At 46.1% G+C, this 144,179-nt stretch overlaps 1 protein-coding gene across 1 annotated transcript; it reads left to right on the top strand.

Moving 5' to 3' along the window:
• Positions 1 to 41,838: 41,838 nt before the first annotated feature.
• LOC309544197 (N-acetylneuraminate-9-phosphate synthase-like) lies at positions 41,839 to 135,212 on the top strand. Its single transcript, XM_082243073.1, has 6 exons — positions 41,839 to 42,058; positions 77,677 to 77,892; positions 79,223 to 79,322; positions 81,366 to 81,520; positions 82,961 to 83,227; positions 134,838 to 135,212. Exons 1-6 carry the CDS (start codon positions 41,927 to 41,929, stop codon positions 135,045 to 135,047), a joined length of 1,080 nt encoding a protein of 359 aa, XP_082099199.1. The 5' UTR covers positions 41,839 to 41,926; the 3' UTR covers positions 135,048 to 135,212.
• The last annotated feature ends 8,967 nt before the right edge of the window (positions 135,213 to 144,179 follow it).

Below are 144,179 nucleotides of genomic sequence, written 5' to 3'. Positions count from 1 at the left end.
ATTAAATCGTTCTAGGAATTGAGTTAATTCCTGTTCTTTTTTCGTAAAGTCAATCGTTTGTGAAGCTGGTTTATTAGTTTGGAGTAAACCAATTTCTTTGTCTACCTCTTCTAGGTCTTTCAGATATTTATTTCTCAAGAGTTGCATCATTCTTGCTGAACACGCGGTGAGATTGCTCTCCCATTGTTCACGAAATAGGGGGTCGAGGACCTCAAACGAAGGAAAGACTTGTATGCGTAAACCAATTGGGTTGACCTCATCACGTAGGTACTTATCGAAATACCTGATGTGCCAACCCAGATTTGATTTACGCTCCATAAGCTTTTTAAGTTTTTGAAAGTATACCTCCACACTGATGTCATTCGGGGCATAGGTCACACATGTTTGTTGGATGGAGTCCAAGAACTTCTCCCATGCAGGGCCTGTTAGTTGTGCCATAGTGTAAAATTCTCACCACTTCCAGTACGTATCTAGTACAGAGAAAATCAATGGCAACTTCTAATAGAGAGGGGGATGAAGGGTAGAAAGAAAAACAAAAGAAAAAAGAAGGAAAAGGAAGGGAAAGGGGAAGGGGAAGAAGAAAGATATGGGACTAACACCAAAAATGAGACATGCTTGTACAATTAACATATAAAGATTAGTTTTTAACATAAAGAACAAATTCAAAAAAGAAAAAATTTTTTTATATAAAAATTGAACACCATGTGTACATACAAGTCAAAACTCCTAATTGGAGAGTCGACCTCAACACCCACACATGGGTCAAGAGGTGTATGCACACATGTGGGTCAGTAAGCCGACTCCAGTGAGCTCCAAATAGGAACCCAAAAGAGTTAACCCCTTAACACATGCGTACACACAGCTCACATACTAACATATATATAATTATGATTATATAGATTAATCACAAAGAGCAACAGATATTAGAGGAAATGACTGTATTGAGAATGGGTTTTACACCCCGAAAGTCAATATTGGGAATAAATTGTTATACAGTCAGATCGAAAAAGCTACTAAACCAAGCCCACATCCTAGTTATTATATATCAAAAAGAAGGGAGGTATTGAATGGGATTGTGGTATATCCATAGGGTGGGGACCAAAAGAAACCCATTGGAATTCCCAAAAAATGGACTTTAAAGGGCTGGTAAAGTAATAGGTGAGCAAACAATGGAGTAAAAATATGTAAATTTATTGAAATATATTATTAAAAAACAGAAATCAGCATGATTACTTCACATATGGTAACTACCAACATAGTTGGACATGAAGACATAGAATTAGTCCATATACAATTCAACCATGTTGACACATAGAAGGTATTTTCTTGGTGATGGTTCGACGCGTTTCGCCAAAGAAAAGTAATCGGCTTCTTCAGGAACCAATTGTTGGAGGCTAAGTAGGGCCTCTCTTCCCAGCAAAGGGAAGAGTTGATTTACCGCCCCAAAAAACAGGAATCTTCCTTTACAACTAAAATGATCACTACCTTCAATGCCCACCATCAAGAGATCCGCTCCATATTGACCAAAAACTGGCACTTCTTGACGGAGGATTCAACTATCTCCCGATATGTTCGATCAACACCAGAATTAGTATTTAGGAAGGCTAGATCTCTGGGCGACTCATTGGTGCACAGCCACTTTCAGTCTCCCACTTCTGTGGGATTGGAGGGATCACTGGGGACCCACAGATGTGGGACATGTGACCTATGCCCATGGATAAGGGAGGGTATTACCCTTCCCCTGCCACGAGGAGGAATGCTACGGCCGAGATTCTCAGCCACCTGTCAGACGGAAGGGGTAGTGTATTTAGCCACATGTAAATGTGGTGCCTTTTATATAGGCAAAACCAAAAGGAAATTTTGGCAAAGGATCAGTGACCACCTCTATTATTTGGAGGTTGGTCTAATTTATACACCAATATGTAGGCATGTCGGTCTCAACCATAGCTTTGACCCTTATATGGTCTCCTTTTCAGTCCTAGAGGTGGTCAACAGCAACCCACGAGGTGGAAATATCGATAAAATCATTCTCCAAAAGGAAGCAAAATGGATCTTTAATCAGCAAGCTACTAAATGGCCCGGTTTAAATTCAGCCGTGTCATATAAACCATTTCTCTAATTGAATCCATAATCCATCAATGATGATCCACCTCTGGAATTTGTCTGTTGCCCACCTCTAGGACTTTTTCTATATTTTTCTATATTTTTCATATACTCCTTACATTTTTCATATACTCTTTATATACTTTATTATCTTTCTCATATATATATTTTTTTCGTTTTCCCTTTTTTTTCCCCCCTTCTTTTCTTTTCCCCCCTTTTTTTTTTTCCCCCCCCCCCCCTCCTTTTTCCCCCTTTCCCTTTCCCTCCCTTCTTTTTCCTTCTCTTTTTCCCCCCCCCCTTACTTTTTCTTCCCATTTCAAGATATAATGTGACTATATCCCCATGACCAGCCATCCCTTTTGCTCCGATGTGAGCCATCTATGTGGCAACTGTGTCAATGAGACATGCTTATTAATATGCTCCCTTGTTGAGGGGCTGTATATTATGTTCTTATTTACTAATCATTGTTTTAGGCTGCATGTATGTTTTCTTTATATATATACATATATGCTCCCTTTCTTATGTTTGGCTCTTTTCTTTCCCCTTTTTTTTCCTTGCTTTGGGACCTCTGAAGTATTTTTATCAATCACCAATTTTTTTTCTGTTTTTTGATAGGATCGGGATGTACTGACAGACCCGGTTTGAACCAGCGTATGCTTGTCTCTCCCTCCCCATTCCAGGTGGACTCGGGCGCAAGGCAGAGGTAGGATGTTTCTGGTAAACATCCGGTCCTCTCCCAGCAATGGGAATCAGTTGCGCCGTACCCGATGGCTGTAATACTATCTTTCAGCCATACCGGAAGTGGCGCACTTGCATAGCGCCCGCGCCGGAAGTGACGTCGGGACGCTTCTGGCGTCGCACTTCCGGCGGGACCTCTTCCTGCTTATAAGCCCACGAGGCAGAGACGCCGATGGCTGCGGTATCTGATACCGCGGACACAGGCGTCCAGTACCTCCACATAGTGTCGATTCCATGACAAGGTAGGTTCTTTTATTTGAATGGAGCCCTCAACTATGGGCTTATACACTTTACCTCCAAGCAGATTTTTATTTGTTTTGGTGGGTTATAATTATTTGCTATTATCCTTATCTCTTGTCCTCTCTTTTTGTGCTTTCTTTTTCTTTTATTATGGATACACTACAGAGTGGTTCTGGGCTTTTATTTTATCAATCCCTTGCCTTCAACATCGTATCGTTGCTGAGGACCCCATGGTGACAACATTGAGGTTACTCATTGGCATTGATTATTGGATGTATTCATCCCCTTGGGAAATTTGGAAGAGGTTCGGTCCACCTACCCTCATAAAGGAGTTCCTAGGAGCCCTACTTGAGGATTTTTTGGAGAGGGCTATCTGCATCCTGGCCTCACTGGATAACTAGGGATATCTCGAATCCTATTATGTTAACCCCATTGTAAACTAGGTGAGCAAGTTGATCAATAATGTATAGCTGTTTTCTATTCCATTCAACAGGAGCCTGATATGTTATGTATCAACTATGCTCCAATGATATAACATGAAGGTTATTTATGAATGTTTATGTTTGTTTTTCTTTTCTTTTCTGTATATGTCTAATGTTAGAGGCCCTACTTAGCCTCCAACAATTGGTTCCTGAAGAAGCCGATTACTTTTCTTTGGCGAAACGCGTCGAACCATCACCAAGAAAATACCTTCTATGTGTCAACATGGTTGAATTGTATATGGACTAATTCTATGTCTTCATGTCCAACTATGTTGGTAGTTACCATATGTGAAGTAATCATGCTGATTTCTGTTTTTTAATAATATATTTCAATAAATTTACATATTTTTACTCCATTGTTTGCTCACCTATTACTTTACCAGCCCTTTAAAGTCCATTTTTTGGGAATTCCAATGGGTTTCTTTTGGTCCCCACCCTATGGATATACCACAATCCCATTCAATACCTCCCTTCTTTTTGATATATAATAACTAGGATGTGGGCTTGGTTTAGTAGCTTTTTCGATCTGACTGTATAACAATTTATTCCCAATATTGACTTTCGGGGTGTAAAACCCATTCTCAATACAGTCATTTCCTCTAATATCTGTTGCTCTTTGTGATTAATCTATATAATCATAATTATATATATGTTAGTATGTGAGCTGTGTGTACGCATGTGTTAAGGGGTTAACTCTTTTGGGTTCCTATTTGGAGCTCACTGGAGTCGGCTTACTGACCCACATGTGTGCATACACCTCTTGACCCATGTGTGGGTGTTGAGGTCGACTCTCCAATTAGGAGTTTTGACTTGTATGTACACATGGTGTTCAATTTTTATATAAAAAAATTTTTTCTTTTTTGAATTTGTTCTTTATGTTAAAAACTAATCTTTATATGTTAATTGTACAAGCATGTCTCATTTTTGGTGTTAGTCCCATATCTTTCTTCTTCCCCTTCCCCTTTCCCTTCCTTTTCCTTCTTTTTTCTTTTGTTTTTCTTTCTACCCTTCATCCCCCTCTCTATTAGAAGTTGCCATTGATTTTCTCTGTACTAGATACGTACTGGAAGTGGTGAGAATTTTACACTATGGCACAACTAACAGGCCCTGCATGGGAGAAGTTCTTGGACTCCATCCAACAAACATGTGTGACCTATGCCCCGAATGACATCAGTGTGGAGGTATACTTTCAAAAACTTAAAAAGCTTATGGAGCGTAAATCAAATCTGGGTTGGCACATCAGGTATTTCGATAAGTACCTACGTGATGAGGTCAACCCAATTGGTTTACGCATACAAGTCTTTCCTTCGTTTGAGGTCCTCGACCCCCTATTTCGTGAACAATGGGAGAGCAATCTCACCGCGTGTTCAGCAAGAATGATGCAACTCTTGAGAAATAAATATCTGAAAGACCTAGAAGAGGTAGACAAAGAAATTGGTTTACTCCAAACTAATAAACCAGCTTCACAAACGATTGACTTTACGAAAAAAGAACAGGAATTAACTCAATTCCTAGAACGATTTAATAAGGAAATAGTTGAAAAGAAGGATTTTAAATATATGAAGGACAGATTGGCCTTTGCAGGCGGTACAGCCTACAAATGGAACAATAAAAATAATTGGCAGAAAAAGAATAGGCCATATGTTCCAAGGAATATTAAGAATAACAATATTATTAGAACAGAATCTGAAGCATCTTTGTCATCCTCAGCCTCCTCTTATAAGAGTGTAAATCAACCTCAAAGAGGGAAGGCAAGACGGGGCAGACCATCTCTGAGGGGTGGCCCAAACCGCATGGATTTTCAACAGGAAAAGGCTCAAAAAAGGACAGTATCACCTCACGAAATAACACCTAAACCGAAACAATTGCCTGGTACAGATAGGAGTCATTACAGTTCTCACCTACCTAGAACCGAGCAGAATCAATGCTCAATGTTCAATTTGGACATTGATTCTTCTCAGCCTCCTCTTAATACAGGAACCAAACCTAAAACCAAACAACTTAACTTACCGAATGAGTCCCCTTTGGGATCAATCCCAACACCTTTGGCTCAACAGAGTCAACAGGTGTTGGGAGAGAGGAGGGCAGGGACCATGGACATTTACATGGTGAAACCGATACTCCCTCATTCGGATTAGATGTAGTAAATCTATCATCGCGACAGTTATCGAATGATGAATTAAATGTTTTGAAACTAGGTTTGGGTTTCTGCCCATTGGAAAGGGTAAACAAATTTGAAATTACAAAGGACCTCCACCTCTTTGCGAGGAACCTCACGTTTAAGTATTTATTTGATAAAAATAAAAATAAGTGTAGTATTGATGGCAAATATGAGGACCCCTATAAAGGTTTTAAAATTAATGACTTCAAGATGTTGAAAATACTCATCCAGCTTCTAGATGAGAGTGGTGGACCGATTGAGAACTCTGGGTCGGAATCCTCCTCTGACGATGAGTTGGGGCTCCCCTCTGAACCCCAATTCAAAGCTAAGTCTACTAACTTCCCCCGGCTACAAACATGCCCCGCAGTGTGGGCTTTCTTAAAACAAACAGCTAAAGACTTTGAAAACCTCGCCGCCTCCTCCCCTTACAGATCTAATCTGTCCCCTCCGCAGAGGCAGGCTCTTGATCGCTTGATCCATGACGACCACATTGTCATCAAACCCTCTGACAAGGGGGGCAATGTGGTCGTCATGGATCGCGATCAATATATTGACATGTGTGTAGCCATTCTCTCTAACGAGGAATGGTACCTTAAGGTGCCGGAAACATTAATCACCACCAAAAATACTGAATTTTATACTCTGATTTCCAACGCTGTTCAGGAAAATGTGATTGATAAGGAATTATTTGAATATCTTTGGGTCAAATGGCCAATCACGCCAACATTTTACTCTATACCTAAGATCCATAAAAAAACCGTCCCACCACCAGGACGTCCAATTATATCTGGCATAGGAAGCATATCAGAAATGGCAAGTCGATACATTGACAGCCATTTACGCCCACTAGTAGCTAGTTTACCATCTTATCTTAAAGATACGGTGGATTTACTTAAGACCATCGAGGGACTTGTCGTGCCTACTCAATCGCTATTAGTAGCGATTGATATTGAAGCGCTATACTCCTCAATTCCCCATATCAAAGGTCTAAGGGTGGCGTCTTCATTCCTCCGGGAACAGGAGCGCTCTAATTGGGCTCGTACTGACTTTGTTCTTCGACTTTTGGAATTTATTTTAAATTCCAATATCTTTTCCTTCAACGATGACACATACCTCCAGGTACAGGGGGTAGCGATGGGGACAGCGTGTGCCCCATCGTATGCCAACCTGTACCTGGGGGGATGGGAGCGCGTCCTGTTCTCTGACGAGAAGGCGTCACCCCTCTTTGAACATGTCCTTACCTGGAAAAGGTATATTGATGACGTCCTGGTGGTGTGGACGGGATCTCATGAACAACTGTTGGAATTTATGCAATATCTTTCGATCAACCAATTCAATTTAAAATTTACAATGCAATGCAGCAAGTTGGTGATTCCTTTTCTTGACACCTATATACACATGTCTCCTGACGGAACTTTATTTACCTCCCTATACCGGAAGGAGACGGCTGGTAACACCATTCTTCATTACCAGAGTGGTCATCCAAGATCGCTTGTACGTAATATACCTTACTGCCAATACCTTAGGATACGCCGCAATTGCGGAAGGGATGTTGACTTCGAGAGGGAAGCAAAAGCCCTTCAGCAGAGACTAAAACTTAGGGGATACAGCAATCGGGTCCTAAAAAGTGCCTATCAAAAGGCTAAATCCCAGCAAAGGGAAGAGTTGATTTACCGCCCCAAAAAACAGGAATCTTCCTTTACAACTAAAATGATCACTACCTTCAATGCCCACCATCAAGAGATCCGCTCCATATTGACCAAAAACTGGCACTTCTTGACGGAGGATTCAACTATCTCCCGATATGTTCGATCAACACCAGAATTAGTATTTAGGAAGGCTAGATCTCTGGGCGACTCATTGGTGCACAGCCACTTTCAGTCTCCCACTTCTGTGGGATTGGAGGGATCACTGGGGACCCACAGATGTGGGACATGTGACCTATGCCCATGGATAAGGGAGGGTATTACCCTTCCCCTGCCACGAGGAGGAATGCTACGGCCGAGATTCTCAGCCACCTGTCAGACGGAAGGGGTAGTGTATTTAGCCACATGTAAATGTGGTGCCTTTTATATAGGCAAAACCAAAAGGAAATTTTGGCAAAGGATCAGTGACCACCTCTATTATTTGGAGGTTGGTCTAATTTATACACCAATATGTAGGCATGTCGGTCTCAACCATAGCTTTGACCCTTATATGGTCTCCTTTTCAGTCCTAGAGGTGGTCAACAGCAACCCACGAGGTGGAAATATCGATAAAATCATTCTCCAAAAGGAAGCAAAATGGATCTTTAATCAGCAAGCTACTAAATGGCCCGGCTTAAATTCAGCCGTGTCATATAAACCATTTCTCTAATTGAATCCATAATCCATCAATGATGATCCACCTCTGGAATTTGTCTGTTGCCCACCTCTAGGACTTTTTCTATATTTTTCTATATTTTTCATATACTCCTTACATTTTTCATATACTCTTTATATACTTTATTATCTTTCTCATATATATATTTTTTTCGTTTTCCCTTTTTTTTCCCCCCTTCTTTTCTTTTCCCCCCTTTTTTTTTTCCCCCCCCCCCCTCCTTTTTCCCCCTTTCCCTTTCCCTCCCTTCTTTTTCCTTCCTTTTTCCCCCCCCCCTTACTTTTTCTTCCCATTTCAAGATATAATGTGACTATATCCCCATGACCAGCCATCCCTTTTGCTCCGATGTGAGCCATCTATGTGGCAACTGTGTCAATGAGACATGCTTATTAATATGCTCCCTTGTTGAGGGGCTGTATATTATGTTCTTATTTACTAATCATTGTTTTAGGCTGCATGTATGTTTTCTTTATATATATACATATATGCTCCCTTTCTTATGTTTGGCTCTTTTCTTTCCCCTTTTTTTTCCTTGCTTTGGGACCTCTGAAGTATTTTTATCAATCACCAATTTTTTTTCTGTTTTTTGATAGGATCGGGATGTACTGACAGACCCGGTTTGAACCAGCGTATGCTTGTCTCTCCCTCCCCATTCCAGGTGGACTCGGGCGCAAGGCAGAGGTAGGATGTTTCTGGTAAACATCCGGTCCTCTCCCAGCAATGGGAATCAGTTGCGCCGTACCCGATGGCTGTAATACTATCTTTCAGCCATACCGGAAGTGGCGCACTTGCATAGCGCCCGCGCCGGAAGTGACGTCGGGACGCTTCTGGCGTCGCACTTCCGGCGGGACCTCTTCCTGCTTATAAGCCCACGAGGCAGAGACGCCGATGGCTGCGGTATCTGATACCGCGGACACAGGCGTCCAGTACCTCCACATAGTGTCGATTCCATGACAAGGTAGGTTCTTTTATTTGAATGGAGCCCTCAACTATGGGCTTATACACTTTACCTCCAAGCAGATTTTTATTTGTTTTGGTGGGTTATAATTATTTGCTATTATCCTTATCTCTTGTCCTCTCTTTTTGTGCTTTCTTTTTCTTTTATTATGGATACACTACAGAGTGGTTCTGGGCTTTTATTTTATCAATCCCTTGCCTTCAACATCGTATCGTTGCTGAGGACCCCATGGTGACAACATTGAGGTTACTCATTGGCATTGATTATTGGATGTATTCATCCCCTTGGGAAATTTGGAAGAGGTTCGGTCCACCTACCCTCATAAAGGAGTTCCTAGGAGCCCTACTTGAGGATTTTTTGGAGAGGGCTATCTGCATCCTGGCCTCACTGGATAACTAGGGATATTTCGAATCCTATTATGTTAACCCCATTGTAAACTAGGTGAGCAAGTTGATCAATAATGTATAGCTGTTTTCTATTCCATTCAACAGGAGCCTGATATGTTATGTATCAACTATGCTCCAATGATATAACATGAAGGTTATTTATGAATGTTTATGTTTGTTTTTCTTTTCTTTTCTGTATATGTCTAATGTTAGAGGCCCTACTTAGCCTCCAACAATTGGTTCCTGAAGAAGCCGATTACTTTTCTTTGGCGAAACGCGTCGAACCATCACCAAGAAAATACCTTCTATGTGTCAACATGGTTGAATTGTATATGGACTAATTCTATGTCTTCATGTCCAACTATGTTGGTAGTTACCATATGTGAAGTAATCATGCTGATTTCTGTTTTTTAATAATATATTTCAATAAATTTACATATTTTTACTCCATTGTTTGCTCACCTATTACTTTACCAGCCCTTTAAAGTCCATTTTTTGGGAATTCCAATGGGTTTCTTTTGGTCCCCACCCTATGGATATACCACAATCCCATTCAATACCTCCCTTCTTTTTGATATATATATATACATATAATATATATATATATACATATAATATATATATATATATATACATATAATATATATATATATACATATAATATATATATATATATACATATAATATATATATATATACATATAATATATATATATATATACATATAATATATATATATATACATATAATATATATATATATATACATATAATATATATATATATACATATAATATATATATATATATACATATAATATATATATATATATATATATACATACATATAATATATATATATATATATATATATACATATAATATATATATATATACATATAATATATATATATATATACATATAATATATATATATATATATATATATATATATACATATAATATATATATATATATATATACATATAATATATATATATATATATACATATAATATATATATATATACATATAATATATATATATATATACATATAATATATATATATATATATATATATATATATATATATATATACACATATATATATATATATATATATATATATATATATATATACACATATATATATATATACACACATACATATATATATATATATATATAGGGAACAGGTTCACATCTAGGAAGTTTCTATAACAGGAAGCTTCTAGATCACGTCTAATAGGCAGAAAGTGCATGCGCAGATCAGCAGACCAAAAGTTTCTTGCACACCCGCTAGATAAGCGACCCACCCTGCCACCATCCCCCATCCCGCACCCTGCACACTCACACCCCCTCCTTACCTTACACACAAATGCCACGATTTCGTCTGTAAACAGTGCAGGAGCCATGATGCACACTTACGACAGGGCCTGGACAATTTCCGGAAACGTGTGCACGCAGCAAAAGTTTCGTTTCCGGTTTCATGTATAAATGTGAGAACGCGGTTTTGTATATTCGCGAATTCGCGAATAGTGAACATACACAACCATTAAGCAGATTTAACTTAGAAAAAGAAATACAAATACATACATTTGTGGACACCAGAAAACTTTATTTAGACACATGAAGACATTTTCAAAAAAAAATTGGAAACATGCTGTTTATTACATTTGTATTTTTCAAACCAAAACAACCTTTGTACAACATTTAGACCATATACATCGACAAAGAGCCCATAATCAACAGATGCATGTGCAGATTGACAGAATTATGTTAACAGCAATAAATACTTACAGAGAGTCAACACACAACACAGCCAAATCTCACCTCCATAAATAACAAAGGGCCAAAAATGTTACCCATAAAACATGTGACACACAAATATATTGGACCTCTTCGTAGGTCAAATCTTTCCTGATGTCTGAGTGAGCTATATATAATCCAAGCAAACACACCCAGAATGGTAACGCCCAGTCCAAAAATTAACTGTGTGTATCCTGTGTGTTTTGGAGCATGCTCAGTTGCCAAAACAAGGGAAATAGAAATGAGGAATAGAAATGTATGTAGGTGTGTATAGTATATGTGAATTGAAAAAATTCTCTCTTGAAGTTTGCTAGTCATTATTTAGAATGTTTAGATACAGGAATACATACATATATATACAATTACGTGAGAGAGAGAGAAATATATATTTAGGGAAACAATTGAAACACACCTTTTGGGATTTGAGAAGTGAGATTGTGACGATTGACCAGATATGTAAGCCAACAATCTGACTCATCACTCATGAACATCCCTAAATTTGGCGTGGCAATTATATCAGGCGTTCTTATGTGCATTTTGGCTGGCGTTTTCCCAGGCGTTTTGACATGCATTTTTTGGGCAGGCATTGTTATATGAAATCACCTACAAAAGCCCCAAAAACAGACCACAAACACGTACATGTGAACGTAGCCCGTTTGGGGGCGTTTGAGGGGGATTTGTCCAGCTCAAGGATCAGCTCCCAAAACAGGCAAAAAATCCAATCCTATTCAGTTCAATGGCCCCTGTTCCCATGTGAGCATTTTGACGGCATGAGGAAAACACCCAACGCTCACTGAGAAATAGCACAATGATTAGGGAGTCTGCCTTCCTGCTGTAGGTTTGTAAGTTCGAATCCGGAAGGTGCCCTCTGTATGGGCAACACTTGGATATCTCCAATCCTCCAAATGTTGACATCATTAATTTTGTTCATGTTTGAAAAAGGCATGTGTATCAGCAAACTTTTAATCCAAAGACATGAACAAAATACAAAAGATGCCCCATAAAGTCAATATGTAGCAATATTGTGAGCTAAAGCTCTATTTGTTTGTTGGGCATACTTTGCTAATTAGCCAAGTATAAGGGATATATATATATATACCTTCAGTTAAATGTGTAGTAAAATGGTAACACTTGGCCATACCCATATGGAAGAAAAGGTAGTATTTGCAATATATTTCTAAAAACATTCTTTGGAAACACATAAAATATTGTCAAAATTGTGACATTTCCTTGATATGTGTGAAATGCTAATAATCTTTCTTTGAAATATGTTTTACATCTATTTTTTTTCTATCTGACGACCAATTCCCCAATGTAATATTTTGTGGGTTTTTTCAGAGAATGTGGAGGTTCTATATAAACACTGTAGATTTGACTGCTATGATTTCGGAGTTAGCAGGAAAGGTGTATGGAATGTGATGGTGTTTACTAAAGGATCCCTTGTTGGAAGTGTGCATGTTTTTCCAATTCCGCCGGTTTTTGCCATTTTCTATGGGCGAGACAGCGGATTTGCAAGCGGTATTCAAAAAAAAATTGACCCAAAATCGCGCTGGCGAAATTTTTTGAGCCAATTTGACGTTGCGCATGCGCACATTCGCGAGTTCGCAGCTCGCGGCTGGAGGAGCTGTTTAACCTTTCCACACTTTCGCAGATATCTCTCTTTCTAAGTCAGTTTTTGAGATTTTTTAAACGCAAGTCATCTCCAAATTGACTTCCACACCTTCCACAGTGATTTGGGATTTTTGGGGGTACAGGGGAAAATTTGGCTAAACTTTAGTCGAGCTTTTAGCTGGCGTGGTTTTAAGTCGCGCTCTGACCATATTGCATCTTAATGAATCTCACACTAGGCGCTATTTTCCGCCCGCCGTTCTTTGAATGCCAATTTCAGACTTAAATAATCGCCGCTTCGCAAAATCACGCCGAAACGCCAATTCGCCGTACTATGAATCAGGCCCTTTGTGTTGTTTCGTATTCTCTTTGTTTTTTTTGTTATTGATGGCCATGCGGAGCACTGGCCGTCTGTATAAGTTTACCCCTGCGTGGGTGACGTTTATGTTTTTAAACCTCTAATAAAAAGATTTATAAAAAAAATGATAAAAGATGATGTTAGGTCGAGTAAATAGATATCTGACATGTCATGCTTTAAAATTGCGCATGCCGGTGGAATGGCAACAAACTACGGTACATTAAATTATTCATAGGGAATGCTTTAGAAGCTTTTGCAGGTTACCACTTTAGAGTTACACAGGAGGTCTGGTTCGAGAATTATTGCTTTCGCTCTGATATTCATGATGATACCTAACGCGTACGGCAATCACCGTTTACATATGTGTGCAGGACCTACATACGCAATTGCATAAGGGGACAGGGGTATAAACTTTTTATTTTTTTTTTCTTTCTTTTATTTTAATTCATTTTTTAAACACTGTATCTTTAAACGTTTTTATCAACTTTATTGCTATCATAAGTGATGTGATAGCATGGGCTATGATAGGTGCCCTTTTTGGAGAGATATGGGGTCTAGTAGAACCCAGATCTCTCATCCTGCCTCCACAGCAAACCGAGTTTGGTTTGATCAGATGTTTTAACAAGCCGGTGTTCCGTGAGAATTACCTACCCCGTGAGAATTACCTACCCCTCGTCACTTCCGGCCAGAAAGAGCTGAGCAGCGCAGCACTGCGCATGCTCAGAGCCCCGGATACGTGATGGAAGAACAGAGGAGCTTACTAGTGCGCATGCGCACTAGTATTAAACGATCACGGTGTACCGTGAGGAAAACCTACCGACGCGGCGCTTACATAAAACAGCTGTGCGGCAATACGAATCATCTCCGCTCCTGTCCCGGTCACTTCCCTGCTCTCGGCAAGTAAATATAAAAGCGGCTTTCGGCTCCGTGATTTATCTTTTCATACAGCCGCTGCCGCTTTTATATTTACTATCCGAGATTAGGGAAGTGACCGGGACAGGAGCGGAGATGATTTGTATTGCAGCCCAGCTGTTTTAATGTACCCGCTGCATTCCATACAGTGCCGAGTACCGGAAGTGACGAGGGGTAGGTTTTTCTCACGGGTAGGTAATTCTCACGGAACACCGGTAATGGCTTGTTTGCAACAAGCCAAAACCAGAAGTGACAAAACCCCTGTCACTTCCGGTTTCTGATCTCACAGAGAGTCAGTTTCTCTCTGTGTGTTCAGTGCACTGGATGCCACCACCAATTGAAATGGTCCCAGGCTTCTCATTGGGATGGGAGAGGGGGACCCCCTTCTGCTATCTGTAGAAGTGATCCAGCGGTTCTTTTTTTTTTTTTTTTATATTTCTTTATTAAATTTTTCAAGTATAAAATTTACAACACTCCTTTCACAGGAGAACATATTTCTTACATCATATTTATCATACTTCCCCTTGTTACATTCCCATCTCGAACTGTCTTTACCTTTTTACCCTCTCCCCTCCCCCCCCCTCCTATCCTCCCCTACTCTTTCATACCTTCTCCCAGTATCTCTTTATATTCGTCTGTATCTTTGAAGGCCTGCCATTCTTCCCAAATTTCTACTCCATTCCCTTGTTCCTCTTTCTCCCAGCTTCTTAATAGTTCTAATTTTCTTGTTTTTTCCACCTTAATAAGCCATTCTTTACTCGATGGGGGCTCTTCTTTTTGCCATTTTAAAGGAATTAGACTTTTAGCCGAATTCAACAGATGAGGAATCAATGTTCTCTTATATTGTTTTACTGACATTTGTGTACCATGGAATAAACACCTCCAAGGATCTTCAGGGATTTGTATATTCGTAATTTTATTTATCAGGATTAAGACTTCTTTCCAAAATGTTTTAATTTTTGGGCACTCCCACCAAATATGAGTTATTGTGCCAACCTCCCGACATCCCCGCCAACAGTCTCTTGAGCTCTCTGTCTGGTATCTACCCACTTTATCCGGGGTGTTATACCATCTAGTGAGCAATTTATAGTTCATTTCTTCTTTGTTAGTATCTATCGCCGAGGTATGCACAAGTTTTAAACTTTTTCCCCATTGTAATCCTTCATTACATGGTCCCAAATCCCTCTCCCATTTTTCTTTGAGTGAGGGCCCCCGTCTCCTTCATTATCGTTAGCATTATTTTATAAATATTTGAAATGTTATTTACTACTTTATCTGAGACACAAGGCTGTTTAAAGGGTAATAGTTCTTTCATATCTCTTAATGGCTGGGGTAAAGTGGCTACAAAATGCCTCAATTGATAGTATCTCCACTCATTTATTTTCCAGTCCTTTTTCTTCTGTTTTAGTTCTGAGTATGTTATAATTTTTCCCTGTTCTATTATGTCTCCCAATCGTGCATCCTCATCTTGAATTCATTTACCATATTCCCTCCCCTGGTGAAAAAAATGTTGTATTTTGGAGTGGTATCAGCGGTGAATTGTGTTTCCATTTTTCTCTTATATGTATTGTGTCCCAGATTTTAAGTGCTTGACGTGTAAATTATGTGAGTGCTAATATTTAATTTTCTAAACTTTGGAGGAATCCAGATAATCTTCCCTAACTGTGTATCACTCGTGGTGTTTTCTATTTTTACCCAACTTTTTTCGCTCTTTTTTTTACTCCATTCTATCACCCGTGTAAATATTGAGGCGTGGTAATATTTTTTAAAATCCGGTAGTGCTAATCCCCCTTGTCCCTTTACTTAGTGTTGTGTACTTAATTCTTGGCTTTTGTGTTTCCAGATAAACCGGGTTATCAAAGTTTTGAGTGTCTTGAAGAATGTTTGTGGGATTGGGACTGGAATCATTTGGAATTTATATGATATTTTTGGGAGGATTGTCATCTTTATCATATCTATTCGTCCTATCCATGAGAAGATCATTGGAGAGAGTCTATTTATCTCTGTTTTTATTTCATTCAGTAATTGGATAAAATTTGCTTTGTACAATTTATCTGGGGCTGATGTTAATTTGATTCCTAGATATTTTATTTCATCCTTACTCCATTTAAATTGGAATTCATTTTTTAATCTCTCTTCTTCTTGTTTATTCACGTTAATACTCAGTATCTCCGATTTTTTTTGGTTGATTTTTAAATTTGATAGTTCCCCATATTGTTTCATAATTTTAATTATATTTGGCAGGGTGATCCTAGGATTTGAAATATATAGCAGGATATCGTCCGCAAAAGCAGAAACCTTGTGTTCCTCCTGTCCTATCTTTCCCTCTAATGTCTGGACACTCTCTAATTGTTGCTAATAGTGGTTCCAGGGAAAGGACGCACAGCATTGGGGATAAGGGACACCCCTGTCTTGTTCCATTGAACATTTCAAAGGAATCCGACATTTTTAAATTAATTTTTACTTTTGCGGTTGGATGGTTATATAGTGTTTTAATCCATGCCATCATTCTAGGTCCTATTCCCAACTCCTACATAGTTCTTATCATGAACTCCCAATTGACCCTGTCAAATACTTTTTCAGCATCTATTGACAGTATCATGCTCAATGGACCATTTTTTAACCTTTGATTCATCAGGAGGATCGTTCTTATCCCATTATCCCGCCCCTGTCGTCCCGGGATGAAACCTACTTGATCTCTGTGCACCCATTACGTCATTAGACCCTTCATCCTTGTAGCTAATATTTTTGTAAATAGTTTTTCATCCGCATTCAAAAGAGATATGGGTCTATAACTAGAACACAGTAATGGGTCTTTCTCATCTTTCCGGATGACAGTGATTGATGCAGAGAGGGCCTCTTTGCTCATTTCATATTGGGTGCCTATGCCATTCATATAGTCTTTCAGTCTTGGTACTAGGATCACCCTGTATTTTTTATAATAGTTTATTGTAAAACCGTCGGGGCCTGGGCTTTTTCCTGAGCTAGTTTCTTTTATTGCCTTCTCTATCTCCTGGTCTGAGATTGCTATGTCCAGTAGGGTTAATTTGTCCTTGTCAACCTTTGTCTTCTTAGATATTCTTTAATTTTCTCGCTCCTATCTGGGTCAATCCCCTGTCTATCCTCTTTTCTTACTGAGTAGAGGTTTGCGTAGTAATTTTGGAATTCCCTTGCTATTCCTGATGTTGTATAAATTATTTCCCCATTTTTACTCTTTATTTTATTTATGTATGTAGTGTCTTCAAAAACTTTTTGGATCGAGTCACAAATTGAGATCTCCGGCCAAGATCACACCTCCCTTTTTAAACGCCATTAGTTTTCCCAGGACCTTTCCCAGGAAGTCTACTTGTCCCTCATTAGGGCTATATACATTTAATACTTCAATTTTTTGTTTTCTTCTTCGGGTTTTTCTTCATTTTTCTCTGGTCCTGATCCTCTTCCTCTGTTTCCTCTTCTGAGGTCACCTGATCTGTCCACCCAGGAATGTCCACTACTGGTATGTTTAACCACTTAAGCCCCGGAAGATTTTACCCCCTTCCTGACCAGGGCCTATTTTGCGATTCGGCACTGCGTGACTTTAACGGACAATTGCGCGGTCATGCGACACTGTACCTAAACAAATTTGACGTCCTTTTTTTCCCACAAACAGAGCTTTCTTTTAGTGGTATTTGATCACCTGTGCGATTTTTTGATCATGCGCTATAAACAAAAATAGAGTGTAAATTTTGCAAAAATAACAATATTTTTCACATTTTTTTATATGAAATCCCCCCCCCCCCAAAAAATTTAAAAATCAAAATTTTTTAACATTCAGTTACCCCCCCCCCCCCCACACACACACACACGCACGCACGCATGATTCATATCCCTCCCGGACTATGTCACATCCCCCTGCTGACAGATATTTCTCTCCAATGTGCTTCCACACATCTTCCAGCCTGCTAATAGACTTCCCTCCTTGACTACCTTTAACACTCTTCAGTCCCCACAATGACCATTATGCAGTCCCTTGACATACTTCCCCAGCCCTTTACATTTTTCCTTCCCAGCCTGTTTCATCCCAACATCTCACCTGGCAAACCTCCTTGCTGACATCAGTAAAACCTACAGCTGGCCACACAATCCAGAAACTAAAGGTCAACTGACTCATGAAGGGGGAGGAGCTGGAGAAGGTCTCTACTGTGTGAGGAGACTCCCTCTCGTGATTTCAGGATAGTTGTGTCACTCCAAACACTTGGTGGGAGCCGGAGAGACAAGGAGAGGGAATCAAGTGCCACTGATGACTGATCCCATTTCCACCCAGCACTGTACTGAACCTAATTCCCCTATTGCCACTGATCCCTTAAACCCCCCAGCACTGCCACAGATTCCAATCAACCCCTCACAAGCACTACCACTGATCACACCCTCCCCCCCCCCCAAGCACTGCCACTGATTTCACCTCCCCAGACTTGCCCCTCATTCCAGCCCTGGCGCTCATCCCATCAACCCCTAGCTCTGCCACTCATCCCACTTCTCCCCCTCCAGCACTGCCACTGATCACACCCCCCCCCACCCCAGCAACCAATGAGTGAGCAAATCAGTGACTAGAAATGATGTGCAGTAATGTAAAGCAACCACTTAGTGAGCAGTAATGTGCAGTAATCTCTAGCAACCAATGGGTGAGCAGTCATGATGTGCAGTTACCTCTAGCAATCAATCAGTGAGTAGAAATTATGTACAGTAACCTCTAGCAATCAATCAGCAAGCAGAAATGATGTGCTGTAACCTCTAGCAACTAACCAGTGAGCCCTTATGTGTGTTGTAACCTCTAGCAACCAGTCAGCAAGCGGTAATGATATGCTGTAACCTCTAGCAACCAATCACAATTGCTGCCTGATCTGCTGCAGTAAACTGATTTTTAGTCTAGCTGCTATTTATTGTATGTCTCAGAGCAGGTGGAGAGCAAAATGGCATGTGTGTCTGGGGTTATGTGGATAGGACTGCCCCTAAAGGCGTGCCTAGTGAAAGCTTTTACTGCCTAGCTACTCCTGAAGAGGGCGCACATAACCCATTAGTGAAGAAACTTCCAGAGCTGCGTCTGTCAGAAGACGTAGGAGAAATGGCATGGGAGGGGCGAGGAAATTTTGCCCAAGGTCTAATCAATATTAACCACCTTAATACTGGGCACTTTCACCTCCTTCCTTTCCAGACCAATTTTCAGCTTTGAGTGCTCTCGCTCTTTGAATGACAATTACTCAGTCATGCTACATTGTACCTAAATAAATGTTTTTATCATATTGTTCACACAAATAGAGCTTTCTTTTGGTGGTATTTATTCCCCACTGGGTTTTAAATTTTTTTGCGATATAAGCGAAAAAAGAGCGAACATTTTGGAAAAAAACCCAATATTTTCTCCTTTCTATTTTAAAAGAAATCCAATCAAAACAAAATTTCATCATAAATTTAGGCCAGAATGTATTCTGCTACATGTCTTTGGGAACGGGGAAATTACATAAAACACAAAAATTGATAAAACACTATAATTAGTCCATTAAGTCCATGAATAGGGGAGAGTCCATAAAAAGGGCAAGTAACACCCGTCAATATACTTACATCTAATGAGCAGCATGCACTAAGGGCAGAAAGCTCTTCTCAAGAGTAAAGCCAGCTCTGTAAACTACATGCAAAGAAACAGAAAAACGCCTCCAGTGTAGTATACAAGGTAGGCAGAAAATTGAACACTCACATGAAATGCAAGTAAAAAGGCTCATCTGTGGGACAAAGGCCCAGTGAATATCATCCTCAAACGCCTTCAGCCAAGGAGTGTAGCAGCCATGATAACCATGGAGGAAGGTAGAATGCTCAATGGAAAGCAGCTTGGAACACGGCGCTGGTAGACGTGTGACGTCCCCAGGGTGAAGGGAGAGATCGCAACATGTTTCAGAGCATGCGCAAATTACTTGCATTTCATGTGAGTGTTCGCTTGTCTGCCTACCTTGTTTACTTAATAAATACTGCACTTGGAGGCGCTTTTCTTTTTCTTTGCATATCAAATTTTTGAAGGCCCTGGAGCACCAGGACAATAGAATAACTCACAAAATGACCCCATTTTGCAAAGAAAACACCCCAATGTATATTCTACGAGGCATAATGAGTCTTTTGAACATGTCATTTTTTCCACAAGTTTTTGGAAAATGTGGAAAGAAAATTAAAATGTATTTATTTATTTTTTTACACAAAGTTGTCAATTTATAAGATATTTCTAACATGTAGCATGTACATAGCAAAAATTACACCTCAAAATACATTTTGCTACTCCTCCTGAGGATGGCGATACCACATGTGTGATACTTTTCCATAGCCTGGCCACATACAGAGGCCCAACATCCAAGTAGCACTGTCAGGCATTCTAAAGGCATAAATTACACCTTTCATTTCCTGAGTACCTATCACATTTTTGAAGGCCCTGAAGCACCAGGACAATGGAATTATGAGCATGTAATTTTTTTTCCACAAGCTTATGGAAAATGTGGGAGAAAAAATGAAAACCTATTTTTTAACACATTGTTGTAAATTTTTAAAATATTTCTAACACCTAGCATGTACATACCAAGAATGACACCCTAAAATACATTCTACTACTCCTCCTGAGTATGGCGATACCACATATCTGAGACTTTTCCACAGCCTGGGCACATACAGAGGCCCAACATGCAAGTAGCACCTTCAGGCTACTAACACATAGCATGTACATACCATGAATTAAACCCCAAAATACATTCTGCTAAGCAAAGGGTAAAAAAAAAAGGATTAGCTGTGGTTTTAGCAGGCAGGAATACTGTCCCAGCACAGGAAAAGCATTGGTCCAGACAGCCAAAGAAATTGTCCAGGCAACAGGCAGATATATGCCAAAGTATTGGTCCTGGCATTACTTCAGGTGGCAGGCAGAGGCATGGCCAGTTCAGGTGGCAGGCAGAAGCATAGCCAATTCAGGGGGCAGGCAGAAGCATGGCCAGTTCAATGGCAGCGGGCAGCACTATAAGGCTTAGGTCCTTAGTCAGGTAAGACCGGAGGACTTCTTTAGGTAGAGACGGCGAAAAAGTGGGAGACTCGTGTAGAAACTGTCTACATATAGGTGGTAATTGTGGTGGTACTCACTGTCCCTGGGAGTGAAAGACAGATCCTCAATGGACACTGAGAATATGGTTTGGTTCACTTCAAATGGGTTCTGTGTTTACACTTATGATAGTGTGTATTGTACTTCAATGTCAGAGACAGACTCTCCCTATTGTCTGTGTATTGAGGTGTGATGTGGATTCTGTTAAGCCTGTCTGTCCCATTGTAAATTGTTAATGAACTCACATATTATTTCTGTCCAGATGGCTAGATAATTAGTTCAGGTTAATTCTATTTCTGTATACAATTTCATCTGCATATGATAATGTAATCAGGCAACCCCTGACCTGATAGGGTAGTTTGATCAGGAGGGGGATGTCCATGCTGTATTATACTATGTGAGAATGTTCAATAAAAGAAAAGGATGCAAAACGTATACAAGCTAAGTTGTCGGCTAGCTTTTTATGGGTGCGGCTGAAATATGGGGGGCGGCTGGAATATTTGATATCTATTTTCAAGACTGAAGGAAGCCGTGTACTGCCGGAAGCCCACATACACAGTGTGGGTCCCAGTTCTGTTACATTGGAGGCAGCTGTGGGATGCTTCCTGCAGTCTGGGACATCCAAACTTCTGAGATCCAAGGTCCGGATACCAGAAGAGGAGAGGTACAGATATCAGCCACCATGGAAGAGGAATTCGGAAGGAGGTTGCGAGAGATGCAGATACAGCACAGGGGACCAGTGTCAGAGAAGGTCCTGCTAGCATGGTATGATGTAATCCACTGAGAACTCTGGAGGAGACCGCTAGCCCGTGAGCAGCGACACCAGGGAAAATTTCTCTCCTCCTTCCAGGAAAGGTACTGGTCGCAGTAATAAGCTTGAATGGTGTTTTGTGTGAAGACAACCGCATAAGGAATGGAAAGCTGAGTTAAGCAGGCTGGTCCAGGTGGAGATGCTGTTGGACGAGAGCTACAGAGCCCTCCGCTGGTATGTAACCCAAGTGTGCCCATAGACAGCGGACGACAGCCCAATGGAAGGCTTGCTACAGCGGCCCAGGGCTGTTATTAGAGATGCTGTCCAAGGACCCCGACTGTGGGAGCAATTTGGAGTGGCGGTTAGAGGAAATTGAGGATTACAGAGAAGAGATCCTGAACATCTCGGAAGTGTTCTGGGCCCTGGAAGATTTGGAATTTCTAGCCAATCAGGAATGGGAGCTGGAGATCGCCTACAGACGCTGTTCAGCGCTGGGCCTGTGCTCCCCTTGCCTGGGAATATCCAGAAGTACCAGCTGACAGTCCAGAAATCCTGACTTAAGAATTGACAATGTGGCACATTAACAGTGTGCTTTGCTCACCTGCACCCATGGTCTTGGATGCCGAGGTCTTATAGAGGATGCAGCAAGTGCTGACTCACCTTGACAAACCTATTTCTGCACAGGACGAGCTTGGATGGAGGAATGCGTCTGTCCAGCCACTGGATAAAGGTATGTGAGAAGAGGAAGCCATCTTCATTCCCCAAGCACGGATCACAGATTTAATTGACTTTCCATCGGAGGATGATATGGATGATAAATCACCCGTCAAAGTGTTAACACTGGGCCCAAGTGGCACCAGCCCATGCCCTGGACTTTCAGCAATTACAGAGGCTGGGGATTTAATAGACTTTTCTGCTAAAGGAAGAACATCCCAATAAGCCTATGGCAGAAGAGCAGGCATCCAGGCATAGCACTGCTGACCTCTGCCTGCAACAATTGGTGACCCAAGAAGATGTGTGCAAGGCCACTGACTTTAAAGTTTGCTTTCCTGCAGAACAGCTGGCATCAGGGCCTAACATCACTAATCTCTGTCCAACACCAACAGCAGCTTCAGCCTTCCTGAGAGAAGAGGCAGCGGACCTTTCTCCTACACCACTGACAGGGACATGGGATTTCCTGCCAGCAACATCTGTGGAGTTACAAGAAACTTCTCCAGCTGAAGTGCTGACAACTGGACAGAGGGTCCAAGACCTCTGCCCCACACGTGGCAGTTCCAGAGGCCCAGGGTGAGAAGGTGGTGATCACTCCACAACAGCAGCTACACAGTTTGGAGAAGAAGGTGGTCATCCTTCCTCCCCAGTGAGAGATCCACAGTCTGGAAGCAGAGGAAACCAGTCTCCCTCCCCAACAGTTAGCCGGAGCGGATTATGTGGAGTCACCAGCAGAAGTGCTGGCAACAGGGCAGAGTGCTACCAACCTCTGCCCCGCACCCGCAACAGCTACAGAGTTCCAAGAAGCTGGGTAAATTGGCCCCTCGCCCCAGGGACAAGCTGATTAAGTGAAGCTTTTACACCCAGCTGAATCGCTGGCAGACGGACAGAGTCAACGCCCTCTGCCCCACTCCTGTGGCAGTTCCAGAGGCCCAGGGTGAGAAGGGAGGAGGTTGTTGTTGTCCTCCCTCCCTAACAGTAAGTCAGAGCAGAGGAACTGTCTTCCCTCCCCAATCAGGATCTGTGCATCTGGGAGACAGTACCAGAGAAAGGTTGTCCCAACCGCCAGATGAGGGTAAGGAAGATGGAGCAGCTGACTCCCCTTCCCAGCAGCAGATGGTGCCCCAGAATGTTTACACCAACCCACCAGAAAAGCTGGCAACAGAGCAGAGTGCGGCTGGCCTCTGCCCTCAATGTACGAAAGATGGAGTTCCTGTGGTAATGGATGGGCTGCAGTCTTCACCTCTATATCCCAGGGATGCTGGGCAGTTGGCCCAGGTCCCCAACAGCATGAGGGAATGAGCCCAGCCACCCTGTCTTCTCTCCAGTGGCTGAAAGGACTCCAGGGAGAAGGGCCAGTCCACACTTCTCCCCCGCATTGGGTATGTTATACGAGAGAGGCAGAGGTTGGCTGGGTGAGTAATGCTCTGTTTGGGACAATTTGCTTGGGGTACTGTGTGGGTACAGACATTGGGGGACTGGAACTACAGACTACTTTCAAAGTCAACCCGTTTGGGGTCCCCCCCTGTGTTAGTCTCCTTCCGAAAGGGGAGAGCTGTGACGGGAGTCACTTTGGTTGGGGGGCCCGTGGAACACAGCTTACCTTAGAGAGGTTGGGAAATGCCTCTCTCAGCCCCCTAGGCCCCTTATATGTGTAAGTCACTCTGTGTCTATTAGGGAAACAGGGTGACCAAGAAGCCCACTCTGGCCTGCCCAAACCAGACTTCCACAGACTGATTGGCTATGAGAGCTCCATGCGCCCTGCCGGGACAAACTATGTGGAACTTTGTCAAGGAAGCTGCCATGATGGATTGACTCTTTGGGACTTGTTACCTGACTAATTCAGGCACAGAGCGATTGGAGGTCTGGTATCTGGTTAGTCTACCTTTGGGGGGGGGGGGGGGAGAGATGTGATGGTACTCATCGTCACTGGGAGTGAAAAATACCTAATGGACACTGAGAATATGGTTTGTATTGCTTCAAATGGGTTCTGTGTTTACACTTTTATGATAATGTGTACACTTCAATGTCAGAGACAGGCTCTACCTATTGTTTGTGTGATGAGGATTCTGTTAATCCTGTTTGTCCCATTTGTAATTGTTAATGAACTCCCATATTGTTTCTGTCCACATGGCTACATATTTAGTTCAGGTTAATTATATTTCTGTATACAATTTAATCTGCATATGATGTAATCAGGCTACCCCTGACCTGATGGGTTAATTTGATCAGGAGGGGGGTGTCCATGCTGTATATAAACTGTGTGAGAATGTTCAATAAAAGAAAAGGTTCCAAAACTTATACAAGCTAAGTTGTCGGCTAGCTTTGTATGGGGGGCGGCTGGAATATTTGATATCTATGTTCAAGACTGAAGGAAGCCGTATACTGACAGAAGCCCACAAACAGTGTGGTCACAGTTCCATTACAGTAACCCTTCCCAAACAGTGGCCCTTCCTAAACAGTGGTTCTATCAGCTGCCAGAAAATTTTGCCACTTGTTCCCGTATAGGTAGGGCATCCAGGGAGGTTTAGCTGGCTGTCCTTTTAAAATCATAAGTGTATCCCGTGGCCCTGTCGCATACCTTGTAAAATGTTACCCCATATTTGGCCCATTTACTGCGGAGGTATTGCTTGATGCCACGTCTTTTCCGGTGAAGTGGACCAGGGAGGTAAACATTTGCAGGAAGCTGGAGCAAAAAAAATGGATTATGGGCCAAATTTTGAATAATTTATCATAATCAGGATTATTTTGAGGGAGACACTAAGCATTGTTGTTGAAATGTAAAAAAAAATATAATTTCGTAACTGATTCTGGGCATCAAAAATTTTTCATTTTTCTTTTTTTTTTGCCAGCCCCATGTTGAGCGTTAGTCCAAGAAAAATGTTAAATTCATCCACGGTGAGGGGTTTCCAAACATAAGGGCGGGCATAGGAAGAATCAGGATTGTTGGCAATATGTTGGCTGGCACAGAGGCGTAACTAGAACCTTCAGGGCCCCGGTGCAAGAAACCATAACCCTTCCCACTGATCCTGGGACCCTTTACTCTCATCATGGGACCCTTTCACAAGTTCTGCAGTGGGCTCCCTTCCTGCCATCTTGGGGCCTCCCCACGGTGGTGGAATGCCAGGGCCCGGTAGCAAGTGTGACCTTTGCGATCCTGGAAGTTCACCCAGCACAGTAGGAGGGGGGGGGGCAGGAGAGTGCACAGGGGCCCAGAGACAGCAGAATACAAGTAAACTGGATAAGAGGAGTGGCGGGGGCAGCATACAGAGTAACCAACATCCTCCATTTTCCTTCTGCAGCTACAGGAGGAAAAAGGAGGACAGTGATTTCTCTACATGCTGCCCCCGCCGCCCCTCCTATCCAGGTGTACAGGGGAGCCGCACAGGCCCCCTGGAGCATGGGGCCTGGTTGAAATTGCAACCCTTGTAGTTACGCCCCTGGGCTGGCATACAGATTACACTGCTCCACAATGTAATTCAGCAGATCATCCGTGAAAAATAAATGAAAATAAGAAATTGGGGTTACATTTTCTGATTGTATCTGAGGGCCTGGCTACGCTGTAAAAGGGGGAACTACAGGTTCTGCCAAAGTATCGGGCAGCCATGTAGAATGTAATAAAACATCTGGGAGGCTAGTATGGGTACTGCCTTGTTGTGAACGATGCCCTGTTACTAGCATCTGGCCTTTCATCTAGGAATGTTGCCCTGTTGTGCTTATTGAATCCAAACTGAAAAGAGACCGCTCCAGGTGAGATGATATCAGGTGCTGGTCGGATCCGTAATCCAGAAACTGTTAGATCAAAAAGAAAGTGACCGCACTCCGAAATGGAAATCAAACAGGAGTGTATTTATTCCACATCAAAAATAGGCATCAAACTACAAACTGTGAGACATAGGACAATAGGTAGACACGTTTCACGACTAAGAATGTCGCTTACTCATTACCAAGTTCACTTGGTATGCAATGTATGCAATGCATAGTATGCAATGCAATGCATAGTATGCAATGCATACTAGCACATTATGCATTTACTTTGCAGGGAAAAAAAAAAGTTTTTCAAGAGTTTACTTCCTCTTTAAGTGGTTAAAAAAAGATCTTTCTCAAAAGTTTTTTTTGTATTGGTACATGTTCCCCAGGGCAGTAACTGGACCCCCATACCCTTTTAATGACCAATAACTTGCATATAAGCCTTCAAAATAGGGACTTTGGATTTTTCAAATTCGGGTCCCATAGACTTCAATGGTGTTTGCGGTTTGGGTCCCAACTTTTGCGATGTTAGAGTTCTGGTGCAAACCGAACCGGGGGGGGGGGGGGGAGAGGTGTTCAACCCATCTTTAAATGTTAGTAAACAGCAGCACACTTTACACATAGTTAGGCTCAAATTTACCCCTTGATCGCCCTAGATGTTAACCCCCTTTCCAGCCAGTGTCATCAGTACAGTGACAGTGTATGTTTTTAGCACTGATTACTGTATTAATAGCACTGGTGATGTGAGTGTCAGTCAGTTAGTTCCCGCCAGCGTCAGTTAGTGCCAAATTGTCCGCCGCAATATCATGGTCCCATTATAAGTTGCCGATCGCCGCCATTAGTAGTATAAAAAAAGAAAAAAAATTATATTATATATATGCCATAGTTTGTAGGTGCTATAACTTTTACGCAAACCAATCAATATACACTTTTTTATTTTTTTTTTATTGAATAGGTTTTATAGCAGAAAGTAAAAAATATTGTTTTTTTTTTAATTTATTTATTTATTTTTTCAAAATTCTGTACCTGATTGATACTTCACCTGTCCACCAACTGAACTCTGCAGTGGTTTAAATCTGTAATTCCCAATTGGAAGTGCCCTCGCATTTACTCCGAAACCAAAATCTTTTCACTCACTTTAAGTCTATCAGATACATATTTCTATTAGTAAGTTTTCATTGTGACTATTTGTGGCTAGACCTTTCTCTCCTGTTTTCACTTATGTAACACTATTCTTAATGATTACTTTCTGTTTTTTCTTTTTATTGTGATTCCCCAGGGGGGTATTCATAAGGCTGCATTCACATCGCACGCTTTTATGTGCGATTTTGGCACATTTTTTATGCTCATTTTTATACAGCATTTTTGAGCTCTAGCTTTTTTTTTTTTTTCATAGCCAATAGAGAAACTATCATCTCTTGCATCATTTGTTGCTAGGTTTTTCAGTTTTTCCATTAGCTTTCATTTTTTTTTTTTAACCACTTCCGGTCCGCGCTATAGCCGAAGTACGGCTGCAGCGTGGACTCGAATTTCCAGGAGGCCATCTTTATACGGCCTCCCAGAAACAGGCTCCCCGCGCGCTCCCGCTGATCACCAGTGCCCTGATTACAGAAGAGGGGAAAAATGCCACAACTGCCCACAGTGCCCACCATCAGTGCCCATAGTGCTGCCAGTCAGTGCCTGCACATCTAGGCACTGATGGGCACTGACTAGCAGCACTATGGGCACTGAGTGTGGGCACTGATGGTGCTGCCCATCAGTGCTGATCAGTGCCACCCGTCAGTATCCATCAGTGCCACCCATCAGTGTCACCCATCAGTGCCGCCTCTCAGTGCCCATCAGTGCCGTCTCTCAGTGCCCATCAGTGCCGCCTCTCAGTGCCCAGCAGTGCCACCTCTCAGTGCCCAGCAGTGCCACCTCTCAGTGCCCAGCAGTGCCACCTATCAGTGCTCATCAGTGCCGCCTATCAGTGCTCATCAGTGCGGCATATTAGTACCTCCTCATCAGTGCCACCTCATCAGTGCCCATAAGTGCCACCTCATCAGTGCCCATAAGTGCCACCTTATCAGTGCCCATCAGTGCAGCCTATCAGTGCCCATCAGTGCCGCCTCATCAGCGCACATCAGTGAAGGAGAAAAATGTATTTATTTTCAAAATTTACTCACAGAAAATAAGAAAAACATTTTTTTTTTCAAAATTTTCTGTATTTTTTTGTAAGAAATAAAAAAGCCAGAGGTGATTAAATACCACCAAAAGAAAGCTCTATTTGTGTGAAAAAGCTGAAAATTGGCCTGGATAGGAAGGGGGTATAAGTGCCCAGTAGGCAAGTGGTTAACCACCTCAATACAGGGCACTTAAACCCCCTTCCTTCCCAGACCAATTTTCAGCTTTTAGCGCTGTTGCAATTTGAATGACAATTGCGCGGTCATGCAACGCTGTACCTAAACCAAATTTGTGTCATTTTTTCCCCACAAATAGAGCTTTCTTTTGGTGGTATTTGATCACCGTCAGGTTTTTTCTTTTTTGGTGCACAAATAAAAAAAGACTGAAAAGTTTGAAAAAAAAAAAAAAAGTTTTTTTGTTTAAGTTATAAAATTTTGTAAATAGATATGTTTTTTCCTGCACTGATGAGCACTGATGATGCCGCACTGACAGGCACTGATGAGGAGACACTGATGGGGTGGCACTGATATGCAGCACTGATGGGCACAGATAGGTACAACTGATATGCAGCACTGATGGGCACTAATATGTGGCACTGATAGATAGCACTGATATGCAGCATTGGTGGGCACTGATAGGCAGCGCTGATGGGCACTGATTGGCGGCACTGATGGGCACTGATAGGTGGCACTGTTGGGCGGCAATGATCGGCACTGATGGGTGGCACTGATCGGCACTGATAGGCAGCACTGGTGGGCAATAATGGGCACTGGTGGGTGGCACTGATAGATGGAAATAACGGCACTGGTGGGCAGCACTGATAGATGGCATTGGTGGGCAACACTGATAGGGAGGGCACTGGGGGGCTCTCTGAGCCCTGCTTGCCATCCCTGGTGGCCATAGTGGGCATCCCTGGTGGTCATGGGTGGGCATCCCTGGTGGCTTAGTGGCACCCCCCCCCCCCAGGGCTGCACTGGTAATCAATGTTCTGATTACCAGCACAGACCCCCCCTGTGATCAGTGAGTAATTAGAAATACTCACTGATCCCTCTGGCTGCAGCACCGATCATCCCTCTTCTCCTCACTGACAGGATCTGTCAGGAGGAGAAGAGATCGAAGCCGTTACAACGGCTCTATTTACATTACATGACGGCTGTGATTGGACACAGCCGTCATGTGATCAGGAGGGCCAATCACAGGGCCCTCCTGCCGAATGATGTTGCTCTGTGTCCGAGGGACACAGGCACATCGAGATCGCGCCGCTGCGCTTGCCCGCGGCGGCGCAATCTCTCTCCTTCTGAAGGACGTTCCGGAAAGGTCCATTCAGAAGGACGAGACTCCCGCCCGGCCGTATATCTACAATGGCCCGGGTGGGAGGTAGTTAATATTCACTTATTATTTTTTTGTTAGGGTAAGGAGTATGAGTTAAGGTTAGGTTAGGGGGTTAATATTTTATTTATTGTCTTATAATTATTTATTTTGTTAGGGTATTAATATTACTCAGGCGAGCTGGCAAGTGACAAGCTGCATCTGGTGGCAGGCGACGTGGAAAGTGACAAGCGGCATCTGGTGGCAGGCGACATGGCAAGTAAAAAGCAGCATCTTGTGGCAGGTGACGTGGCAAGTGACAAGCTGCATATGGTGGCAGGTGACATGACAAGTGACAATCTGCATCTGAAGTCGGGTGACATGACAAGGGACAATCTGCATGTGAAGGCGGGTGACATGACAAGGGACAATCTGCATGTGAAGGTGGGTGACATGACCAGGGACAATCTGCATCTGAAGGCGGGTGACATGACAAGTGACAATCTGCATCTGAAGGCGGGTAAAATGACAAGGGACAATCTGCATCTGAAGGTGGTGACATGGCAAGTGACAATCTGCATCTGAAGGCGGGTGACATGACGAGTGACAATCTGCATCTGAAGGTGGGTGACGTGACAAGGGACATTCTGCATCTTAAGGTGGGTGAAATGACAAGGGACAATCTGCATCTGAAGGCGGGTGAAATGACAAGGGACAATCTGCATCTGAAGGCCTGAAGGCGGGTGAAATGACAAGGGACAATCTGCATCTGAAGGCAGGTGAAATGACAAGGGACAATCTGCGCCTGAAGGCGGGTGAAATGACAAGGGACAATCTGCATCTGAAGGTGGTGACATGGCAAGTGACAATCTGCATCTGAAGGCGGGTGAAATGACAAGGGACAATCTGCATCTGAAGGCGGGTGACATGACAAGTGACAATCTGCATCTGAAGGCGGGTGACATGACAAGTGACAATCTGGATCTGAAGGCGGGTGAAATGACAAGCTGAATTGGTGGTGGATGACATGACAAGTGACAATCTGCATCTGAAGGCGGGTGAAATGACAAGCTGCATTTGGTGGTGGATGACATGACAAGTGACAAGATGCATCTGGTGGCGGATGACATGACAAGTGACAAGCTGCAACTGGTGGCGGATGACATGACAAGTGACAAGCTACAACTAGTGGCGGATGACATGACAAGTGACAAGCTGCAACTGGTGGCGGATGACATGACGAGTGACAAGCTACAACTGGTGGTGGATGACATGACAAGTGACAAGCTGCATTTGGTGGTGGATGACATGACAAGTGACAAGATGCATCTGGTGGCGGATGACATGACAAGTGACAAGCTGCAACTGGTGGCGGATGACATGACAAGTGACAAGCTACAACTAGTGGCGGATGACATGACAAGTGACAAGCTGCAACTGGTGGCGGATGACATGACGAGTGACAAGCTACAACTGGTGGCGGATGACATGACAAGTGACAAGCTGCAACTGTTGGCGGATGACATGACGAGTGACAAGCTACAACTGGTGGCGGATGACATGACAAGTGACAAGCTGCAACTGGTGGCGGATGACATGACAAGTGACAAGCTGCAACTGGTGGCGGATGACATGACGAGTGACAAGCTACAACTGGTGGCGGATGACATGACAAGTGACAAGCTGCAACTGGTGGCGGATGACATGACAAGTGGCAAGCTACAACTGGTGGCGGATGACATGACAAGTGACAAGCTGCAACTGGTGGCGGATGACATGACAAGTGACAAGCTACAACTGGTGGCGGATGACATGACAAGTGACAAGCTGCAACTGGTGGCGGATGACATAACAAGTGACAAGCTGCATCTGGTGGCAGATGACATAATAAGTGACAAGCTGCATCTGGTGGCGGATGACATGACAAGTGACAAGCTGCAACTGGTGGCGGATGACATGACAAGTGACAAGCTGCAACTGGTGGCGGATGACATGACAAGTGACAAGCTACAAATGGTGGCGGATGACATGACAAGTGACAAGCTGCAACTGGTGGCGGATGACATGACAAGTGACAAGCTGCAACTGGTGGCGGATGACATGACAAGTGACAAGCTACAATTGGTGGCGGATGACATGACAAGTGACAAGCTGCAACTGGTGGCGGATGACATGACAAGTGACAAGCTACAACTGGTGGCGGATGACATGACAAGTGACAAGCTACAACTGGTGGCGGATGACATGACAAGTGACAAGCTGCAACTGGTGGCGGATGACATGACAAGTGACAAGCTACAACTGGTGGCGGAAGACATGACAAGTGACAAGCTACAACTGGTGGTGGATGACATGACAAGTGACAAGCTGCAACTGGTGGCGGATGACATGACAAGTGACAAGCTACAACTGGTTGCGGATGACATGACAAGTGACAAGATGCAACTGGTGGCGGATGACATGACAAGTGACAAGCTACAACTGGTGGCGGATGACATGACAAGTGACAAGCTACAACTGGTGGCGGATGACATGACAAGTGACAAGCTACAACTCGTGGCAGATGACATGACAAGTGACAAGCTGTATCTGGTGGCAGGCTACGGTGACAAGCTGCAACTGGTGGTGGATGACATGACAAGTGACAAGCTGCAACTGGTGGTGGATGACATGACAAGTGACAAGCTGCAACTGGTGGCGGATGACATGACAAGTGACAAGCTACAACTGGTGGCGGATGACATGACAAGTGACAAGCTGTATCTGGTGGCAGGCTACGGTGACAAGCTGCAACTGGTGGCGGATGACATGACAAGTGACAAGCTGCAACTGGTGGCGGATGACATGACAAGTGACGAGCTACAACTGGTGGCAGATGACATGACAAGTGACAAGCTGCAACTGGTGGCGGATGACATGTCAAGTGACAAGCTGCAACTGGTGGCGGATGACATGACAAGTGACAAGCTGCAACTGGTGGCGGATGACATGACAAGTGACAAGCTACAACTGGTGGCGGATGACATGACAAGTGACAAGCTACAACTGGTGGTGGATGACATGACAAGTGACAAGCTGCAACTGGTGGCGGATGACATGACAAGTGACAAGCTACAACTGTTTGCGGATGACATGACAAGTGACAAGATGCAACTGGTGGCGGATGACATGACAAGTGACAAGCTACAACTGGTGGCGGATGACATGACAAGTGACAAGCTACAACTGGTGGCGGATGACATGACAAGTGACAAGCTGCAACTGGTGGCGGATGACATGACAAGTGACAAGCTGCAACTGGTGGCGGATGACATGACGAGTGACAAGCTACAACTGGTGGCGGATGACATGACAAGTGACAAGCTGCAACTGGTGGCGGATGACATGACAAGTGACAAGCTGCAACTGGTGGCGGATGACATGACAAGTGACAAGCTGCAACTGGTGGCGGATGACATGACAAGTGACAAGCTGCAACTGGTGGCGGATGACATGACGAGTGACAAGCTACAACTGGTGGCGGATGACATGACAAGTGACAAGCTGCAACTGGTGGCGGATGACATGACAAGTGACAAGCTACAACTGGTGGCGGATGACATGACAAGTGACAAGCTGCAACTGGTGGCGGATGACATGACAAGTGACAAGCTACAACTGGTGGCGGATGACATGACAAGTGACAAGCTGCAACTGGTGGCGGATGACATAACAAGTGACAAGCTGCATCTGGTGGCAGATGACATAATAAGTGACAAGCTGCATCTGGTGGCGGATGACATGACAAGTGACAAGCTGCAACTGGTGGCGGATGACATGACAAGTGACAAGCTGCAACTGGTGGCGGATGACATGACAAGTGACAAGCTACAAATGGTGGCGGATGACATGACAAGTGACAAGCTGCAACTGGTGGCGGATGACATGACAAGTGACAAGCTGCAACTGGTGGCGGATGACATGACAAGTGACAAGCTACAATTGGTGGCGGATGACATGACAAGTGACAAGCTGCAACTGGTGGCGGATGACATGACAAGTGACAAGCTACAACTGGTGGCGGATGACATGACAAGTGACAAGCTACAACTGGTGGCGGATGACATGACAAGTGACAAGCTGCAACTGGTGGCGGATGACATGACAAGTGACAAGCTACAACTGGTGGCGGAAGACATGACAAGTGACAAGCTACAACTGGTGGTGGATGACATGACAAGTGACAAGCTGCAACTGGTGGCGGATGACATGACAAGTGACAAGCTACAACTGGTTGCGGATGACATGACAAGTGACAAGATGCAACTGGTGGCGGATGACATGACAAGTGACAAGCTACAACTGGTGGCGGATGACATGACAAGTGACAAGCTACAACTGGTGGCGGATGACATGACAAGTGACAAGCTACAACTCGTGGCGGATGACATGACAAGTGACAAGCTGTATCTGGTGGCAGGCTACGGTGACAAGCTGCAACTGGTGGTGGATGACATGACAAGTGACAAGCTGCAACTGGTGGCGGATGACATGACAAGTGACAAGCTACAACTGGTGGCGGATGACATGACAAGTGACAAGCTGTATCTGGTGGCAGGCTACGGTGACAAGCTGCAACTGGTGGCGGATGACATGACAAGTGACAAGCTGCAACTGGTGGCGGATGACATGACAAGTGACAAGCTACAACTGGTGGCAGATGACATGACAAGTGACAAGCTGCAACTGGTGGCGGATGACATGTCAAGTGACAAGCTGCAACTGGTGGCGGATGACATGACAAGTGACAAGCTGCAACTGGTGGCGGATGACATGACAAGTGACAAGCTACAACTGGTGGCGGATGACATGACAAGTGACAAGCTACAACTGGTGGTGGATGACATGACAAGTGACAAGCTGCAACTGGTGGCGGATGACATGACAAGTGACAAGCTACAACTGTTTGCGGATGACATGACAAGTGACAAGATGCAACTGGTGGCGGATGACATGACAAGTGACAAGCTACAACTGGTGGCGGATGACATGACAAGTGACAAGCTACAACTGGTGGCGGATGACATGACAAGTGACAAGCTACAACTGGTGGCGGATGACATGACAAGTGACAAGCTGTATCTGGTGGCAGGCTATGGTGACAAGCTGCAACTGGTGGTGGATGACATGACAAGTGACAAGCTGCAACTGGTGGCGGATGACATGACAAGTGACAAGCTACAACTGGTGGCGGATGACATGACAAGTGACAAGCTGTATCTGGTGGCAGGCTACGGTGACAAGCTGCAACTGGTGGCGGATGACATGACAAGTGACAAGCTGCAACTGGTGGCGGATGACATGACAAGTGACAAGCTGCAACTGGTGGCGGATGACATGACAAGTGACAAGCTACAACTGGTGGCGGATGACATGACAAGTGACAAGCTACAACTAGTGGCGGATGACATGACAAGTGACAAGCTGCAACTGGTGGCGGATGACATGACGAGTGACAAGCTACAACTGGTGGTGGATGACATGACAAGTGATAAGCTGCATTTGGTGGTGGATGACATGACAAGTGACAAGATGCATCTGGTGGCGGATGACATGACAAGTGACAAGCTGCAACTGGTGGCGGATGACATGACAAGTGACAAGCTACAACTAGTGGCGGATGACATGACAAGTGACAAGCTGCAACTGGTGGCGGATGACATGACGAGTGACAAGCTACAACTGGTGGCGGATGACATGACAAGTGACAAGCTGCAACTGTTGGCGGATGACATGACGAGTGACAAGCTACAACTGGTGGCGGATGACATGACAAGTGACAAGCTGCAACTGGTGGCGGATGACATGACAAGTGACAAGCTGCAACTGGTGGCGGATGACATGACGAGTGACAAGCTACAACTGGTGGCGGATGACATGACAAGTGACAAGCTGCAACTGGTGGCGGATGACATGACAAGTGACAAGCTACAACTGGTGGCGGATGACATGACAAGTGACAAGCTGCAACTGGTGGCGGATGACATAACAAGTGACAAGCTACAACTGGTGGCGGATGACATGACAAGTGACAAGCTACAACTGGTGGCGGATGACATGACAAGTGACAAGCTACAACTGGTGGCGGATGACATGACAAGTGACAAGCTACAACTCGTGGCGGATGACATGACAAGTGACAAGCTGTATCTGGTGGCAGGCTACGGTGACAAGCTGCAACTGGTGGTGGATGACATGACAAGTGACAAGCTGCAACTGGTGGCGGATGACATGACAAGTGACAAGCTACAACTGGTGGCGGATGACATGACAAGTGACAAGCTGTATCTGGTGGCAGGCTACGGTGACAAGCTGCAACTGGTGGCGGATGACATGACAAGTGACAAGCTGCAACTGGTGGCGGATGACATGACAAGTGACAAGCTACAACTGGTGGCAGATGACATGACAAGTGACAAGCTGCAACTGGTGGCGGATGACATGTCAAGTGACAAGCTGCTACTGGTGGCGGATGACATGACAAGTGACAAGCTGCAACTGGTGGCGGATGACATGACAAGTGACAAGCTACAACTGGTGGCGGATGACATGACAAGTGACAAGCTACAACTGGTGGTGGATGACATGACAAGCTGCAACTGGTGGCGGATGACATGACAAGTGACAAGCTACAACTGTTTGCGGATGACATGACAAGTGACAAGATGCAACTGGTGGCGGATGACATGACAAGTGACAAGCTACAACTGGTGGCGGATGACATGACAAGTGACAAGCTACAACTGGTGGCGGATGACATGACAAGTGACAAGCTACAACTGGTGGCGGATGACATGACAAGTGACAAGCTGTATCTGGTGGCAGGCTACGGTGACAAGCTGCAACTGGTGGCGGATGACATGACAAGTGACAAGCTGCAACTGGTGGCGGATGACATGACAAGTGACAAGCTGCAACTGGTGGCGGATGACATGACAAGTGACAAGCTGCAACTGGTGGCGGATGACATGACAAGTGACAAGCTACAACTGGTGGCGGATGACATGACAAGTGACAAGCTACAACTAGTGGCGGATGACATGACAAGTGACAAGCTGCAACTGGTGGCGGATGACATGACGAGTGACAAGCTACAACTGGTGGTGGATGACATGACAAGTGATAAGCTGCATTTGGTGGTGGATGACATGACAAGTGACAAGATGCATCTGGTGGCGGATGACATGACAAGTGACAAGCTGCAACTGGTGGCGGATGACATGACAAGTGACAAGCTACAACTAGTGGCGGATGACATGACAAGTGACAAGCTGCAACTGGTGGCGGATGACATGACGAGTGACAAGCTACAACTGGTGGCGGATGACATGACAAGTGACAAGCTGCAACTGTTAGCGGATGACATGATGAGTGACAAGCTACAACTGGTGGCGGATGACATGACAAGTGACAAGCTGCAACTGGTGGCGGATGACATGACAAGTGACAAGCTGCAACTGGTGGCGGATGACATGACGAGTGACAAGCTACAACTGGTGGCGGATGACATGACAAGTGACAAGCTGCAACTGGTGGCGGATGACATGACAAGTGACAAGCTACAACTGGTGGCGGATGACATGACAAGTGACAAGTTGCAACTGGTGGCGGATGACATGACAAGTGACAAGCTACAACTGGTGGCGGATGACATGACAAGTGACAAGCTGCAACTGGTGGCGGATGACATAACAAGTGACAAGCTGCATCTGGTGGCAGATGACATAATAAGTGACAAGCTGCATCTGGTGGCGGATGACATGACAAGTGACAAGCTGCAACTGGTGGCGAATGACATGACAAGTGACAAGCTGCAACTGGTGGCGGATGACATGACAAGTGACAAGCTACAAATGGTGGCGGATGACATGACAAGTGACAAGCTGCAACTGGTGGCGGATGACATGACAAGTGACAAGCTGCAACTGGTGGCGGATGACATGACAAGTGACAAGCTACAATTGGTGGCGGATTACATGACAAGTGACAAGCTGCAACTGGTGGCAGATGACATGACAAGTGACAAGCTACAACTGGTGGCGGATGACATGACAAGTGACAAGCTGCAACTGGTGGCGGATGACATGACAAGTGACAAGCTGCAACTGGTGGCGGATGACATGACAAGTGACAAGCTACAACTGGTGGCGGATGACATGACAAGTGACAAGCTACAACTGGTGGTGGATGACATGACAAGTGACAAGCTGCAACTGGTGGCGGATGACATGACAAGTGACAAGCTACAACTGGTTGCGGATGACATGACAAGTGACAAGATGCAACTGGTGGCGGATGACATGACAAGTGACAAGCTACAACTGGTGGCGGATGACATGACAAGTGACAAGCTACAACTGGTGGCGGATGACATGACAAGTGACAAGCTACAACTCGTGGCGGATGACATGACAAGTGACAAGCTGTATCTGGTGGCAGGCTACGGTGACAAGCTGCAACTGGTGGTGGATGACATGACAAGTGACAAGCTGCAACTGGTGGCGGATGACATGACAAGTGACAAGCTACAACTGGTGGCGGATGACATGACAAGTGACAAGCTGTATCTGGTGGCAGGCTACGGTGACAAGCTGCAACTGGTGGCGGATGACATGACAAGTGACAAGCTACAACTGGTGGCGGATGACATGACAAGTGACAAGCTGCAACTGGTGGCGGATGACATGACAAGTGACAAGCTACAACTGGTGGCGGATGACATGACAAGTGACAAGCTACAACTGGTGGTGGATGACATGACAAGTGACAAGCTGCAACTGGTGGCGGATGACATGACAAGTGACAAGCTACAACTGTTTGCGGATGACATGACAAGTGACAAGATGCAACTGGTGGCGGATGACATGACAAGTGACAAGCTACAACTGGTGGCGGATGACATGACAAGTGACAAGCTACAACTGGTGGCGGATGACATGACAAGTGACAAGCTACAACTGGTGGCGGATGACATGACAAGTGACAAGCTGTATCTGGTGGCAGGCTACGGTGACAAGCTGCAACTGGTGGTGGATGACATGACAAGTGACAAGCTGCAACTGGTGGCGGATGACATGACAAGTGACAAGCTACAACTGGTGGCGGATGACATGACAAGTGACAAGCTGTATCTGGTGGCAGGCTACGGTGACAAGCTGCAACTGGTGGCGGGTGACATGACAAGTGACAAGCTGCAACTGGTGGCGGATGACATGACAAGTGACAAGCTACAACTGGTGGCGGATGACATGACAAGTGACAAGCTACAACTGGTGGCGGATGACATGACAAGTGACAAGCTACAACTGGTTGCGGATGACATGACAAGTGACAAGATGCAACTGGTGGCGGATGACATGACAAGTGACAAGCTGTATCTGGTGGCAGGCTACGGTGACAAGCTGCAACTGGTGGTGGATGACATGACAAGTGACAAGCTGCAACTGGTGGCGGATGACATGACAAGTGACAAGCTACAACTGGTGGCGGATGACATGACAAGTGACAAGCTACAACTGGTGGCGGATGACATGACAAGTGACAAGCTACAACTGGTTGCGGATGACATGACAAGTGACAAGATGCAACTGGTGGCGGATGACATGACAAGTGACAAGCTGTATCTGGTGGCAGGCTACGGTGACAAGCTGCAACTGGTGGTGGATGACATGACAAGTGACAAGCTGCAACTGGTGGCGGATGACATGACAAGTGACAAGCTACAACTGGTGGCGGATGACATGACAAGTGACAAGCTGTATCTGGTGGCAGGCTACGGTGACAAGCTGCAACTGGTGGCGGATGACATGACAAGTGACAAGCTACAACTGGTGGCGGATGACATGACAAGTGACAAGCTGCAACTGGTGGCGGATGACATGACAAGTGACAAGCTACAACTGGTGGCGGATGACATGACAAGTGACAAGCTACAACTGGTGGTGGATGACATGACAAGTGACAAGCTGCAACTGGTGGCGGATGACATGACAAGTGACAAGCTACAACTGTTTGCGGATGACATGACAAGTGACAAGATGCAACTGGTGGCGGATGACATGACAAGTGACAAGCTACAACTGGTGGCGGATGACATGACAAGTGACAAGCTACAACTGGTGGCGGATGACATGACAAGTGACAAGCTACAACTGGTGGCGGATGACATGACATGTGACAAGCTGTATCTGGTGGCAGGCTACGGTGACAAGCTGCAACTGGTGGTGGATGACATGACAAGTGACAAGCTGCAACTGGTGGCGGATGACATGACAAGTGACAAGCTACAACTGGTGGCGGATGACATGACAAGTGACAAGCTGTATCTGGTGGCAGGCTACGGTGACAAGCTGCAACTGGTGGCGGGTGACATGACAAGTGACAAGCTGCAACTGGTGGCGGATGACATGACAAGTGACAAGCTGCAACTGGTGGCGGATGACATGACAAGTGACAAGCTGCAACTGGTGGCAGATGACATGACAAGTGACAAGCTACAACTGGTGGCGGATGACATGACAAGTGACAAGCTGCAACTGGTGGCGGATGACATGACAAGTGACAAGCTACAACTGGTGGCGGATGACATGACAAGTGACAAGCTACAACTGGTGGCGGATGACATGACAAGTGACAAGCTGCAACTGGTGACGGAAGACATGACAAGTGACAAGCTACAACTGGTGGCGGATGACATGACAAGTGACAAGCTACAACTGGTGGCGGATGACATGACAAGTGACAAGCTGCAACTGGTGGCGGATGACATGACGAGTGACAAGCTGCAACTGGTGGCGGATGACATGACAAGTGACAAGCTACAACTGGTGGCGGATGACATGACAAGTGACAAGCTACAACTGGTTGCGGATGACATGACAAGTGACAAGATGCAACTGGTGGCGGATGACATGACAAGTGACAAGCTACAACTGGTGGCGGATGACATGACAAGTGACAAGATGCAACTGGTGGCGGATGACATGACAAGTGACAAGCTACAACTGGTGGCGGATGACATGACAAGTGACAAGCTACAACTGGTGGCGGATGACATGACAAGTGACAAGCTACAACTGGTGGCGGATGACATGACAAGTGACAAGCTGTATCTGGTGGCAGGCTACGGTGACAAGCTGCAACTGGTGGCGGATGACATGACAAGTGACAAGCTGTATCTGGTGGCGGATGACATGACAAGTGACAAGCTGTATCTGGTGGCAGGCTACGGTGACAAGTGACATGCTCAGGGCTTCCACTGATTCTGCTTTATGGTGAGATTTCATTTAATTTTACATTACAATGTAATAACAGAAATAATGCGTTTCAATCATCCTAACACCATATCAGCCATGGTGTCATGAAAAGTGAAGCGCCAACACCAGCCATTGCCCTAACAAATTTCCCACGAAAAGCCGCTTCCCCCCCCACACCCAGACCTTGGCATCATTTTCTTCCACGCTGCTGGTCCCCGGTGCCAAAAAGGTTGTGGACTGCTGGCATAGTACAACTTTACTACCAAATGTTTTCATATGTAGAGCTCTTCCACCATTTCTACACAATGCAGAATGATAGTTCCCCACTATGTCTGCAGCTCCCTTTCAACCCTAGGGATTAATATGTACGCTTACTGTTACAACCAGTGTTTTGTATTGTAGAGATAATCCAGTTACAACCTGTGATTGTTAAAGCTTCTAATAGTGAGTATACAGAGAAATGCCACCTCATGGCTGCATTCTCCACGTCTCAGCAGCGTCCCCCTCCTCTCATACATTCACTACCCAGTCAGTGGCACAGGGCTGTATTTCTGGGCGTGGCCATAGCAGCACGGGTCAGGTGACAGAGCTTGCCTGGCAGGAGTGATTTGATTGGCTCAGGCGCGGCAGCTGTGGGTGACACGTCACTGACAGACTGTGCATATAGGCTGCGGATATCCTCTATCAAATCCTGCCCGTTCTTCGTGTTCTCGGCCGTTCACACAGGCTTTAGCTGCAATGCCTCTAGAATTCGAGCTGTGTCCTGGCCGCAAGGTGGGGGGAGATGAGCCATGCTTTATCATAGCCGAGATCGGGCAGAATCACCAGGGAGACCTGGAGATCGCCAAGAAGATGATTCGCATGGCTAAGGTAATGATCGGGGAACCCCGGCTGTGGGGGGTGGTAATGCGGGGAGACTGAATGTCATGTGACCATCGTATGACAGCACACAGGGCATTGATGGGAGACAGTGATCAGGATCAGCACTTTCTTTATTCCTCCAGTGTGGGTGTTGTATGGAGGGTGGGAGTGGGCTGATAGAGATTGCTGCAAAGTGTAGGGGGGTGATGACTGTGTGAGCCAGCCTCTAATGCCATCCTCTGTGTACTGTGCCAGCTTCCAGCACCTCCATCCTCTGTCTGTCTGTCTGTCTGTGTGTACATCTCCCATCCATTCTAGACACATACCTTCCATAGTTTCTCACTATTGTCAGGAGGTAGAGGCAGTCATTCAGTAAGGATTGAAAGGGTATTCTACCCAAAACCAGAAATGTAATCCCTCGTAGCTTACCAGTCATTAGATGTGGTGGCTACGTTTGTTCTCTTTTTATAGGCCTTGTTTTCTTTATTTTACCTGATGATCCTGCCAGTAACACTATTCTGGTCTAAAAAAGGAATTGCAGTCTGCTCACATAATTTGTAATTAAAACCTATTTGCATAGTTGCCAAAATTTGAAAAATAAATTCCAGGGACACTTTGCAGCACAGCTATCAGTTACTTACCACACCCATTTCCCTGGAGCTCCGCCCACTCCACATAATCTCCACCTACTTATTATCAGATTATAGGGACTACTCAATAAAGCAAGAATTTACAGGTAATTTAAAAGGGAGGTGCACATATAAGGAATTGTATCATAAGTGACACATGCTCATTTGAAACGCTTTGGTTACATTTGCCCTCCCTTAAAGTGGAGTTCCACCCATTTTAGTAACTTAAGATGTATGTAATCCCCTTTAAAACTACTTTTACCAATGGAAACTTTTTTTTTTTGCTAGTAAATACCTTATTTTCTTCTTTATTCATCCTCTCCGGCCGGCCGCCGATCAGCGATTACATCATTCGGCGATTCGCAGGGGGTGCTGGGATGTATCTCATGGCATGAAATCTCGCATTATTACACAGGAGCTGAGCTGTACTGTTTGTATTAAGGCCGTACTCTGCCCCGCCTCTGCCCTGCCTCCTCTCAGTGAGCTCAGTGAGGATATAATGCTTTCAGTCCTTGCTCACTGAGAGGAGGCGGAGCGGAGGCGGGGCAGAGCATGGCCTCAATACAATGCATACAGTACAGCTCACTGAGAGGAGGCGGGGCAGAGCACAGCCTCAATACAATGCATACAGTACAGCTCACTGAGAGGGGGCGGAGGCGGGGCAGACTGTGTAATAATGCAAGATTTCATGCCATGAGATACATCCCAGCACCCCCTGCGAATCGCCGAATGATGTAATCGCCAATCGCGGCCGCCGATCCCCCGCTGAGCAGGCGGATGGCAGCTGTCTCCGCGCTGTGTTCAGAGACAGAGCTGTCAGGTCCCAGCTTTTCTTTATGTGGGAATCGGATGGGAACGGACCATCTGTCCGTTCTCATCCGACCTGATCCCATCCGGTGGACGGATGTGAAAATAGGGTTTCCATTCGTCCAGATTTGACGGATCGGATGTCAGCGGACATGTCTCCGCTGACATCCGATGCCCCATAGAGATGCATGGGGCATCCGTTCAGATCCGCAAAAAAAACGGACAGGCGGATCTGAACTAGTGTGAAAGGGGCCTAAGGCTGAAATTGTAATTTAAAATGGTTCTTTCAATATATGCTTTTCCAAGTGTTAATGCATACCATTATTTTTATAAGCGAAGCCTTGCACTCCTAAATCCTATGTTTATTTTTGATGAAGGGTAGTAGGTGCAGAGTAAGTTTCCAATGGTCCTTGTAGTCCTGTTTAATTCCAGGAAGTGCCTCTGCCTATCTCTTACATTTTATCCTTTGTATGCTTCTATTTGTCAGAGATTGGCCCCAAAACCCATTTAAAATTAAGGACTATCTCACCTTCCACAGAATATGTTCATCCCCTGCAAGGGGCAAGTAGCACTCCTGGGTGACAGTCCTTCTCTGCTCTGCAGCTCACTGTGGCAGACGGCGCCAGCGAGGGGCTGGCGAGAACGAGTGCCTTTGATTTAAAAATGGCACCATTACGTAACTGCGCATGCACCCGCCCAGCCAACGTTGTACGAGCTTTCCCGAGCCCGGTAGGCGTCGGAACGGCGCATGCACTGTTACGATGTCGGCCCTCAACCATTTTTTTTAGGAGCATCGACTGCCCGTAACAGCCATTAACGGGCAGCTGGGACAAATTAAATTACCTGGTGACAGTCCTATTTGCCGGGACTGTCCGGGCAAATAACGGGACATTTGGCAGGTATATATTTGCCATTCTGAAGCTTCCCTCCAACCACATTGTGTATTTTCTATATACTGTGATTCTATACTTGCCAGTTATGCTGCAGAAATCTCCTCCCACTAATGGCTCATACACACGCATTGATTATTGGCCGGGAATTTTCGGCCAACGTCCGATCGGCCGATTTTTGGCTTGTTAGTATGATGCTTTCGACAACCGACTCCGACTTTTCGGCCGAATAAAATCTGGTGTGCAGGCTATAAAATTTTTGTTGGCCGTCAACAGAACGGCCGATTTTCGTGCAGTCAGTACAGATTTCGGCAGACAAAAATCTGATGAGCAAGACTGGGCATGCTCAGAGAAGAAAAAACACACGGAAAATAAACCAGCACATGACATCACTTCTGAAGTAGATTTTTGTTGGCCGAGAAAATTCGTGTGCAGTCTAGGCACATTCCAACCAACAAAACACCACTCTGGACAAAAGTCGGACGATCGGTCGGCCGATAATCATTGCGTGTGTACGAGGCATTAGGCTGGATACACACTATACAACTTTTGTTGGCAGATTTCTTCAACTATGCAGTGCAAGGGCCTGCCAGATTGCATACAAATTGAAAGAGTTTAGAGTTGACCTCATATTATATGGTTTTGGTAAATCTAAAGGAAAAAAATTGAAAGACAATTGTATAGTGTGTATGGCCCATAAGTCTGGCTGCAGCCATTTTAACTGTGGGCAGCTGAAACTGCAGACAACTTCCTGGCTTCCTGGCATAAAATTATAGATTACCGTTCATAAGAGTTTGGGTTCACCCAGACAATTTCATGTATTCCATGAGAACTCGCACTTTTATTTATCAAATGAGTTGCAAAATGAATAGAAACTATAGTCAAGACATTGAGGTTAGAATTGATTTGTATTTGAATGAATTTTGTTCTTCAAACTTTTCTTTCATCAATTCTCCATTTGCAGCAATTACAGCCTTGCAGACATTTGGCATTCTAGCTGTCAATTTGTTGAGGTAATCTGAAGAAATTTCACCCCACGCTTCCTGAAGCACCTCCTAAAAGTTGGATTGGCTTGATGGGCACTTCTTGCGTACCTTACGGTTAAGCTGCTCCCACAACAGATCAGTAGGGTTGAGATCTGGTAACTGCGCTGGCCACTCCATTACAGACATAATACCAGCTGACTGCTTCTTCCCTAACAAGTTCTTGCATAGTTTGGAGGTGTGCTTTGGGTCATTGTCCTGTTGTAGGAGGAAAATGGCTCAAATCAAGCGCTTTCCACAGGGTATGGCATGGCGTTGCAAAATGGAGGGATAGCTTTCCTTATCCAAAATCCCTTTTACCTTGTACAAATTTCCCACTTTACCAGCATCAAAGCAGCTCCAGACCATCCCATTACCTCCACCATGATTGACAGATGGCGTCAGGCACTCCGCCAGCATCTGTTCGCTTCTTCTGCATCTCACAAATGTTCTTCTGTGTGATCCAAAAACACCTCAAACTTAGATTCGTCTGTCCATAACACTTTTTTCCAATTTTCTTCTGTCCGATGTCGGTGTTTTGCCCATCTTAATCTTTTCCTTTTATTGGCCAGTCTGATATGGCTTTTTCTTTGCCACTCTGCCTAGAAGGCCAAAATCCTGGAGTCGCCTCTTCATTGTGGATGTTGAGACTGGTGTTTTGCGGGTACCATTTAACCACTTGCCGACCGCCCACAGTATATTTACTGCGGCAGTCAGCCCCTCACAGGCAAAGCGTCGTAGGACTACGTCGCTAGCCTATGAGGCTCTAGGGGGCGAGCGTGCGCCGCCCGAGGCGCTTCCGCCCCCGCTCGCTCCTGCACATCCCCGCGCGTGTGGCCGGCGGACCCAATGTCACTCGTTATTGCCCGGTGCAGAGGGAGAAAGGCAGGCGGCTGATGTAAACAAAGCCGTCTGTCATTCTCCCCTGTGTAAGAACAGAGATCATACGGTCCTGCTATGTAGGAGCGTATGTCTGTTACACCACTAGCCACATCCCTTTACAGTTAGAAGCACGCCCCTAGGGACACACTTAACCCCTGCATCACCAATAAAGTTAACCCCTTCCCTGCCAGTGTCATTTTTACAGTAACCCCCAAAAGTGTCAAATGTCAGTCAAGGGTCTGATCTGTCCGCCGCAATGTCGCAGTCCCGCAAAAAAAAATCGCAGATCACCGCCATTACTCTTTAAAAAAAAAAACAACAAAAATGACAAATCTTTCCCTTAGTAAACGCAATAACTTTTTTGCGCAAACCAATCAAAATACGCTTATTGCTTATTTTTACCAAACATATGTAGCAGAAAACAAATTGGCCTAAAATGTTAAAAAAAAATAGATTTTTACATTTTTTTTCTTTTGGAATTTCATATAAAAATATTGTTGTTTTTGCAAAATTTACGCAATTTTTTTTGTTTATAGCGCAAAAAGTAATAATCGCAGGTGATCAAATACCAAAATAAAGCTCTATTTGTGGGAAAAAAAGGACGTCAATTTCGTTTAGGTACAGCATCGCACAACCGCGCAATTGTCCATTAAAGTCACGCAGTGCCGAATCGCAAAATAGGGCCTGATCAGGAAGGGGGTAAAATCTACCGGGGCTTAAGGGGTTAATGAAGCTGCCAGTGTAGGACCTGTGAGGCATCGATTTCTCAAACTAGGGACTCTAATGTACTTGTCTTCCTGCTTAGTTGTGCCCCGGGCCTCCCACTTCTTTTATTCTGGTTAGAGCCCGTTTGTGCTGTTCTCTGCAGAGAGTAGTACATACCGTTGTAGGAAATCTTCAGTGTCTTGGCAATTTCTTGCATGGAATAGCCTTCATTTCTCAGAACAAGAATAGGCTGTAGAGTTTTGGAACAAAGCTTTTTCTGGCCATTTTGAGAGTATAATCAAACCCACAAATGCTGATGCTCCAGATACTCAACTAGCTCAAAGGAAGGCCAGGTTTATAGCTTCTCTAAACAGCACAGCTGTTTTCAGCTGTGCTAACATAATTAGCAAGGCTTTTGTAATCCTCAATTAGCCTTTTAACACGATTAGCTAACCCAATGTAGTATTAGAACACAGGAGTGATGGTTGCTGGAAATAGGCCTCTGAAACAGATGTTCAGTGCATCCCCATGCAGGCAGTCCCGTTCATGTCAGTTGGGATGTAGTGTGACACTGATGCTGCTTTTGTAAAGGTTAAACAGGTATGATCCTGCTCCTTTGGATGTGATGCTATATTGTGATCTGATATCCTGCTCATGATTTATTATATGTGCAGTTGTGTTCTAAAGTTTGCATACCCTGGCAGAAATCATGGGGTTTTAGCAAGGATGTTGAAAATATGACTGATCAGGCCAAAAAGGATTTAAGGATAGTGATCATATTAAGCTATTATTATCACATAGTTGTTTGGCTTGTTTTGAAATCCTAATGATAGTTTTAAATCAGAAAATAAATCACCCAAATGGTCCTGATCAAATTAGTTTACATACCCTGGAATGTTTGGCCTTGGTACAGACACACAAGGTGACACGCAGGTTAAAATGGCATTTAAAGATTTTTTTTTTCCACAACTGTGGATTTTTACATTGCAATTAGTGTCTGTGTATGAGCCCCTGTTCACAATGGAGCAACTTGTCATGCGTTTTGACTAGTAAAATCACATGACAAGCCGCACCTTATTGCCAGAAATGGCACTGTTCATATCAGTGCGCCGCTGACTTTGCTGTGCCACATCAATTTGAAAAAGTAGTTCCTCGGGAGCGACTTGCATAGACATCAGTCACCCTGACATGCGGCTTTGAAATCTTGCAATTCCAAATGAAGTCGCACGATTTCAACGCTGCATTTAATGTAAACAAGGGCTAAATAGTCAATGGGTTTTGTAAGCTCACATGGATGCACTGAGCAGGCTGGATGCTGAGCCATGAGGAGCAGGAAAGAACTGTCAAAAGACCTGCATAACAAAGTAATTGAACTTTATAAAGATGGAGAAGATATCCAAACCCTTGAATTTGCCAGTCAGTACTCTTCAATCACTTATGTAGAAGAAAATTGATACCAAGCCAAGTTCAGGTAGACCAAGCAAGATTGCAGCCACAACTGCCAGAAGAATTGTTCAAGATACAAAGGAAAACCCAGAGGTAATCTCAGGAGAAATACAGGCTGCTCTGGAAAAAGACGTTGTAGTTTCAAGTAGCACAATACATTGACGCTTGAACATAAATGAGCTGCATTGTTGAGTTGCCAGAAAGTGTATTGCAAGGAAGTATGCAAACCTTTGAACTCAACTGTACATGTAATGGAGCAGGATGTCAGATCAAGATATATCGCCACACTGTAAGAGGAACAGGTTCAGGATTTTGAGCACAACTGTATACACATCTGCGTGCAACCCATAAACCCCAAATGTTTGCATTGAACATATATTGTTAAATGAACTGTCTAAAATGAATACAATTTATATGTATACACTTGTTCAAGTTAAAGCTCCTTTATGAAAAGCCATGCATTCTGGGTGGCTGATGACCTGCTGGGTAAAAATAAATGTGCATCTCCCCAGCTAGAACACCCCATAAATGCAGAAGTTCCAATTTTTCTTCACTCTGTCCACAGGTAATGGAAAAATGGTGTGTGGAGTCCCCCATAGTAGTTATTTACAAAACCATAATCACAAAAATATGGAACAGCAAACCTATAAAAATGTTTACGCATACATAACAAAGTACTCACTGATCATATTCAGTTAGTTACTTCTACTGGCTGCAAAAAAAAAAAAATCACGTGAAGGGTTACATACAGTATGTCACAAAAGTGAGTAAAACCCTCACATTTTTGTAAATATTTTATTATATCTTTATGGAACACTGAAGAAATAACCCTTTGCTACAATATAAAATAGTGAGTGTACAGCTTGTATAACAGTGTAAATTTGCTGTCCCCTCAAAATATCTCAACACAGCCATTAATGTCTAAACCGCTGGCAACAAAAGTGAGTACACCCCTAAGTGGAAATCCAGTCAAAAGTGGGCCCAAAGTGTCAATATTTTGTGTGGCACCATTATTTTCCAGCACAGCCTTAACCCTCTTGGGCATGGAGTTCACCAGAGCTTCACAGGTTGCCACTGGAGTCCTCTTCCACTCCTCCATGACCACATCATGGAGCTGGTGGATGTTTGAGACCTTCCGTTCCTCCACGCCCCACATGCAAAATGGGGTTTAGGTTTGGAGACATGCTTGGCCAGTCCATCACCTTTACCCTCCACTGCTTTGCTAAAGAAGCTGTCATCTTGGAGGTGTTTGGTGGTCATTATGTTGGAATACTGCCTTGCAGCCCAGTCTCTGAAGGGAGGGGATCATGCTCTGCTTCAGTATTTCACAGTACATGTTGGCATTCATGGTTCCCTCAATGAACTGTAGCTCCCCAGTGCTGTCAGCACTCATGCAGCCCCAGACAATGACACTCCCACCACCATTCTTGACTGTAGGCAAGACACACTTGTCTTTGTACTCCTCACCTGATTGCTGCCACACACGCTTGATACCATCTGAACCAAATAAGTTTATCCTGGTCTCATCAGACCACAGGACATGGTTCCAGTAATCCATGTCCTTAGTCTGCTTTTCTTCAGCAAATGTTTTGCAGGCTTTCTTGTGCATCTTTAGAAAAGGCTTCATTCTGGGACGACAGCCATGCAGACCAATTTGATGCAATGTGCAGCATATGGTCTGAGCACTGCCAGGCTGTACCACCCCTTCAACCTTTGCAGCAATGCTGGCAGCTCTCCTACATGTATTTCCTAACGACAACCTCTGGATAGGACGCTGAGCACATGCACTCAACCTCTTTGGTCAACCTCGACAAGGCCTGTTCAGAATGGAACCTGTCCTGTTAAACCGCTGTATGGTCTTGGCCACCTTTTTTATAGCTTAGGCTTATTTATTTTTTTAAGATCCTCAGTTCTTTGCAATGAGGTGCCATGTTGAACATCCAGTGACCAGTACACAGACTTGTATAAAGTACTCGAAATTTCTACTTGAGTAAAAGTACAAGTGCTCGATCAAAAAGTGACTTGAGTAGCAGTGGAAGTGCTCGCAGAAAAAGTTACTTAAGTAGAAGTACTAAAGTATTCAACATTTTTTTTACTTAAGTATTGCAAGTAGTTTTTTCAAAAAAATTGCTACTTAAGTACTAAAAGTAAAAAGTACCAGTAGTTTTGAAAAAAAATTTCTACTCAAGTACTGAAAGTAGAAGTAGAAGTACTGTGTTATGTAGTTATTAAAGAAAGAAGTCAAAAGTTTGAACATCATATCGTTTTTTATTATTTCAAATGATTTATTCAAATGATTAACCTGTGTTTGTTAGTAGTTTCTTGATGCACTTTAAGCGCTGTAGCACCATTTATTTGTTTGTTTCATATTTTCTTTTTATTGGAAAGATTTGGTATAGCAGCTTTTATTATACACAGCCTTTATTTTCGTATGCGCTGATTTACAAATGACATTATACACATTTTTTTGAGCTTTATGCAACCTGCCATCTACTGTTCTGGCAGTGGTAATTTTTTTAAAAGTAACGAGTAACTATGCAGCACAAAAAAAAAATACTTGAGTAGAAGTATCGAAATCATCGAAAAAATGTAGTGAAGTAAAAGTAGAAGTAAGAGAAAAAAATTCTACTCTAGGAAAGTACAGATACCGCATTTCGGTACTTAAGTACAGTACTTAAGTAGTTCTACTTCGTTACTATACATCTCTGCCAGTACAGTATGCGAGAGGTAGCACGATAACACCAAATTTAACACACCTGCTCCCCCTTCACACCTGAGACCTTGTTACACTAGTCACATGACCCCGGGGAGGGAAAATGGCTAATTGGGCCCAATTTGGACTTTTTCATTTAGGGGCGTACTCTCTTTTGTAGCCAGTGGTTTAGACATTAATGGCTGTGTGTTGAGTTATTTTGAGGAGACAGAAAATGTACACTGTTTATACAAGCTGTACACTACTTTACATTTTAGCAAAGTGTCATTACTTAAGTGTTGTCACATGAAAAGATAATAAAATATTTATAAAAATGTGAGGTGTGTACTTACTTTTGTGAGATACAGTACATACACATACAAGGGCCAAATTTTACAGGAGCCATGTCTTTGGAGTGTGAGAGGAAACCAGAGTACCCAGAAGAAACCCACGCAGACAACCTCTGAATATGACGCTGAGCACGTGCGCTCAACTTCTTTGGTCAACCATAGCGAGGCCTGTTCTGAGTGGAACCTGTACTTTTAAACCGCAGTATGGTCTTGGACACTGTGCTGCAGCTCAGTTTTAGGGTCTTGGCAACCTTCTTATAGCCTAGGCCATCTTTATGTAGAGCAACAGTTTATTTCAGATCCTCAGAGAGTTCTTTGCCATGAGGTGCCATGTTGGAACTTCCCGTGACCAGTATGAGAGAGAGCGATAACACCAAATTTACCGCACCTGCTCTCTATTCACACCTGAGACCTTGTAACCCTAACGAGTCACATGACACCAGGGAGGACAAATTACTAATTGAGGCCCAATTTAGACATTTTCCTTTAGGGTTTACTCACTTTTGTTGCCAGCAGTTTAGACAATAATGGCTGTGTGAGTTATTTTGAGGGGACAGCAAATTTACACTGTTATACAAGCTGTACACTCACTACTTTACATTGTTGCAAAGTGTAATTTCTTCAGTGTTGTCACATGAAAAGATATAATAAAATATTTACAAAAATGTGAGGGGTGTACTCACTTTTGTGAGATACTGTATGTGACTTAGAGGTAATTTCTATTTTTTTTTTATCTAAAGCAAGCCAGCTTGCTGGCCTAGGTGTGTTTTCAGAGCTTCAGCAAGCTGTCTGCTGCCGTGCCCATCCCATAAGAGGTGGCCGTTCTGGACCCTGGGAGGTGATATGATTTCTGCTCTTCCAATATGGTCTGGGTGTGTGTAATGCTTGGCTCATACTCTTAATTCAGTGATTAATTCTTGGTTAGGTCACCAGTTTGGCACTGTTCATTTGCAGTGACCCTAAGGAAACTGAATATATATGCGCTTTAGATCTAGAGTGCATTTGGAAAGTATTTACAGTGCTTTACTTTTTCCCCATTGTTACAGCCTTATTCCAAAATGGAATACATTTATTATTTTCCTTAAACATTCTACTAATACCCCATGATGATGTGAGAGGTTTTTTGTAATCTTTGCAAATTTTTAATAAAGAAAAAAAAAAAAAAATGTCACATGTGCAGAAGTATTCACAGCCTTTGCTCAATACTTTGTTGAAGCCCCTTTTGCACCAATTACAGCCTGAAGTCTTTGAGTATGATGCTACAAGCTTGGCACACCTATTTTTGGGCTGTCTCTCCCCGTAATTCTTTGCAGGACCTCTTAAACACCATCAGGTTGGATGAGGAGCGTCGGTGCACAGCTATTTTCAGATCTCTCCAGAGATGTTGGGTTCAAGTCTGGGCTCTGGCTGGGCTACTCAAAGATGTTGAGTTATCCCGTAGCCACTCTTTTGTTATCTGTGTGCAAAGGGTTGTTTTGTTGGAAGATAAACCTTCGCCCCAGTCTGAGGTCCATAGAGCTCTGGGGCAGGTTTTCATCAAGGATGTCTCTGTACATCACTGCATTCATCTTTTCCTCGATCCTGACTAGTCTCCCAGTTTCTGCCGGTGAAAAACATCCCCACAGCATGATGCTGCCACCACCATGCTTCACTGTTGGGATGTTATTGGCCAGGTGATGAGTGGTTCCTGGCTTTCTCCAGACACAATACTTGCAATTCAAGCAAAAGAGTTCAATCTTCCATCAGATGAGTTTTGTTTCAAATGATCTGAGAGTCCTTCAGGTGCCTCTTGGCAAACTCCAGACAGGCTGTCATGTGCCATTTATTTATTTCAGGTTCTTGTATAGCGCTGTCAATTTACGCAGCACTTTACATATACAATGCACATTCATAGTCCCTGCCCTCAAGGAGCCTACAACCTATGGTCCCTAACTCACATTCATACATAGTAGGGCCAATTTTATACAGGATCCAATTAACCTACCAGCACAGGGAGAACATGCAAACTCCAGGCAGGTAGTGTCGTGGTTGGGATTCGAACCAGCGACCCTCTTGCTGCTAGGTAAAAGTGCTAACCACTACACCACTGTGCCGCCCATTTTTACTGAGTAGTGGTGTCCGTCTGGCCACTCTTAACATACTGTCCTGATTAGTAGAGTGCTGCAGAGATGGTGGTTCTTCTTGAGGGTTCTCCTCTCTCCATAGAGAACTGCTAGAGCTCTGTCAGTGAACATCGGGTTCTCAGTCACCTCCCTGACTAAGGCCCTTCTTCCCCTGATCGCTCGGTTTGGCTGGGCTGCCCACTCTAGGAGTCCTGTTGATTCCAAACTTCTTCTTTATGGATGATGGCCACTGTGCTCATTGGGACCTTCAATGCTGCAGAAAATGTATGTACCATTCCCCAGATCTGTACCTCAATACAATTCTGTCTTGGAGATCTGCAGGCAGTTCCTTGAACTTATGGCTAAAGCTGGATACGTACTATACAACTTTTGTTGTTCGATTTCCTTTAGATTTTCCTGAACTATATAGTACAGGGGCCTGCCTAATTGCATACAAATTGAAAGTGTTTAGGTTTGACCTCCTAATATATGGTTTTGGTAAACCTAAAGGAAAAAATCTAAGGAAGATTAAGTGTGTATCCATTTTTAGTTTGTGCCCTGCCATGCACTGTTAACTGTGGTACCTTTTTTATATAGACAGGTGTGTGGACATGATTTGGAAAGGCAATCAACTGAATTTACTACAGGTGGACTCAAAGTTGTAGAAACATCACAGGATGATTAGTGGAAACAGGATGCACCAACTCAATTTTGAGTGTCATGGCAAAGGCTGTAAATACTTGCGTACATGTAATATATAATATGTGACGGTACTCACCGTCACTGGGCGTGAAAGACAGATACTTAATGGACACTGAGGATATGGCTTGGATTGCGTCAAATGGGGTCTGTGTTTACACTTATGCTATTGTGTATTGAACTTCAATGTCAGAGACTGGCTCTCCCTATTTGTGTGATGTGGATTTTAAGCCTGTCTGTCCCATTGTTAAATGTTAATGAACTCGCATATTGTTTCTGTCCAGATGGCTAGATAATTCAGGTTAATTCTGTTTCTGTATACAATTTCATCTGCATATAATAATGTAATCAGGCATCCCCTGACCTGTTTGTGGTAATCTGATCAGGAGGGGGAGGTCCATGCTGTATATAAATTCTGTGTGACCGTTCAATAAAGAGATTCCAGTACAAGCAAAGTTGTCGGCTAGCTTTGTATGGGGGCGGCTGGAAAATCTGATGGCTATGTTCACGACTGGGAGGAAGCCATATACTGACGGAAGTACAGTGTGGGTTTGCGGTTCCGTTAAAAAAAATTTGTATTTGCAAAGATTTCAAACCAACTTTTTTCATGTTGTCATTAGGGAGTATTTGTAGAATTTTGAGGAAAAAATATCAAAACATTTTGGAATAGGGCCATAACCTAGCAAAATATGGAAAAAGTGAAACGCTGTGAATACTTTCTGTATGCACTGTATTAACGTAATTCCAATTAATCGTACACCCAAAAGAGAAATATATTTAGATAACTGACAGTAGGGCACATAAAATCAGTTTACAGTGTGGTGAATGCTGTCAGTCCCCGGCCACCTTCTACAACATGTGAGAATTGGATGGTCAAACTTGCACGATGTTTGACTAATATGTGGCAATGGTACACTTAGCCGCCTCCTGCAGATTTCCAGCTCGTGAGATTACATTCTCAGTTACAACAGACTGAGAGCGGTTGACACTGGGTTTAGTTAATGTGGAACTTCACTCAATGTAATGCGGACTGTCACAACAGACAGGAATATTCAGAGATTTTAAAAGTAGCATCTTGTGAGCGACTATGCTATATAGTAGGAGAGCTGCTAACATCCCCATATTTGTGTGCGTACATAAAATGGTAAAAATGTGCCAAGCAGTGGGTACTTGAATCTTAAGGTTATACCAATAAATTTAAAATGTAAGTCATTCATGAAAGTGCTTCAATATCAAAAACTGATCTATATAAAATTAAGTGCACCAATTCCCTATAGGTAAGGATTATGTCCAGAAAATCCACACAATAACAAAAAAACTACATATAATTATATATAGTTCATAAAAGTATAGTCCATCCAATGTTAGTGAATCAATAGTGCCATGCTTGCATGCTTCTCTAAATGATTGTTTGGGTGCTCCATACCCATGCCCCGCCCCCCCCCCCCCCCATCAGATGTGTGCTGACCTGATATGTGATCTTACAGTGAGGGTCGGTTCACACCACATGCAGTCCATTCTTTTTTTTTTTTCCTGCATCAAAACTGCATGGATAATAGGTTATGGAGCTTTTAAATGGAATAGTTCACACCAGTGCGTTCTGTTCCAGAAAAAAAGTAGAACATGCTGCATTTTTTTTTCTGCACTAGACTGTATTGCAACACGGTAAAATGCATCAAAAAGGCACCGGATTGCACTTAAAAACACATGTCCTTATTAAAGGTTAAGCTGAGAGGACAAATTCTCTGGACTACATCAAAAACTCACTGCAACGGATCAAAAATGCACATGCAGGATAGCGCCAGGTTGATGATCTCGCTAGGGGTTGCCTGATTCAGGCTAAATTCCTGCATAGAATATATTCTACTCCTCGGGATTGAATAGGGATCTTCCCCCAGAGGTCTCCGGAGTGCCCTCGCTGCTTGATAAAACAAGGGTCTTCTTTTCATATGTCCTGGAGTTGCTCTAAGGTGGCGCAATTTTGGTTGGAGGTATTTGAACTTATCAGCTATCGGTTGCATCTGCCTCTGGCTCCCCTGAGATGGCACTGCTGGGCATTATGGATGATAAGCAGAGGCCCTGACCCACTAAGCTGTTGATTACTTATCTTCTATCTATATTATGCCAAGAGGGAAATTATTTTGGAATGCCCCCCCCCCCCCCCCCCTCAGTGTTCTCCTGGGACAGCAGTTATTTAAAATCCTAAAGGATGATGCTGTTAAAGTGCTGCATTCAATATGCCAACAAATTTGGGAAAACAATGGCCACAGGACTGGAACAGGTCTGTTTGCATTCCGATACCAAAGAAGGGCAGTGCCAAAGACTGTTAAATCTACCTTAGGATTGCACTCATCTCACACGCTAGCAAGGTTATGCTGAAAATTCTACAAGCTGGGCTTAAAGCGGAGTTCCACCCTCAGAATAATTTTTTTAACAAAAATAGCACATTAATATTAATACATCTCGCTTCACAAAACCGCTATTTGCATATTTATGAGTTGAACAGTGTATTTGTTTAGTGAAAATCTTACTTTTAAAACTGCTGCCTGTGCATTGTCATCTTTACTAAGGGCGTCTGAAACAGCAGTGTAAGACTTCCTGACCTTCTTCCTGATTGCTGTTCATTCTGGCTACCCAGAATGCAGCAGGAAATCCCGCACATGGGCAGTACTATGCTTTAGGCATAGTACAGGTTGCTATAGAAACGTTGGCTCAGGAGGAAGTTGCTACCCTCTATATCCCTTCCCGCCTCCAGGAAGACACATGAGAGAGAGAGAGAGAGAGAGAGACAGAGAGAAACATACTGCCAACTAGTACCTAGAAAACTCTTGTCTGGCTGATGGGGAACTAATGTAACGGATGGATGGCAGCACTATGAATGGGGTCAGCATGGTTATTGTGGCAGTAACACTGTGAGGGCACCCTTTGATTTGGGGCAGGATTGTGGAAGTATGGCTGGATCTATGTAACACAGTGATGGTGTCTGCAATGTGCATTGATGTATGCATGTCACGCTGTTATGGGGTCAGCACTTTGCATGGACGGATGGATGCATGGCACGCTGTTATGGGGTCAGCACTTTGCATGGATTGATGGATGCATGGCACGCTGTTATGGGGTCAGCACTTTGCATGCATGTATGGGGTCAGCACTTTGCATGCATGGATGGACGGATGGATGCATGGCACGCTGTTATGGGGTCAGCACTGGGTCCCTCAGCACAACCCCCCAAATCACCCTCCTAGTACCGCCCCCCCAATTCGAAATCTTATCCTGTCACCTCTCAAATTCCCCATCCCAGCACCTCCCCCCCCCCCCCCCCCCCCATGTCGGATTGTCCTTGGGGGGGGGGGGGGAATAAGAGAATTTGTACTAGCAGGGTGGGGAGAAGATGATTACTTCATGGTGGGATCGGTGACAGGATAAGATTTGTGCCCCCGAGTGCAGTTCTCCCTTTCTTCAAGCATCGCAGGCAGACCTCAGATACAGCGCGGCACATCCCTCTGTCATTCTCCTCTTCTGAGGCTCCTCCTCTTCATATGTCATAGCGGAGGAGAAGCCGATTACTGAACCTTTGGCTTTGCACAGACAGATGGCGGGAGAGATACGGCTGCAGAAGGGGAGAAGATTGCGGCTCAGGAATGACACTGGATGTCAGATCGGGTCGGGACTATGCAGAGTTTGTTACCCGCCCCCTTTTCACATTGCTTGCTGGGAGGAGAGCGGGTAACAAACTCTGTATAGTCCCAATCTGACATCCAGTGTCATTCCTGAGCCGCAATCTTCTCCCCTTCTGCTTCTGCAGCCGTATCTCTCCCTCGGCAGCTGTCCGTGCAAAGCTTTAGGAATCGGCTTCTCCTAGGCTCCTCCTCCGCTCTGACATAAGGTAAGGAGAAGCCGAAGGACGCCGCTACAGTGATAGGAGTGTGAAGCCTGGCAAGAAGAGAGGGAGCACATCCCGCTCTCTCCTGTCAACTAATAATCAGTGTCACAGAAACACTCCTGACAGCGCCCCCTCCACCTCCCATGCTGCAAACACCGCCGGGATAACCTGAGCCGAGTTCAGGTCGGGTCACTGGTCTCTGACACCACGTGAGATGTGGGGCTGTGCCGCTGCGGTACTATAATAAATAAAAAAGAGTGGGGCTGCTGTGAGTGAAGGCAGACTAGGAACAGCATCAACCCACTGCCATGACAACGGCCCTCGAGGCGTCCTTTCCGGTTTTGAAAAACGCGAGATGAGGAGAGGCTGATTGCCCATTGCCTTCTGGGAGTTATTACACACAGCTCCCATGAGGCAATGCGAATCAGGAAATGACGACAGCGGCCGCGGCCGAGGAGGGGGGGAGGAAGCAAGAAGGAGGAAGTGAACTTTATAATGAAGTAAAAATAAGGTAGGAAACTCAAAAAAAAAAAAAAATGCCCAATTGATCTTGAGAATGCACAGCCCGAACTAAAACTGCAAAGGTGTGGAACAGGGTGGAACTCCACTTTAAGCAGCATGTGAACTGAGAGCTACCACAAGGCCAAGCTGTATTTCGAAGACGCAGAGGAACTAGAGATCAAATTGCCATCATTTCACTGAATCTTGGAGAAAGCAAGGGAGTTCCAGAAGAATCTCTTCTTCTGCTTTGATTACAGTAAAGCCTTTGATTGTGTGCATTACAAGATGTCGCATGTCACTGAAAGAGGAATACCAAACCACCTCACCGGTCTTCTGATGACCTGTATGCAAGTCAAGAAGCAACAATTAAAACAGGACATGGAACAACTGTCTGGTTCAAAATTGTGAAAGGAGTGCGGCAAGGATGTATATCGTCACCCTACTTATTTAACTTGTATGCAGAGTACATAATGCAAAATGCCAGGATCAACTAATCGTAAGCTGGAATTAAGATCGCAGGGAGAAATCACAACCTGAGCTATGCAGATGATACCACACGAATTGCAGAAAGCGAAGAACTAAAGGGTCTCCTAATGAAGTTGAAAGAGGAAAGTGCAAAAGCTGGCCTGAAATTTATAAGAAAACGAAGGTTAAAGGCAACCAGTCCTATCACTCTATGGCAAGTAGGAAAAGAATTGGAAACCATGACAGATTTTATTCCTAGGCTCCAAGATCACGGCAGATGGTGACTGTAGCCATGAAGTTCAGAGACCCTTGCTGCTTGGGAGAAAAGCAATGGGAAACCTAGACCACATTATAAAAGCAGAGGCCTCACCCTACTGACAAAGTTCCATATATTCAAAGCTATGGTATTCCCAGTAGTAACTTGTGGCTGTGAAAGTTGGACCATAAGGAAGGCTGAATGCCGAAGAATTGATGCCTTTGGACTATGGTGCTGAAGACTCTTCAAGTCCCTTGGACAGCAAGAAGATCAAACCAGTCAATCCATGGCCTCCTAATGCGAAGAGAGTACTCATTGGAAAAGACCCTGATGCTGGAAAAAAGAGGACGGAAAACCTAGATGGCATTTTCGACACTGATCATGAAGTTAGGCAAGTTCCAGGAGGCAGTGGAGGACAAAAGCCTGGCGCACTATGGTCCATGAGGTCACGAAGAGTCGAAAGCCACTGAACAAAGGTTTTTGAGCTTCCAAAAGTACAATAGGGAAGATGGCTTCAAATGGCCATTAGTCCTACATGGCTTTGGGGATGGAGCCTCCTGTGGGTATTATGGCCCATTCAACCTGAACTGTGGCAACCTCCTGGGCAGAATGAGCTGGTGCTTCGCCAGAACAAATGTGCCAAACAACCTCTTGGATAGCATACGTTTTTTTTTTTTTTTTTTTTTTCAATTTTCACTAGCCATTCTAGGAAGGATGGATTTGCTTTCGACCACAATCATTCAGCAGGAAAAGTCCAAGTGGTACTCCCACCCTTGAAGTACTCGCTTATCTCCAGGTGCTGTCCTGAAAGATGATTTCGGAAAACCTTAGACTTGCCGGTAACTATATTTCTTTCAGGACCGCACCTAATGAAACTCTGATTATGGTTTTACTGTTGGTGTTGCTGTTTTAGATCTTTCAGCATGGCTGGAAGTACTCGATGACAACTGAGGCCATGGTGGAATTAAACTGTCTTTTAAAGATCATGGCTGCAGTGTTTCCTGGGAAAGTAGGTGGAGCTACTCCAGGTGCTGTACTGAGACTCCTAGTAATATACCATTACAAGTAAGTCTAAAGCAGTTTTTCTAAACTTTTTTTTTTCAATCAAGGCACCCTTTTAAACGCATGGACAGTCTCAAGGCACCCCATTCTAAATTGTAAAAAACTATTCTAAAAGTTTTTTTACATAGTGCGGCAGCCTTGACACATGTTGACCACCCAATATTAGAGGTGATAATTCACTTTTGCACACTAGTACAGACTAGTATTCCAATGTTTCTCTTCTCCCTCAGTTTCTTTCCATCACTCAGCTAATGTGACTCCAGTGTTGATGGAGAGGAGCAGGGGAGGGTCAAACAAGGATTCTGTGCAGGTGATTCACACCCTTATCAACACTGATGACATCACTGATTGTTAGGGTGGCGGTGGCTGGAAGGTTGAAGTAGTGCACAATAAAAACCTGTGGCTTTGTGGAACTAAAAGACAGGCTTGATCTCCCTGCTGATTTGTATACAATTTTAGGCATTTTCTTGGCATTTTGCCAAGGCACCCCAGAAGAAACCTCAAGGCATCCTTGGTTGAAAAAGGCTGGTCTAAAATTCCCCCCCCCCCCCCCCCCCCATGGTGAACAACCTTTTTTAAAATTACTGTGAAAATTTTTAAAAATGCCACCCAGCTGAAATTACTTATTAGGCTGGAGACAGGAATAATAAGCAATTTGTCCTCGGATGCAAGTGGGCTGTAAGTCATCATTGCCACTTCCAAAATAGAAACTGTGAAGCCAGTTTTTCACTTTACTTTTCTTGGCTCGTACACTTAGAAAATTCAGTTGTCCTGTTTTTGTTATGATGAAACCATCTGTAATTTTATGCAGACGCTCTTAAGTCCTACTCATGTGAGTGGGTGTAATATAGTCAGCATGCAAATGTAACTAGTAATGAAGGGAGGTATAACTATGTGGCTGCACAGAGGAAGACCTTGGCACTTTTGCATTCAATGAGTCAGTGTGAGCCTGTGTAAATGGTATTTGTGTAGTTTTTTTTTTTTTTTTTTTTTATGACCTTGTCTGTTGACAGGAAATATCCATTCTAGGGAACTTCATCTTGGGTTTATGCATTGTTACTGATGAAACTTTATACCCAATAAAGTCCAAATTTATCGATTTGCATTAACGTGGATCTAAACCCCCAAAAATGTAATATTGAGCAGCTTACCAGTCCACAAAGGTAGCTAGATTGTGTTTTTTTTTTTTTTTTTTTTTTTTTTTTTTTCCCTTTGTAAATCAGTGGCAATACAATTACGGTCAATGGGTGGCTATGCTTGCTCCTCTACTGTATCTGTGGCCATGGTTGTCTCCCAGGCTGGACTTCAGACATGTCTGCCTTTGTTCACCTCCATGATTTGGGAAATGGGGAGGTTTAATAATTTTACATATGGAGGATGCATTTGCTCGGAATACATGAATATGTAAAGAAAGGGAACAACTCCCATAGTGAAGTATAGTCACTGACTTTATTGAATAAAGAAACTAAAAAGTGGCAACTCACTTGAATGGAGACGACGTGTAGGAGGAGCCTGCGGCACGTCACGCTGTGACCTACGAGGGGACGCGGCGGCCATTTTCTTGGTTGGAAACCAGGTCCTGGGAATGCTCTAAGACATACACGCTGTTTTCTCCATTCAAATGTAAGTTGCCACTTTTTAGTTTCTTTATTCAATAAAGTCAGTGACTATACTTCACTATGGGAGTTGTTCCCTTTCTTTACATATTCATGTATTCCGAGCGGAGCTGATGTGGGAGATATAAGGAGCTGGCATAATATCTGCATGAGTCTTCTGATCTGACACACAGGCTGGATACGATCCCTGTAATGGGGATCATCGCATTGTGGTAAGGGGCCAATTTTATCTTTCGATGGTGGTCTCTACACACTGGGCTTTTGGAACGTGGAGTGTCTGGCATTTGCTTTTGGGAGCACTTTTTCTCGGAAGGACTTGGTCTATTCCTACCATTTGATTTTATGAATACCTTTTTGGACTGTGCAGTTCACCTCATTGTTACAAGCGCTACACCATATCTATTTTATATTCTAGATGAGGTTTTACTAATTTGTACAGGGGCAAAATGATAGCTCTGGAGTCAATACCTCTCCATACCAGAGGATTTTGTTTGCTTTGGAAACTGCAGCTTGCCATTGCATGACATTAATGATCTACCAAAACTCCCAGATCTGCCCCCCCCCCCAGTATGTATGATGCATGTTTTTAGCCCCCAAGTGCATAACCTTTATATTTATCAACATTAAACCTAATTTGCCACATAGTTGCCCATTTAAACAGTGCATTGGGTCGGCTTGTAAGTTGGAGACATCCTTTAAAGATCTTGGTCCATTGCATAGCTTGGTGTCATCTGCAAAGACTGAAATAGTACTTTTAATCCCAGACCTTGTATCATAAAGTAAGGGTACCAACACTGAACCTCGGTGTACACCACTGATAACCTTAGACCAGTGATGGCGAACCTTGGCACCCCAGATGTTTTGGAACTACATTTCCCATGATGCTAATGCACTTTGCAGTGTGGTTGAGCATCATGGGAAATGTAATTTCAAAACATCTGGGGTGCCAAGGTTCGCCATCACTGCCTTAGACCATTCAGAGTAAAAATCATCCACCTCTACTCTATAAAAGTGAAGGCATACTAGAAGTTTAACCACTTGCCGACCAGGGACGTACCCATAACTTGTCAGTGGTTATTCCGGACTGATGCCTGCAGCTGCAGACCTCATCCCGGGACTTTTTTTTTTTTGATCCTATGGATAGTAAAATTTACATCTTGTTGCTGTTGGATGGTCGTGTGCAATTTTAAATCGTGACCTGTTTGGTATTTACCCGGCATAAACTCTGTTTTAAAAAAGAATTTAAATAAGTGTATTGTATTTTATATATATATATATAATTTCCCAGGGCATAGTGTATCCCAACACTATGCCAATTGTCATCAAAAAGACCCTAAAAACCTTAAAATCATTGCGATTGAGAAACACACCCCCCATTGGAGGGGGAGTGACCTTAAAAGATATATATCCAGAAGGGAAGCTTTCTGGATATTTGAGCTCAAATGTTCCCGGCCAAGGGGCCACAACATTGATTGAAATATCAATTCCCATATAAATAGCTAATAAATCTCTGACCACCTCGACTTTTAAGCAATATATTTTATTAATACAAATAAAATTGAAAAATTTAATTTTAACCTATGTGTTTTTTTAAAATAGTTTTTAAACTTTGTGTTTTAATATTTTATTTCATTTGATTTTATTTGATTTAAATAAATATCGGTTTAGTAAGCCATTTTATAAGTCAATAAATATTTTTGCATTTGTAAATGCAAGAAGGACAGACCTTTCCCATTGTTGCCTCTGGAAGAACCATACAGGAACTAATGGCAAAGAGACTTCCGGTGTCACTTAGGGTTAAAAAGAAGTTCTATGAATTTCTAGCCAAAATTAATTGGACCTAACTAGTGAGAATAAATAAGATTGGCTAAGTGAATCCGCTTTATACAAAAACATTTGTAAAATTGCTTTTAAATTGAGTTAATTATAGATTGAAAGCAGAAGGAACGATTCCCCACATCCGGTCTTTCCTTGCAGACACCGGAAGAGAAACTGTTTCCTTCTTGCATAAAAAGGCGGAAGTGACGGCGCGCGATTATCTCCTATCTCTGTCGATGTCCTATTGGAGGAAACGCGTCAGCAAGGAGGCGTGCCGTCACTCATGGTCCGTGCTGCAGCCGGAAGTGAGTATCTTAACATCCTCTCCTCAGCTTTAAGACCAATTTTAAGCCTGCAAACTGCTATATTCATGTAAGTGCAATCTTTTTATTAATAAATCCTGCATAAGGATGATGCACTGTTAGTCCTCATTATTTTCATGTCCGAGTGGAGGATTTTTGTATCTTTGCTGGATTAACTGAGAAAGCCGTGTACCTTATTAAGAAAAAGAGGGAATAGCGCCATCTTCATACCAGTGCCTTACAAGCGTAAAAGGTCCTTATTTGGGTAAGAGGCCATTACCTTTACACATTGGGGTGTTGGCACTATATTGGAGGTGGATTGCACACAATAAGCGATTGTGGAAAAATTGGATTCACTTAAGGCTCTTGCCTTTTTTTTTTTCTGCCGGGTAAGGAGAAAATTCACCAGGTGGAGGGATATCACAGTCACTGTTTATTTGGTTGGATCCCTTCACGTTTTCATCACTATATCATCACTTTGAAAGAAGATTCTTCATTTTGGACTTCTTTAATCACTTTGTTTTATGCTTTTGTTTATACACGTGTTAAAAATCAATTGATATTGTTGAATATCTCATCACCATTATTGTAATTATAATTTATTAATTATAAATTTCCTAGAAAAAGCGCACTCACTTTAACACATCTACCAATTTATTCCTGAGTTCAATAGGGCCTCTGCTTTAATAAAAATGTTTGGGGTTCAAAAAGTACTGATTGTTGCATGTAAACAAAGTGCCAGAAAAGGTCTGGAGATAAAGTGGTTAAAGTCCAAGAATCTGCATGATTATCTCTATTTACATTTGCCAGATGTATTGCTTTGCCAGAGAAACACTCCAGGGAGAGAGGTGAGAAACAGAACAGCTATGGCTGCCCTTCCTCTCTGCTGCCTATTCACCGAAACCATGGTATTTTGTGAATGTGTTCACATAATACCAAGGCCTCTTTAAATTGTGGATCAAGATTCAAAGCTCAGAAGGATCAGCCTTGTTGCCCAGAACTACAGTGATAGCTGCCTTCCCAGAGTACTATATAACTGTCACAGCGGGTAAAAAGTACTGATCACATCGCCATTTTTCCAGGGAAATATTTATTTCGTTCATTGATGAACGCAGCTTCAGATCTTCATAACTGTTATGTTACACTGCCCCCCCCCCCCTTACAGGAGTAGGATACTAGGCAGAAAGTCTGGCTACACCCATTGCCAGTACCAGGGGGGTATACTTCCTCTCTGCTATAGGCACTTTTTTTTTTTTTTTTTTCTTCTGCTGCCTAGTCGGGATTAAGGACCTAGTTCCTTGCTGGGGTCTCTGGTCCTGGCAATTTTTTTCTTTTTAGATAGAAATGGTTTTCTCCTGAATTTTTCCTGTGAGATCTACAATAAACGGCTGGACTGGCCGACAGTCTGGATAATCTAGAGCCAGTGGTCACCCCAGTCTGGCCAGCGAGCCCACGCAGAACTCAGGTCCATGCTAGATCGGCTGTGACATAGCCCCACTGGATGGAGGTTGACCGGGGTCTCGGCCCAAGTCAGTGTTCGTCCTAGATGACAGTCCCCCTTCTCGATAGAAAGGGGTTCTGTCTGGAATATTGCCCACCTGATTCCTGATATGGGGAATAGCTGTCCCCTCCCGTCAGGCATCCCCCCCTTGTCATCTGTCCCCTATCCTAACCCCTCCCCCCCCTCCACATATGTTGAGATGTGATGGGGGCCAGGGAGGGGGTGTGGATGATCGACTGTGTGAGGGGGGGGGTTGTACCTGGTGGGGGCTCCTGCCATGCCCCCCTGTCCTGCCTGGGTCGGTTCCCTCCTGGGTCCCTGTAAGCTTTGTGGTGCTGCCATTTTGTTATAGCCTGTGTTTCTATACACGGCGGCCATGTTTGTGTAGTCCGGTGGCAATTTTGCAGGGTTTGCCATTGAAAAGAGAGGCAGCTGTGACGGTGGAGCCCTGTGGGTGGCGATTTTGGCGGTGGGAGCCTCCTCATCGTCACCTGGTGCTAACTCCTGGATCCTTTCACTTCCTGATCACTGCACATAGAGTGCAGTTTATCCTGGTGGCTGCAGGTGCCTGTTACTGCTGGGTGGTGAGTCTGGTAGGGTTCTCTCCCTCTCTGCGGAGGATTGCTTGGTGCTTGTGCCTGGCGACCAGGTGGTGCTGCCAGTGTGGTGGGGGTTGTCCCTTGTAGTTACACTTTTTGTGGGTCGTCCTGGTGACTCATGGAGTCTTTTAAGCACATCTCCCCATCTGATCCCCTCTTGAGGCTGTGGGCCCCTCCGTGTCCCAACCATCCATCGATGCACTGATGGCGGTCCTGGCGTCCTTTGTGTTCCGGATGGAGATGGTCTTCGAGCAATGGGCTAGCAAAAAGCGCCCCGCCTTCCCCCAACGCTCATCGGATCCTAAATCTGATTCAGTGGATGTGGGTCACCCCGCTGGGTCTGCAATCATGTGCCCAGAATCTTTTGATAGTGAGGTTGATTCCTCCACATTTGCAACCGTGCACGAAAAGGCGCTGGTGAAAGCACTGTTTGTATCTGTGCGGGAGACCTTGAAAATGGAGGATGCAGCTGCGATGGAGGCGCAGATTCCTTTTTCTCTCTCTCTCGTTCATTGATGGACACAGCTCCTTATCTTCACCGTTGGGTTATGCTGCCCCCTACAGGAGTAGGACACTAGGCAGGAAAAACTTGACTACGCCTATGGGGCAGTCCCTGGGGGTAGTCTCCCACTCTCGGCTATAGCCACTCAGACCCATAGGGCCATTTTCCTACGGTTTCCTCATTGGAAATAGTGACAGCCATGTTTTTGGAGCTGTATGGGCGGTGATTCGACAGTGGGAGCACCCCTCATTCCCTAGTGCAGACTCCTGGATCTTTCTCTTCCTGATAGCTGCATGGTTTGCAGTTTGTTTGGTGCTTAGTGCCTGATCAGTGGTGGTGAGCTTTTGTGGGTTTCTTTCCCTCTCTATCGTAGGGATAGTGCATCTGTGCTGGGCCTTGTAGTGCCACCGGCGTGGGGGGTGTCCATAGCAGTGTTAAAAAAACGTTTTTTTGTAGGTCCCCCTGTTCCTTAATGGAGTCGCTAAAGCACAATTCCCCACCTGATCCCCCTCAGAGGCTGCGGGGCCCTCCGGGTCCCAACAATCACTGACTGCGGTTCTGGAGTCCTTGGTGTCCAAGGTGGATTTGGTCCTGGGCAAACGGGCTAGCAAAAAGTGTCCCCCGCCCTCACCTGCCTCATCTGTCTCATCATCAGATCCTGAATCTGATTTGGCCACTGTGGATGCGAGTTACCCTTCTGGGTCTCCATTCACACACCCTGCGTGCTCAGATAGTGAGGATGATTCCACAGCTTCTCTAGCTGCGCATGAAAAGGTACTGGTGGATGAACGGATTTTGTCAGTGCGTGAAACTTTAAAGATGGAAGATGCGGCGCTGGCCCCATTTGGCACCCACAGGCCCTCCAAGGCTGCAAAGATGTTCCCCTTTCCCGTATACTTTGACAATATTATCACAAAACAGTGGGGCTGTCCAAAACGCACTTTTGCGATAAAGCGTTTTGCGCTGCAGTATCCTTTGAGGATTCCCTGCTAAAGTAAACGGTTCCACCTGTAGTGGGCTTGCCGGTTTCCAGGTTAAGTAAAGCACCCTTTAATTCCGGTGGAGTCCCCGGCCTTTAAGGATCTAGCTGATAGGTGGAGGGGCTCTGACCCGCCATATGTTCATGGTGGCTGGGTCGTGCTTAAGCCAGTTTTTACTATTGCCCTGATGTCGCAAAAACTCTGACCGAGTGGGCCAAACAATTATGCTGGGATCTGGAGGGGGCGCAGCTTCCTCCTGCTTTTTGCGGAGCTGGTGGATAAGTTGGTGCAGGGGCTACAGTTTTTCTATGATGCCTCTTTTTGGATGCGGCTCCCTTGCTTATCTGATCTCCCATTTTGTGGGGTGTGACCGGAGTCCCTTTGGTTGGGGGGCCCTGTGGAACCCAGGTTACCTTAGAGTTTTGTGTAATCCCTCTCAGCTCCCTAGGCCCCACTTTTATGTGTAAGTCACCCTGTGTCTATTTGGCGCACAGGGTGACCAAGGAAATGGAAGGACCACTACTTAATGGACACCGAGAATATGATTTTGATTACTTCAAATGGGACAGTAATATTTATCAACCATATATCTCAAGAAATGGGAGGCTATTCCTGGCCTGTTTGAGTCTGAACATGTTCATTGAAAAAGCTGGTCACATTGTCCTCTGTGCCATGTTCTTCAATGTAAGAGATGAACGTTCTGTTATTGGTGGTCTGCTATTGTCTGTGTATTGGGGTGTGATGTGTTTTCTGTTAAGCATGTCTGTCCCATTGTTAATTAACTCGCCTATTGTTTCTGTCCTGATGGCTGGGGTAAATAGCTCAGGTTAATTCTGTACACAGTGTCATCTGCATACGCTAATGTAATCGGTCACCTGATTTGTGTGTGGTATATATTGAGTATGCTCAATAAATGTTTCAGATCTATACAAGCTATTCTCGGTAAGATATTTTTTTTTTTTTTTTTTTTTTTTTTTATAGATGGGGCGGCTAGGATATCTGATATCTGTTCAGACTGAAGGAAGCGGTATTCTGACGGAAGAACGCAAGCACATTGTGGGTTGCGGTTCTGTTACATAGGGAAACGCCTGTTTGGCGCTTCCTTTGAATGACATTGTTAAGGACATCGGGGGGGGGGGGAGGGAGGGAGGGAGGGAAAGTACTCTTCAGCCGGCTTCCAAAAGTAAGGAGCCCCGTCTTAGACGGGGGCTGTTCTTCTCGGCTCATAAGAGGCGCTTTCATCCCTCAGGGTCTCAAGACAGGGGATCTAAGCCCGGGCATCCACCGGAGGTTCCAAGCGAACCTGGTCTGGCAAGCCACGAGCGGGCTCTTCCTGACCTGCGGACAAGTCTTCATGAAAGGTGCCCTCGCCCTTATCTGGGGTGGGGAGACTTCTTCGCTGGTTTCCTCATCCACGTACCTCCCCGGTACAGGACAAGTGGGTCCACAGTCATTCAGTCTGGTTAAAAAATTGAGTTTCGGTCTTATCCTCCGAAAAGTTTCTTCCCTTCCAACCTGTGCTTGTCCCCAGATCGCTTGCAGGGTCTTTGGGGGCAGTGCGAGACTTGTTACTTTAAGAGGTGACTGTCCCAGTTCCGACTTCGGAACATTTTCAGGGGTTCTACTCAAACCTCTTTAAAGTTCCCTGGAAGGAAGGCAAGGTACATCTAATTCTTGACCTTGAGGCGCTAAACTGCTTTGTGCGGGTACACAATTTTCGAATGGGGTCTATTGGTACGGTAGTGGGAGTCACTACACCAGGGGAATTTTCTCGCTTCTGTCGGGATCAAGGATGCCTACCTTCCCATTTCAATATGTGCCAGTCACCAGCGCTTCCTCTGCTTTGCCCTGGGCAAGGAGCAGTATCCGTTTGTGGCATTACCCTTTTGGTCTCACCTCCTGCTCCTCGGGTCTTCACGAGTGTCGGACCCAGTGCTGGCAGTGTTGCGTCTGCGGGGGATCGCGGTACAGGGGTATCTGGATGATCTTCTTCGGAGTCTCCGACTGCTGATGGACAACTTGGAGATTTCTCTGCAAACTCTGGGAGTTCGGCTGGATTCTGAGCCTTCAGAAGTCTGCTCTGGTTCCTTCCATGTCCTGTCTGGACTATCTGGGTCTGACCCTGGACATGGCCCCAGCCAGAGTTTTTTTTCCTCTGGAAAAACTCCAGAAATTGCATGGGGGAGTTCAGCTTCTGTTGACCAGCAAATGGTCATCTCTCTGGGTTTGCATGCAGGCGCTGGGCCTAATGGTGTCTACCTTTTTTTTTGAGGTGGTTCCGTTTGCACAGTTCCACATGAAATCTTTGCAAAAAGAGATCTGGTGAAATGGGACAGGAGTCCTCAGTCTCTAGACAATTTGATCCTGTTGAGCCAAGGTACGAGGGGGTCCCTGATCTGGTGGCTTTTTTCTCCAGCACTTTGACAAGGAAAATCCTTTCTTCCCCTGTACTGGACAGTTGTCACCACAGGTGCCAGCCTGTCTGGGTGGGAAAGTGTTCTTGGCACAGATTGTGCTCCGGGGGTCTGGACTCTCCTAGAGTCCAGACTGCTGATGAATGTACTGGAACTCCGAGCAATCAGACTTTGTCTGGCTCATTGGACTATTTGTCTTCAGGGGTGTCCGATACGTATTCAATCTGACAATGCCACAGCTGTGGCTTATGTCCCTCACCAAGTGGGCGCAAGAAGGCTCTGGAGGTAGCCTGCATTCTAAAGTGGGCAGAGCGGTTCGTCCCAGTACTCTCCACTGTACACATTCCCAGGGTGGAGAACTGGCAGGCGGATTACCTGAGTCAGCAGGTGTTGGACCAAGGGGAGTGGTCCCTTCATCTGGAGGGGTTTCATCAGTTGTCTCCAGTGGGGGGGCACCCCTGAGGTGGATCTGTTGGCGGCGTGGCCAGAAAGGTGCAGAGGTTTTGTGGCTCGGTCAAAGGATCCTCTGGAGGACGCCACAGACGTGCTAGTGGCCCTGTGGGGTCCGTATCGTCTGATTTACGCCTTCCCTCCAACTTCTGCCAAGACTTCTATGAAGGATCGGGGCAGAAGGGATTCCAGTCATCTTTGTGGTGCCGGGTTTGGTACACTGATCTGATGCAGCTGGTCGCCGATGTTCCTTGGAAGCTTCCTCTCAGGGAGGATTTGCTGTCTCAAGGACCGATCTTTCATCCTGTTTTAGTCGTTGGCTTAGCTGTTAGAACACCAGGTGCTGATAGATGGAGGTTTATTTGTGTCAGTGATTGCCTAGCTTTTAACAGTGTAGGAATCTACTTCTAGAAGGCTCTACCATCGTATGTGGAAGATGTACATTGTGTGGTGTGAGTCTCTTGGGGTTCACCCTCACTCCTTCTCGTGGCTCTGATCTTGACTTTCCTTCAATTGGAGGTTGATACCATCTAAGGCCAAGTGTCTGTCCGCTTTTGGCAGTCTTCTTCCAACGATCTTTGGCCACACACTACCTGGTGCGTACCTTTCTTCAGGGTGTCCGACATTTGGTTCCTCCAGTGCAGGCTCCATTGCAAAAAAGGCATGGACAGCCAAGACCTCAGCTGAAATCTGTCAGTAATTAAAAAGCAATCCTGCCCTTTGTCAGTGCAAATTGATATTCACTGGTTCAGTCTCATTACCAATGTGTCACACAAACTTCTCATGGGTAAAAGCAAAGATCTCAAGACCTTTGCAACCTTATTGTTGCCAAACATACTTATGGCATTGGTTACAGAGATTCCTGAATGTTCCAGTGATCATTGTTGGGGCCCTAATGCAGAAATGGAAAGAACATAATTTCACCATAAATTGGCCATGACCTGGTGCTCCTTGCAAGATGGAGTGCAGAGGGATTAGAACACTTGCCAGTTTTTATTGCAGTCTGTGCCCTGGTTAGGGAGATACATGCTCTTTCACTGATAATGGTAAACAGGACAAAGTAAAAAAAAAATCCCAAACTTCCTTCGTTCATTGACACCGCTTCTGGTTTTCTTAACAATTGGGTTGTGCTGCCCCCTACAGGAGTAGGTCACTAGGCAAAAAAAATTCTGGCTACACCCATGGGCAGTCCTAGGCGGTATACTCCCTTTGCTATAGCCCTCCCTAGTCAGAAGTAAGGACCTAGTTTCTTGTTGGGATCTTTGTTCCTGGCAATTTTTTTAGATGGAATTTTTTTTCCTCCTGGATTATACCTGAGATCTACAATCAACTGCCGGACTGGGTGATGGGCTGGATAATCTAGATCCAATGGTCACCCCAGTCTGCAGGCTTCGGCTCCGCGCTAGGTCAGCCGTGACAGCCCCACTGGATGGGGGGCTGGCCCTGTGAGTTAAATATCTCACAAGGTCGCATACGACCTGGCTTCGACCTGAGTTGCAGTGTTCCTCCTAGCCAACAGCCCCTCCCTCCCCATTTCTAAGGAGAGGAGGAGGATCTGTGGAGTGGTGCCTGCCTGGTATAGTGAGTAGCTGTCCCTATTTCCCCTGGAGGGTTTTGGGGTGGATGCGGGCCCCTCCATGGGAAGGTCAGACCCCTGGGTTTTCCTTCCTTGCTCCCCCCCTCCCTCACCTATCCCACCCCCCCTCCACTATTGCAGGGTCTGGGGTCTGTCCCTGGGGTTGGGGCCCGGACGCCATGCTGGCGATTGGGGGATGCACTGCCAGCGACCGGACATTCGGTTGTGTACGTTGAAGAGGGGGGTGGCACCTGGTAGGGGCTCCTATCCTACCTTGTGCCTGTCCTGTGGCTAGGGATACCTCCTGGGTCCCCGAGAGCCTTGTGGGACCACCATTTTCTTGTAGCCATTTTGCGGTGGTCTGCCATTCAAAAAAGTGGCAATCATGACAGTGGAGCCCAAGGGCGGTGTTTTAGGCAGTGGGAGCTCCTCCTCATCCCCTAGTGCTGACTCCTGGATATTTTTTACTTCTTGATCGCATATGTGCAGTGCAGATTCTCCTGGGGACTAGCGGTGCCTGGTTCTGCGGGTGGTGAGTCTGGTGGAGTCCTCTCCCTCTGCTGAGGATTGATTGGTGCTTGTAGCTTGTGACCAGGAGGTGCTGCCAGTGCAGTGGGGGTGTCACTTAGCAGTGTTTTTACACTTATTCTGTGGGTCCCCCTGGTGGCTAATTGAGTCTTTGGAGCACATCTCCCCACTTGATCGTTAAAGGCCAATTGTCAATTGTTGTTCACCCTGGCTGGCTCGGCATTGAGGCCAGTGTTCACCATTGCTCTGGTGTTGCAAACTGAGTGGGCTAAGCTTTTGTGCTGTGACCTGGAGGGAGAACCGCTCCCACCTGCTTTTTCTGAGCTAGCAGGTCTAGGGGCTGCAGTTTGTGCTGCATCTTTGGATACAGCTCCCCTAATGGTTCGGCTCTTGGTTTCGGCCTTACAAAAAAAAAAAAAAAAAAAAAGCCCTGGCTGCTTTCCCTTTTCATGGAGATTGCCTGTTTGGAGCTACCCTGGATGACCTCATCAAAGGTCTCCTGGGGGGGGGGGGGGGGAGGAGAGAGAGAAGAGTACCTTTTTTTTTTTTTTTTTCTTCCACAGGCTACTAAGGGCAAGGACCCTTGTTGCAGAAGTGGGCCCTCCTTTTCGACTCAAAGTTCAGGAACGACTGACAAGGGATCAAAGCCTTTCAGGGCCTCCTCAGATAGATCCCAGTGCTCTGGGAAGTTGAGAGCGGGCTTCTCTAGACCCACAGACGAGGCTCCTCTAGCATGAAGCTGTATCTGGGGTGGGGGGCAATGTCTTCACTGGTTCCCAGACCCGTGGACCTCCCTGGTACATGACAAGTGGGTCCACAAAGTCCTACAATCCGGATAAGATTGAATTTCTTGCTCGCCCTCCGGAAAGGTTCTTTCCTTCCAACGTGCCCATTCTGCTTACAGGCCCTCTTTGGGGCAGGGCAAGATCTTTTGCTTCAAGGGGTGATAATCCCAGTCCTGATTGTGGAACATTTTCAGGAGTTTTTACTCAACCGGTTTACAGTTCCCAGGAAGGAGGGCAAGGTGCGTCCAATCCTGGACCTCCAAGATGCCGAACCGCTTTGTGCGGGTGCAGAACATCAGGATGGAGTCCATTCGCACAGTGGAGGCTTCTCTGCATCAGGGGGATTTTCTTGCCTCATAGACCTCAAAGATGCCTACCTTCACATTCCAATATGTATTGGTCACCGCTTCCCCTGCTTTGCAGTTGAAGAGGAACATTTTCAGTTTGGGGCATTACCATTTGGTCTCCCCTCCACTCCCCAGGTCTTCACTAGTGTTGGCCCCGGTACTGGCATTGTTATGCCAGCGGTGGATCGCGGTACTGGGCTATTTATACAATCTCCTTCTGCGAGCAGTCTCCTTCTGCTGCGCTGGGGGAAAAACCTGGAGATCACCCTGCGAACTCTGAAAGAGTTCGGCTGGATTCTAAATCTTCGGGAGTCAGCCTTGGTCCCTTTTTTATGAAACTAGACTAACTGGGGCTGACTCTGGACTCGGTCTTAGCCAGAGTATATCTTCCTCCGAACAAACTTCAAACTGCAGGATGCAGTTCATCTCCTGCTGACCAGCAGATGGTCATCCTTCCAGACTTGTATGTGGGTAATGGACCCGATGGTGTCAAACCTTCGAGGTGGTCCGGTTTGCGCAGTTCCATGCTGGGTCCCTGCAACGGGAGATTCTCATCACATGGGTCGAGAATCCGCAGTCTCTGGACAACCAAGTCCAGCTGAGCCAGGGTATGAGAGTCACTGATTTGGTGGCTGTTTCCCAGCACTCCGGTGGGGAAAAATCCTTCTTCCTACCCTGGTCACCACAAATGCCAGCCTGTCCGGGTGGGGGGCGTCCTCGGCATAAGTTCTGCTCAGGGGACCCTGGAAGAATCCAGACTGCTTGATGTCCTGAGTTACATGCGATCAGACTGCCTGGAACATTGGATGGATCATCCACAAGCCTGTCCAGTGCGCATTCAATCAGACAATGCCATGGCTGTGGCTTTTGTCAATCTCCTCCAAAGGGGGGATGGGTGTCCTGGCGGCTCTGGAGGTAGCTGGCATTCTCAGGTGGGCAGAACGTTTTCGTTCCAGCCCTCCCTGCCGTTCGCTTTTTCAGAGTGGAACATTGGCAGGCAGATTACATCAGTCGGCAGGCGTTAGACCAGGGGTAATGGTCTCTTCATCCACAAGTTTCCTCAGTTGTGTCTCCGGTGGGGCATCCCCGAGGTGAATCTGTTGGGGTCTCGGCTCAACAGTAAGTACATAGGTTCATGGCTCGGTCACGGGATCCTCTGACAGACTCGCTGGTGGCCCCGTGGGGTCAGTATTGTCTGATTTTATGCCTTCTCTTAAGCTTCTGCCAAGACTTCTACAGGCTCGAGGCAGAAGGGATTCTGGTCATTTTAGTGGCCCTGGACTGGCTCCGCTAGTCCTGGTACGCCAACCTGGTGCAGCTGGTAGCTGACGTTTCCTTGGAGGCTTCCTCTCAGGGAGGATCTGCTGTCCCAAGGGCCAATCTTCCAGCCTACTCTACAGTCGCTGGCTTTGATGGCTTGGCTGTTGAAAGCCAGGTGTTGAAGGATAGGGGATTGCCTAAATCAGTGATTCCTACGCTGTTAAAAGCTAGGAAATCTACTTCTTGACAGATCTACCATTGTACGTGGAAGATGTACATTGCATGGTGTTAAATCCCTTTGGGTTCCTCCTCGCTCTTTTCCGTAGCTCGGATCTTGACCTTCCTTCCAACTGGGGTTGAACAGAAGTTGCCCTTGAGTACAGTCAAGAGCTAGGTGTCTGGCTTGGCAGTTTTCTTCCAACAACCCTTGGCTACATCTCTGGTCCATACCTCTTCAGGGTGTTTGGTAATTTCAGTGTGCTCTCCTTTGCTGCCTTGGGGCCTCAATTTGGTACTTTCTGTTCTCCAGAAGTCTCCTTTTTAAGAATCTTCGGGAGTTACCCCTGCTTACGCTGTCCCAGACGGTGGCCTTTTTAGTGGCTATCACCTCTGCCGCATGGTGTGGGACCTGGTGTTATCCTGTTCACCTTATTGGGTGATTCACAGGGATAAGGTGGGGCTTTGCTCCTGTCCATCATTCCTTCCTAAGGTGGTCTCTGATTTTCATGTGAATATATAGACATTGTGTTGCCCTCCCTCTGTCCTAGGCCAAAACATCCTAAGGAATTTGCCTTGGATGTGGTCCGGGTAATTAGGGTGTACCTGGCAGCTATGGAGTCTTTCAGTAAATCAGACTTTGTGCTCATGGATGGCCTCGTAAAGGGTTGTCCGCTTCCTCTGCGACCATTTTTAAATAGCTCAGACGGTGGTTCAGGCCTATTCCATCAGGGGTCAGGTTCCTCCTTTCCCTATCAAGGCGCACTCTACTCGGGCGCTTAGTGCCTCCTGGGCATTTCTTCATCAGGTGCCAGTGGCGCAGGTTTTCAAGGCGGCCACCTGGTCGTCGGTGCACATTTTTACAAAGTTTTATGATGTGTTGGCATCTGCAGATGCTTCCCTTGGCTGCAAGGTTTTTGCAGGCTGCTGTTTAAGAGGACCTGATCCCCCTTTGAGGGTGTATGTTTTTTTCAGGTGGGCTCCAGTTTGGTTGAGCCCCTGGTTGGCTAATGTTTATTGTGGTTTCCCGCCCCTCATGTTTAACACTGATTTAGGCCATCCCACTGGTTAAGAATATCAGACGCTGTGTCCGTCAATGAACAAAAAAAAATTAGATTTTTTGACTTACCATAAAATCCATTTCTCTGAGGTTCATTGGCGGACAAAGCACCCACCCCTCTGTGTGGAGTTATAATTCTCCTGACACTGCTTGTAAAAAAAAAAGTGACTGGCTATAGCAGGGACGGTGTATACCCCCTGGGACTGCCCATTGGTGTAGCCAGAATTTTGTGCCTAGTGTCCTATTCCTGTAGGGGACAGCATAACCCAATGGTAAAAAATACCAAAGCGGTGTCTGTCAATAAACCTCAGAGAAATAGATTTTACGGTAAGTCAAATCTCATTTTTGGGTTGTCCCCAGAACAGAGGGGAAATCTTCCAATGGGGACACTATTTCTGGTAGGTGGGTGTCCCCAAGGAATGCCTTTTTATTTGCAGGGATTTCTTCACTTCTTCTGGTTTGGCTTTGGGACAGGAAGTAAAAGGAAATCTCCGCAAAGGGACACAGATGGTGAGGAAAAATCTGACTGGGGTTATAGTATAACCTTTCCCTTGCTCTGTCTAATATGGGGGGGGGGGGGTTTGCTAATAGTTCTACTTTAATGTAACTCACATTTTGAAATAAAGGACTGTAGGCTTTAAAGCATTTGCAGTACAGGTCATGTTGTAATTTAGCAGATGCTTTTCTTGTATTGCCCACTATCGGTGTCCATGCTTCACTGCCCTGTATCATGACTGGGACCTGGATTATCAAGATTATCTTGTAAGCAAGATCCTATATTTACACATACTAGTATTCCAGAAGCTACTTCATATCTGTATGGAATAAATCCAGGCCCCTGACAAATGAAAATGAGTCCTTCCCTTTCTTTGACCCAGTGGAGAATTAAACTTGGCTTACCCAACGGATATAAATTTTTTTTTTGGCACGGTTATACTTTACAGTCAACGCAAGTGATATTTTAGTTGTAGGTTGGGTACTGTAGACTCTTCAGTGTTGACATATTGCTGTAGTTCCAGGTGTTGACCTGAGCGTATAGAATATTGCTATCCACCTGAGAAAAAAAAATCCAGTGAGTGGTGCCCCTTATAATTGCTATGGTAGGTGTACAGTCTTGGTTATCTCACTAGTGTCTTGTAGAGATGCAAGCATGTACAAAAAATCATGTATTCGTATTCAGAATGAATTAGTTAGTTTTCAGGATCTGATCCTGTTCTCAGCTGTACACTTCAGTGTTTTTTTTTTTTTTTTCCTTTTTAATATATGTATGTTGTCTTTTTAGGATTGTGGTGCAGACTGTGCAAAGTTCCAGAAAAGTGAACTAGAGCACAAATTCAACAAAAAAGCCTTGGAAAGGGCATACACGTCTCCACACTCTTGGGGAAAGACATACGGAGAACACAAGCGCCACCTGGAGTTCAGCCATGATCAATATCGGGAACTACAAAAGTTTGCAAAGGAAGTAGGCATTTATTTCACAGCCTCTGGAATGGATGAGGTAAGACTACAATAAAGAATAGTCATTAAAACTGAGTTTTGTTTAAAGCCATATTTGCACTGGACTTTCCAACAGCTGCTTGGATTTTAATTTTGGGCTCTGTTCTAAAGTTGGAATGGCCGCTAATATATCAGTTACAGAAGTTTTCCTATACCAACCATTTGGACTAATTTTATGTCTGTGCCTAACCCCGCCCATAGATTCTTAAATTTATTTCATTGTATCTTCCTTCTGACAGACCTATCAGTCTAGTCTATCTTCTACCTGGGTGTAGCGCTGAGAACTAATGCCTCGTACACACGTACCGATTGTTGGCCGTGAATTTTCGGCCGCCGCCCGATTATCGGCTTGTTAGTATGATGCTTCCGACAACCGACTGCGACTTTTCGGCCGAACAAAATCTGGTGTGCATGCTATAAAATTTTTGGTGGCCATCAACAGAACGGCCGATTGTTCCTCAGTCAGTACAGATTTCGGCAGACAAAAATCAGTTGAGCAAGACTGGGCATGCTCAGAGAATAGAAAACACACGGAAAGTTAACCAGAACATGACATCACTTCTGTAGTTGGTTGTTGGCCGACAAAATTCGTGTGCAGTCTAGAGCACATTTCAACCACAACAACACTGGACAAAAGACGGCCGATCGGTCGGCCAACAATCGGTGCGTGTGTACGAGGCTTAACCCTGAAAAAAACAAAGGTGCTGTCAGGATTACATGGAAGCAAACCAATGTTGTGGCAGTTGATCTTTTTGCCATCCTCCAGCATCCCAGGCATAAAGTTGATCTGCCCTGAGTCTGGCAGGAGATGATTTTGATTCCAACAAATGCTAAGGGCCAATCTTGGCATGCTTTTTTGCTCGCTTTAGAACTACTATATAGTGAAAGATGCAGGATTTTTTTTTTTTTTTTTTTTTTGGGGGGGGGGGGGGCAGGTATCTACTTTTGACAGGTACCTGCTCCCAATTCTGCTCAGATTGCCTAGTCAGTGATGGCGAACCTTGGCACTCCAGATGTTTTGGAACTACATTTCCCATGATGCTCAATTACACTGTAGAGGACATTAGCATCATGGAAAATGTAGTTCCAAAACATCTGGGGTGCCAAGGTTCGCCATCACTGGCCTAGGTGATAAAAGCGGAAGTTCTACTTCCCTCATGTTGCTGGGGCTACCCAAACGCCCCTTCCCCCAAACCCTAATGTTTTACTTTAATGTGTGAACATAAATGAAGTCCAGGGCAGAAAAATGAAAGCCGCTACAGCAGCCAGAGCAGAAACCTGGTTCGACGCATCTGTGTACGAAAAGTTACATGCAGTTATTTCTGTTTCAGATGGCAGTGGAATTTCTACATGAACTGGGAGTTCCATTCTTTAAAGTTGGATCAGGGGACACAAATAATCTGATCTATTTAAAAAAGACAGCCCAGAAAGGTTGGTAAAATCTTCTTTCTTTTCATTGGCTAAGGAAAAGCAGCTTGACTGCCTAGTGCTCATAAACAGGGAGACCATGAAGTTACTCCAGGCAACAAGTAAAACCAATCTGTGTTCTGTTCCTAGGCAATAGTTTCTTTGATATAAACAAACTACATTGATTTATGTTTGTGGCCTTCGTAGAGGGGTAAACATGCGCTCAGCTTGCATTTGAGATTCGCTTAAAATACTTCTACAGTCATTCTGAATGCATTCACAAGTACTGAAATTAGACCCCTCATTTGCCACCTTGGACAGAAAACACTTCTCTTTAAAACGCATTTGCAGTGTTCGGGAGCACCTGTAATAGAAGGTTTTTTTTACAAATGTGGGGGGGGGGGGGGCACATAAATATTGTGCAAAAAAGCACTGCAGTATCTGATGCAAAGACTACCCAAACCACTGAAGGTAACTAGTGAACGTTATGCACATTTTCTCAAGAATTTAACATTTTCCATGCATATAAAGATTTGCAAAAGTTTGCATGTTGAAAGTGACATTTCTTAGGCAAACACCAATGTCAAGTACACTACACTGTGCATTCGTTTGGCAATGCTTTAGAAAGATTTCCAAAAAAGTGGCATCTATACTGTCAAAGAGGTTGTAAAGGCTGAAGGTTTTTCACCTTATGCCTTAAGGTAAAAAAAAAAAAAAAAAAAAAAATCCTCTGCATGGCCCCCCCTTATACTTACCTGATCTTAATCCAATTCTGTGCACGAGGCTCTCTCCATCCTCTTAGGCTCAGACCGCCTACTGCTGTTGTCAATCACAACCAGTGGTGAGGGGCAGGGCTTAAGCACTGCATGTCTTATGGACACACAGAGCAGGGCTTGGGAGCAAGCATGCATGAGTGTCTCCATAGCAGCCAAACTCTCAATCACAGCAAGTGATAAGGTAGCAGGGGACAGGGCAGAGCCATGCTGTGTGACACTAGCAGAGGGAATTTGCGCTGTGGGGGATGACCATGGTTTTCCCAGGAACACCTATGAACAAAAGTTAGACTCTAACTTTATACCATACATTTAAAACCTGTACTATGTGGACACAAGGTATACTAATGTGGACACTGTACAGCAGCTGCCTACATCGATCTTTAACTGCCATCACCCAATCTGTTGTACAGATTGACACACTCCTGTGTGAAAGAACTTGAGCCTGGTGATTGGCTAATGTGACACCCACTTCTGAATGTAAAAGGCTAGAGACCTGTACATGTGTGCCCGCTATCCAACAGTACCTTGGATTTCTTTGGGCTTTTATGTTGGATTAGGGCAGCTGGAAGTGCATTCAAAGTAATTAGATACATTGTGGTATCTGCTATACATTTGACTTGATATGCAAACGCATAGTACGTCTGCACACAAGACTGTTCTTTTTAGAAGCTTTCACTTTATTGCAAAAGCATGGCAGTACAAAACAGTTGAGCGCCTTTTTCACATAGCAGTGTTTCAAGAGTAAGTCTAGCCCTTTATCAAGTTAGAAGGCAGTTTTTTTACCTTGCTTCTATCTATGCAGTAAAGTAAACCACCTACATGCAGCTTCCCGTGCATGCCAACCTCTCCACAACCCCCCCAATACATATGTGAGCCCCATCTCGATCCAGCAATGTGCACAAGAGCCGAGGGTCTCTCATTCCTTATTGGCTCAGATACAGCAGCAGGAGTCATTGGCTCCTGCTGCTGTCAATCCCAGTCAATGATGAAGGGGCAGAGTCCCGCGCTGTAGGTCTTATGGATGCTCAGAGCGAGGCTTGGAAGCGAGCATGTACCAGTGCCCCCATAGCAAATGGCTTGCTTGGGTGGCACTCAGCGGGGCGAGGCATGGCGTGGAGCAAGGAGCACCAGCGGGGGACCCGAGAAGAGAATTGGGGCTCTTCTGTCCAAAACTATTGCACAGAGCAGGCAAGTACAAGGAAACAAATGCTAAAAATTAACCTCATTACACTGGGAAATCTTGTGAAACCTCACTGTATACGTTTTTTTTTTTTTTTCTTGTCCTGTTTAGGTCGACCTATGGTAATTTCAAGTGGCATGCAGTCAATGGATACCATGCGCCGAGTTTATGAACTTGTAAAACCAATCAATCCAAACTTCTGTATACTGCAGTGTACTAGTGCATATCCCCTTCTCCCAGAGGATGTCAATCTACGTGTAATACAGGTGTGGGATCTTTTTTTCATTGTTTTCTCATCTTTTGCAATCCGTTTCTTATTCAGTCATGAAGCAGAGCAACATTTTAAGGAGACCATGGGATCTGCATTCAAAGATATTTAATGCAGCACTTGACACCTACTCCACTTTACGTAAATATTTGCCCAAATTTAAAGATTATTTGATTTGTGCTTTCATGAAAAGCCAAGCTCTTGGGGCTCTTTCACACGGTCCGCCTCCGTAGGCGGATCCGTGCTGCTCAGCGGGGATCGATCCGCCGATCCCCCGCTAAGCCGGCGGATGACGGCTCCGTCTCCGCTTGCAGTGCGGAGAGGGAGGTGTCACAGCTCCCGCTGCTTTCTATGGGGGATTGGATGAGAGCGGACCGCCTGTCCGCTCTCATCCGATCCGATCCCTGAACGGATGGAAAAATAGGGTTTCCATCCGTCCAGATTTCACGGACCAGATCCGGATGGCAGCGGGTGTCAGTGAAGGTGTCTCCGCTGACATCCGCTGCCCCATAGAGCTGCATGGAGTATCCGATCAGATCCGCCTAAAAAACTGACAGGCGGATCTGATCGGATCGCCCGTGTGAAAGAGCCCCAATTCATGGTTTACAGAGCATCAGAAATTCAGGTTACCTGAAATTCAGAAGTTAGCTGGCCTATCACAATGTCTGCTCAAAACTTGAACACAATTCCTTTAATTTCATTTTGTAAATTTTTGCAATATATTGTACTAGTAATATAGTTTTAGCATTATAAATTGTACAAATTATAAAAAAAAAACATTTATCTTAACACAAGACAAAGTAGAAATGCCTCTAGATGCATCTAAAAATATATATATATATATATATATTGTGTAAAACAATATTATCAAGACAACCCTATTTGTCCTGAAGAAAATGTGTATTCCATTTGTGTCCCCATTGGAATATTTCCCCTCTATTACTTTTCTGGGGACAATCCAAAATGTGGGATTTTCTTAATTTCACTTTCAATGATAATGGTAAACAGGACAAATAAGGTGAATCTCCCCAACGGGGCACATACGGCATTAAAAACTGAGGGGGGCGTTTAATCCGTCTCCCCTCCATCCAATGCTACAAATAAGTGTTGCCTTTAGTTATACTTGCATATTGGAGGGCCTGTATTTCATGTTAGAAATAAGTATGATTAGTAAAAAATATCATGGTGGCTTTAAAGCAAAATGTATGTTTTTTTAAAAAAATTTAACTGATCTTCTACCAGATGTAATTGTTTGGATATGTATGGTTCTCTGACACTACAGCACTGCCTATTGTAAAAACACATGGCAATTGTCTTCCATATTGCTTGGAGCCACAACCCATAGATTGTACATCCCCGGGCTTGTATAACTCTTAACTATAATATGCATTATGTCTTTGGGTACACACTTTAAAGAGTTTTTTTTTCCTTATTTTAGGGATACCAGAAAGCCTTCCCAGATATCCCTATTGGATACTCCGGTCATGAAACTGGTATTGCCATTACAGTTGCAGCTGTTGCCATGGGTGCCAAAGTAGTTGAACGCCATGTAACTCTAGATAAGACCTGGAAAGGAAATGACCATCAGGCTTCATTGGAGCCAAGTGAACTGGCTGAGCTGGTCAGAGCTATCCGGACTGTGGAGAAAGCCATGGGGTCTGTTGACAAACGGCTTTTGCCTTGTGAAATGGCTTGTCAGGACAAGGTAATATTCTCAATAGTTTCCCTGAACTGTGTATGTGTGCCTTTTTTGAGTATCGTGATCTAAATAATGGACACAAGTCTTGAATGCCTTTCTCCTATTGTTTGCGGATTCAAGTGGCTTGGCTCGGAAGTGAAGTTCTTACAACAGGAGTTTGATGTTTATGTGAGGAACACATGTTTTTATGTCTGTCTTTCTGTGTAAATCAAAACGTATGTCACTTCTCTCCCAAAATTAATTTCTCATGTTTTTCTTATCGTTCTCTTAAATCCTGCAGTCTTCAAGTCATTCTAGTCTGGATTTGTGTTCTGTATATCAGCAGGAAGTTGCATCAACTTTCTGCAGGTTAGAGACAGCCTATCACTTGTAATGGGGAAAATTACATTCTCTTGTTCACCCACCAACCCACTTATAATTCCCTTCCTCCTTACTCCTTCCTCTGTAGCAGCTGTTGGCAAATATTCAGTACTTCCAGGTATGGGGGAGCATGCATCCACCTCCACAGGATGCAGTCCTTAGGCCTGAGCAGTCAAGGCTATGGAATAGCTTTGTGAACCTGAAAAAGGACACCGCAGTGAACTGTGTAATCTGCAATAGAGAACTTGTACATGGTTAGGATTGTAAAGCAATAGTGGAAGCATAAATGGGTCAGGGAGTGGGCTTTAAAGGGAATGTTGCTTTGTCCTAAAAATGTGCTGTTTTAAATGGGTTTTAGTAGAAGTACAGTTAAAGTAGGAGTTTCAATAGTTGGTTAACAGTCTTCCTTAACCACTTCCCTTCCACTCTATATCCGAAAGATGGCTACAGCGTGGCGCTCCAGTTCTGGGAGGAAGTCCATGGGATCACAGATGGCTGTAAAGGACCAATCACAGTGGCACTGGTCAAATGTAAACTTGCCGGTTATCGGCATTCCTTTCCACACTGTCTTTGTGAGTACATTGTTTACACTGATGATCAGAGACCTGAACATCGGTTATCTGATTATCAGTGAAGTTCAGCAGTGCAACCCCATCAGCACACATCGGTGAAGAAAAATTGCTGGAAGGCAGATGCCCAAACGGGAGGCAGTGGCTTCAGCCATCCTCACATGGGCTGCCTCACAGATTCCAATGAGTAGGCCGCAAAACTGCAGCCTAAATATGTGGCCGAATCTGGCCGCACGAGGGGCATACCACTGGATGGTAAAAAACATCTGCTCCCCCAGCTCAACAACCTCCATAGGGAGCCCAGAGGACATCCCTGCCCTAATCACTAACCCCCAGGTGGCAAGTAACCCTGCTCAAACCCCCCCGCCTGTTTCACACCCGGGAAAAACTGGTTAGCAGCAACCAACCCCCCTTAAGAGCATGTGGCAAAGCCAGCTCATCTGGCTGCTTTTTGCGAGTATAGAAGTTCCGCATGGAGTCCATTCACATGGTAGTGGCTTCCCTACATTGGGGATTTGTACTCGCTGCTTTTGACATCAAGGATGAGGAGCATTATCAGTTTGTGGCGCTGACCTTTGATCGCACACCTCCAGGAGTGTAGACCCCGGTGCTGGCATTTGTTTGAGTCAGCGAAGGATCGCAGTACTGGGGTACCTGGACGATTTTCTGCAAGCAGAGTCTGGAGATTGCTCTGCAAACTCTGGGATCCTAAACATTCAGGAGTCTGATTTTGGTTCTGTCCACAAAGTGTCATACTTGGTTAGGACTCTGGCCTCAGCCAGACTGTTCTTCCTCGTGAAAAACTCCAGACATTGAAGAGGACAATTAAGCTTCTGTTCAGCAGACTTTCATCCCTTCAGGCTTGCATGTGCATGCTGGGCCTGCTGGTGTTCACTGTTGAGGTGGTCTGTTTACGCAGTTCCACACAAGATCTCTGCTAAAGAGATGCTGGTAAAATGGGTCAGAGGTGGCTTCACTCTGGCACTTTAACAGGGAAAATCCTTCTCCTCCTTTACTGGACGGTTGTCTCCACAGATGCCAGCCTGTCTGGGTGGGGAGGCGTCCTCAGCACAGACATGCTCAGGGGGTCTGGACTCTGGCAGAGCCCAGACTGACTATTTAGTGTACTGAAATTCCAAGTGATCAGACTCTCTGGCTCATTGGACAATCGTCTACAGGGGTGTCGGGTACGAATTAATTTGGACAATGCCACGGCCATTGTCGGTCAATCACCAAGGGGTGCAAGAAGTGTCTGGCGGCTCAGTAATTCTAAGATGGGCTGACTGATTAGTTCCAGCCCTCTCAAACTTCTGCCATGACTCCTGTGCAGGATTCAGACAGAAGGGATTCCGGTCATTCTTGTGGCTCCAGACTAGCCTCGCTGGTCTTGGTATGCCGATCTGGTATTGCTGGTCACTGATGCTCCTTGGGGACTTCCTTTCAGGGAAGATATGCTTTCCCAAGGACCAATCTTCCATCCTGCTTTATTCACTGGCCTTACCAGCTTGGCTGTTTAAATGCCAGGTGCTGAAGGGGGGAGGTTTGTTTGAATCTGTGATTCCTAAGCTGTTAAAAGCTAAGAAAATCTGCCTCTAGGAAGAACTACCATCCTACGTGGAAGACTTGCATTACGTGGTGTGTGTCTCTTGGGGTTCATCCTCGCTCCTTCTCGGTGGATCTAGTCTTAACCTTCCTTCAACGGGGGGTTTGAGTACCATCAAGGACCAGATAGCGGGTTTTGGCGGTCTCTTTCCAGCGACCTTTGGCAACACACTTCCTGGTGCGTACCTTTTCTTCAGGGTGTCCAAAATTTGGTTCCTGCAGTGCGGGCTCTGTTGCCACCCTGGAATCTTAATGTGGTGCTTTCAGCTCTACTGAAGCTTATCTTTGAAAATATTCAGGAAGTTTCCCTGTTAAGCTGCCCCAGAAGGTGGCTGCCTTTGGTGGCTATCACCTCTGCATGCAGGGTGTCGGAACTGACGGCGTTATCCTGTCCACCTTATGGTGCTTCACAGGGATAAGGTGGCGCTTTGCTTCTCTCATTCATTCCTAAGGTGGTCTCTGACTGTCATTTTAAATGAAGACATTGTGTTGCCTTCCCTGTGTCCCAGGCCTAAACATCTGAAGGAAACTTTTAGTAAGTCTTTTAGGACGGACCTCAAAGGGTTGCCCGCTTCTTCTGGGACCATTTCCAGATGGATCAGACATACGGTGGTTCAGGCCTATTGCATCAGGGGTCAGGTTCTTCCTTTCCCTGTTTAGGCGCACTCTACTAGGGCGCTTAGTGTCTCCTGGGCTTTGTCTTCAATTGTCAGTGACGCAGGTTTTGCAAGGCGGCCACCTGATCGGCGGTGCACGCTTTTACAAAGTTTTTTGTAAAGTGGTTGTGTTGGCATCTGCTTCTTTTGGCCACAAGGTTTTGCTGGCTGCTGTTTAGAAGACCTGGTCCTCTTCGAGGGTATATTATCTTTCAGGTGAGCTCCAGTTTATGGTTGAGCTGTTACCTGGTTGGCTATGGTTAGCCTTGAATTTTTTTTCCCACCCCTCATGTTTAACACTGCTTTGCAACGTCCCAATGGTTAAGAAGAATCAGGAGCGGTCATTCAATGAACGAAAGCAAAAATGGGATTTTTGACTTAAAATCCATTTTCTCTGATGTTCATTGACTGACACAGCACCCACCCCTCTGGAGTTGTCTGCCTTCTGACACTAACAAAACTGAGTGTCTCTAGCTGAGTGTGTGTATATCCACTGGGACTGCTCATAGGCTAAGTCAAGCTTTTTCCTGTCTAGTGTCCTAGGAAGAATTAGGAGCTTGTCCGTCAATGAACTTCAGAGAAATGGGTTTTACCGTAAGTCAAAAATCCCATTATTTGCAAAATCTTATAAAACTAAAACGTCTGCTGTCTGTGTGGGGGCTTGTGGTTTTTTTTTTTTTTTTATTTAGCATAAAATAAACCCCAGTGGTGATTAAATGCCACCAAACGAAATCTCTATCTGTCTAAAGAAAAAGAGAAATTTAATTTGGGTACAGTGTTACATGTCCTTCAAAGTGCAACAGCACTGAAACCTAAAAATTGGCCTGGGCAGGAAGGGAGTGAAAGTGATCGGCATTAATCAAACTGTTGGCTTGGACAAAGCAACAGGTTCACTTAATTGTATAGATGGAGGGAATTTTACTTTGCCTCCTTGATCTATGGCCAGGCCCCTGCGTGGTCCTCTCTAAATTTTTTGACTATAGATGAATCTTGCGTTTTTTGCTCCAACCCATGTTTACATTCAGGCCTGCTGATTGGCTATATTGTTGGGGATGGTTTTCCAGGCTTTGGCAGGGAATAAGTGGAAGGAAAGTAAACCCACCAGCTGAAACTTAGTAGCATCCAAAAAGGTAGATGGATACTTTTTTCCAGCAGGTGGTGGGTTCAATCTGCTGTTCTGAAAACTATGTACAGCGGCTATCAAACACCTCCTCCTGGGTGCTCATCTCAACCCTTACATCACTACATTTTGGCACAAACACTCTCCCTCTCCCGCCTATCTTAAAGTGGATTCTTTTAAAATATTGCTGCACATCTCTTCAATACATGCCAATTTCCCATATTTTATTCCTTAAATTATTTTTCAGTACTTGCAGCATTTCTAATCTTACCAGAAATCCAGTGAGCTCCTAAGATGAAGTTCTGTGGCAAGGTCAGTGGGAGCAGTTTTGCCTCCATTGAGAAAAACCGACCTAGGGCTTGATGACTCCCCTCAGTGAAATTGTCCCTAAAATAAATTTAAAAGCCTGGTAATGACATCCAAGTACTAAATGTTTCTTACAGCAGATAACAGGAATTCTGGCACATGGTCTAGAGCGGAAGCATTTGATGTGAATTGTGGTCATTCCTATACAAAACCTTTATTCAAAGTGTACATCCCATCTATGCAGCAGTGAGGACTTTTTTTCCTCTAGCACACCAGCCCCAGTGCAAGCTGGCATATAAAAGAACTAGCTGTCTGCTGTTACAGATGTGCAGTATTACAGTACAATCTTCAGTACATCGGGGCCCTGCTTGAAGAGGATTAAAGTATGCAAAGGTACGCTTACCACTTAAATATATTGGTTGCAATGTTGGACAAAATGGAAACCAAGCAGGAGATGAATTGTACTCCTTATGAACAAGGCATAGACCAGCGTTTTGAAGTGGTAAACTTTTATATAAGCCCAGAGAAGTGACTAGCCACAGGTCATACAGTGATGAAGCAGATATTTTCCATATAAGCTGTACTTGTTTATCTGCAGCCTATAGATCAGATGATATTTCTTGACTTCCAGGAGTACCCATTGCACAGAGCTGTGTGTAATTTGACTTCTGCGTGGAGGGAATGGATACACCCTGTTCTATAGTCACTTGGTGTAACATGCACAGACTGTCAATCACCTGCTGTGCGCTGGGGGCACGCGTGCAGACGGTGGGCTGTCACCATAGATTGCCTGGTATTGGGGGAAACTGTCAGAAGTGACTCATGCAAATTGAAGGAGAGAGCTGCAGGGGTCCACACTAGGTGGCTCTTTTGTGATGTCGTCCCCTACACTGTAGTCTGGAAGTGGCCCACTCGAATCCCGGAACCGGCTTGTGTTCTTATTGGCATTGTTAGCCAAAATACGCACATGCATACGGGTAGTTTTAATAAACGGTTATCCATATAATTTTACTTTGTGGCATCCTTGTAGAGTAGTATCACACTTCACCACAGAGGATCCATTCTAATCATACGCATGTTGACCTCTTTTGAATAGCGGGTCAAATTATTCTGGTAAACATGTTTTAGTGAGCATGCCGCGGAGGAACACTGTTGTTGGGTGTCCAGGAATGTGGTGAGCTGCACAATATTAAGAGAAGGTATATTGCAAGCCATTAATATATACTTCACATTGGATGGTGGACTTTTGTAAAAGTCCAAATGCCTAGTATCCTTCTTTTAACACTTGTTTGATTTTTCTGATATGTTTTTCCAATTTATGCTATCTTAGTGCAGCACTTAATTTTTTGCACATTTTAGCAATGAAGCACACCTAAGGTCAGACAAAAGAATTGAATAGTAACAAGAAAATAAAGCAAATGTCAACACAATGAGGAGCACTAAAACACACCAGAATGCTCATTAAAGTATCAAACCTATGTGCTGATTTGTGCAATGTGGTGTGAAGTAGAAAAGCCTGTACCCTGCTAGCATGCTTTAAGGCAGGGGTGGGGAACCTACAGTTCGGGGGCCGTATGCGGCCCCCGAAGTCATCTGGTCCGGCCCCCCATGCAGCTGAGTCTGTGTCTCTCAGCTGATCTGTCAGAATGGAGCCGATGCTTCCTGTATAGTTCCTTCTCTGTTATGACAGTCTGAGTGAGTCACAGGCAGAGTGATATCAAATGCACTCCGCCTGTGACCAATACAGGAAACATCACCTCTTCCAGCCAGAGCCAGCAGTACCAGCCAGCAGTACCCACAGCACAGTACCAGCCTGAGCCAGCAGTACCTACAGCAGTATCAGCCAGCAGTACCTACAGCACAGTACCAGCCTGAGTCAGCAGTACCCACAGCAGTACCAGCCTGAGCCAGCAGTACCCACAGCAGTACCAGCCAGCAGTACCCACACGCCTCAGCCAGCAGTACTCGCAGCACAGTACAAGCCAGCAGTACCAGCCTGAGCCAGCAGTACCCACAGCAGTACCAGCCAGCTGTATCCACCAGCAGTACCAGCCAGCTATACCCACTAGCAGTACCCGCCAGCAGTTCTTTTCAAAACTTACCACCACAAAAAAGTCGACTGCGCTCCAGACTGGCCGGCGCAAACCTGGAAAACCTGTTGCGAGTAGCAACATCATCAATACCAGCTAACATCACACACCTCACCAAAGGGAAGCAGCCATCATATTAGGGGTGAGTTAATTAAATGTTTGACCAAATATAACAGGCTAATTTTGTACGGCCCCCAAATGATTTTATAAATACCCAAATGGCCCTTGGCAGAAAAAAGGTTCCCCACCCCTGCTTTAAGGGAAGGATCTTTGTTTTTCTGTGTGTCTCGGCTGTAGGGTTGCCACCTCGTCCCTTAATTCAAGACACATTACACAGGTTCAGAGGCTGATGTGATGCACATAAGGCACCAAGTGAGTTTAATTACCACCTTAATCAGCCACAAAACCTGTGCAATTGTGTCCTGGATTAAAGGGATGAGGTTGCAACACTACTCAACAGAGGACTGACCTACACCCTGATGGCTCAGAGTTGGAATTACTCCATTTAGCAAAGCTAATGCTTTCTGATTAGAGAACTTTAGCTTGGACTCAGAGGGGATGTGTCTGATCTGCAGAGAGATCATTGCTTCTACAAACGGTCCCACCCTGCAGCATGTTTGCAGAGGACAGGCTTTTCAACTTGGAATATGGCTGCCTCCTAAAGAATACAGACTGTAGGACTTCAAAATTAGCTAAATATTTTGCAGGTGCACCAAAACAAAGGTGTTCAAAGTTAATTTAGGCTTTAAATTGGAACTAAACCCCAACGATTTTACAAAACTGTTACATCCAAGGTATGCTGTGAATGGTCAGTTGCTTGTGCTCTCATCAGAACTATCAAGCCATCCAAATGGTTGGTGCGTTTACTATCACTCGTGCATCACTATGGCAACTGCAAATCGGAGGCTAAAGGCCCGTACACACGTAGCGATTGTCGGCCGTAAATATTCGGCCACCGACCGATTGTCGGCTTGTTAGTATGATGCTTCCGACAACCGCCTGCGACTTTTCGGCTGCACAGAATCTGGTGTGCAGGCTTTAAAATTTTTGTTGGCCAACACCAGAACGGCCGATTGTTCCTCAGTCAGTACAGAATTCGGCCAACAAACAGCAGATTAGCAAGACTGGGCATGCTCAGAAGAAAAAACACACAGAAAGTTAACCATCACATGACATCACTTCTGCAGTTGGTTGTTGTTGGCCGACCAAATTCGTGTGCAGTCTTTAGCACTTTTCAACCGACAGGACAGCACCGGACAAAAGACAGCTGATCGTTCGGCCGACAATCGCTACGTGTGTACGGGGCTTAAGATGGCAGCTTCCTTGGCTGCAAAGGATAAAAGGATTTATGCTGGCCATACACTAGCCGAAATATCGGGCAAACTCCTTTTCGAAAAACAAAAAAATCGGCCGTGAGAGCAGACGATCGTGCCATCATGTAACAGATAAATCGTTCAATGGACATAAAGGATTTCAGTTTGTCACATATACCTAGTGCAAATGCATTAACCTTTCAAATTATCGTTTGTTTATCGTTTGGCCGGCAGATTTTCAAAACTTCCTTTTTTTTTTTTTTTTTTTTTTCGGCTCTGAAAAGATGAAAACAATTTTCTATTTGTGCCCATTAACCACTTGCTGACCGCCGCACAACTATTTACTGCAGCGGTCAGCCCCGTACAGGCAAAGTGACGTAGTACTACGTCGCACTCCTGAGAGCCTCTAGGGGGCACGCGCTGGCACGCTCCCGCTCGTTCCCTAACATGCCCGCGCGTGGGACCGGCGGACCCGATGTCTGCCGGTCACTCGCAATCTCCCGGTGGAAAGGGAGAAAGGCAGGCGGCTGATGTAAACAAAGTCGCCTGTCATTCTCCCTGATCTAACTGCAGAGATCATAGCAGGATCGTATGTCTCTGTGGTTACATCACTAGCCACACCCCTTTACAGTAAGAAGCACGCCCCTAGGGACACACTTAACCCCTGCATCACCAATAAAGTTAACCCCTTCCCTGCCAGTGTCATTTTTACAGTAACCGTGCATATGTATAGCACTGATAACTGTAGTAATGTCACTGGTAACCCCAAAAGTGTCAAATGTCAGTCAAGGGTCCGATCTGTCTGCCGCAATGTCGCAGTCCCGCAAAAAAAATCGCAGATCACCGCCATTACTCGTCACGCCCAGCCTGGCAGTTTCAATACTGCACTGATCTTGGCTTTCAGCTAAATCGTGTTTTTTTTTTTTTTTTTTTTTTTTAATTTCAGGCTTTCTAGCCTGTAGGAGAGATCTGAGGTCTTAGTGACCCCAGATCTCCCCATAAAGAGGGCCTGTCATTCACTGATCCTATTAAAGGGATGTTTACATTCCTTGTAATAGGAATAAAAGTGATAAAAAAAAAAAAATTAAGCCACATATGTAAACGACGTTCAATTAATGTAAACGACATTCAATTCATACATGTGAGGTATCGCCACGAACGTTAGAGCGAGAGCAACAATTACAGCACAAGACCTCCACTGTATCTTTAAACTGGTAACCTGTAAAATTTTTTACAGTGTCTCCTATAGAGATTTGTAAGTAGCGAAGTTTGGCATCCTTCCACGAGTGTGCGCAATTTTAAAGCGTGACATGTTGGGTATCTGTTTACTCGGCGTAACATCATCTTCCACGTTCTACAAAGAAATTGGGAAAACTTTAGTGTTTTGGTTTTTTTAATTCACGAAAAAAAAAACTCGTTTTAAAAATTTCTGCGCAAATACTGTGTGACCTAGAAAGTTGCAATGACCGCCATTTTATTTCCTAGGGTTTCTGCTAAAAAAATGTTTGGGGGTTCCGAGTAATTTTCTAGCAAAAAATGCTGATTTTTACATGTAGGAGCGGAGTGCTAGAAAAAACGGGTATGGAAGTGGTTAAACCTTCACAGTACAGTAGGAAAAACGAAGTGAATCATTGAAATGAATAGCTGGTAAACCTCCTTTGGCAACTATGACTCAAGCAAGCTCCTTTAGTAGCTCTGGATCAGACCTGCATAATTTTCACGAGGAATTTTTGACCATTCTTTACAGAACTGCTTTAGCTCAGACATATATTTGTTTGTGAAAGGCTTTCTTGAGGTCATTCCCAGCATCTTTGGGGTCTGACTGAGTTTTTTTTCTGAAGCCAATCTGGTGGATTTACTTAGATTCTAAGGCCCCTTTCACACAGGCGGACCGTTCAGATCCACCTGTCAGTTTTTTTGGCGGATCTGAACGGTCCCCCAATGCATCCCTATGGGGCATCGGATGTCAGTGGAGACATGTCCGCTGACACCCGATCTGTCAAATCTGGATGGATGGAAACCCTATTTTCCATCTGTCCAGCGGATTGGATCGGATTAGAACGGACCGACAGTCCGTTTCCATCCAATTCCCCCATAGAGATGTATGGGGCTCTGACAGCTGTGTCTCCGTACACAGTGCGGAGAACAGCTGTCATTCTTCTGCTCAGCGGGGGACCGGCGGATCGATCCCCCGCTGAGATAAACTGAGCCTGCCGACAGAGCGGATAGTGTGAAAGAGCCCTTAGGGTCATTTTCCTGATGCATCGTTCAACTTCTACTAAGCTTCAGCTGGCGCTCAGCCACCCTGAAATTATCCTGTAACCTATTTTGGTTAACTTAGAAATTCCATTTTCCTCTATGGTGGCAAGTAGTCCAGGCCCTGAGGCAGTGAAGCCATTGGCTGCTAGCACTGATCACGGTGTTCTAGCAAGGGGGGTTGCAGTCCAGTCCACTTACAATACAATAGCACAGCGGGGGAGATCACTGCACGAACATTGCTTGTGCTTGGTAATCTTTTTCCATTCTGCCCATTTGATTAAATTAAGAAAAAAATGAGTTTGTACTTTGCTTTATACAAGGATCAGATCACATTTTATCAGAAAAAATAGTCAAGGAAAAGACTATCAACAGCGCTTGCTAATATCCTGTTGCTATATATAGGGGTGGCAAATAATTATTCTAAATAACCAATGGTGCAAAAAATAAAGTCCAACAATGTGACAAGAGAAGTCTTTTTCAGGGTTTAGATCAAAGTGCAGGTGCTTTGTGCTCAATATTCCAAAAGTTCGTGACTTTTGGTGGCGTGGGTTCCTTTTTCCAGTGGAAGTGTGGTAAAAGTGGATCACTTACCAGAGGTAGTTGGTCTTAGTGCTATACAGCACATAAGACCCGACTCGCTTGTAGGCCTTCCCAGCCAGCAGTAATGGGTTCCCTGTGTTGCTCCTAGTGGGGGTGCAGGCTGGATTCCTCCTCACCTGGTTCCACTCCTCGGGGTTTAGGGGCCAGGGTTATATAAAAAACAAATGCTTCAGATAGTGTGTAGAACGTTTTTAAAATTTTATTTCCCACATAGGGTAAAACATCCAAAGAAATCGGCTCCAAAAAACATTCCAAACGCTGACATGCAGAGTGGCGAGCGGAGTGTTCCGGCTTGCGTTCCACTGCGCGGTTGTGTCACGAAATGCCTTTTCGTCACTTCCTGTGACGTTCTCAAAGCCTACCTGAAGTCTGGAACGCATAGACCTCACCAGACGCTGGGTTTAATTCCTGGTGATGCTCTGCCAGGCCTCTACTGCAACTGTCTTCAGTTTCTGCTTTTTCTTGGGGCATTTTCCCTTCAGTTTTGTCTTCAGCAAGTGAAATGCATGCTCAATCGGATTCTGGTCAGGTGATTGACTTGGCCATTGCATAACATTCCACTTATTTCCCTTAAACTCTTTGGTTGCTTTTGCAGTATGCTTCGGGTCATTGTCCATCTGCACTGTGAAGCGCCATCCAATGAAGCATTTGGCTGAATATGAGCAGATAATATTGCCCGAAACACTTCAGAATTCATCCTGCTGCTTTTGCCAGCAGTGACATCAATAAATACAAGAGAACCAGTTCCATTGGCAGCCATACATGCCCACGCCATGACACTCTCATCACCATGCTTCACTGATGAGGTGGTATGCTTTGGATCATGAGCAGTCTCTTTCCTTCTCCATACTCTTCTCTTTCCATCACTCTGGTACAAGTTGATCTTGGTCTCATCTGTCCATAGGATATTCCAGAACTGTGAAGGCTTTTTTAGATGTTTGGCAAACTGTAATCTGACCTTCCTGTTTTTGAGGCTCACCAATGGGTGGTGGTGAACCCTCTGTATTCACTCTGGTGAAGTCTTCTCTTGATTGTTGACTTTGACACACATACACCTACCTCCTGGAGAGTGTTCTTGATCTGGCCAACTGTTGTGAAGGGTGTTTTCTTCAAAAGGGAAAGAATTCTTCCGTCATCCACCACAGTTGTTTTCCGTGGTCTTCTGGGTCTTTTGGTGTTGCGGAGCTCACCAGTGCGTTCTCTCTTTTTAAGGATGTTCCAAACAGTTGATTTGGCCACACCTAATGTTTTTGCTATCTCTCTGATGGGTTTGTTTTGCTTTTTCTGCCTAATGATGGCTTGCTACACTGATAGTGACAGCTCTCAGGATCTCGTATTGAGTTGACAGCAACAGATTCCAAATGCAAATAGCACACTTGAAATGAACTCTGGACCTTTTATTTGCTCCTTGTAAATGGGATAATGAGGAAAAAACACACACCTGGCTATGGAACAGCTGAGCAGCCAATTGTCATTACTTTTGGTCCCTTAAAAAGTGGGAGGCACATATACAAACTGTCGTAATTCCTACTCCGTTCACATGATTTGGATGTAAAATTCCTCAAATTAAAGAATTAAAGCTGAAAGTCAGCAGTTAAAGCACATCTTGTTTAATTTCAAATCCATTTTGGTGATGTATAGAGCCAAAAAGATTAGAATTGTGTCGATGTCCAAATATTTATGGACCTGACTGTATGTAATAAAAAAAAAAAAAAAATTGTGTGTGTATATGTGTATATATATATATATATATATATATATATATATATATATATATATATATATATATATATATATATATATATATATATATATATATAATAATTAGTGCATCTGGAAAGTATTCAGTGCTTACATTTTTCCACATTTTATGTTGTAGCCTTATACCAAAATGGATTAAATTAATTTTCCTCCAACTCGACAAACCATACCCCATAGTGACAACGTGAAAGAAGTTTGTTTGAAATCTTTGCAAATGTATTATAAATTAAAAAACTGAAACACATGCATTTACAGCCTTTGCTCAATACTTCTTTCAAGCACTGTTGGCACCAATTACCGCCTCAAGTCTTTTTGAGTATGATGCTACAAGCTTGGCACACCTATTTTTTTGGGCAGTTTCTCCCATTCTTCTTTGTAGGACCTCTCAAGCTCTATCAGGTTGGATAGGGAGCATCGGTGCACAGCCGTTTTCAGTTCTCTCCAGAGATGTTCAAGTCTGGGCTCTGGCTGGGCCACTCAAAGCCATTCGCAGTGGTTCTGTAACCACTCCTTATCTTGGAAGTGTGCTTAGGGTTGTTCTGTTGGAAGAAGAACCATCGATCCAGTTTAAGGTCCGGAGTGCTCTGAAAACAGGTTTTCATCAAGGATGTCTCTGTGCATGGCTCATGTATCTTTCCCCCGATCCTGACTAGTCTCCCAGTTCATTCCGATGAAAATCATCCCCACAGCGTGCCACCACCATGCTTTACTGTAGGGTTGGTATTGGCCAGGTGATTAGCAGTCCCTGGTTTCCTCCAGGCATGATGCTTGCCATTCAGGCCAAAGAGTTCCATCTTTGTTTCATCAGCTCAGAGAATTGTTTCTCATGATCAGAGTCCTTCAGGCGCCTTTTGGCAAACTCCAGGCAGGCTGTCATGTGCCTTTTTACTAAGGTGTGGTATCCGTCTAGCCACTGTACCATACAGGCTTGATTAGTGGAGTGCTGCAGAGATGGTGGTGGTTCTTCCGGAAGTTTCCCCTCTCTCCACAAAAAATACTGGCGCTCTGTCAGGGTTCTTGGTTACCTCCCTGACTAAGGCCCTTCTCCCCTAATTGCTTAGTTTGGACAGGCGGCCTGCTCTAGGAAGAGCACTGGTGGTTCCAGGCTTCTTCTTCCAATTATGGATGATGCAGGGCACTGTGCTCATTGGGACCTTCAATGCTGCATAATTTTTACTGTACCCTTCCCCAGATCTGTGCCATGATGCAATCCAGTCTTGGAGGTCTACAGACAATTCCGTGGACTTAATGGCTTAGTTTATGTTCTGACATGCACTGTTAACTGTGGGACCTTGTATAGACAGGTGTGTGCCTTTCCAAATCCTGTCCAATCAACTGAATTTACCACAGGTGGACTCCAATAAAGTTGTAGAATTATCTCAAGGATGATCAGTGGAAACAGGATGCACCTGAGCTCATTTTTGAGTGTCATGGCAAAGTTTGAATACTTATGTAGATGTAATAGAATATAATTTTTTTTTTTTTTCTTTATAAATTTGCAAAGATGTTAAACCTCTTTCACGTTGTCATTATGGGGTATTGTTTGTAGAATTTAACCACCTTCCGCCCGCGCTATAGCCAAAAGACGGCTACAGCGCGGGCTCCAATTTCCGGGAGGCCGTCTTTAAACGGCCTCCCAGTAACAGGCTCCCCACGCGCTCCCGCGAGCGCGCATCGGGGAAAATCTGTGTCGGCCGTGTCCCTTGGACACAGCCAATCACAGATCGTGGTGAATGGCCAATCACAACGGCCATTTACCACGTGATCGGACCATGCAATGAGAGATGATCTCATATGTAAAAATATGAGATCTCTCATCGCCAGCTCTCCTTCCTCACACAGAGACTGCAGTGTGAGGAAGAGAAGAGCCGATCAGCGGTAAGGGGACACAGAGGAATGTAATCAGGGCACTGATCACCAGTGCCCTGATTACACAAGAGGGGGAAAAAAAATGCCATAACTGCCCACAGTGCCCGCCATCAGTGCCCATAGTGCTGCCAGTCAGTGCCTGCTCATCTAGGCACTGATGGGCACTGACTAGCAGCACTATGGGCACTGGGTGTGGGCACTGATAGTGTCACCCAGCAGTGTCACCTCTCAGTGCCCAGCAGTGTCACCTCTCAGTGCCAAGCAGTGCCGCCTATCAGTGCTCATCAGTGCCAACTATCAGTGCAGCATATTAGTACCTCCTCATAAGTGCCACCTTATCAGTGCCCATCAGTGCAGCCTATCAGTACCCATCAGTGCCGCCTCATCAGCGCACATCAGTGAAGGAGAAAAATGTATTTATTTTCAAAATTTACTCACAGAAAATAAGACTTTTATTTTTTCAATATTTTCTGTCTTTTTTCTTTTTTTTTTTTTTTTTTTTTTTGTAAGAAATAAAAAAAAAAGCAGAGGTTATTAAATACCACCAAAAGAAAGCTCTATTTGTGTGTGAAGAAAATTATAAAAATTTCATATGGGTACAGTGTAGCATGACCGCGCAATTGTCATTCAAAGCGTGAGAGCGCTGAAAGCTGAAAATTGGCCTGGGCAGGAAGGGGGTAAAAGTGCCCAGTAGGCAAGTGGTTAAAGAAAAATAATCAATTGAATCCATGTCTTTTTTGGATCGATCTTTGTGCACGGTTCCAAATCATTTGGTGGAGGGGGGGGGGGGGAATTATGGTGTGGGGTTCGTTTTTTCTATAATCGATGGACACAGCGCTCCATAAATCATAACTACTGGGTTCTATTGCCTCCTCTAGGAGTAGGCAGAACAAAAAACACCTGGGTACGCCCATGGGCCACCCTCAGCTTGGTAGGTAACACCCATTTCTGCTCTAGGTAATCCGTTTTAATCTGCCTAGTCAAGAGTAAGGACTGAAGCTCCCGGCTGGGATCTATGGTCCTAGCAATTTGTTTTTCTCCTTTCACCCTTCCAGGACGGCCTACATATGAGAGATTGTGGCTCCACCCCACAGGAAACACCACTAATTTGCAGCTGTTAAAAAGGTCCCACCCATCCTTGAGCTTCAGTTTAGTTGTTTACAACCTCACACCAGAACGTTTGTTTTTTTGCTGACCTGAAGGCAAATGAGTGTCTGATAGGTAACCCTGGAAGGCAGGCACGGACGGCCTATGAGAGGTTCCTCCCTATCTGTATCCTGGAAACAGGAACTTGCAGGTCGCCAAACATGCCAGGTAGTCGGTTACCTTAAGGAGAAGGTCCCTCTATACCTGAAGTCCTGTTGTCTCTGCAGGAAAAGTCTCCTCCATTTGCTCCTCTGTAGAGGTAAGCGGTAAGGATTTTGAATCTCCCGCCAGTAAGAAGCATCAAGCCTCGTTTTTGAAACTGGAAGTTCCGGTTAACAGTGGAGGAGCGAGCTAGCCGGAAGAGAAAGCTCAATGCTGGAGTAGACGCCGGACCCGCGGACTGTGATGGCGGGCTCTCCCGCTGCTAGGGGCTAAAGAACCCTAAAAGAGACCAAGGCACAACGCATCCCCTAGGGGAACAAGCCGTTGCACAGGTGGCTGCAGGGACATGAGACCAGGTAAGTGAATTTACCGGATAATGGGGCCTACTGCTGCCTACAGTCTAGGATCAGCAAGCCTTTAATTGTTCCCCTTACTGACAGCCCTGTTAAATATCTGTGTCTGGGAATAGCACATATGTTAAATAAGAGAGCGAGTTGATCACTTTTTTTCTCCTTATTGTTGCAGGTCCTTCCTCGGCCCAGAAGGCCTCTGTCAGACCCTCCTCTACTTTAATAGCACAGGCATGTCTGGAAGTGCGGTACTGTGGGGTAGTCTAAGTCTTGCACAAAACCCTTTGAGCCATACATGTATTGGTAAACTGACTGGGAGCATCTGGTTTAATGAAGATTATCTTAAATCAGTGCAGGAGGGTTGCCTAATCCAGTCCTTGAGGACTGCAGCTGCTACTCATCAGAGCTTAACGCATGTGACCACAGCTCTAGATCAGAATAGTCTGTCTGCTCAGGAATGTATGTTCTCTAGAGCAGGACCCTCTTTCCTCCTTTTCAGGATCTCAAGCCATCCCCTCTGCATAGGCAAGGGAGGAACAGATCCAGGTAAAGACATTAGCCAGCCCAGGTCCTGAACTAGTTCCAATGAGGGCTCAGGCGGTAACGGGTTAAAAAGAGTTCCAAAAGGAACAAAAATCTCTTTTCCTTGGAAGCTTTGGTGTAGTGGGCTATGCTCTTAAACAAAGATTGCTGGGTCATGAGTCAAGACCCAACCAGGCTAAACACCCTGTGTGTTCAGTTAGGTGTGTGATTATTTAATATGGAAGGGCTCCTTAAAGCAGTGTACACCACTGAAGGGATCCCTACACCAGCCTAGAATGTACAAGGGCTTGGGGGAAACCCAGTGCAGAGTTATTACTATTCACAATCACTGAAACATATCATTCTTCGGGAATAGATTCGCTGGTAAAACGCTCTACTCAGGCCTAAGACTGGTCACAGAACTACACAGCACTGGGGTGTGCTGATATCTTGCACATATCCTCTAATTCGTTTATCTCAATCAGCTGTAGGTGCAAGTCTAACCATCCCCACTTAAAGTGAAAGTAAACTCCCCTAAACAACTTCCCACGTACAAAATATTTTTAGGATTGGAGATCTTTTGAATGTTGGTCATATTAAGGACAGAATCCTTGTTAAAGAAGGCATAAATTGCTAATTCTTATAATGTGATTACAGCTATAGCAGATACCTGCTTACTATTTGGCCAGAAAATTGGAATTCAGGAGCTTACTAAGTTTATCTCCGTAATTAAAAGCTCACAAGACATCTTAGTTCCCTGTCTGTAGTTGGGGAAATTGTGTCTTGCTTAACAGACTCAGCTGTTGAGTCAGTTATAGCCTCTGCAAGAACAGCGGCTCTTGTGAATTCTGCTAGGAGAGCAGTTTGGTTAAAGCTTGGGAAGATGTCTCTTCCAAGTTAAGACTTTGTGCCTTGCCTTTCAAAGGGTCATTTTGTTTGGGTCAGGCCTGGATGATGTTGTATCCAGATCCTCAGAGAAAAGGAAGAAATTTCCTGCTAAGAGGAAAGAAGGTAGGGAGGTATTCCTTCGGAACTCCCAAGATGGACGCCAGCGGCAACGTAGGGGGCAGGTTATCCCATTTTTTTTTTCCGCAATGGGAAAACCTCTCAACCCGCCCCTATGTCCTCTAGATCATTCGGAAAGGATACCGACTGGAGTTTTTCTTCTCAGCCAGTGGCCGAGATAACTAACATATCCCTCAAAGGAGAAACCCTGTTAAGGGGATTCAAGAGCTGACAGAGCAGAGGGTAATTACCCCTGTACCGTTAAGTCAGGTCTTCCAAGGCTTTTACTCTCACGTATTTATGGTGCCAAACCCGCAGGAAAATGCCGTCGGGTTGTATATCTCAGGAATCTAAACAAGACCTGATATACAAAAGATTCTCAATGGAGAATATTCATGTAGTCAGGAAAGATCTGTTAAGAGACGTTTTTTTATGACTACCCTGGATCGAAGAGATGCCTACCTGCATGTTCCAATTCATCTGGGACTCCAGGCATTCCTAAGATTTGCAGTGGAAAGGACTGCAAATTGGACATCCTTCATCTTCCGGGCCTAACATTGTTCCCTTATCTGGGCGATATGTTGATCTTTGCAAGATCAACAAAACAGGCCGTGGCAGACACAAAAAGTGATGTCAGTCCTACAGACAGTAAGGTGGCGGATAAACGTGGAAAAGTCCTTAAAAGAGCCATCACAGGTTCAAGTCTATCTGGGGTACAGATGGGATTCCAGAGTATAGTAACTTTCTCCCAGAGGAAAAGGGGTCTCCGCGGTGGAAAATGCTGTTCTCATCCTCAGTGTTCCAGAAGACAGATCATGAGGATTTTGGGTCTGATGACAGCTTGTATCCTAGCTGTAGAGTGGGCCCAACTGCACTCACGAGGCCTCCAATTTTTCCACCTGCTCTCTTGGAACAAGAGACAGGAGTCCCTAGACAAAAAAATTACTCTTCCCCTCAAGTAATATCACTAAAATGGTGAACAGTTCCCCAAAACCTGAGGGAAGGTCGACTCTTGGGTCAAGAGCAACCCTTAAAGATCACCATGGACGCAAGTTCCGAAGGGTGGGGAGCTCACCTAGAGGGAGCTCATGCCCAGGGCACCTGGGATATACAGATAAGCCAGGCCTCGTCCAACTACAGAGAGCTGAAAGCGGTGGGAAAGGCCATAAGAGCTTTCGAAAAGGACATTTTAGGGAAAAGTCCAAATCCATTCAGACAATGCTACAACAGTAGCTTACCTGAATCATCAAGGGGGTACCAGATCAAAGGAGCTCAGGAGACACTGGGCTGGGCAGAAAAGAGAATAATTTCTCTATCGGCAGTGCACATAAAAAGGAAGGACAACTGGGAAGCGGACTTCCTCAGTCGTCATTCCATCAAGCAGACAGAATGGGAACTGAATCCCAGAGTATTTCAACTTCTAGTCCAAAAGTTTGGTCAACCGGAAGTGGATATGTTTGCCACTTGGCAGAACAAAAAAGTAAGCCAGTTCTTCGCCCTGACGCAACAAAAGGGAATGTTGGGCTTGGATGCTGTAGCACAGCCATGGCACTTCAGGCTAGCATATGCCTTTCCTCCTCAAATCTGATTCCAAGAGTTCTAAAGAGACTCAGTGGATGGCCACAACTGCGTCTCATCTTGATTGCCCCTTGGTGGCCAAAGAGAACATGGTTCGCGACTTTGGTATCCCTATCAGTGACCGCTCCTTGGAAACTACCAGAGGTTCCGGATCTGTTAATACAAGGGCCGCTTATTCACCCCAGACCACAGTTTTTTCAGTTAACAGCCTGGGTAGTGAGTGCCAAATCCTAAAGGGAAAAGGTTGTTCAGATAGGGTCATTGATGCCCTCCTTCGTAGAAAACCAGTGACTAGGAAATTTATTCCAACATTTGGAAAAAATTATGTACTTGGCAGAGTCAATTTTTACAGGATGGGGTAGATAAGGGGGTGGCAGTTAACACCCTGAGTACAGGTAGCGGCACTTTCTGTTTTCTTAGAAAAGTCTGGCTAAAGGGCCTTTTAATTATAAGATTTGTGTTCGCTCGGGGATGAACGACCCCGATCAATAGAGCTAATGTTCCAGTATGGAACTTAACGCAAGTACTAGAGACATTGTCTAGTGAACCCTTTGAACCTTTAGATAAGGTTACCCTGAATATTTTGTCAACTAAGTTAACATTTCTGTTGGCAATTACCACAGCCAGAAGAGTGGGAGATTTACAAAATTTGTCCATAAAGGAGCCCTTTATGCTAATTCTCCAAGACAGAGTGATTCTTAGACTAGACCCACTGTACCTACCCAAGGTAGTTTCTTCTTTTCACAGAAATCAAGAGATGGTCCTGCCATCTTTTTGTGAAAAACCTAGCTGTGCAAAGGAACGTAATTCCATTGCCTGGATGTAAGAAGGTGTCTTCTCGCATATTTGGAAAGAACCAAAGGGTTTAGAAGGTCTAGTCACCTGTTGGTTCTACATTCTGGACCAAGAAAGGGATTACAAGCATCGAAACCCTCAATCTCTAGGTGGATTAAGCAAGCCATTAGCATATCATATAAGGTGTCAGGTACCCCCACACCAGCAAATCTAAAGGCACATTCCACAAGGGGCATGGCAACATCCTGGGCCAAAAGAGCCGGAGCATCCTGGGAACAGATCCGCCATGCAGCCACCTGGTCCAGTCAAGATACCCTCCTAAATCACTATCGTGTGGAAGTACTCTCTCAACAAGACCTTGCCTTTGGCAGAAAGGTTTTACAGGCAGTGGTCCCGCCCTAAGGTAGGCCAGTATGGATTTCTTTATTATCCTCTCATATGTAGGCCGTCCTGGAAGGGTGAAAGGAGAAAACTTACCGTTAGTGTACTGGTAACGGCCTTTCTCTTAACCCTTCCAGGACAGCCGGCCTACTTCCTGCCCAGAGTTGGTGGTGAGTGTGTGGTGTGTGTGTGTATATGTATGTATATGTGTGTAATATATATATATATATATATATATATATATATATATATATATATATATATATATTATGGAACTGTATGTTATTTAATAACTGTGTCCCTTGAAAGTTCAGTTGGAAAGTTTCTTTTCTATTACTGAAGCTCAAGGATGGGTGGGAATTTAACAGCTGCAGATTTGTTGTGTTTCCTGTGGGGTGGAGCCACAATCTCTCATATGTAGGCCGTCCTGGAAGGGTTAAGAGAGACAGTTACCAGTACACGAACGGTAAGTTTTTTTTTTTTTTTTTTTTCCTTCCTTACATCTTTGTTTTTTCTCTCCATCTCCAATCAACTGCCGGACTGAGCAACTGGCTGAATAATCCAGATCCAGTGGTCTGCCCAGCCAGTGAGTGCGTGCAGGCCACAGCTACACGCTAGGTCGGCCCGCGACATAACCTTAATGGACAGAGGCTGGCCGCGAGTTAAATATCTCGCTGGGTTGCATACGACCGGGCTTGGGTCTGATTTAAGGTGTTCCCTTGGCTGAATGCTCCCCTAGTTCTGTGACAAGGATTCTGTCTGTACAGTCCCCCTCTCCCCTTTTTGGCATTTTTTTGGGGTGGATGTGGGTAACCTCTAGGAATGGTCTGATTTGGAGATTCCTTCCCCCCCCCCCCCTGTCTGGACCTGGAGTCTGGTGGGGGTCCCAGGGCAGAGGTGCAGCAGAGACCCCTGAGATCTCCCCCGCTATCCCCACTCTAAGGGTCCTGGAATAGTGGGCATCCTGCCCTGGTAGTCTGGAGGGGTCCGAGTGTAGGAGACCCCCTACTGTTTGCAGTGTGTCCCTTAGTCCAGAAGACGCTGGAGATGACAGAAGCCTCGTGGGGATTCCGAAGCTCCTCCTCTTCATCCTCAGTTTCCTCTTCCTGTACCCAAGACCTTTGAACAGGGATGGCGTCCATGATGATGCTGGGTTTGAATTCTCAGCGCTCCTCCAGTCGGTAAGGTGAGTCCTAACACCCTGTTATCTCGCTCTGCTGATAGGTGCCTTGAGGGGGATCCTTTAGTGGTGCCAAAAGATTTTCTCTTACGTCCTCCGACAGTCGCTGCCCACTCATACAGTCTTCACCAATGGGTATTGACCTCTTATCCATAGGAGCAAGCTAGGCATAAGACTTGTTAAAAACAAAGCATTTACATAGACACACCTATGGGGGCTGTCCCACTGGTCCAATACCCCCCTGCTCTCAGCCATCCCAACTCAGTTTGTCTTCTGCCTAGTTAGGAGTGAGGCTCTCCCTGTGCTGGGGCTACAGTCTCAGCCTTCTTTTTCTTTGATTTTTTTTTTTCAGGGAATGTGTTTTTTCTTCACATTACTAGCGGTTTCTCAGCTTTTAGTTAGTCACTTCTTCAAGATGATGACGGCGTTGCGGAGCTGGGAGTCGGACTGGTCGTCCTGGTTCTCCAGGACAGAGGGCCTTATGGAATCCCAGCCTGCCATCGAGCGTTTAGCAGGCTATGTGTTCGCCCTGGCCTCACAAACGACCCATCCCTCTCCTCAGGGATGCAAGCCTGTGAGGTGGCTACCTCGCCTGGACATCTCCCCACGGTTCTCCGTGCACTGTTAGCGTCCTGCGTTTTGGCTGACGGCACCCCTGCCATCTGAGGGTGGGCGGTTTCCCGTCATGAGAGGCACCCCACGCCATCGGGTACAGGTAAGTACATTCTGTGTGGGGCCTGTGTCTGGGGCTGGCAGTCCTGTGTGTCTGTTATCCCTTCATGTCTGTGCGTTTTTTGGGCTCCCTGATCCCGATCCCTGCGGGGGTTTTTTCTCACAGCCTGTGCACTGTGTGGGTTTGTGGGGGTCCCTCTCCTGTGTCACTTTAGGGTGCGTTGGGAGGTACAGACACGTGTGGCGACCGCTGCGGGGTTAAAGACCGCCGATCTGCCATTTTAGGTGTGGGCAGCATGTCTGGCTTCACTGGGCGCTTATACAGCATTGTATGTGGTGTGTTTTGGCGCCTTGCGGCGCCATCTTGTGTGTGGCAAAACGCTTGTTCCGAGCACATGTCGGCGGCCATTTTCCCAAAGCCTCCCATTACTTTCCATAGGCAACCATTTTTCCTTGGCCTGTAGTCTCTGTTCAGTCTCTTGCGGTGACATCACTTCCTCCTTCTGTTCAGGAGAGATCGGCTGCGGTGGGAACACTTGTGGGGGTCTGTCTGCTGTCCTTTTTTTGTGCAAATACTTCTGGCTATCAGTTTATTCCTGCTTAGGGGTCTGTTTGTCACAGTCTTGTAGCGGTGTGCTGCGGGGGTCCGCGGCACGCTTAAAGGGCCAGTACCACAAAAAAAAAAATACTTTTTTACTATGGAATCTCAGGACAGGAAATTTCCCCCAGCCTTAGTGGGGGATTCAGGTTCTTCCGAATCTTCTGCTCTGACTACTTTGTCTGCTGCAGTGGCAACTTTGGTGTCCAAAGTGGATATTCTGATGACTGAACGAGCTAATAGAAAAAGGCCTAGGGTTTCTTTTTCTTCTGATTCTGAATCTGACATGGTTGCCCTAGGTAGCGTGCCCCTTGCATGGTCTCAATCTTCTCAGTCTGAGGGGGAGACGGAGGTTGCAGGGGTGGATGATTCCCCCCCTGGGACAGCCGAAGACCGTGCAGCTATGGATGCGCTAATTCTTGCCATTAAGGAAACACTACATTTAGAGGATGAGCCCAATCCTCCGGGAATTGTGTCCTCTTTTGGTACACACAGGACCCACAAGGCGGCGCAGGTGTTCCCTTGCCCCGCTAAGTTTCACGCTACTGTGAATGATCAATGGCGTCATTTAAAACGCACCTTTGTGGTGCCAAAAAAGTTTCACTTTATCCTTTTGCGGATTCGCGCTGGTGTGTGGCTCCTCAGGTGGATCACACTGTGGCCAGATTGAACAAGGCCACTCTGGTACCCAGATTCTCCGGTGTTTAGGGATCCTACGGATAGCAGGATGGAATCCCTTGCCGGCGGGTTCCTTGCTGAAACCTATTTTCACCTCTGTCATGGTGGCTCAGGCGGTGGCGGATTGGACCAAGGTGCTGAGACGCACCCTCGTGGCTGATTCTGCCCCCCCTACTACCGTGGAGATGGTGGACCAGATCTATCAAGGGGTCATGTATTTGTGCGATGCGGCCTTGAATGAGGCCCCATTTAGCTGCGCGCCTGTCCAGTGTCACGGTGATTAACCGTCGCCTGATATGGTTGAAATGCTGGTCGGCTGACCAGACTTCCAGGAAAACGGTGGCTGACATCCCCTTTGCGGGGTCTCGCCTTTTTGGGGAATCCCTGGATGAATTGGTTAAAGGGGTCACTGGGGGCAAGATCACTCTGCTGCCCCAGAATCCGAAGGGCAAGTTTTTCCGCGGTAAGCGGCGCCCCTCCTTTAAACTAAATCAGGGGTCCTTTCGTGCCTTCAAGGCACAGAGCAAGGGAAAACCCTTCAAGGGCCAGGGTGGCCAGAGAAAGCCCTGGGCGGGCAAACCAAAAACCGCCCAGGCTGGTGCGGCGGCCTAGTCTGCCTCTGCCTGAAGGGGGGACGTTTACGCGGTTTCCTCCAACCTTGGCTGCTCCGAATTCCAGACAGGTGGGTTCAGGAAATCATTCGATCAGGATACAAGATCGAATTGCTTTCGCGGCCGGCGGACAGATTCTTTCCCTCAAATCTTCATTTGACCCCAGGGCGGTTACAGGACCTGCATCAAGCGGTGCAGGATCTCCTCGCCCAGGGGGGTGATCGTCCCGGTGCCTCAGGACAGGTTTCGGGGGTTTTACTCAAATCTGTTCACTGTGCCCAGAAAGGAGGGCAAGGTGCGTCCGATTCTGGACTTAAAAGGCTCTGAACCGCTTTGTACGCGTTCGGAAGTCCTGCATGGAATCGCTCCGCTTGGTGGTAGCCTCCCTGAGTCCAGGCGAATTCCTGGCCTCTATCGACCTGAAGGATGCGAATTTACACATCCCCATTTTCGAAGGTCATCAGAGGTACCTCCGATTTGCTATCGTGGAGGAACATTATCAGTTTGTGGCTTTACCTTTCGGTCTCGCTTCGGCTCCAAGGGTGTTTTACCAAAGTGCTGGCTCCCGTTCTGGGCCTGTTACGGGCACAGGGCATTGCGGTCTTGGGATATCTGGACGATCTCCTGTTAAGATCGAGTGCCAGTCAGAGCCTGCTGCGTGATCTGTCAACTATAGTTCAGACGCTTCAGGAGTTCGGATGGACCATCAACGTGCAGAAGTCGACCTTGTCTCCTTCGGTTCATCTCCCATACTTGGGAATGGTTCTGGACTCTGCTCAAGCAAAGGTGTTCCTGCCGGAGGACAAACTCCAGACCCTACAGAACGAGGTCAGGGCCCTCAGGGAAAACGAATTCTCGTCACTCAGGACCTGTATGCGGTCCCTGAGGTTGATGGTGTCGGCCTTTGAGGCCATACTGTTTGCACAGTTTCACACGAGGTCTCTCCAAGCGTAGATCCTGGCCAGATGGGACAGGCTGCCTCAGTCCTTGGATCTGGGGGTGTCTGAGTCACCAAACCAGAATGGATCTTCTGTGGTGGCTTCAGTCCCCGGCGGTGGCGGCCGGAAAATCCTTCCGGCCGTTACTGTGGACAGTAATTTCCACGGATGCCAGCCTGTCGGGCTGGGGTTGAGTCCTGGGCAACCTGTCTGCCCAGGGCACTTGGTTGGTGGAGGAATCCTCCCTCCCCATAAACATATTGGAATTGAGAGCGATCAGGCTGTGCCTGCTCCATTGGTCGGATCATCTCCAGGGCCGTCCTGTTCGGGTGCAGATGGACAATGCCACTGCGGTGGCTTACATCAATCACCAAGGGGGCACCAGGAGTGCCCGGGCGGCCCAGGAAGTGACCAGAATTCTGTCTTGGGCCGAGACTCTTGTCCCGGCAATATCGGCAGTTCACATTCCGGGTGTGGAGAATTGGCAGGCCGATTATCTGAGCCGCCGGACCCTGGACCTGGGGGAATGGTCCCTGCACCTGGAGGTATTTCAAATGCTGTGTGCGAAATGGGGATCCCCGAATGTGGATCTGTTCGCGTCTCGGCTAAACAACAAGGTGGAAAGGTTCGTGGCAAGAATGCGCGATCCTCTGGCAGACGCCTCGGATGCACTGGTGGTGCCTTGGCATCAGTATCCTCTGATATACGCCTTTCCTCCGATTCAGTTGTTGTCCAGGTTCCTTCGCAGGTTGGCCTCGGAACCAACATTGGCGATTCTGGTGGCGCCGGACTGGCCACGCTGGTCCTGGTACGCAGACATCGTTCACCTGGCCGTCGAGCCTCCATGGCGGCTGCCAATGCGAGAGGATCTACTGTCTCAGGGATCGATCTTCCATCCTGCTTTAGTCGCTGGCTTTAACGGCATGGCTGTTGAAAGCCAGGTCCTGAGAGACAGGGGTCTTTCCTCAGAGGTCATTCCTACCTTACTCAAGGCTAGAAAAGCCTCATCTGGTAAGTTTATTACCGTACATGGAAAGCTTATTTTGCCTGGTGAGTCCAGGGGCTTCTCTCCTCGTTCATACTTGGTGGCGAGAGTGTTGGCTTTCCTTCAGTCTGGTGTGGACCAGCGCCTTGCGTTGGCCACGATTAAGGGCCAGGTATCTGTACTGGCTGTCCTTTTCCAGCGCCCCTTGGCGTCTGATTCTTTGATTCACACCTTCATTCAAGGTGTGCGTCACTTAGCCCCTCCTCGAAGGGTGCCCTTACCTCCATGGGACTTGAACTTGGTTCTGTCCGTGTTACAACGTTCCCCATTTGAAAACATCAGGGAAATCTCATTAACTCTGCTGTCTAAAAAGGTTGCCTTTCTTGCGGCGATCACTTATGCTCGCAGAGTGTCGGAGTTAGCAGCCTTGTCTTTCCGCTCCCCTTACCTGGTGGTTCATAGGGATAAGGTGGTCTTGCGACCTAACCATTCCTTTCTTCCAAAGGTGGTCTCTGATTTTCACCTAAATGAGGACATTGTTTTGCCTTCGCTCTGTGCGAATCCTAAGCATCCTAAGGAGGTTGCTTTGCATTCCTTGGATGTTGTCAGGGCGATCAGGATTTACCTGTTGTCAACTGAATCCTTTTGGAAATCGGATTCCCTCTTTGTCCTTTTCTGAGGGACCCCGGAAGGGTATGGCTGCGTCTGCGGCGACCATTTCGAAATGGATCAGACAATTGTACAGGTCTATTCGTTGAAGGAACAGGTACCGCCCTTCCCTGTCAAGGTGCACTCTACAAGAGCGGTGAGTGCGTCCTGGGCCTTCCGGCATCAGGCTTCGGTGGCCCAGGTGTGTAAGGCTGCGACTTGGTCGTCAATGCATACCTTTTCCAAATTCTACAAAATTGATGTTCTGGCATCAGCTGATGCCTCCTTTGGCCGCAAAGTTCTCTGTGTGGCAGTACCGTGAGGGGACCCTGGTTTTTTTGCGGGTCCCTGGCTGTTGGGGTGGTTTATCCCCTTGGTTATTTGTTTTCCTGGGTTGTTGCTCCTGTTGAGCCTTTTTTGTTACCCAGAGTTACCTTTCTGTTCATGTAAGGTTCCTTTCTCTGATGTGGGTACTGCGTTGCCTTTCTGACGGTTGCGTTTCCCACCCCTCATGTCTACACTGCGTTGGGACATCCCATTGGTGACGACTGTATGAGTGGGCGGCGACTGTCGGAGGACGTAAGAACAGAATTTTTGTAAAATCTTACCATAAAATTCCTTTCTCTGAGTCCTCCGACAGTCGCCGCCCCTGCCCCTCTTTTGGGGTTCTTAGACTCTAACTGCTTGCTACCAAACTGAGTTGGGATGGCTGATGGCAGGGGGGGTATTGGACCAGTGGGACAGCCCCCATAGGTGTCTATGTAAATGCTTTGTTTTTAACAAGTCTTACGCCTAGCTTGCTCCTATGGATAAGAGGTCCATACCCATTGGTGAAGACTGTATGAGTGGGCGGCGACTGTCGGAGGACTCAGAGAAAGGAATTTTACGGTAAGATTTTATAAAAATTTCAGTTTTTTGTACTGCAAGGTCTTCCTTTCCTTAAGGAGCCTCAGGGTCACATCTCCCGCACTGACCCCCTCATGGAGGTGGCAGGTCCCTCGGAAACCCCAGCTTCCCATGGTTGTGCTGACGACGGTCCTGCAATCCTTAGTGTCCCAAGTGGAATTTGCGGGTGGAGGAAGCGTCCCCTGCTCAGTCGATGTCATCTGATTCTGAGCCTAAAGCTGCCGTGGACGTGACCCGTCCAGGGGGACCTAATATCCCACCTCAGATCCATCTGATTAGTGAGGATGATTACTCCATGGTCACAGCAGCGAATGAAAAAGCACTGGTAGAGGCGCTTATCACTGACGTGCGTGAGACTTTAAAAATGGAGGATGCGGCCGATGTAGCCACGGACGTGGCTGTGTCGTTTGTTACGTAGAAATCACCTTGTACTCCAAAGATGTTTCCTTATGTGCATTATTTGGCCAATTTTCCTGTAAGGAATGGGAGCAACCAAAATCGTGCTTTGTGGTCCCCAAACGTTTTGCTGTACCTTACCCATTTTTGAGGAGTCCCTTTTTAAAAAAGTGGATTAGTTCATCAGTGGTGGACCCTTCTGTTTTCAGGTTGAATAAAGCAACCATGATCCCAGTAGAGGAATCCCTGTCCTTTTTAAGGGCCCGGCTGACAAGAAAGCAGAGGCTGTGGCACGCGGCATGTTTACTATGCCTCTTTCAGCATTGCGGCCAGTCTTTGCCTCAGCCTTGGTGTCTCAGACCCTAACTGGGCCAAGCTTTTGCGCCAGGGCCTAGGGGGGTGAACAGGTTCCTGCTGCTTATGTTGATTTAGTGGACCAGTTGGTCCATGGGCTGCAGTTTTGTGATGCAGCTTTGAATACAGCTCCTGTGCTGCCCAAACCTTGTTTCAGCGGTAGTGATAAGGCTCGTGCTGTGGCTTAAGAATTTGGTCCTGCCACAATCCAGGAGAAGGAAGGAGCCTCATCTGAGGTGGGGGACCTCCTTCTCAGCCCATTGAGATTAGGGGAAATAGATCTTTTAAATCTTCCCTGGGAGGTTCCAAGCAACCTTGGTCTGATAAACCTAGAGCTAGATTCCCCGGACCTGCAGACAGGACCCCTTCAGCATGAAGGTCTGCCCTCACCCATTATTGGGGTGGGGGGACATCCTCGCTGGTTTTGGGCCCCGTGGACTTTTGTAAGCGTCAAGGAGATCCGCAAAATATTTATTTTGGGGGTACCCAGAAAGGGGGGCAAAGTCTTGTTTTCAGGTCCTGAGTCCTGCTGATTTAATTCCTGCAAAGGTTGTTAATATCCAAACTACCTAAGGTCCCCCCCCCCCTCCTGTCCCTGTCCAGGGAATTGAATTACCTAGGTCTGATTTTTAATTCTGACCAGGGTGGTCCTTCCTCTGTACAAATTTCAGGAACCACAGGCTGTGATTTACCGGCTGCTGTCACACAGAACCTGTATGCAAATCAGGAGAGAGAACGGAGTCTGGCGATATCCTCCAAGACAGTTCTGTTTGCACAATCCTACATGCGGCTCCTTTAGCAGGTTTGGCTCCACAGGAGGATGCCGAAGTTGGTGGTGAGATCACAGGTTCCTCTGACAGACACTGCATGCGTCCAAGGGCCATGGTTAGGCCAGTATCCTATTCAGCCCAGGCTTCTAACGCGGTTCCTGTGAGGAATCAAGAGCGAGGATCTTTCAATCATCCTGGTGGCCATAAACATCCCTTGGGGGCTTCCTCTCAGAGAAGACCAGTTGTCCCAAGGGCTAATCTAGCATCCTGCTTTAGTCACTGGTTTTAAGGCTTAGCTATTGAAAGCCAGGTACGGAGATATAGAAGCTTGTCTGGATCAGTGATCCCTATTATGGTGAAGGTGAGGAATTCTTCTTCCAGCAAGATATATAATTGTACGTGGAAAGCGTACATTTCTGGGTGTGATTCGATTGGCGCTCATCTTCGATCCTTTTCTGTGGCTCGGATCTTAACCTTTCTTCAATGGGGCGTTCAGAAGTTAACCTTGAGTACCATCAAGGACCAGGTGTCTGCCTTGGCAATCTTCTTTCAGCCTTGTCTGAAGCCGGCTCATTCCAAGGAATTTACTTTGCATACCTTGAATGTGGTTCATGCAATTCGGGTGTATCTGGCAGCTACTGAGTCCTTTCGGAGGTCAGACTCCCTTTTGTGGGGTTACGGGCGGACTAAAAAAGGGCTGGCCGCTTCTTCAGCTACCATCTCCCAGATGGATCAGACAGTTGCCTATTCCAATAAAGGCCAGGTTCCACCTTTCCCTATCATGGCGCATTCTACTCGGGCGTTAAAGTGCTTCTTGGGCCTTCAGTCATCAGGCATCAATATTGCAAGTTTGCAAGGCGGCCACTTGGTCGTCGGTGAATACCTTCACAAAATTTTATAAGGTAGATACTTTGGCATCTGCAGATGCTTCTTTTGGCCACAAATTTTGCAGTCTGCTGTTTAAGAGGGGCTGTTTCCTCTTGAGGGGTGTTTTTTCTTTAAACTTTTTTTTTTTCAGATGGGGGGATCCTATGTCCAGGTTAAGGATACTTATGTTTAGCCTTGGGTTTTTTCCCCACCCATCATTTTCCTTTTGACACTGCTTTTGGATGTCCCAGTAGTTAAGATTTGGAGCGCGGCCTGTCGAACTAAAGAAAATGGGAGTTTTGTACTTACCGTAAAATCCATTTCTCCGAGTTCGACCAACACAGCACCCCCCCTTCTATGGAGTTTTGATACTTATACTGCTATATATAGTATGGGGTTATATACCAAGCTGAGGACAGCCCATGGGTATAGCCATGTGTTTATTTTTTTATTTATTATTTTTTTGTTCCTCCTAGTCGTACTCCTGGAGGATGCAATATAACCCCAGTAGTTATGATCTATGGAGCGCTGTGTCTCTCGAACGCAGAGATGGATTTTTCAGGAAGTATGAAAATCCCATTTCATCTTCGTTCATTGACAGACCCAGCTCCTTAACCACTTGCCGACCGCCGCACGACTATCTACGTCGGCGGTCAGCCCCTCACAGGCAAAGTGACGTAGGGCTACGTCACTAGCTTGTGAGGGTCTAGGGAGCGAGCGCGCGCCCCCGGAGGCGCGCTCCCGCTCCCGAGTGGTCACGGACCCCCCGCGCGTGTGACCGGCGGACCCGATGTCCGCCGGCCACTCTGCGATCGGCGGGGGAGAGGGAGAAAGTCAGGCAGCTTGTGTAAACAAGCTGCCTGTCATTCTCCTCGCTGTATGAGAGCTGATCATATGGATCTACTATGTAGATCCGTTGATCACTCTGCATACAGCTGAAGCCCCAGCCAATCAGTTAGAATCACGCCCCTAGGGACACACACAGCCCCTCCCTCTCAAATAAAGTTAACCCCTTCACTACCAGTGTATTTTTACAGTAACAGTGCATATGTATAGCACTGATTACTGTAGAAATGTCACTGGTAACCCCAAAAGTGTCAAAAATGTCAGTCAAGGGTCCGATCTGTCCGCCGCAATGTCGCAGTACCGCAAAAAAAATCGCAGATCGCTGCCATTATGCGTTAAAAAAAAAACAAAAATGACAAAAATCTTTCCCTTAGTTAGTAAACGCAATAACTTTTGCGCAAACCAATCAAAATACGCTTTTTGCGATTTTTTTTTTTTTTTTTTTTTTTTTTTACCAAACATAGGTAGCATAAAACAAATTGGCCGAAAATTTTAAAAAATTTTGATTTTTACATTTTTTTTGGGGGGAATTTCATATAAAAAAAAGGGAAAAATATTGCTATTTTTGCAAAATGGACGCTCTTTTTTTGTTTATAGCGCGTGATCAAAAAATCGCACAGGTGATCAAATACCGCCAAAAGAAAGCTCTGTTTGTGGGAAAAAAAGGACGCCAAATTCGTTTAGGTACAGCATCGCACGACCGCGCAATTCTCCGTTAAAGTCACGCAGTGCCGAATCGCAAAATTCCCCCTGGTCGGAATGGGGGTAAAATCTTCCGGGGCTTAAGTGGTTAATCTTGACTATTGGGTTATACTGCCCCCCTACTGGAGTCTGACCTCAGCAGGAAAAAGCTTGACAACGCCTATAGGGCAGTCCCAGGGAGTATTCTCCCACTCTCAGCAATAGGCGCTCAATGTGTTTTTTCTGCCTAGTCAGGACCTAGTTCCTTGCTGGGATCTCTGGTCCTGGCAATTTTTTCCCTTTTTTAAATGAACTTTTTCCTATCTTTGTTTTGTTCCTGTGCAAATTAATCAACTGCCAGACTGGGCAACGGACTGCATAATCTAGATCCAGAGGGTCTTCCCAGTCTGGCTAGCGAGCGCTAGGTCAGCCGTGACCTAGCCCCACTAGATGGGGCTGGCCTGCGAGTTAAACGCATCGCAAGGGTGCATTAAACCTGGAGTCGCAACGTTCCTCCTGGCCGACAGACCACCGCTCCATCAAAATGTGGGTGGCTGTCAGGAGCGGTGCCCACCCTGTTCCTGCTATGGTAAGTAGCTGTCCCCCCCTCTTACCCTGGAGGGTTTTTGAGTGGACGTGGGACTCCCAGGTTCCCCCCCCTCTAAAATTTTGGTGGTCACCGTGGCCCCTTTCCCCCCCCGCCTCCCTGGGTGAGGTTATGAGCTAGCTTTTGCCACATGCTCTTAAGGAGGGCTTGTTGGAGTTGCTGCTAATTGGCGTTTCCTGGTGCGCAACAGTGGGCTTAGCAGGTTTCCTTGCCACCCTGGGGATTGACTAGGGCAGGGATGTCCGCTGGGCTCCCTGCTACAGTTGTTTGGCTGGGAGAGCACATGATTTAATATCTGCTGGTCTGTGCCTCACGAGGCCGGATCTGGCCAAAAATTTAGGCTGTGTTTTTGCGGCTTACTGGTTGGGAGGCCCCATTGAGGGTGGCTGAAGCCACTACCTCCCGTTTGGGCATCCATCCACCCACTCCTCCGCTACTCCAGGGTGGTCGGCTCCGCTGGGGCTCGTGCCCAAGCGTCCACAAAAATGTAGGCCGCGGCTTGTGGCCTAGGTGGCCTAAGGAAGGATTGCCCCCTAAGTAAACATTTTACACTTCAACGGCTGCTGCTGCTCATCAATCAGTGACTCAAAATATAGAACAATACCACAGCGCAAGAAACAGTGCAACACCCCCAATATATAACAAGTGCTATCACATATGGCTATTAAACAGTACTCCTTTAATAGATAAAATACATAAAATAGACAAGTACAGTAGACTTTGGCAACCTTGGGTTGACAATTTTCTTCCCTCCAATTTCGACACCTCCCTCCTACTGCCCTGATATTAACCTGAGGCTTACTGGCTACTACTTCCTGTTCATTGCCCCCCCGGCGAACCTTCCTTCTCCCCCCTCCCCCTCTTTCCTACTCCACCTCCCTACGTGATTTGTTCTGGCACCAACAACACACCTGTTTGAGCCTGTCAAGAACTACAGAGTGCACCCCGCAGGCTCCCTGGTTTGGCCTGCTTTTCCTGGTTTTACTTATTGTATCCTCTGTTTCCCCCGTCTAGTTGCATTACCATGTGGATTATCGCACCCATTTATCCCTTCTCACGTGCTACTGGGCTTTGTTCACCCTTACTTCGCCTGCTGCTTGGCCGCGCCTCCCCACCTGGGCAGAGAGTGTTCCCTTTATGGGGGGCCTATGGGTTGGCTACACCGGTCGCAGAGTCCTGGCCACAGCCCCCCTGGTTGCCTCTTATCCACCTACTCCTACGTTTGACCCATGGTTATTGTAGCCGTTATTTTGTTAGCGCATCTGGCTTGTATTTATCTTGTCACTCTGTTTACCAATTGTTGTTACCTGTTTACTTTGTTCTCCAATAAAATGTTTGAACCGAAAAAAAAAAAAAAAAACAGTACTCCTTAATCCAAAACGTCCATGTGACTCTTATGCAAAGTGGCTGTGATTCACACCCCCAAGTGAATTAACATACCAGACTTGTTTTATGTGTATTTTTATAATTATTTTAAAAAAATGTTTTTTGATTATTCTTTACAAACTTTCACTGGACACTTGCTAATATATTTTTTTTAAATATTCAAATTATTTTTTTGATTGATTTCTTCCCATATAGTTTAATGGGAATACAAACTTTACAAACTTTATTAGTTTACAACCCATTTTTTTTTGTTCACACACAGCATTTTTAATAGCCATATGTGGTAACACTGTTTCTTGCGCTGTGGTATTGTTATATATACTGAAGTCCCCTGCCTGGCTGGGATCAATGCGCTTGCAGCTGGGCCTCCACAAAAATTTAGGACATGGCCTACTAGACCATGCGGCCAGCTTGGCATCTCCCTTGGTGGGGGAGGTTTATCTGATGGCAGCCATGCCACCATTATTTTGTAGGGCACTTGCCCCTTTTTTAGTGCTGCGGGTCCATGAGGGTACCCTGCTGGCGTGTCCGCATCGCTGCGGGCAGCCCCCTTTTTAAGTGGGCTATTTCCTATTATCATGGCCTCTATGGAGGGACCTGGAGGGTGTTCTCACCCTTTTTTTTTTTTTTTTTGTGGGGTCCAGTAGGTAGTCCATTCGTGGGCCCTTGGTCAGCGTCCTTTTTTGCGGGATCGCAGTCCGCAGACTTCCCCTGATGTTTTCCAGGTGAGCTTAGTATATAGTGCCCCCCGCCCTCGGTCTCATCCGATCCTGAATCTGTTTTGGCCACCGCAAACACAAGTCACCCTACTGGGTCTGCCTCCACGCACTGCTCCTCCTAGCTGTACATGGAAAGTCTCTGGTAGATGCACTGATTGTCATTGCGTGAAACTTTAAAAATGGAGGATGCGGCTGATGCTGCATCGGAGGCACCAGTCCCTTTTGGCACCCACAGGCCCTCCAAAGCGGCGAGGGTGTTTCCCTTTTCCACTTTGACAACATTGTCACAAAACAGTGGAGTTTTCCAAAACGCACCCTTGTGGCCCCAAGTGTTTTGCTATGCGGTATCCTTATGAGGAATCCTTGCCTAAAAAGTGGACGGTCCCACCTGTAGTGGACTCGCCAGTTTCCAGGTTAAATAAAGCTACCTTAATTCCGGTTGAGAGTCCCCAGCCTCTAAAGATCTGGCTGATAGGTCGGCGGAGGCTCTGGCCCCCCTATGTTCACTGTGGCTGGTTTGGCACTTAGGCCGGTATTTACTGTTGCCCCGGTGTTGCAAACTGACAGAGGGCTAAACTGTGGTACTTTGGCATATTATCTGGCTGAAATGCTGGTCTGCGGACCAGACTTCTAAGCAGGCCTTAACTGATCTCCCACTTGTAGGGGATTGTCTGTTTGGGGACTTAAATGACATTAAGAGTTTCTCGGGGGGGGGGGGGGGGGAGTACTCTTCTGCAGGCTATCAAGAAGGGCAAGGTGTCATGTCTAGACATGGGCCATTCTTCTCGGCTCAGAGACCTTTTTGTCCCTCAGGGTCTTAAGACAAGGGATCAAAGCCCTTCAGGGCCTTCTATGGAGGTTCCAAGAGGACCTGGTCTGGCAAGCCACGAGCATGCTTTTCCAAACCTGTGGACAAAGCTTCCTCTGTATGGAATGGTGCCCTCACCCATATCTGGGGTGGGGGGGGGGGGGGTGGAAGTCTTCGCTGGTTTCCAGATCCCTGGACCTCCATGGTACAGGACATGTGGGTCCACTAAGTCATTCAGTCTCGCTACAAGATCGGTCTTCTCCTCCGAAAAGGTTCTTCCCTTCCAACCCCTGCACTTGTCCCCAAATCGCTTAGTGGGTCTCTTTGGGGCAGTGTAAAACGTGTTACTTCAAGGGGTGATTGTTCCTGTTCCGACTTTGGAACGTTTTCAGGGGTTTTTACTCAAACCTCCCTAACAGTTCCCAGGAAGGAAGGCAAGGTACATCCAATTCTGGACCTCAAGACTCTAAACTGCTTTGTGTGGGTACAGAAGTCCCGAATAGAGTCCATTAGCCTGGCAGCAGCATCCCTACATCAGGGGGATCTCCAATGCTTTGCCGTGGGTAAGGATCATTATCGGTTTGTGGCATTACCCCTTGTTCTCTCCTCTGTTCCTCGGGTCTTCACGCGTGTTGGCCCTGGTGCTAGCATTGTTGCGTCAGCAGGGGATCGCGGTACGGGGGTACCTGGACGATCTTCTGCGAGCGGAGCCTCCGACTGCTCTGATGGACAATTTTGGAGATTACGCTGAGAACTCTGAGGGTTGGTTTCTGAACTTTCAGACGTCTGCTTTGTTTCGGTCCACAAAACTGGACTATCTGGGTCTGACTCTGCCTCAGCCAGAGTTTCTTCCTCTTAACTCCAGACCTTGCAGGAGGCAATTCAGCCTCTGTTGTCCAGCAAACTGTCATCCCTCCGGGCCTGCATGCAGGTGCTGGGCCTGCCGATTAATGTTCTGGAACTCCGAGCAATCAGACTGTCTGGATCATTGGACAATTTGTATTCAGGGGTGTCCGGTGCGATTTTCATTTGGACAATGCCATGGCTGTGGTCTGTCAATCACTAAAGGGGCCACAAGGAGTGTCCTGGCGGCTCGGGAAGTAGCTGGTGTTCTAAGGTGGGCAGACTGATTCGTTCCAGCCCTCTCTGCTGTACACATCCCAAGGAAGGTACAGAGGTTTGTGGCATGGCCTCGGGATCCTCTGGCCGACACCACAGATGCATTAGTGGCTCCTTGGAGTCAGTATAGTCAGATTTACACCTTCCTTACTCCAACCCCCCCCCCCCCCCAAACTTCTGCCAAGACTCCTGTGCAGGATTGAGGCAGAAGGGATTCTGGTCATTCTAGTGGCTCCAGACTGGCCTCGCCAGTCTTGGTATGCTGATGCTCCTTGGAGACTTCCTCTCAGGGAAGATCTGCAGTCCCAAGGGCCAATCTTCCATCCTGCTTTACACTTGCTGGCTTTAACGGCTTGGCTGTTGAAAGCCAGGTGCTGAAGGATGGAGGTTGATTTGGAGGCTGAATTGGTGATTCCTACGCTGTTAAAGGCTAGGTAGATGTGGCTTGGAAGATGTACATTGCGTGGGGGTGAGTCTCTTGGGAATCTCTCTCGCTCCTTTTTGGTGGCTCGGATCTTGTCGTTTTCCTCCATCAGGGGGTTAAGCAACTCCTGGCCTTGAGTACCATCAAGGGCCAGGTTTCGGCCTTGAAGGTTTCTTTCAACATCCTTTGGCCACACGTTCCTTGGTGCGTACCTTTTTATACAGGGGTTCGACACTTGGCTTCTCCAGTGCCGTCTCCATGGGACCATTTATCCAGAAACATCCCTTCGGAAATTATTCAGGAGGTTCCCGTGCTTGGGTTGTCCCAGAAGGTGGCCTTTATGGTGGCTATTACTGCTGCGCATAGGGTGTCTGAACTGTGGTGTTGTCCTGTCGTTCACCTTACCTAGTGGTTCATAGATGAGGTGGTTCTTCGTCCCTGTCTGATTTTCCATTTGAATAAAGACATTTGTGTTGCCTTTCCTATGTCCCAGGCCTAAACATCCTCAGAATATTTCCTTGCATTCCCTGGATGTGGTTCAGGCAATCAGGGTGTACCTGGCAGCTACGGAGTCTTATAGGAAGTCACTCACTATTTGTACCCCCCGGATGGACCTTTGCAAGGGTTTGCCACTTTTGCTGCGTCCATTTCCAGATGGATCAGACAGTGGTTCAGGCCTATTCAGTTAGGGGTCAGGTTCCTCCTTTTCCTGTTAAGTTGCACTCTACTCGGATGCTTGGTGCCTCCTGGGCCTTCCGTCATCCGGCGTCAGTGATGCAGGTTTGCAAGGCGGCCACCTGGTCATCTGTGCACACTTTCACAAAGTTTTATGTAGCACCCTACAGGTAGGTGCTAGGCAAAAGTATAGTGGGCCTTGGCTGCCTAAACAGCAGGGCCATTGTTTCAGCTTGCTGTCATGTCTCCCAGGTGTCTGCTGAGAGGGGAGTCTCCCCACTGGCTCCATGAGAAGATTCTCATTGGGCAGGGGAGGAAACCCAATCAGAGACACACTCAGGCCTGTATCTACCCCAGAAGGCAGATTCTGCCGTAGAGGATTATGGGATATGGGTATAAGTTCTGAGGCAATGCATGTCGCAGCGTCTTTGGTGGTAAGCAGAGTCCCAGGAGGGAGAGAACAGCTGTCTCTCCTCCTGTGAGAAGGATCGGGTGTTCCGGGTGGCTGCCTGGGAATCCAGAGAATGCAGAGTTGAGCTACAGAGGGGATCCGGTGTGGCGAGGACCAGTGGAGGAAGAGGGGTTCAGTTCCAGGAAAGCCTGCCAAGGTCATGAGTACAGTGAACTGCCCATAGGAGTCTGCCAAGTGTAGAGGGGACCACTCCAGAGAAGGTTCCAGGGATCCAGGAGTCAACTAGCTGTAAAGAGGGTGCCAAGTCGGAGGACCCTGAAGTGTAAACGGGGCATCAGTGGTTGGGCCCTGAAGAGGCAGTGTACAGAGTTGCAGCAGCACAAGCAGTGACAAGGAGCTACCTCAGCCAGTGAAGGGTTGGAGGGAGCTATTCAGTGACTTTTGAGCTAAATCGAGTGTCAGGAGTCAAGAGTTCTACATTCCTGGATCTTTGGAGTTAAAAAGTTAGTCAAGGTTCCAGCACTAATTCAGCCAAGCAGTATTTGCAATCGTCAGGAAGCGCTGGTTGGCATTCAGCTGGCGTCAAGACAGCGCTAGTGGGCATTTTTGTACAAAGTCCCAGTTAAGCCTAGAAGAGCCAGAGGAGTATCCCACTCATCCCCTTCTCCCATCCCCAATATACAATAAACAAAACAAACCAAAATGCTGGAATGGTCATTGTCTCAGTGCTCACACCTGGGTTCACATCTTAAATGTGTTGGGAGTGTTAACGGTGCTAATGGCAGGCCCAAGGCCTGGAAACATTGCTACATTTATAATGTGGATGTGTTGGCATCTGTGGATGATTCTTTTGGCTGCAAGGTTTTGCAGGCTGCTGTTTAAAGGACCTGGTCCTCTTGAGGGTGTATTGTTTTTTTCAGGTGAGCTCCAGTTGTTTATGGTTGATCTCCATGTTACCTGATTGGCTACAGTTTAGCTTTGGGAATTTTTTCTTGCTGTTCCCACCCCTCATATTTGACACTACTTGGGACTTCCCAATGGTCAAGAGGATAAGGAGCAGTTTCCATCAATGAACGAAATGATTGACTTTCCGTAAAAAAAAAAAAATGTCTTTGATGTTCACTAACGGACACAGCACCCACCCTCAGTGAAGTTGGCTTTCTTCTGACACTGCTTGTAACAACTGAGTGCCTATAGCTGGGAGTACTCCCTGGGACTGCCCCATAGACTTGGTCAAGCTTTTTCCTGCCTTGTGTCCTACTCCTGTAGAGGGCAGTATAACCCAATGGTCGAGAACATAAGGAGCTGTGTCGGTCAATGAACATCAGAAAAATTGATTTCTCTGTCGCTCGTTGACAGACGCAGTCCTCTTTGATTAATATCAAATTGGGTTATACTGCCCTCTACAGAAGTAGGACACTAGGCAGAAGAAAACGTTCTGGCCCCACCTTAGGGGCAGTCCCAGAGGGTATATCCTCTCTCTCTCTCTGCTACAGGATGTTAGTTTTTTTTCTGTCTAGTCAGGAGTAAGGACCTAAGTTCCTTGCTTGGATCTTTGGTCCTGGCAAGATTTTTTAGAAAGATTCTTTTTAAGTTAGCTTTTTTTCTCCAGTTGTTCCTGTGAGATCTTCAAGCAATTATGCCGGATCTGGGCGACGGGCTGGATGTTGAGGTCCAGTGGTCACCCCAGCCGGCCTACAAGCGCGTGCAGATTCCAGCTCCACGCTGGATTGGCCGCGACACATTTAAACAATTTTGCTGGAGCTGGGCGACGGGCTGGATGTTAAGATCCAGTGGTCATCCCAGTCAGCCTACGAGCGCGTGCAGGCCCTAGCTTCACGCTGGGTCGGCCGCGACACAAGCAAGCAATTATGCTGGAGCTGGGCGACGGGCTGGATGTTGAAATCCAGTGGTCACCCCAGCCGGCTTGCGAACGCGTGCAGGCCCTAGCTTCGTGCTGGGTCGGCCGCGACATTGTCCCACTGGTCGGGGACTGGCCCTGCGAGTTAAAAATCTCGCCAGGACGCCTATGACCAATCTGTGTTGGAGTCGCGGCGTCTGTGTTGGCCGACAGCCCCCCAGCCACGGTGAAGAGGGGTTCTGTCAGGAGTTGGTGCCCGCCTGTTCCGGTATGGTGAGTAACATGTTCCCCTCTCCCTCTGTGGGTGGACGCGGCCCCCCTCCGTGGGATAATCCCGGGTTCCCCTTTATCCGGTAAACATACTCCTCCTATCTCCCCCACCGAGATGAGGTTGGTAAGTAAGACCTGTCCTGTAAAGCCAGGAGGCTTGGTTCAAGAGCTTACTATCCTGTAAGTCACGACAAGGGTAAAGGTGGAGTATGGGACCGCATTACTAGTAACTCGGTCATACAGTTTGTCAAGACACTTACCGTTCAATCGCTAAGGTTGTCAGAGGCACGGAACAACATCCCTTCGAGATTGTCAGGGATGGCACCGCAGGCATTTTCACTGTCAGATACCTACCGGTGGTTCGGTCGGCTGCAGCATGGAACAATGGCTCTGGGAGCGATCGGTCGGCTGCAGCATGAACCCAGGACGCCATCAGGCGTCAGTTTGAAGGAGGTATGGGACCGCGGGAGTTACTGATGTAACTCGGTCGGCTGCAGCATGTACTTTAAAAGGGTCAGGAGTTACCGATGTAACTCGGTCGGCTGCAGAGCGGTCACGGCGCACGGAGCGCCATCCTATCATGGGCCACGCGGGGCCGCCATTTTGGCGTAGTCCAGATGTCCCCGCTATGGCGGCGGCCATCTTGGATCCACCCAGACTCGTGGAGCAGCAGTGGGAGTGCCGGAAAGGGCGGGGCCACTTCCTTTACCCGGGTAAATCAATCTCAAGACTTCCTGTCCTGTAAGACAGCGCTGAGAGAAGATCGATAAGGAACTTCTGTGCATCAGGTGGTAAGCCTTGGGGGTATCTCTTCTCTCGCTGAGGGGGCTCCAAAGCAAGTGGTCACTGAGGGGCGCTATTGCGCTGAGGGATTACCTTAAAGAGAAAAAAAAAAATTTTTTCTTTAATTGCAAATTTTTGTAATTTATTTGCTGACAGGTGCCTGGCTTTGCCATGGACCCTGCGACGCATGTATCCCCACCTGATCCCCTCGAGGTGGCCACGGGACCCTCCAACTCTCCACTCACTATAGATGCATTATCAGCGGTCCTGGAGTCTTTTGTATCCCGGGTGGAGGTGGCCTGTCAGGGACGGGGGGGTGAAGAAACGACTCCCGCCTACCCCTATTTCATCTGACATATCAGATACAGATTCTGAGCCTGTCGCTGCGGCTGCAGGTCCCTCTTCAGGGGGCTTGTGTCTCAGGTACCGTCTCAGATAGTGAGGAGGACGTTTCTGCTTCTGCCATAGCACAAGAAGAGGCGTTGGTGGATGCACTATTTGTATCTGTCCGGGAAACCTTAAGACTTGAGGTTACACCGGCAGAAGTAGCTGATATTGAAATTCCTTTTGGTACTAACAAGCCTACCAAAACGGCAAAGGTGTTTCCCTTGCCCAATTGTTTTGGTAATATAATTAAAGAAGAATGGGGTCGTCCGAAACGAACCCCTGGTATTTCCAAATGGATTGCTAGGCGCTATCCGTTTGAGAAATCTCTACTTAAGAAATGGACGGTACCACCATTGGTGGATTCACCGATTTCCAGACTAAATGAAGCTACTGTTATCCCATTGGAGGATGCTCCGTCCTTTAGGGATCCGGTGGATCGTAAGGTGGAAGCGCTATCCCGCTCCATTTTTTCCCTGATAGGGTCAGCCTTTAGGCCAGTGGTTGCCATTGGTTTGGTTTCACAAACTTTGACAGAATGGAATAAGTTGTTACGCCGTGACCTAGAGGGGAGAAGTATCCCCCTGGCAGTATCAGATTTGCTGGAGCAGATGATACAAGGGCTACAGTTCGTCTGTGACGCCGCTCTGGACGCCACTCCATTGTTGGGGCATTCATCGATTTCAGTAGTGGTCCTCAGGCGTGTGTTGTGGTTAAAGTGCTGGTCGGCGGATCAAGGTTCTAAAAAAGCTTTAGCTAATCTCCCTTTTCAGGGGAATCGCCTGTTTGGGGCCACCTTGGATGAGATTATCAAGGATCTCACTGGGGGCAAGAGCACTTTTTTGCCACAGACTGCTAAAGGTAAAGGACCTCGCCACAGACGGGGACCTTCCTTTTCCGCTCATAAAAAGTTTTTCGTTCCGCTGGGGCGGGCGATAAGGCGAAGACCTCCAAAGCCCCTCCAGGGGGTTTCAAAGGGCGTTGGTCGGGTAAACAAAAGTCCGGCTCTTCCAGAGCGGAAGATAAAACCACAAAAGCCTGAAGGTGCGCCCCCACCCATCTCTGGGGTGGGGGGACGTCTTCACCGGTTTCCGGATCCATGGCTTTCCAGAATCCAGGACAATGGGTTCGCGAGGTCATATGGTCAGGATACAAGATCGAGTTTCGATCACTTCCACCGGTGCGATTCTTCCCTTCCAATATTCGACTATCCCCGGATCGCTTAAAAGCTTTGCAGGGGGCAGTGATGGACTTGATGCAACAAGGAGTGGTAGTTCCCGTTCCTTGGACAGAACGTTTTCAGGGGTTCTATTCGAACCTGTTCACAATACCCAGAAAAGAGGGCAAGGTGCGTCCAATTCTGGACTTAAGAGCACTCAATCTTTTTGTCAAGGTACAAAAATTCAAGATGGAGTCCATTCGCACAGTAGCGGCCTCCCTGCATCAGGGGGATTTTCTGGCGTCCATAGACATCAAGGATGCCTATCTTCACATTCCCATTTACGCAGGACATCAGCGTTTCCTGCGTTTTTCCGTAGGAGAGAACCATTATCAGTTTGCGGCGTTACCCTTTGGTCTCGCCTCGGCTCCCCGGGTCTTGACAAAGGTGTTGGCCCCAGTTTTGGCGCTGTTGCGACAGCGGGGCATATCGATTCTAGGTTACCTAGACGATCTTCTTCTCCGTGCGGAGTCTCCGCAGGCTCTGTTGCTAAACTTGGAGATCACTATGATCTCTTTGCAAGAGTTCGGGTGGCTGGTGAACCTGCAGAAGTCATCTCTGGTTCCCACCAGGAGGCTGGAATATCTGGGTCTAATTTTAGACACATCCTTGGCAAGTGTTTCTCCCTGCGGAGAAACTCCAGAAGATTCAATCAACGATTCAGTTGTTACTGTCCGTCAACTGGCCTTCCCTTCGGACTGTAATGTTCCGGTACCTTTGGTACCCTAAATTACATTTTCCACAAGTGTATGCACCCCACCATTTACTTTTTGGAAAGGTGCGCATACACCTTTAAGACTGGAGCTGTCATCACCCAGCGCCGGACTAGATGGCTATTTAAAGCGCCGGTTCTCACTCACATGTGTTTGTTAAAACACCTTTACCTGGATGCTAACCTTGCTTGAAGCTTCCATGCTTGCAAGCTTACTTAGCTGACGGAACCTCGCTGCGCTGATCCCTGTATCCCGCTACTGGATCATCCGCCTCTCCTGAAACACCCTTCGGCTGTATCGCTAATAGTGCTAAGTACCCCGCAGGGGAATTCTCTATAAACTTATACTAAGCTTACACTATCTAGCTCTGCATAGTAAAGACTGTTTATCACATCTGCATAACTAGATTGCTAGCTCTTGAGACTACTGCTACTTTTCTGCACTGGGTTGATCTCTTTTGTATGTCCACCTGCTATTCTGTCATCTGCTACCATACAACATTGCTAAACCTTCTGCATCCATCTGCTACTGTCTCACCTTCAAGTGTCTATCACCTACCACCTCCACTCAACCTATCCCTCAACCTTCATCATTGTGTTACCACATACATAAAGTCATTCTAGGAACCAGCTTACTAATTGTGTGTATTTACTGGCTGAAATAAGACCTTCCACACATGAGTCATTGAGGTTGGGAATGGTATCTCAGCATATCTCTTACATGACTACTATCGTGGAACTATTTCTGCAGCTGAAAATCCACACCATATAAGAAACGCAGGAGCGTTACACGGACGTGCATGAGGGTCCTGGGTCTGATGGTGGCTTCCTTCGAGGCAGTACCATTTGCCCAGTCCCATACCCGAATCCTTCAAAAGGAGATTCTTCTCAAATGGAACCGGAATCCCGATTCCCTGGACAATCGGATCCGGCTGAGCGAGCGGACCAGGGAGTCTCTGGTCTGGTGGCTTCGGTCTCCGATGCTCAGCCAGGGGAAGTCATTTCTTCCGATATACTGGACAATTGTCACCACGGATCGGATGCCAGTCTATCCGGATGGGGAGGAATTCTCGGCAGACTATCTGCTCAGGGGCTTTAGTCCCTGGAAGAATCCAGGTTACTGATAAATGTGTTGGAACTGAGAGCGATCAGACTTTGTCTGATTCACTGGACCAAGCAGCTCCGGGGCAGCCCGGTTCGGATCCAGTCGGACAATGCCACGGACGTGGCTTATGTCGATCACCAAAGGGGCACCAAGAGTGTCCTGGCGGCCATAGAAGTGGCCAGCATTCTTCGTTGGGCGGAACGATTTGTTCCAGCTCTCTCCGCGGTATTCATTCCGGGGTGGAAAATTGGCAGGCAGATTATCTCAGCCGTCAAATTCTGGATCAAGGGTAATGGTCTCTTCATCCAGAGGTATTTCACCAACTGTGCCTTCGTTGGGGCACCCCGGATGTGGATCTGTTGGCATCTTGGCTCAACAGGAAGGTGCGGAGGTTTGTGGCTCGCTCCCGCGATCCTCTAGCAGACGCCGCAGACGCGCTGGTCGCCCCGTGGGGGCAGTATCGGCTACTGTATGCCTTCCCCCCTCAAGTTGCTGCTGAAACTTCTTCGCAGGATAGAGGTGGAGGGAATTCCAGTCATCCTTGTGGCTCCAGATTGGCCCCGTCGGGCCTGGTATGCCGACCTAGTCAGCCTGATCGCGGACGTCCCTTGGCGACTTCCTCTCAGGGAGGATCTGCTGTCTCAGGGACCGATCTTCCATCCTGCTTTACGATCGCTGGCTTTAACGGCCTGGCTGTTGAGACCCAGGTGCTGAAGGACAAGGGTTTGTCAGCTTCAGTTATTCCTACTCTAATTAAAGCAAGGAAAGCGACTTCTAGAAAAGTCTTATCATCGCACATGGAAGTCTTATATTGCGTGGTGTGAATCCCTTGGATTTCCTCCACGTGCCTATTCGGTGACCCGAATCTTGGCTTTTCTGCAACAGGGGGTTGAGCAGAAGCTGGCCTTGAGCACTATCAAGGGTCAGGTTTCAGCGTTAGCAATCTTCTTTCAGAAGCCTTTGGCTACTCATTCCTTGGTGCGGAATTTCATCCAGGGGGTGCGGCACCTGGCTCTGCCAGGTGCTGTCGGTTCTTCAGAAACCTCCCTTTGAAAATATTAGGGAGATTCCCTTGCTTACTTTATCCCAGAAGGTGGCCTTCTTGATGGCCATCACTTCTGCACGCAGGGTGTCAGAACTGGCCGCATTATCCTGTCGTACCCCATACCTGGTGGTTCATAGGTATAAGGTGGTTCTTCGTCCGAATCCATCCTTCCTTCCTAAGGTGGTTTCAGAGTTTCATTTGAATGAGGACATTGTATTACCTTCCCTGTGTCCTAAGCCCAGTCATCCTCGGGAGTTTGCGTTACATTCCTTGGATGTGGTTCGGGCAATCAGGGTATACTTGAAAACTACGGACTTGTTTCGTAAGACGGATTCACTTTTTGTTATCACGGATGGCCCCAAAAAGGGGTTGCCTGCATCTGCCGCGACTATCTCCAGATGGATTAGACAGACGGTTGTTCAGGCTTATTCTATTAAGGGTCGGAATCCTCCGTTCCCTGTTAAGGCGCACTCCACTCGGGGCTTGGTGCTTCCTGGGCCTTCCGCCATCAGGTGTCAGTGGTTCAGGTTTGCAAGGCGGCTACCTGGTCGTCGGTTCATACTTTTACAAAATTTTATAAGGTTGATGTGATGGCATCGGCGGATGCCTCTTTTGGCCGCAAGGTTCTGCAGGCCGCAATTTGAGGAGACCGTTGGTCTACCTCAAGGGCTTTTTTCTGTTGGGTTTTCAGTTGAGTCTCATCCGTTTGTCTGATGAGCCTTTTAGTTGGCACCGGTTGGGCCTTCTGGATTTGAATTTTGATTTCTGTTATCCCACAGAGGGTACAGATGTAGAATTACCCAGTGGAAAGCAAGTTTCAGAGGGCAGAAATGGGGGCATTAGCGATAGGGTGTGCGGAGCTCCTATACCCAGGGTGGGTACGGGGAAAAATCAAGAGAGCAGCCTAAAAACATCAAAAGAGGATAAATATAACCGATCAAAATTACGAGGTTTGTATACCAATGCCAGAAGCCTGGCCAACAAGATGGGAGAGCTGGAGCTGCTGATATTTGAGGAGGACTTAGATTTTGTGGGGATAACTGAGACTTGGTTTGACAGCTCTCATGACTGGATGGCGTCCATTCAGGGGTATTCCCTTTATCGCAGAGATAGAGAAAGTAAAAAAGGGGGAGGGGTATGTTTGTATATTAAGAACAGTATACAGGTAAATATGAGGGATGATATTAATAATGGAGCTATGGACGAGGCAGAATCCCTATGGGTAGAGCTTCAAAGGGAAGGCACGGCGGGGAAGGTAATATTGGGCGTATGCTATAGGCCCCCCAACCAGAGGGAGGAGGGTGAGGCGGACCTCATGTTACAGATAGGATTGGCAGCAAGGATGGGAAATGTCATTATAATGGGGGACTTTAATTATCCAGATATAGACTGGGCAGAAGGAACCGCACACTCAGCCAAGGCTCGGCAGTTCCTAAATGTTTTGCAGGACAATTTCATGGGTCAGATGGTGAATGCACCGACAAGAAGCAATGCGGTACTTGACCTACTGATTACCAACAATACAGACCTGATCACGGATATAGAAATACGGGACAACTTAGGGAACAGTGACCATAGGTCAATTGGTTTCAGTATTAATTACAGTAATAGGAAACACAAGGGTAATATAAGGACGCTGAATTTCACAAGAGCCAATTTCCCTAAACTGCGCTCGCTGCTAGAAAATATCAAATGGGATAGAACCCTGGGAACAAAGAACACGGAGGAAAAATGGGAGTGCTTCAAGAGCATACTTAACAAGGGAGTGGGCCAGTGCATTCCACAGGGAAATAAATTTAAAAGAGCAAAACTAAACCCTGGGTGGCTAAACTCCAACATTAAAATGTATATTAGAGCTAAAGAAAAGGCCTTCAAAAAATACAAGACTGAGGGGTCATTGGCAGCATTTAAGCACTACAAAGAGTGTAATAAGAAATGTAAAGATGAAATCAGGGCGGCTAAAATAGAACACGAGAGACATATAGCGGAGGAGAGCAAAAAGAACCCCAAGAAGTTCTTTAAGTATATAAACAGTAAGAAAGCCAGGCCAGAGCACATTGGCCCCATAAAAGATGATAAAGGAAAAATGGCCACTGAGGACAGAGAAAAGGCGGAAGTGTTAAATAATTTCTTTTCTTCAGTCTTCACAAAGGAATCGGGGGGCTACACGAAACCCGCTTGTAAGGCCGAACTAAATAATACACCTCAGGAAGTGCCGCCATGGCTAACAGAGGATAGACTTAGAGCTAAACTAGAGAAACTTAACATAAATAAATCCCCGGGACCGGATGGCTTGCACCCGAGGGTTCTTAATGAGCTCAGCCAGGTGATTGCCAGACCATTATTCTTGATCTTTAAGGATAGTTTACAGACGGGTATGGTGCCAGCTGATTGGAAAAAAGCCAACGTGGTACCAATATTTAAAAAGGGGCCGAGATATATCCCGGGTAACTATAGGCCGGTCAGCCTAACATCAGTAGTCTGCAAAATTTTGGAGGGGATGATAAGGGACCACATACAAGACTTTAGTAATGAAAATGGTATTATAAGTAGAAATCAGCATGGATTCATGAAAAATCGTTCGTGCCAAACCAATCTGTTAACCTTCTACGATGAAGTGAGCTGCCACCTAGATAAAGGTAAGCCTGTGGATGTGGTGTATCTGGACTTCGCAAAGGCCTTTGACACCGTTCCCCACAAACGCTTACTGTACAAACTAAGGAAGGTAGGTATGGATCATAAGGTGAGTACCTGGATAGAGACCTGGCTCCAGGGGAGAGTCCAGAGGGTGGTGATTAATGGGGAGTACTCGGATTGGGCGGGTGTGGAAAGTGGGGTCCCCCAGGGTTCTGTCCTGGGACCAATCCTGTTTAATTTATTCATAAATGATCTAGAGGAGGGGATATCTAGTACAATCTCAGTATTTGCAGATGATACTAAATTAGGCATGCCAATATCTTCTATGCAGGATGTGGAAATCTTGCAAGCAGACCTGAACAAAATAACGGGGTGGGCAACCACATGGCAGATGAGGTTTAATGTAGAAAAATGTAAAGTAATGCACTTGGGTGCCAGAAACCAGAAAGCAAGCTATTCACTAGGGGGTGAACCTCTGGGTGAGTCTAGGATGGAAAAGGACTTGGGGGTACTGGTAGACAACAGGCTTGGCAGTGGCATGCAATGCCAAGCCGCCGCAAGCAAAGCCAACAGAATACTGGGATGTATAAAAAGGGGGATTCACTCCAGAAATAAAGAGATTATTCTCCCACTCTACAAGACTCTGGTCCGGCCACATCTGGAGTATGCTGTCCAGTTCTGGGCACCGGTCCGCAGGAAGGATGTGCTGGAACTGGAGAAAGTCCAGAGGAGGGCAACAAAAATAATTAGGGGAATGGAGGACATCGGCTATGAGGAAAGACTACAAGCACTGAACCTATTCTCTCTGGAGAAGAGACGATTGAGGGGGGATATGATATCAATGTACAAATACTGTACTGGCGACCCTAGCATAAGGAACAAACTATTCAGAGAAAGGGAATACAATAAGACACGTGGCCACTCACTAAAACTTGAGGAAAGGCGGTTTAACCTTAAAGTGCGTAAGGGGTTCTTCACTGTAAGAGCGGTAAGGATGTGGAATTCTCTTCCACAAGCAGTCGTATCAGCGGGGAGCATAGATAGTTTCAAAAAACTATTAGATGTACACCTTAAAGACCACAACATACAGGGGTACACAATGTACGGTTAAAAGCAAACACACACGCATCATGGGTTGAACTGGATGGACTTGTGTCTTTTTTCAACCTCACTAACTATGTAACTATGTAACTATGTAACCCCTCATTTGTGGCACTGCTTTGGGACGTCCCAATTTGATATTAATCAAAGAGGACTGCGTCTGTCAATGAGCGACAGAGAAAAATGGATTTTTGTAAGATCTTACCGTAAAATCCTTTTCTCTTAAGCTCATTGACAGACGCAGTACCCGCCCCTCTATTTTTGAGTTGGGTTGGGTTAAATTCTCTGACACTGCTTTGTGACATAACTAACATCCTGTAGCAGAGAGAGAGAGGATATACCCTCTGGGACTGCCCCTAAGGTGGGGCCAGAACGTTTTCTTCTGCCTAGTGTCCTACTCCTGTAGAGGGCAGTATAACCCAATTTGATATTAATCAAAGAGGACTGCGTCTGTCAATGAGCTTAAGAGAAAAGGATTTTACGGTAAGATCTTACAAAAATCCATTTTTTACAGTAAGTCAAAAATCCCATTTCCCCCCCCAGGGGTTGGGCTTGGTCCCTTAGTTCCAATGTAGGGAACTCTTAAGGCTTCAGCAAACCATGACATTTTGGACCATTTCATGCTCCCAACTTTGTGGGAACAGTTCGGGATTAGCCCTTCCTGTTCCAACATCACTGCGCACCAGTGCACAAAGCAAGGCCCGTAAAGACATGGATGAGCGGGTTTGGGGTGTAGGAAGTTAACTAGCCTGCAAAGAGTCCTGACCTCAACCCAATAGAACACCTTTTGGATGAATTAGAGCAGATACTTCAAGCCAGGCTTTCTCTCCAACATCAGTGTCTGACCTCACATATGTGCTTCTGGAAGAATGGTCAAACATTCCCATAGACACACTCCTAAACCTTGTGGACAGCCTTCCCAGAAGAGTTAAAGCTGCAAAGGGTGGGCCAACTCAATATTGAACCCTACAAACGAAGACTGAGATGTCAATGTTAATGTGCGTATAAAGGAAGGTGTCCCAATACTTTTGACAAGTGTCTGTCTGCAAGAAAAAGTATGTGAGCCCTTTGGAAGGATATGAATTTCTGTACAAATTGGTCATAAAATGTGATCTGTTCATCATCTAAGTCACAACAATAGACCATCACAGTCTGCTTAAACTAATAAAACACAAAGAATGAAATGTTGCCATGTTTTTTTTAACACACCATGTAAACATTCACAGTGCAGGTGGAAAAAGTATGTGATCCCCTAGACTGACATCTCCAAGAGCTAATTGGAGTGAGATGTCAGCCAACTGGAGTCCAATCAATGAGATTGGAGGTGTTGGTTACAGCTGCCCTGCCCTATAAAAAACACACACCAGTTCTAAGTGTGCTTTTCACAAGAAACCTTACCTGATGTGAATGATGCCTCGCACAAAAGAGCTCTCAGAAGACCTATGATTAAGAATTGTTGACTTGCATAAAGCTGGGAAGGGTTATAAAAGTATCTCCAAAAGCCTTACTGTTCATCAGCCCACGGTAAGACAAATTGTCTAAAAAGATGGAGAAAGTTCAGCACTGCTGCTACTCTCCCTAGGAGTGGCTGTCCTGTAAAGATGACTGCAAGAGCACAGCGCAGACTGCTCAATGAGGTGAAGAAGAATCCTAGAGTGTCCGCTAAAGACTTACAAAAGTCACTGGCAAATGCTAACATCCCTGTTAGTGAATCTACACTACATAAAACACTGAACAAGAATGGATTTCATGGGAGGATACCACAGAGGAAGCCACTGCTGTCCAAACAAAACATTGCTGCATGTTTACAGTTTGCAGAAGAGCACCTGGATGTTCCACAGCAGTACTGGCAAAATATTCTGTGGACAGATGAAACCGAAGTTGAGTTGTTTGGAAGAAACGCACAACACTGTGTGGCGAAAAAGAGGCACAGCACACTAACATCAACCTCATCCCAACTGTGAAGTATAGTGGTGGGGGGGACAATTGGTTTGGGGCTGCTTTGCTGCGTCAGGGCCTGGACGGATTGCTATCATTGAAGGAAAAATGAATTCCCAAGTTTATCAAGACATTTTGCAGGAGAACTTAAGGCCATCTGTTTACCAGCTGAAGCTCAACAGAAGATGGGTGTTGCAACAGGACAATGACCCAAAGCATAGAAGTAAATCAACAGAATGGCTTAAACAGAAGAAAATACACCTTCTGAAGTGGCCCAGTCAGTCCTGACCTCAACCCGATTGAGATGCTGTGGCATGACCTCAAGAAAACTATTCACACCAGACATCCCAAGAATATTGCTGAACTGAAAAAGTTCTGTAAAGAGGAATGGTCAAGAATTACTCCTGACCGTTGTGCACATCTGATCTGCTACTACAGGAAACGTTTGGTTGAAGTTATTGCTGCAAAAGGAGGTTCAACCAGTTATTAAATCCCAAGGGTTCACATACTTTTTCCACCTGCACTGTGAATGTTTACAGGGTGTGTTCAAATGTTGCCATAAACATGGCAACATTTCATTCTTTGTGTTATTAGTTTAAGCAGACTGTGATTGTCTATGATAGATAATCGGATCACATTTTATGACCAATTTGTGCAGAAATCCATAGCATTCCAAAGGGTTCACATACTTTTTTCTTGCAGCTGTGTGGTATGTATGTGTGTGTGTGTATTATACGTACTTTTTTTTTTTTTTCTTTTTAATGCAGGGATTCTGTTGCTTTTATATTCAGCTTAATATGCTGGTATGCTCAAAAATCTATATATTTTGTCTTTCAGCTTGGTAAATCTGTTGTGGCAAAGACCAAAATTCCCGCAGGGTCTGTGATCACTCTCAACATGTTGACGGTAAAAGTAGCTGATCCACATGGCTTCCCCCCAGAGGAGATTTTTAACCTTGAAGGCAAGACTGTTCAGAGAGATATAGAGGAAGATGAATCTGTCACAGAAGAGGCAATTGAGAACTACAACACAAGAACTAAATGTTAACTAAACGGAGTGACGCCCATCAGAATTTTTTCTCCTGTACTCGCTTACCTTACCAATACATGTTTTACGGATATGTTTTATAACAAAGTTGGAAATATTGGGTTTTTGTTCAAAATTTTCAGTCTTGTTTATATTGCAAAAAAAAAAATTAAACCAGTGCTGATCAAATACCAACAAAACTTTATTTGTGTGAAAAAATGATATAAAAATAATTTGTTTACAGTGTTGCATGACCGAGCAATTGCCAGTTAAAGTAGTACGGTGCTGAATGGCAAAAAATGGCCTGGTCATGAAGGGGGTAAAACCTTCCAGAGGTCAAGTCAAGCTTTTGCTTCACTTCAAACAGGAAGCGAGAAGAAATCTCTCCAAAATGATGGAATCTGTCACCAGAACTAGTGTCCATGACTTCCCCTCTATTCCTGTTCTGGTGGCAATACAAAATTTGGCATCTTCTTTTAGTGATCACAGTAAACAGGACAAATAGAGGGCAAATCTCCTGAACGGGGACACAGACAGCAATAAAACCTGACAGGTGTTCTAATCCATCTCCAGTCTATGCAAAACTAAAAAAAGTTTTGCCTTTAGTCATATTTGAAAGATGGCTCCATGTAAGTAAACCTATTCCATACCTGTGGGATTACTATGGAAGCAGAGAAGTAGGAGTTTGCTGCTACAGTGATCACTGATTTCCAGGTCCTGTGCAGATGGGCTGCTCTGCTTCATAGTAACTACAGGGTGTAGCTTGCTCAGAACAGGTGCTATTCACATAACCTCTGAAAAAATTAATAAAAATACAAGAATACAAAACATTTTCTGATTTGAACAAGGTGGAAATCCTGATATCGCCACCCCTCTGTAAATTGTCTAATTCTTGATACACACACCCCCCCTGTAGGCAGTTGCAGGTTTTCCTCTATCCAGTAGGTGCCACTGTGCCATTATACAGGAGAAGTGACGTGGACTTTATTAGGGGAAATTGTCCCTTCATGGACTCCATCAGTGTCTTGGAGGGAGCAGCTGCCTGGATGTTGCAACCTCTGTTGATCTTTGACGGCCATCTAGGGTAAAGAAACCTTTAAATAAGGGACCCCACATCATTCTGGCAAGTGTTTGGTATGGAAAGTAACCTGCTTGTGACGGGACAGTGATTAGCTCAGGCTCTGATTCCTTATGAGGATGGATACCTCGGGTAAGGCTCCTTCAATATATACCCTCCGGTGAACAGTGCAGAGATGTGGAGCTAGAGCAGCCTGCATAGATATCTGCCTATACCCAGAGGGGACACTACCTATGATAACATAGGACATTCTCCAGAAACCTAATGTTATGAGACCTGCTGCCATTAGTTTTAGGCTTGATCAATTTTCAAATCTATATACCATAATTTGTAGATGCTATAACTTTCACCCAAACCAATTAATATACACGTATTGGGATTTTTTTAAAATCAGACATGTAGCAGATTACATTTAGGAAGAAATTTGATTTTATTGGATAGGTTTTACAACAAAGTAGAAAAAAAAATGATTTATTAATACAGACTTGCCTGTAAAATCCATTTCTTCAAGTACATCATGGGACCCAGAGCCAAAAATCATAATCTATGGGTTATATAGTCACCCACAGGTGAAGGACACTGGCCCCCCAGAGGATGTCCTCCTATATAACCCCTCACACAGTACCCCTAGGAAGTACCTCATTTTTGTAGCAAGCAAAAAAGGCCCCCATAGAAGAGGGGAGGGGGTATACCGTGGCCCTGGGGTACACCAACAGCTGACTGTCCCTATGCGGACTACAGTCAGGGTTTGGGGGCAGATGTCGGTTGTGGTCGGTGACCCCGACACTGTCTCCCCTCATACCCCACTTGGGGGTAACCCCAGACTACGGCACCTCCAGTCCATCCCAGACCCGGGTCTGTGGCACCGGTTCGGGATTATTCGACTTCAACAGGTGATGCCTGAGGGTGTGATTCTCCCATTCCCGACGCTTCGCTCTTCCTATGTTCTCCCCTCCTCTATGCTTTTTCGCTACCTCCAGCTGAAGCATGCTTTGCAAACCCAATACCCGTGGGCTGTCACGTTGGCCCCTAATTCGGTGGAGCGGTTCCTGTCAACTAGATGCGCTGACTGTATCCTGTCTTCTGTGTACCTCAGAATCACTTGTAAGGTGGACGGGGCAAGGGCTATGCCCTTTGGAAAGAGGACATCCCGTCCCTTGATGAGGAGGCCTGGGAGGAGGGGCTGGGTGGGTATATCTCTGGGATGATTTCGGCCAGGTATCGCTTCATTCAACACAAATTTCTCCATAGGGCCTATTATACCCCTCAGCGAGTGGCCAAGATATACCCTGGTAGTTCAGATGTATGCCCCCGGGGCTGTGGGCAAATTGGTACCTTCTTCCACATGGTGTGGTCCTGCCCTGTTGCCCAGCGGTTTTGGCGGGAGGTGGTTGATGAGCTTGAGGGTTTGGGGATCCTTGGCATGGTCCTTGATCCCAGAGTCTCATTACTGGGTTTTTGTGATTGGTCTCTCACAAGAGGCACACGCAGCTCTTTATATTTTATCTTATGTTCTATGCCCGGAAAACTATATTTTTACTTTGGAAATCGGCTGACCCTCTGCTGCTGACAAGGTGGCAGACCCTGGTTCACTCTGTATTGCCGCTCTACAAACTCAACTACATGAGCAGGGGTTGTCCTCAGAAATTTGACAAGGTGTGGGGATTGTGGGTGGCTAGGGGAGGGCTGGGTTAGACCCTTCTCCTCCTGCGCTCTCTCCTCTGTCTGTTCTCTCTTGACCTCCTCTCTTCTGCTTTGCTGTGCTCGGCTCCCCCCCTCTCTTTCCCCCCCTTCCCCCCTCTCTTTCCCCCCTTCCCCCCCTCTTTCCCCCCTTCCCCCCTTCCCCCCTCTCTTTCCCCCCCTTCCCCCCTCTCTTTCCCCCCTCTCTTCCCCCCCCCTCTCTTTCCCCCCCTTCCCCCCTCTCTTTCCCCCCCCTCTCTTTCCCCCCCCTTTCCCCTTCTCTCTTTGGATTCTCGGTCCCTTTACTGGGTGGTGTCGTCCTTCACTTGCTGTCCCTATGGCTGGCGTAGCTTCTGGCTGCCGACCCCGCTTGTATTGTGCCTTTATTGCGGGTGTGGTAGATCTTCTGTTACTGTGTGCGTATATTGTACCTTGCCCTTGTACTTGCCTATGATTTTGTCCACTGTGAACACAGCTCTGTATTTTTTTTGTTTGGAACTTGCTTTTGAAATAAAAACGTTTCTGTTAAAAAAAAAAAAAAAAAAAAAGAGGGGAGGGGACCTCTGTCCTGTGATGTACTTCAAGAAATAGATTTTACAGGCAGTTCTGTATTAAATTAATTTTCTCTTGCGTCCTCTGACAGTCGCCGCCCCTCATAGTCTTCACCAATGGGTATTGACCTCTTATCCTCAGGAGTAAGCTAGGCAGAAGATTTTTTTAAAAACACAAAAAACTTTGCATAGACACACGTACAGGGGGCTGTCCCTCTGGTCCAATACCCCTGGCTAGCCTCATTCCCAATTCAGTTTGTCTTTTGCCTAGATAGGATTAGGCAGGCTTCCCTGTGCTGGGGCTACAGTCTCAGCCTTTTCTCGGTTTTATTACATTTTATTTTCTGCCAAGTGTGCTTTTCTTTGCACTAGTAGCTTTTTATTTGTTCCTGCGCTTAGTTAGTCAGACTTCGGAAGACTACAGCGTTGCGGAGCTGGGAATCGGACTGGTTGTCCTGGTGTCCCAGGACAGAGAACCTTATGGAATCCTAGCCTGCCATCGAGCGTTTAGCAGGCTATGTGTACGCCCAGTCCTCGCAAACGACCTGTCCCTGTCCTTGGGGACAAAGCCCGCGAAGTGGCCACTTCGCTAGGATGTCTCTACTGCGGTACGCTGCGTGTAGCTAGCACCCTGTTCGGCTGATGGTACCCCCACCCGGGGTGGGAGGCTCCCCGTCTCATGGCGGCACCCACGCTATCGCTGGTCGGTGAGTACCATGATCCCCTGACTGTGGCATTGTCTGTCGGGGGTGTCTGTGTTCCCTCTTGTCTGTCGGTGTACCTCCCGTGTGTCCCTCCCCGTCGCTGTGGGGGCGCTGTAGCGTTTATGTCGCACTGGGGGGGGGGGGTGCGCCCGGGAGATTCCTGGCTTTAATCGACCTCAAGGCTGCGTTTCTACACATCCTTGTATTCGAGGGTCATCAGAGGTACCTCCGATTCGCAATTGCAGAGGAGCGCTATCAGTTTGTGGCGTTACTGGGGGGGTCACAGGGGGTAGAAGCACTCTGCTGCCCCACGTGTCCAAGGGTACGTTTTTCTGCGGTAAGCGGGACCCTTCCTTTAAACCTAACCAGGGGTCTTTTCTTGCCTTTAGGGCACATGACAAGGGCGAACCCTTCAAGGCCTCTGGTGGCCGGAAGAAGCCTTGGGCAGGCAAGTCTATAGCCGCCCACTCTGGCACGGCAGCCCTGTCCGCCATTCCGGACAGATGGGTTCAGAAACTCATTCGGTCGGGATACAAGATCGAATTTCGATCGCGCCCAGCAGACAGATTCTTTCCCTCAAATCTTCATTAACCCCAGATCATTTCCAAGATCCCCAACGGGCGGCTCAGGTTCTCGCCCAGGGGGTGATCGTCCCGGTGTCACATCGGGACAGGTTTTTGGGGGTTTTACTTGAATCTGTTCAAGGTGCCCTGAAAGGAGGGCAAGGTGTGTCCGCTTCTGGACCTAAAGTTTCTAAACCGCTTTGTGCGGGTTCAAACATTCCGTATGGAATCCCTCTGGTCGGTGGTGGCCTCTCTGAGCCCGGGAGATTCCTGGCTTTAATCAACCTCAAGGCTGCGTTTTCTACACATCCTTGTATTCGAGGGTCATCGGAGGTACCACCGATTCGCAATCGCGGAGGAGCGCTATCAGTTTGTGGCGTTACCTTTCAGTCTCGCTTCGGCTCCAAGGGTGTTTACCAAAGCTTTGGCTCCTGTTCTGGCCCTGTTGTGGGCGCGGGGATCACTATCCTTGGATATCTGGACAATCTCCTGTTAAGGTCGGGTTCCAGTTCAACTCTGTTGCGCGATCTGTCAACCACGGTTCAGACGCGTCAGGAGTTCGGGTGGGCCATCAACTTTCAGAAGTCGACATTGCTCCTTTTTGTTCGTCTCCCTTATCTGGGAATGGTCCTGGACTCTGCCCATGCGAGAGTTTTCCTGCCGGAGGACATACTCTGGACTCTGCTGAACGAGGTCAGGTCCCTCAGGGACAACGAATCCTCATCACTCAGGACCCGCATGCGGTCCCTAGGATTGATGGTGTCAGCCTTTGCGGCGGTCCCATTTGCACAGTTCCACACGCCATCTCTGCAAGTGGAGATCCTAGCCAGGATTTGACAGGCATCCTCAGTCATTGGACAGGAGGCTATCTTTGAGTCACTGTGTCAGAGCGGACCTTCTGTGGTGGCTCCAGTCTCCGGCTCTGACGGAAGGGTAATCCTTCCGGCCATTGTTTTGAACGGTGCTCACCACGGTCGCCAGCCTGTTGGGCTGGGGTGGCGTTCTGGGCAAATTGTCTGCCCAGGGCACTTGGTTGGAGGAGGAATCCTCCCTACCGATACATGCCTGGGAACTGAGAACGATCAGACTGTTTGCTCCGTTGGAGGGATAGTTTTCAGGGCCACCCTGTGCGGTTGCAGGCGGACTACACCACTGCGGTGGCGTACATCAATCACTAAAGGGGCACCAGGAGTGCCCGGGCAGCCAAGGAAGTGGCCGAGATTTTGCCTTGTGCCGAGACGCGGGTCTCGGTGCTTTTGGCAGTTCACATTCCGGGTATGGAACACTGGCAGGCCGACTATCGGAGTCGCCAGTCCCCAGACCAGGGGGAATGGTCCCTATACCCGGAGGTGTTTTCAGATACTGTGTGCGCGATGGCGCGCCTCCGCTAAACAACTAGGTGGGAAGGCTTGTGGCAAGAACACGCGATCCCCTGGCAGCTGCCTTGGACGCGCTGGTGGTGCCTTGGAATCAGTATCGCCTGATTTATGCCTCCCCCCCCGATCCAGTTGTTGTCACGGTTCCTTCGCAGGTTGGTGGTCCTGGGGGCCTGGACTGGCTGTCGAGCCTCCCTGGCGGCTCCCCTTACGATACTATCTGTTGTCTCAGGGGCTGTTCTTCCATCCTGCTTTACAGTCGCTCGCCTTGACGGTGTGTCTGTTAAAAGCCAGATCTTGAGATATCGGGGTCTCTCGTCGGAGGTCACTCCTACCTTGCTTAGAGCTAGGGAGGCCTCGTCCGGTAAGATTTATTATCGTACCTGGAAGGCTTGCTTCGCCTGGTGCGAATTACAGGGTTTCCATCCTCACTACTTTTCGGTGGCAAGGGTGTTAGCCTTCCTGCAATCCGGTGTGGACCTACGTCTTGCACTGCCCACTGTTGAGGGTCAGTTATCTGCGCTGGCTATTCTTTCCAGCGCCCTTTGGCATCAAATTCTTTTGATCCACACTTTTACTCAAGGGGTGCGTCATTTGGCCCCCTCGGTGGGTGCCCTTAACCCCTTGGGACTTGAATTTGGTTCTGTCGTTTTGCAACGTCCTCCCTTTGAGAACATCCGGGAGATTCCTCTGCTTGCACTGTCACGGAAAGTTGTCTTTCTGGTGGCGATCACATCTGCTTGCAGTGTGTCGGAGTTGGTGGTCCTATCTTGCTGCTCCCCCTACCTGGTGGTTCATAGGGATAAGGTGGTCTTGCGACCTCATCAATCCTTTCCGAAGGTGGTGTCTGATTTCCATCTCCATGAGGACATTGTTTTGCTTTCACTGTGTGCGAATCCTACGGAGTTTTGCCTTGCATTCCTTTGATGTTGTCAGGGTGATCAGGGTTACCTGTCGTCTACTGAATCATTCAGAAGGTCGGATTCTCTTTTTTGCCCTTCCTGATGGTCTCGGAAGGGTATGGCTGCATCTGCGGCAACCGCTCCTGTCTGGTTCTGACGGGACGATTGTACAGGCTTATTCCCCTAGGGATCGGGTTCTGCCCTCCCCTGTCACGGCGCACTCTTCGGCGCGGAGGGTGCGTTTTGGGCCTTTCACCATCAGGCGTCAGTGTCCCGGATGTGCAATGCATCGACCTGGTCATCCCTGCACACCTTTACAGAGTTTACTAACTTGATGTTTCGGCATTGCCAGATGCCTCCTTTGGCCGCAAAGTTCTGTGTGCGGCAGTACTTTGGGGGAGACATGGCGTTTTTAGCCTGTCCCCTCCTGTGGGGTTTTCCCTCCCCCCCCCCCCCTTGGTTATTTTACCTTCCTGGGTTTGTTCGCTCCTGTTGAGCTTTCCTGTTACAGAGTGGGTTACATTTCTGGTTCAGATAAGGTTCCTTTATCTGACCTTGGGTGCTTTGTTACCTCGAGACGGTTGCGTTTCCCATCCCCTCATGTCTACACTGCTTTGGGACATCCCATTGGTGAAGACTATATGAGGGGCGGTGACTGCCAGAGGACGTAAGAGAAAACTGAATTTTTGTAAAATCTTACTGTAAAATTCCTTTCTCTCTGAGTCCTCTGACAGTCACCGCCCCGCCCCTCTTTTAGGGTTCATGGACGATCTACTGCTTGCTACCAAACTGAATTGGGAATGAGGCTACCCGGGGGTATTGGACCAGAGGGACAAAATCTTCTGCCTAGCTTACTCCTGAGGATACAAGGTCAATACCCATTGGTGAAGGCTATATGGGGGGTGGCGACTGTCAGAGGACTCAGAGAAAGGAATTTTATGGTAAGATTTTACAAAAATTCAGTTTTTCTTTTCGTATATCATGGGACACAGAACCCTAAATCATACCATATGGGATATCCCAAAGCAGTGCATCTGAGTGGAGGGCGGGACATAAAAAAAAATATATATACACATACCGCCATCCAACCACAAAAAAGATAACGCCGCTGCCTGCAAAACACTGCGGAAATTGCAGATTCCTCCTGGGTCCCAACATCCACTTGATAGAAACAAGTGAACGTATGCACCAATAACTAGGTTGCAGCCTTGATGGCGATGTGCCCAAGAGGTACTGTCTCATTTTGGTAGAATGTGCCTTTACAGGAAAAGGTGGAACCTTCATACGCCTGGGTAATAACCTGGCGAATCCAATAAGAAATTGTAGAGTTAGATGCTGCCAACCCCTTCCTGGGCCCTTCTGGCAGCACAAACAAGCTCTCGGTCTTATGAATCTGAGCTGATCTTTCCAAGTAAAACTTTAAGTGCACGTATTACATCAAGAGAATGCAATAACTTGTGAGGATCTGGAAAAAAGGAAGGTAGTATAATGTCCTGATTCAAATGAAAGGCAGACACCACCTTGGGCAAAAAAAGCTGGGTATGGACGTAGAATCATCCTATCTTGATGAAAAGTAAAAAATGTCTCTTTACAAGAAAGAGCTGCTAGTTCCGATACCCTTCTAGCCAAAGTTATCGCAATCAAAAAGACCAGTTTCCTGGTCAAAAGAACCAGGGGAACCTGCCCCAGAGGTTCAAAAGGCTGTCTTTGTAAAACTGCTAGCACCAAATTGAAGTCCCAAGGACATAATGGTGGCTTCACAGGTGGAAGCACACGTAACATTCCCCAGACGAAGGTCTGAACCAACGAATGGGAAGCAAATGGTTCTTGGAACAAATACCGATAAGGCTGAAATTTGCCCTTTAATAGTGCTCAAGGCTAATTTCATATCTACCCCTGCTTGAAGGAAAGCTAGAATTCTCCCGCTGAATATTTGCGGGGATGCCATTTCCTGGCTTCACACTAGGTAATGTAGGATTTCCAGACCCTGTAATGTTTTTAGAGACTGGTTTCCTAGCATTTATCAGGGTATAAACTGCTCCTTCAAGATTAAGGCTTGAATAGCCAAGCCGTGAAATTTTAGAGTCTACAGCAGGGTGGAATATTGGACCTTGAGCGAGTAGGTCTGAACGCAGTGGAAGGGGTCAAGGCCTTGTCACTGCTAACCTTTGGATTTGTGCATACCAAACCCTCCTCGGCCATGCCAGAGCTACCAGGATTACTGTTTTACCCTCTAGTTGGACCCTGTGCAACAGACACGGTATCAGCTGCACCGGAGGAAAGGAATAAATCGGGGAAT

This window comes from Pelophylax lessonae, assembly GCF_965119305.1.
Source record: "Pelophylax lessonae genome assembly, chromosome: 1".
NCBI lineage: Eukaryota > Metazoa > Chordata > Amphibia > Anura > Ranidae > Pelophylax > Pelophylax lessonae.
This window is presented reverse-complemented; position numbering and strand designations above follow the sequence as displayed.

Bases quoted from the DNA above. Each gene is read 5' to 3' on its own strand.
- LOC309544197 (XM_082243073.1), top strand. From the start codon at position 41,927: ATGCCTCTAGAATTCGAGCTGTGTCCTGGCCGCAAGGTGGGGGGAGAT. The intron at 79,323-81,365 runs GTTGGTAAAATC...TGTCCTGTTTAG, and splicing joins AAAAAAGACAGCCCAGAAAG to GTCGACCTATGGTAATTTCA. The intron at 81,521-82,960 runs GTGTGGGATCTT...TCCTTATTTTAG, and splicing joins TCAATCTACGTGTAATACAG to GGATACCAGAAAGCCTTCCC.